At 39.0% G+C, this 131223-nt stretch overlaps 4 protein-coding genes across 4 annotated transcripts; 2 read left to right on the top strand and 2 right to left on the bottom strand.

Moving 5' to 3' along the window:
* Positions 1 to 17739: 17739 nt before the first annotated feature.
* Positions 17740 to 34408, bottom strand: Blos2 (biogenesis of lysosome-related organelles complex 1 subunit 2). The gene is made up of 4 exons (XM_083111902.1): positions 34220 to 34408; positions 29999 to 30129; positions 20112 to 20223; positions 17740 to 19510 (listed from the first exon to the last, which is right to left on the bottom strand). Exons 1-4 carry the CDS (start codon positions 34266 to 34268, stop codon positions 19374 to 19376), a joined length of 429 nt encoding a protein of 142 aa, XP_082968028.1. The 5' UTR covers positions 34269 to 34408; the 3' UTR covers positions 17740 to 19373.
* A 1643-nt stretch (positions 34409 to 36051) lies between these two features.
* On the top strand, positions 36052 to 112130 carry LOC145991596 (zinc finger CCHC domain-containing protein 17-like). The gene is made up of 8 exons (XM_083127659.1): positions 36052 to 36148; positions 88966 to 89033; positions 92804 to 92962; positions 95956 to 96038; positions 100225 to 100351; positions 101904 to 102026; positions 105939 to 106040; positions 110857 to 112130. Exons 2-8 carry the CDS (start codon positions 88980 to 88982, stop codon positions 110986 to 110988), a joined length of 780 nt encoding a protein of 259 aa, XP_082983785.1. The 5' UTR covers positions 36052 to 36148; positions 88966 to 88979; the 3' UTR covers positions 110989 to 112130.
* Positions 54504 to 54824, bottom strand: LOC145988744 (uncharacterized). The gene has a single exon (XM_083123881.1). The coding sequence runs from the start codon at positions 54822 to 54824 to the stop codon at positions 54504 to 54506; it is 321 nt and encodes a 106-aa protein (XP_082980007.1).
* On the top strand, positions 57963 to 63144 carry LOC145978915 (alpha-(1,3)-fucosyltransferase C-like). Its single transcript, XM_083111889.1, has one exon. The coding sequence runs from the start codon at positions 57974 to 57976 to the stop codon at positions 59210 to 59212; it is 1239 nt and encodes a 412-aa protein (XP_082968015.1). The 5' UTR covers positions 57963 to 57973; the 3' UTR covers positions 59213 to 63144.
* Positions 112131 to 131223: the final 19093 nt, after the last annotated feature.

Here is a 131223-nt window from a genome sequence, read left to right as displayed (position 1 = left end):
TCGGATTCCGAGAATAAATCCTGTTTCACTCAAGTTTCAGAATTCCAAATGTATGAAAATTCTAGCTCGATCGTTTCAACATTGTCTCCTTGTATTTTTGTGATGCTTCGAAAAAAAAAATTGAAAATTTGTTACAGATTTTGGTTTATGAACATCCATTAATCAAACATGTCAGAAGTTTCGGGGGGGGGGGTTGAACCCTAGAACCCCCCCTCTAAATACGGCCATGCACACGATAAACCTTATGTTACAAGAACAGATCTAGGCGACACGATAAGCCGCACGTGTCGTTTTGTCGCTTGCGTGTCGCTCAAACTGGGCCATTTCCTCGTGTTGCCGTGACTTGTTGTTCGCGATTCAACGACACTTATCGCTTGAGGATTTCACCTACCGAACGATGGCCTGTGCTACCCGTGATGCCGCTACGATGTGAAATTTGCTCTTGATTGGCACGTTTCCAAGCGACATGTGTCGCGTGTACGAGGCGAGCAGAAAACACTGCACACATCATGGACAGTAACATCAAGGCGTCGATGGGTTGGTGGCTCCAAGCGCCGACGCTGGACATGCTCTCTATCTAAATTTTGGGAAGGGACCTTTCGGCACCTCAAGAGTGAGAGCTTGCCTAGAGAACATGACTGTGTCCAGTTCCAGACAGCAGGCAGCGAGAGCAAAGGAGATTTTCCAGGATAGGAGCCGGCGGGTGTGAGTCGCTGGCGAGCATCCTGGGACTTCGGCGGCAACTTCAATCCCCACAGCGAACTTCGGTGGGGCGGGGGGGGGGGGAGTGCGTGCGCGCGTGGATACGTAACGGTGACAACCAAGCGCACAGCTCGACACACGACACACGTACCGGACGTAAGTTCCCGTTTGCCTGCCGGACGAGGCAACTCTGAAGTTCCTTTCTCCGACGGGGAAAGCTTAGAGTAGGTAGTTTCCTGGTTGCTACTGCGAGGACCCTAAATACACCCCGAGTGGCGGACGGTCCTTCGTAGGGCCACCAACGATCGTGGAGGAATTCAGGATGCCCTCTCGAAAGGGAAAAACGAACACCGCTAGTGTCTGTAGGTCCTTCTTAGGACTTGAAGCACCGAGCCAAACTCTCCCCCACTAAGCGCTCAGTCCTTCTCAGGACAAAGCACCTTTTGGCGGGAACTTAAGGAAGAGACGATTGTCGCATTAGGGACCAAGCAGTGCAACCCAGGGTAAAATAACAACTCCCGATGCGGCTAGCTGCACCTCCTGGCGCCCGGCGCAAGCCCTAGTGGTGATAATTGATAAATAAGACCGAGGAGTAACACAAGAACGAGGATGTCGCGGGAGGGGAAGTTACCTAGCAACGGCCGCTCGAAAGCTCATCCTGAGGAGGAGGGAGCGCGTGGACCTGAGGAAAAGCAGGGACGAGGAGGAGAGAGGCGAAGGGCGGCAGAAGCTAATCAGGTCTGACCGGGTTTGTGGCCCTTAAAAGGACCGATTCACCAGGTCTATTGAGGTGACCGCCGGCCCCCGACAGCACCGTCTCCTGCGCGCCTCACGGAGGGAGGCACCGGGGACCATGCGATTGTACCGGGGACCATGTGTTTGTCGCGTCACCCTAGGGTGACAATTACCCCGACTCGGAAAGGACCTAAGGGGCATAGGCAGGCACATGGGCATCAAGTATGGTTCCACAAGGTAGAAGTGCATCGCCGTATCCCAGTAGTGCAAGGATCGAAGGTCTTAGTTGCGGGGACCCCTTAGCGCTCCGTGGTGCGGCACGACTCGGTTTCTGGCGAGAAGTCTACGGCCCCTAGGCTAAGAGAAGCCAATGCTGCCCAACGCCCGGACCCGAAACCGAAGCGCCGATGCCCGGAGAAGCAGACGAGATGTCTCCCAACACTCTTGACCTGACAACGACTTCTCCTCCTTTTACAAAGAAGTATTTTAAATCTTCGATCCGGCTAACCTTTCGGCCTGTTAATCAAAATTAATCTTCGATTCGGCTATTTATCCAATTACGGTTGTCAGTCGGAATGTGTAGGTCCTACTAACATATAGAAATTCCTGATGGCCTTCGGGCTGAACCTGCACCCCTTTCCCTAAAATCACGATATCATCCTCTCCCCTAGGATTGAACCAATAGGGTGTGCGAAGTTCCTCCCCCTTCTAACGTTGGGGTTCCTAGCACACTAGAATCTAGATGAAACGCATGCTAATTCAAGATGCGGCCGAGGTTTTTACCAGATTGCTGGGTTTTTGCTCGGGAGTTTCCCTTCACACTCTTGTTGTCTTTTCAAATCTTTCTAATTTCGACACCTGGTAAAAGTCTTCTTTATCAAGACTATAAACCTGGAGGCATGATATCAGATATTCCTTACTAGAGCATGCCTGCATGAAATGGAGGCTTCCCCAAGGGAGAAATCCGGCTTGACTGGATCTATTCTGAGGGGAAGATTGCGCCTAGGCAAAAGACCGGACATGGGACTATAATGTGCTTGGGGAGTGCATTAGAGTCTCAGGCGAGGTCTACGCCTTTTGGCGTGGTTGCCGGTTGACTCAGGTCGGGCGCCACTCATCCCCTCAGCCACTCGAGCTCCTTTGGGGACGGGTTCTTTTCCTTTCTTTCTTTTCTTTCCGACGAACTTGGAGTTGTTGTTACAGTTGCCAACAGGTATTCCATTTTTCTCTTGCACTCATCCACCGACCTTTGCGTTTGTTGTCCAACTTCCTCCCACGCATCTTGTTTACGAATTTTGTTGTATGATAGTACTCCGGATGTTTAGGGTCCCACAGGATTCCATATTTCTTATATGTATCAATAAATGCAATAGTATTTCCCTTATCCCACTCCATAATAAAGATAATAAAGACAATGGGACGTACTGTCATTCACAGAGCTCACTACACACTAAAGGATGATGCAACGAGGAACGGAACGCGCGCATGCCCGTCCACTCCACACTGCTCCTCCACATCATATCGTATCCCTTATTTGATGTGACGGGGAAAAACCGCCCAATGAGCGATCGGGTCCGTTGCGTATCTTTTCTCACATTTTGAAACGGAGCGTTGCAAGTTTTTTCGATAAATTGATATGGAACGGGGAAACGATACGCTGGTTTGCAACAAGTGGATACCGAGTTTTACAATGTTTACCTAGCGCTCCAAGGTGGAAGATCAAATGAAATAACGGTGATAAGTTTTCTTTGAAATCTTGTTCGGAACATATGGTCACTGTATAGGCACATGCACTTCAACTTTCATTGTATTCTACACTAGGACATCTTTTGCAATTATTTCCTTATCTGTGACTGTCACGCCACAAGAGTAACACATGAAGGTTTCATAAGAATTATCAATTTTTTGTGTGCAGTTTGTCTTTCCTTAATTATTTTATGCGCCAAACAGCATTGTTACTACACATCATTGCGACCGAATCGAGTAAGAAAATTTTTACATCCATTTCTTTGCAGGCTTTCAAGAATATTAATATAATGGGGTGTCAATACTTTCTTAGGATTCCGAGCTATTTAGTCTTTTCCAGCTTCTCTTTTGGCACGTTCGGGGTGGAAAACGTGTGGATACCATATCGCTAAATACAGTCTCCAAAATTTAATGTTCGAACTCTCTCTCCACTTCAGAAATTCCTCGACAATCTAAGATTTAACACTTTATCAAGAGCTTCCTATCTTCTCTTTTAAATTTAATACTCAAACCTATCACCAAAATTTCCATGTCAATTTTAGACTTACTCTTGATATTGAGGAGTGGATATTGCCTCCTCAAAAAAATTAATTCTCAGTCTCCACACCAGAATTTCCGCAACATTCTAAGACAATAGTAATTAATACACAAGAATTAAATACCCCTCTTAGTTTAATGCTCAATTCCCCTCTAACTAAAATAGCTGCCATAATCTAAGACCTAGAGTTGGCTACTGCCTCCCCCTCAACGTTTAATTCAGAATCCCCCCCCCCCCAGAACCCACGAGTCAATTATGTCCTAATATGTAAGAGTTGTATATTTCTTTCTCCCCAGCCCCCTTCGACAATACCCTTAAACTCTTTCTTTTCTGCATCTAATGGATTAATTACGGTGCATTTAAGGTGTCAAATCTTTACACTTATTTTGGAAAAATATATAAATGTTGACTTTTATATTATTTCAAGGAAAACAATCCTCCAAATAATCTCGATGGCGCACCTGCGCCATATTCCCCCCTTGTGGGATCCCCTGATCATAAACACAATTTTAGTCATACCGAGATTATAATAATTAATACCTTTTGACAACAGGATATCATATTTAATTTATTGTTTATGATATATAATTTATGTGATCCATACTTTAATAAATAATACGTTAATGTTAACAATAAGTTTATATTGAGGCCTAATCAGTTTTTCAGGAAGGGGAAGGGGTTAAACTACCGTCCTTGGGATTTCCTGTTTTTGGGTTAAAATATTATGGTGACCCCATTTATTGGAAACTTATCTCTATCAATGTACAGAGTGTACTTAGCTTACTTACAAAACTCTTTTAACTAAACGGTATCAAAATTTCTATTTCAGTATTTAGTTCATATTTATAAAATGGTAAATCTAAGTTTGGTAAGTAAATCAAAATTTAGCTTACTCAATCATGCGCTAAGCTATGGTAACCAATTTTTCTTCAAGCATGCCTTCGATTTTTTATCGTCGTGAGAACAAAAAATAATTGTGGCGTTGTTTGGTGTTTTCCAAACCGCTCCTCTTTGAAATTCTATAAATAAAACACTTGTGCTCCGATCGTGATGAAATTTAAATACAGTGCAGGTAGAAAGGTTACAATTCTTAATTTTCAGATTCTTTAAATTGGGCAAAAAAAAGTTCTTATAAATTTTGTGAAACAACTTTTTCTTAGTACAGGACAATCCTATAAATACGATCCTGGTCTTATTTTGAAGCCATTATCATTGTCAATTCACATTGCGAAACTGATTTTATGCAGTTTTTTAATCAAGGGAGTAAAGATGGGTGATGATCGTGCCACTACAGCGATGTCCGTTGAACCGTGGAAACTGCGGATTCTCGCTGTGTAATAATCTCTACAAAATTGGTTTCGCAATGTGAATTGACAATTATAGTGGGATTTAAAGACAGCTGCAAAGAGCTTCAAAACAAGACCAAGATCGTATTTGTAGAACTACCCAATACTAAGGAACATTTCTACCTGTATTTAAATTTCAACACGATCGGACCACGAGTTTTTTATTTTTAGAATTTTAAAGAGATCGATCATTTGAAAAACATAAAACAAAGGCACTTTTTTCTTCTCACGACGATAAAAATCGAAGACATACCCGAGAAAAATTAGGTCACTATAGCTTAACGCAGAATTGAATAAGCTAACTTTGATTTAACTCGTTTTTATGTATGTCTATTGGTTAATGTTTAATTAGAGTCCAAACTCGAGTATCCATAACTTTTAAACCAATTGCAATGTCAACGCTTCGAAAGAAGCACAAAGTTTTTTTTTTAAAGTTAGAATCAAATGAAATGTCTGTTCCAGGAAGAATGTACAGGAATTCCCGATGCTCCTCTGAAGAATTGATCTCTCAGCTTTTCGAGTGTGAGTCCTCCTATCCCTTTCGTCGTCTGTCAGTTCCTCCCTGTTGCTAACTTCCTCTCGGAAGGGTGGCGTACCTCGTACAAAAACAGAGAATCAAAATAAGCTTCTCTTACGATTTCGTACATGAAAAATATAGATTATGAACTTAAATTTCCACCGATAGATGGGAGACCAACTACTTTTTATATTTACTGCTAAATTTCCGTAAAATGTATATATTTCTAGAAATCCGAACTAGAATATTATTGACAGTATATTAAGTCTTGTACTACGGATATTTTTTTATCAACAATTAGAAAATTATATTATTGTGAAGCTAATCGAAAGTACGCGAGTCTTTATATATTTGTCGTGGTGAGTTTATTTGTTGATGGTTTCAAAGTGGACTCACAGTAACAGCAACATAATCCCGCTACTTGGTTCGACAGTGTGTACGCGTACACAAAAGACTTTTTGAATAGGTGTGGGATGCGCAGCCTGCACCTAACTAATTTTATAAAGATAAACTGCACGAATTGGTACCCCACCACGCTGAGTGCATCACTCGCGATCGTACTATCAAAGGATCCGGGTTTGAGTCCTGTTCTGGGCGGAGGTTGTTCCTTTTTGAGCGCCTGTTCATCTTTATCGTCGCGAAAAACAAATATATCGTATGTAACCAGCCACTTCATCTGGACTGCATTCAATGACTGTGAATATGACGCCATCATTGTATTCGGATGATGAATAGTCGAGCAATGCAACCGCGCTAGTTTCTCTCAGAGATATGGAGCCTTCATTGGGATCCAACCCGGGAACCGTTGAGTACAAGGCAACAGCCGTTACAACCAGGCTACCGAGGAGACCCTCAATTGTGATCTTATGTCCTAGCTGAAAAGGAAGAACGTTATGTAAAGATTAAGAATACAATATATGCTTCTATAGAGCGATCACAAACAAAGAAACATCGGCCAGAATTCATCGCGCATCTTCCCCTCCATCCGTTCAACTCGGGCCATAAGGAAGCATGCTGCACTCTGCCCTTCCCCTTTCCACACGCAAGTACGATGCACAGGAGTCGCTGGTCTGCGCAGGCTCTTTTGCCTGTGGTTTCACTATACAATAACAAAATGGGTTTAATTGATTGATTGCTTTAAAACTTTCGGGTGCTTCGACGCCTATGGCTACCAGCCACTTTTCACGTTTACCACATTATAAAGCATGGCACATTTCACAGTTTAACGTGGAAAACGGTGTTTGAATTATTTTGTCACTTACAGCGTTTACCAATTTTAGTCTTCAGTTTCAGATAGTCAATAACCTTTAGCCTAAGTCATGTCAGATGGTTAGTTATACTTTTTATACTCCCACATTCCTAATATATTTTTTTCTTCAATATATGGCTGATTTGAAAGCAATTTTTCTCCATTGAAAGCTGGTAGCTGCAACCCTCCAAATCCTCCTAAATCCTGATGAACTCTTGAGCATCCTACACATACCTCATAATTGTGAGTATCCCATAAAACTTACTAAGCCTGTTGATTGCTTCTAATTATAGCAGTGTTCATTAGATTACATTTTAAAAAAGAGTTCTAATAGTGCCCTTAGCTTTCAATGACAAAATTAAGGAAGGAGAAAGAGCTTAAACTAATTTCATTCAACAAGATATTTGCTCTAATCTTCGTAAACTTACTTATTAGAGAACAGTCTCGCCAAATGACAACAAGGCTTGTTAGGGGATGAATTGTAACTTATGAATTTTCTAGTATCTACAATATTCACAAGTAAAATATACATGGAGTGAGGACCAGCCTATACTTACAGAACCGTTTACATTTCCATAATTGTATATATGTATTGAATTTGATTGGGTGGGCAATCGGGTGGGCACAGGAATTTTTGGGTGGGCGCTTGCCCACCTGTACCCACCCCTGTCGCCTGAAAAAGGTTAAGAATGCAAGTTGTAAAGGGACCTACACAACACATTAAAAAAGGAAAGGACAGTCTAAAAACTTCCTCAGAATCAGTGTAAGAGTACCAGGAGACCTCTGTTGTCAAAAAGCTAGAAACATTTGCTAATGGAGCACTACATACCTCTCCTTATGTATACTCACGCATTGGATGCATTGTGAATGACCTCAGAGATGCGAGACCTCTCGAAAGTGAAGGAGCCTTTTCCCTCAGTGGTTACACGGATCGAATCCAGCTCCCCTATGCGCAAAGGCGATGTCTTTCAGTGTGGAATCTGAGGATGTATGCAAAAAGCAATATATATATATATATATATATATGTGTGTGTGTGTGTGGGTGTGGGTGTTGGTGTGTATGACTTAATATCCGGAAAGTGATTACTAGGATGCCAGAGATGAAATTTTAATAAAACTATTAAAATATTACCATAACAGTGGATCTGCTCGAATGCAGGTTATGGAATCTCTGGCGACTGAACCTCCTCTGTCGAATGTAACCCCATGGAGCTAATATAAAGCACTCGCCTCCTTCTTCGCCCTTTTTACTTCTAAATCTTTTCTAAAATTTTAATTTTCATACATTCTTAATCCGTATCCCCCTTTTAGATTAAGAGACCACGTTTAGTATTTCGGAAACTTTCAGTCTTGAGATTCCTTGATATTAGACGGGGTGATACAAGTTTATGAACAGAAGTGTAAGAATGGGCATTACCTAAATAAAGTTTCATTCTAATCTCTCTACCATTTCGTAGTTTTCATTAGCTTGTTAATATTTCCTTTAATTAGCATGTTAGTAAAACCACAGCTAACCTTGTAAGCTTATCTGTTGTTTTGTCTACGGAAGAGAGAATGTTCGCAACAATGCCTAAACATTCCGTAGCACTTTTTTGTTTCCAACGCGATATGTTATGTGAGTGATTCAGGATTAATTATTTTTAAAATCAAGGCTTGACAGCTCTGATTGGTTGAGGAAGCCCAGGCTGCTATGCACGTCATCATATATCATTCTTTTATTGCCATCACAGAAGCCGCAACCTCTATGGAAACCCAGACGTAATTAACAGCCCAGGACCGTTGGCGTTGTAGCACGCTGTGATTTACTCCATCCCGGGAATCTCTGGAGGAAACAAACGAAAACAAGTCCTTGCGCACATAGTGACTCGAGAAGGCTTTATCAATGAACCCGTCGGAGGGAAAGTGAGTGCAGCTACCAGCTGTTTGCTTCGCCCGCCCACTCACTATCTCCCCTTCTCTACCGTTGTACGCGGCCTTGCTCCAAAGATTCCTGGGACAGTATAACTACTCCTCTACGGAGGTTAAATTGAGAAAGTATAGAAGAGTGTAACGTGGGGTGTATTAATATCTTATTAATATTTACAGAGCAGTGCATGAGCTTGTACATGTAATTTCAATACAACAAGAATTTAAATTCCTTCATCTTGACACAATCTCAAAAGATAAATGCATCTGGCAGTGGCGGCGATTAGGGGTGGGGAGCAATTGTTCCCCCCCATTTTTCGCCACTTTTGTCCCGCACTATGCTAAACCATATCTCCTAGTTTTGGCACCTTTACCTCCGGTTTTGGAACCCAATCGAAGCCACTGGCGTCTGGCATTCATCAACTTAAGCCTAGAACTAACATCAAAAATTGATCAGAGGGGACCAGATCAAGATTATAATCATTAATACCCTTTGCCTGCTGGAGATCATATTTCATTTATTGTTTACGATGTACCATTTGTATGATTCATACTTAAATAAGTAATAATATGTTAATTAATATAACAATAATTTATAATTACACGTAACCGATTTTTCAGGAGGGGCAAACCTCTTTGAGATGTCCCGTTTTGGGGTCAAAACATTATGGTCAGCCTATTCAGTGCGTTATATTACAGGGGGAAAGCTTTACCTGTTACATGTAGCATTCAGAAGAAGTTGATAACGCAGGTTGTTTTGTTGTAAGTAGTAGATCAACATGTCAAACCCACAGATGAGCTTGAAGTTACATCCTCTTAATCTTGAAAATATTCACACAAAATACCGGCGCTTTTGCTCAATCAACTGGACATACAGGCTTCCATGCAACGAGTTTCAACAATCATAACGCGGACTATTTTTTCAACAATTGGAAGATGTGGCTAGATCAAGTACATTCTAATTTAAACTAACTACATGGGCTTCGCCAGAACATTTTGACCCGGGTGGGCAAATATAAACTATAAGTACATACACGGATACACAAACATATACATACTCGTACATAGTTTCACAAACATGAATTCTCTCTGGAAGAATGGAGTTTTCGTTGCAACGTCTGATTCTTTTACATGAAGCATTTCTATGAATGTGATAATTGATATGATATTTGGTACAGTGGTCGCGAAGATATTAACGAACATTCTAGACAGTCGACCACGTCCTGTTATCGTCATACTTTCGTTAATAATACGGGAGAAAAAATACGTGTGGAATGTTCTTGGCAACTAAATTTTTGTGTATGAATTAGGTTCATTATTATTATCATCATCATCATTTCTTTTAAAGATATACACACTGAAGCATTTGTATTTTTGATATTTACTGTCTCTTTTCTTCCGCTTTAAACTAATCGCGGCGATGATGATAATGGTAATTGCATGAAACGACAAGGGGAACCCAACAAAACTTTCTTAGTGCCATCGACATGAGAGTAAGGAAACTTTCAAACCAATGGGACAAGCGACACGGGATGTTCACACTGTCACACTAGTGACACACTTTCAGACTGTAAAATAGCATTCATTGCACATGAGGGTCCAAACAGCAAACGACACGTTCATATGGCGTATTCGCGTGCTACTTGTTACTTCGGTCGGAAAGCTCCTTAAAGGAAGGGTGCTCAGTCCGAAGCGACGCGCTACAGGGGGAGTTCCCAACTAAGTGACAAGCGACATGGTGCCTTCAGTCTATTAGCAAGGGTTCGCTGCTAATTGTGCGAACAACAGTTAGGCGACACGATAAGCCACACGTGTCGCTTGTGCGTCGCTCAAACTGGGCCATTTCCTCAATAGCTTGCAACATGTTGCCGTGGTTTGTTGTTCGCACATGCGCGATGCAATGAGTGTCTTGCTTTAGGGAGATTGCGCACCAAAGAGACAAGCGGCACGCGACACTTATCGCTTGAGGATTTCACCAACCGAACGCTGGCCTGTGCTTCCCGTCATGCCGCTACGATGTGAAATGTTGCTCTTGATTGGCTCCTTTCCAAGTAACATGTGTCGCTTCGGTATGAAAGTTGCCTTGGACCGAAGGTCCCGTGTCACTTTGGCGTGAAATCCTCGTATCGTTTGTAGCGTGTCGCTTTGGTGTAAAATCTCCTTGAGGAAACAGTGCAGTCAGAGCTTGTGTCCCTACGGTTCAAAGGCTGCATTGATTACGGACTGCTCGCTTCCAAGCGACACTTGTGGTTTGTCGCCTCGGTATGAAATATCTCTCAGGATACTATTTATATTCTAATAACATAAAAAAATAAAACTCTAGTACACAGTCCAACACCTGACGTCCGGAATCACTTTGCGATGTTTCTTCTTGTGTTACGCATTCTATTTATTTATTAATTTTATTTTACTTTTCTTTCCAAATTTATGCCGTTTCGTGACTGCAAATCACTCCACAAATATAACTGTTTCCATCAATTCACGTACCGCATTTCAAGACAAACAAATCTATACAATATATTCCAAAAACTAACTAAGCCGCATTACTTTCATAAGAAAATTAGCACTCGTACTGATCGCACTGCCATCTATGTTGTCATCCGTCTCGGGAACTAGTTTCTTGGGCCGTTTTCCACACTACGTTATTCAAGGCGCTGTACTGTAACATATTGCTAAAACACTTGGCAGGTCATGGCCCACCACTCTCTATCTGTGCCAGTCAGCCTTGATATAATCTCCCCATTTCTCTCAAAGTCCCCCTTCGTTTCATTTTATTTCACTGTCCATGCTTTCAACTGTGTACTTTGCTTTGTATAGTGGATATATTGTCTTCCACATACTACTTTATTATCCATTCTCTCAACTTATAAAACCACAGATGGCACACCTGCTATTGAAATATATTGTCCGCAGAAGTAGTAGTAGAGTAGTAAAATTGACAATGAAAATGTAATAATAATATAATAATATCGCTCTCTTCACGAAAACAGTCCAGTGAAGATCGAAGCTTTCCCTTGCCTCCTCCACACCCCTGGCGCTTCAGGTTTGCCACACTTCTTCTACGCTTCACAGTTGACACATTGCGCGTTGTCCATATGCGATTGATTGTGCCTTCCCTGGTGTATTGTGTAAGGATTATTCCTTGCTTATTGGCAACACTGTAGGTGAGTGACGTAATCTTGTCTGGACTGTTTCCGTGGCATTAGCTTTAGTAATTCAGTTTTATAACAACAATAACGGGCGATTTTCAAATGCCGTACAAATTCCACAAACAAAATTACTAATGTACTCGAAACCTTTGATCGTTAGTTTTCTGTATACACTCGTATTATCCAACCCCGGAGCGCTCCGGAGCGGAGTGGGCAAGTTCTTAAAATATCGCTCCTCGCTCCGGAGCGGAGTGGACCGTTCTCTAAAATTTCGCTCCTCGCTCCGGTGCGGAGCGAGAAATTTTCCAACTTCCTCTGCTCCGATCCGGAGCGGAGCGTGTCAAGGTAGCTCTCCGCTCCGGAGCGGAGTGAACCATTTTGTAAAATTTCGCTCCTCACTCCGGAGCGGAGCGAGAAATTTTCCGATTCCCCCTGCTCCGCTCCGGAGCGAACCATTTCTTTGAATCTCGCTCCTCGCTCCGGAGCGTGGCCAACAGCCAACAGCTCCGCTCCGAAACCCTGGGAAATGATGACGATAAGAAATTATATTCACACGTCTAATTTCTTAAAATTAATCTTATTTGTGTGAGGAAAACTGAATATATGATGGCACTGGATAAAACAAATTTCCCACACGCTCTAATAAATTACGCTCTCGTCTTTGGTTCGGCAGGTTCAACAACCTGCCCGGGGTCGATTCCCGATGGAGGCACATAGTTGTTCGGATCTCACTTTACACTGTAGGCCCAGTCACGGTTAGCCTTACTGTGCATAAGGTGGACTTAAAACACCAGTTCAATTAATCAATCAATCGAAAGGTTCAAGGTTCGATCGCTGGTGGTCAGACCGGTAGCCAGAACTTGATTTCGGAAGGGGCTTATCCCTTATCGGCAGCCGCCATCTAAAGACGAAAAGATTGGGGGGGGGGAAGAGTAAATGCGCTGAAGATGAATTTTTTTGTATATTGCAACTTACCATATACAAGATGATTAATCCTGTTAATGAAGTAAATTTAATTACTACTACACGTTATTAAAATCAGATATTTGTAGGATTTCGGGAAAGGACTGCAGCCCCCGAGCCCCTTTCCTGGGTATGTGCCTGCTTGTATTAGTTCCAAAATTTCTGTGCTGTTCCAACATCGTGAGGACAATTTGGGAAGTACTTGAAAGCGATATGGAAGCAAATTCTGCTCTCAAAACTATGGGGACTCGACGAGATGTCCACGCGCAACCGAATGAAAGAACGCTTCGCTGGCCTTGTCCCTCAATATTAATTTTACTGACTAATTGTAAGATTTTCTGCCTTCTCGATGAGGCAGTGGTAGCGTCGTCGCCTTACAATTAAGGGGTCCCGGGTTCGATACCCGGTGGAGGCACATAGTGGTTCGGATTCCCGATTAGCCTTACTGTGCATACAGTGGACTTAAAACACGAACTCTATAATTGGAAGGTTTTAGAAGAAATAAACATGGCTTTTTATGCATCGTACAACTTTGCTTCTTTTCACCCTACTTTTACAGTTTTTTCCTAAGAATTCCACTGAGTATAACAGCTCATCATTCATCCTCATCGTCGCATTTAACCCAAGAGGTAGAAAAGCGGCGTAACATAGAAATATATAAATGATTGATTTGGTTTATTTTACTTCGCTTTTCTGACACTTTTTGGCTAATCGTGAAGATGAAGATGACAATGAGTGATGTGAAATTGATGAGAGGACCATCATAAAGAACACACACGACCAGTCCGGGATTCGAACCCAGGGCCCCTGGCATCGTAATGCACCTTGTTAACCACTGCACAACAAATAGAAACAGAAAATGCTTGATAAGTTATTTGCTTCTCCATAACACATGATTATATTATAAGTATTATTCGCTGTGTGACTAGGGATTAATTATATTTGTATGTCTAGCCAACCTAGCCACCTAAGCAGCAGCAGCTTCCGCATTTGCAGGTGAAGGCTAAATGAAGAAAAATCACAGAAAGTCGGAAAGATACACACATTTTGTAACATAATACTAGTAGAGCATGCAGACGGCTGTCAAAACAATTGCTATATACCTAGTTTCCTTCCTTAATTGAAACGTGGTTTATTCTGCATTATACATGAGATCGACCACATTGGGAGTCGAACCCAGGATCTTGTGTGGTAGTCAGACTCTCTTTTAGAATGCCAATATGTTGGATATTTGGTCGATCAGTCGATCCTGATCCATTGTTTCCAGAGGAAGACAATCTGGCAGCTTCTCATTCGACATTTTACTCGAGATGTAGGAAAACAAGATCACAAACACTTCGTGATGCTATCTTCTCGCGTTTACAGAAGTTTACCACCGCTCGGACAACAAATCCTACTTCAAACTGACAGGTATCAACTGTCCACCAAATCAACAGATGAACCGACCGCTTCGATGTTTCTCCGAATTTTCAGAAAGTGGCCTTTCCCTCCTTGCAGGGCAGGTCATTAGCATAAGGGTTGAGTGCATGTCAGAAGAACCGCTATGTCATTCATTCCCGCGCCGAAAAAGGGACAAGCAATAGAATTCTGTTCTTGGAATTTGAAACGCATGGGATATCTTTTCTGAACCATAAAATAATTAACGCAGAAGTTCTAGCCACCCTCAGCTAAATCTTCCTGTTTGTGTCGTCCTTTCGGCACCCATGGTGCCAGTGCAGGGCCAGATGAAGAAAAAGTGCGGGTTTTGGGGAATCCTGGATCTGGTGTGCAGCAGGGAGGAAAAGTGAATTTTCAATAGGTCTCAGACTTCCCTGACCGGGGCGAACCACAAAACCATTAACTGCATCCCCTCCCAATACACCTGTTTGTGTTCAACGAGCAAGAAACAGGGAAATAAGAAAGAAATGCCTTGCTTGGGTTCGTGCTACTGAAAATTGAAGAAGTGTTTCAAACTGCAAGGAAAATTTACTGAAGAATTATTTTGCAATATTTGTCATCAAAGTAAAATTTCCAGCAAATACAGAACAGTTTCCAGGGGCCAGTGCCCTCGCGTGCCCCCCCCTAACGACGTCCCTGGGTGCTTGCCTACCCAACTCTTAATATTCTTCCGCACTCCCTCAGCATCCCTTTTTTCATAACCTATTTTCAGCTGAAAATACTGAAAGTTTGGAATAACCACAAAATATAGTCTATTGCAACCAAACATTTGTGTAAGCAGGCAATAATAAACACCCAGTGGCGGCGATTAGGGGGGCAGTTACCCCCCCACCTTTCGACCCTTTTTCTCCCGCACTATGCTAATCCAAAGGGAAATAAATATACTGTCTTTGCCCCCCAGTTTTGAAACCCAATCGCCGCCACTATAAACAGCAGTACTAAATGCTATTTAATTACCGTGCACATTTGCTTATGGTTGCCAAAGAATTTGTTCTAAATTACCAAATTTACTAAATTTTACTTTTTTTCGTCCAGTTACCAGAAAGCTTAACCAAACGTGTTTTGTTAATTAAACTGATAACACTTATAACTTTTGCAGTGTTATGTTAAACTATGACTTGTGAAAACCATATCGCCATTCTCAGAGTAGAATGTTAGGTACTGAAGAAAAACAAATATTATTGTATACTGTAGGAATCCATTAATACCAAGTTGAAAGAGGAGCCGCATTTACTTCGCTGTATATGTTGTCGTGGAGGTGAAAGCAAGAAAATTTTAAAAAAACAAAACAGTTACTAGTAACCAGGTCCGTACCCAGGGGAGGGGCCAGGGGGCCATGCCCCCCTCGAACCATGAAATCTTTAAATATGAACATATAAAAGGCTACGAAAATAACACATTCGTAAAAAAAAAAAAAGTTTTCTCCTTGCATAAATGAAAACGTTTGTTGCGTAGAGAGATAGGCTCCAGCTGTCTGCACTGCAATATTTGGTAGTTTTCATTCTATAACTACTGATGCAAAGCTACTAGGAGTGGTGGCGATTAAGGGGCATGGAAGACAGTTGCCCCCACATTTGTCCCTGCACAATACTAATCCTTGTCTACCAAGACCCGGTGGAGACATTCTGCCATCCTCACAAATTCTCTCTTCCTCATTACTCTCTCTCTCTCTCTCTCTATCTCCCCGTCCAGGGGCGCGTCAATTATATGAGGGCTCAGCGAGCAACGTGATCGCTCAGCTACTTGACGGCCAATTAGGCATTGCTCGGCGAGTGCTGCTCACTTGATCGCTGAGTAAACTTGAACCTTGCCATCCGAGGTTTGAGCAACAGAATATAGCATTTTTGTGTCTCGATCTCGTGAGGCAAAGGGAAGAAGAGGAAAACTGTGTGAGGATGGCGGGTTTGCAGCCAATGAGGAAATATTTATGATTAACGGCTTGCGATATAGCGTAATTACAGAGGAAGTTCAAGTAACAGAAGGTAATGTAATATTCCAGTTTTTGTAATTGTATTAAAATGAAAGTGATTTTTATCCCAAATACACACCGTAGTTTTGGAAAGTTGTGCAGGGGTGTGAAAATAAAAAAAAATCACCAGTTTTGTCCACATCAGCAGCATATACTCTGGATCATCTAGGTAATCGGAGATGACCTGGCTATAATTTTTTAAAAAAAGGTTATTTATTTCTTTGCAACATTCTTCAGAACCAATCTGTGATTCATACATTTCTTTTCATCCACCGCACGAATATTTTCAACCGTTTGTCGCTGAATGTCCGAGAAGCTTCCTCCAGCTGGTGGAAACGCTGCTTCTGAGGCGCAGAGACCTGCGAACTCAATGTTATAATCTGTGGTCTTAATACGTCACGGGCGAAACTAGCGACACCTATTGGCAGTACACCCAACTATGTTGCCGATTTGCTTCTCTGTGGGCACGCTATATGGCAGGCTGTGTAGAGGAGAGGGAGGGGAGGGGTTGTACCAACAAATGTATTTCAAATATTTTCTAAGTTTCTCCTTTTTACCTTTTAAATATCATACTGTTAATTTCATCTTCTCTTCAATGAAAGACTGAGCGAAATAACTTATTTTGCAGCTATATTTCTACCTTGGAGATAAAGCCCACATCGTTGTCCATTTCAAGCATTGGATGGTGTGATCCCATTTTAACCTGCTGGGCCAGTCCCAACTAGGCTATCTGTGCATAAAACAAACTTACAATTCAAGACTTCTTCTGGAGATATTCCTTTCAAGTAGATGTCCTAAAAACGTTCAATGTAACTAGTTTGAGCTAGTGGAAGTGATGTGATCAGCACCAGGCTCTAGCCTCATTCACTCACCCAGCTGCTCTTATGCAGGAACATCAATTGAAAATTTCTCCCCGAGGTGACCAACCAGGGAATCAAAACGGGTCCTCCATGTGGTGGTATGAAGCTCTAACTACTGGACCACTGCAGTTCATTCTTCCTTAATTAATGTATTTGAAATTCTCAGCAAGGCAAAATAATTCTCTTACGCTTAAAATAACAGCAGACTGTGAGCAGCAAAAACTTTTCAAGGTTATAAATATTCCAAGTTTCTTTTGAAACAGTGATTAACAAGACTGTTCATTCAAACAGCATTTTACTTTCTAACTAACTTACCTGTTATGGCTGTTCATGTTTTAGCTTGTATTAAGAAAGGTTCAACTTTAACACTTTGTAACAATAGTAAGCATTACTTGGAACATACACAAAATAGTAATTAAACATCCATTACCAGCATAAATGCACACAGGTCCACATGCAAAGTCTGCTCTTCATGGGTCAGGTTGAGCACCTCTAGCAGAAAGTGGAGTTTTTGCCAGTACAAAAAAACGTATTTGTAATTGTGAAAGTGAAAGTGCTCAGGCTGAAAGGATCCAACAGGCTATGGTGAAATAAATACCACCTTGTTCAACATAAAACTTTTATTCTGGTTTACCAACAATGTACAAAATCAATATTATTTTAATGTAACAAGTAACAGATAACTATCTTTTTCTACTGGAAACTCCCACCATTTTGTTCCACAGCACTCAAATTAATGTAATAAATGCAAATTCAAAATACATAACAAGTAATAACCATTGTATGTACTTGAGGCTTTATTGTCAATAAACCAGTTTTTTTTTAAAAAAAAAGTATGGCACATATTTTTTACTACATATATGTACAATATTCATATTAATACATTGAATTAAAGTATGGAAAAAGAATTTACACTGGATTCAGATTTTTTGGGGGAAAGATAAAGGGGTTATGCCTATTTCTTGGTCAGCAATAGAATAAATATTATGCTGTGACTTTAATAGACATCTTTTTAACACAACATATGCGAAATATGAAACTGAAGGTTTGCATTTTGTAGAAAAATACTCTCACTTCATTCTTTTGATCATTGCTTTCTTTTATTTATTCATACCTATACTCGCATATTAAATAAAATTAAATATTATACGTAGTTTTGTCCATTGTAGATCAGACTAAAATATCATGCTTATAAAAAAAAGTATTAATGGAGTCAACATGATAATTTTGATGTCAGAAGGAGACTTTCACCCACTGTAATTTGTGATTCAGAGTTCATTTTATACACTTGTTGCCAGTTCATTATTATTACTGGGATTCATACTATGCTTATCATTTATAATAAACTATTGTCCTTGTTGCTGCTATTATTATTATTATTATTATTTCCTTTATTATGTTCTTGCGGAGCAACATCTACTCAATCCACCAAATGAGTGATTATTCAGCACACCTGTGGCTCCAATGGCATAGTGGTAATGCCATTGCCTTGTAATTAAGAGTTTGATATCTGGTGGGGGCACATAGTGGTTCGGATCCCACTTTAAGCTACAGGTCCACTCCCGTTAGCCTTTCGGTGCATAAAGTGGACTTAAAAACAACTAGTTTTTCATACAGTTAATATAGTTAAATGCATAGTTATTCTATTTTGTTATTAACTTTTACACACCTCTCTCAAGAGAAAGCCGTAAAACCTAGAGGGAAATTTTATTCATAAAGTTTACACTGTGTGACCTCTTGCACAAATATTTCATTTTTGGGATTTTGAAAACAGTGGAACCATATATTCCAAAGAATAAATTGTAGAATATAAAACATACCCTGGTTTCTGGACTTTACCCAATTTTTTATCAGTTTCTCTTTGGCTAATCTGTTTGAAAACTAATTTAACTTTGTTTCTGTTATTGACAATAAAAATATCAAGCCTTTTGCTTTTTCACAAATTACAATGAGAGATTACAAATTTAAGGGAAGAGGTCGATGAACTGGTTTAATGCCTTACTCCCCAATGCCCATGCACATGAAATTTTCACATACATAAAATATTGACAGATTCCCAAACCACCATTTAAAAAAAAAATCATAAATTTTTAGTATGCATACCATTCTAAAGCAGTCGCATATTATCAGTACATCGCAGAATGATAGTTCTTTAAATTTTCAAATGCCCCTAGTACAGTACACTTAACACATATAATTTAAAAAAAACATACAAATAAACATGAATTAGTTGAGTTTCTATGCTTGCATCTTGAATTTATCTTTTTTCAAGTTGTCGAAATTTTGCTTCTAATCTTTTGGAATATGCATCCAGTTTATAAGCAGCTTGCTCAAGTTTTGTTACACTGTCTTCTATTTGGTCAATTTGTTCCAAATAGGGCTGCAGACTTTTATCTGGAAATAAAATTACTTATGTAAACTGATGGAAAAAAAGTTGATTTTGTCTTTCAAAACATAAAAAACAAAGTAGGCAAGAATATGATAGTTGGTGAGAAGAGAGACATAGGGCCACGTGAAATGGATAATGGTTACATGAAGTAGATGACAGTGGAACCTCAATTTTACACTTTTGAGGGGACCAAATTTGGGGGGGGGGGCTTAAAATGCAGGAAAATGTAGAAACAAGGAAAAATATACACCCCATTGACAATGCACATTGAATGTATAATATGGGAAATGCACACAGCTACAAAAAACAGCATAGAGATACAACAAAACTTTTATTTTTCTGAAACAATTCTTAATATTGTTAGTTCATTTATATTTTAACAGCTCTCCTGCTCTGTCAGTGACCAAGCTCATTGAATACTTGACTCATGTCCTTGTCACATAAGATTCTGGATTTAATTTAAATTATCTCAGACTCTTCATTACTATTGATCTGGAGAGATAGAAAAGTGACATTTTATAACCAAACAACAAAACGAAAAGCAGCACTACTGCTCATCATAAGCTTAATGAATATGTTGAGAATATACAATTGTGCTATACTTACATTTGTCATTAAGATCAGCAAGTGATTTTGCAACATTTCCTGAAATCTGTTTCATATCCGAATATTTCGTTATTGTAGCTCTATTCATTCCTTCCAACAGGCGGTAATCTTCCTGCATAAGAAGAAAAAAACTGTAAAAATATCAGCTATTTTACTAACTAGTAGTGTCGTGGAGCCTTTCCTGTATCTGCTATGTGTTTCTATGTACATTGAAAATGAGGGGAAAATCTTCATACATTGTGCTTTTGGTGATTTTCAAGTGTATAAGTGGTTCAAATGAAAATACATCATGCACCGCTTTTAGGCACATGTTGGAATTTGGGGGAGCAAAGTTATGAATAAATGGAAAACAAGTTTCAAAATCATTAGCTAAGCTATGTATGTAACTTTATAAGCTCTTGTATAATACAAAAACATCTTAACGGTTCTCTGTGATAATACTAAGACCGAGCTGATACCACTTTGAACCGATGCCGATACTCTTACCGATTACCACCAATACCGATACCAATACTTGAAAATTGAATTAATTAAAATTTGTTCAAAATATTGACCAATATTGGTGTGTACATATTCTTCTCCATTCATATGCATCAACTTACTAATAAATTTGCTTTAGAATATTCAAGAATTACATCAGAATATTGAAATAGATGATATGTAATCACAAAATATAGTTTTTTGTGGAAAATTGGTGCAAAATAAAAAGAAAGTTTGAATTTTGCATAATTTAGTATTAGATAAAGTGTCGTGCGGCATTTTTCCGGACCCCATGAAAGAATAAAATGCCAGAATAGTATTGGCTGGTATTGGTAGATGAATTCCAACGATACTTTTCGATACTGATACCACTGGTATCAGTATATTTTTTTTCTGTTTCAGATAAATATGAATTGACAGTTTTAGAATAGAAATATCTGCTTGGAACATTGCAATGGGAATGTCACAAAAATTAGGATATCACTGTTCATTAAGTATATCTATAGTACACATTAAAGAAGAAATTCAAAATTCACAAATATGAAAAAGCAGGTGGACAATGATTTAGAAGAAGAAGTGAGTCATAATAATATAATGTCCATTAAAGACCATAGGGTTATTCCATGTCAAATGAACCAATTTTAAAATAATTGGTTGCATGACCATTTTAGAAAAATTTCATTTTTAGTACATATGTTTGCACATGTTTCTAGATGTCAAAACCAATGTTCAAAAAAATTTATTGTCTTCAGTTCTCCTGGGGCAGCCATTTTTCCAACATGGCACATGGCTGTTTTTGCTCATGTAGCAGTATACAGAAACCTTAATATCTCAAAAACCATTACAGCTAGAGACCTGAGACAAAATTTATTTTGTAGCTGATGAAGTATACTTTCTATGATATTCAAGTATGTTTTGCTTAAAATTGCATCTTAAGTAAGAAAATTAGGGTGGAAATTGGAGTAACAAGTTAAAAAATTGGATTTTTAAGCCTGATTTTTTCAATGAAGGGGTTTAGTCTAAGGCTTGATGTTTTTTTCATGTGTAGACCTGCCTGCAGGGTGTCTGTAAATAAAATATCAGTGCTTACAAATGCTACCCTTTTTTACAGCATGGGCTCAAACATGGCTTGTTCATAGAATTTTGACAGTTTTTGGAGTTAAATATCTCAGATGGGTCCTCTTGAAAAATTCTGAAATTTGGCACAAAGGAGTATGCATGAGTATGCCCTGCATGAACCTAACTCACAGTAAAAATCTCAACTTTTAGATTCAACTCGTTTTGGTCAATATGAGGTAACATATGCCACCTAATTTCTGAAGTGGCAAGGTAAGGTTAAACTACATCCCATACTTTTTCATACAAACATACGTTTTTTCTTTTTCTTTTTTTAAATTTGGGTTAAATAAAGCCTCAGAAAATATAGTAACGTAAGGTTTTAATACTTGACTTACAAGAAATTGAAATTACAAGGTATGACAATTGAAAATCTGCGAAATCTTATTGCAAAAAGTTTGATTTATTAGGTACTCACAACCAGTTGTTATTGTCAGCTCCAAAACTGAGCTTCACCCACATTTTTTAAATGTAGCAGTACATGCAGCTTAAGATAGGCAGTGGCATGCCCAGGAATTTCGAAAGGGAGGGGAGGGGGTTACATATACATTTTTAGTATACAACCCTCTTTTGGTTTATTACCCCCACCAAGCCTTCATTGGGCACTCCGTTGAAAGTAGGCTATTTTTTTTGGAGGGCCAAAGTTGGTAGAAGATATTATTTTTTGTTTCCCTTATTTTCCACATATTTTTTTCTTCAAGTAAAGACATTCGTTGAAGTAGATGTGAGTCATTCACAGCAGAAGATTCAGAGACATGTTTTGATAGGATGTGAGGCAAGCCTGGATTTGATCTGTCATTCTTTCTTTGTCTAATGTGCCGAGAATAGTGACTTGTGAATGTTCGTTACCTGTGACTGGAAATGGAGTGTTCTGTAGAATTTTTAACTCGTGAAGTTCCCAAAGACCTAATTAATCTTAACGAACTCATTGAAAATGATAAAACACTTCTTAGGTCAAGACTACAGGTGGATGGCTTAGAGACAATATGCAAATACCATTGAAAATAGTTTTTTATATGGTAAAGTATGTTGTGATCTTCAGAAGTACCACTTAAAGAAAAAGTTAAGTAAGGGAATTTTTAAAATCAATTTGCATCATATGGTAAGGCAAAAAAGTGTCAAGTAAGCCTTATACCAGTTAAATCAATATGCCTGACATATTGGAGTAAAATTTTCATATCTGGAGAAAGTGACACACTTAAATGCCAGAATGGAAATGATGTATTTGTGCCAACCCAAGAAAAACTAAAGGAAATGCATGAAGTCTGTTCTGTTTTTGATGTATCTCCTGTTTCAAAACTGAGGAGGTTGATTGCAGAAAAACAATAAAGTGCTCTTGCTCGAAAAACTATTCACATCATACAAGAAGTGCAAAGGAAACTGGAAAGTTGCTTTTCACAAAGTATTAGAACTGAAGAAAAGGAAGGCAAGTGTGAAAATCCTTTGCATGGCCAGTACAATCATATAATTGAAATTATACGAAGAAAAATGTAAATTGGGGAAAACTAATGTTGAAAAGGTCAGTATCATCAGTTTGATTGCTACCACTTGGTCAAGAAAAAAATATATGTGATGAACTGAAGGTTTCTGATAATGTACTTGTGAACATAGTGAGAGAACAAAGAATTATGCCTGATTTGACAAAGAGAATGAATAGGAAACTGGAGCTGACAACACAAACTAGTCATGGGTACATAATAAATCAAACCTTGCAACGTCAGAAATTAGGTGACATACGTTAACTCATATTGACCACAACGAGTTGAATCTAAAAGTTGAGATTTTTACTGTGAGTTAGGTTCATGCAGGGCTTCCTTTGTGCCAAATTTCAGAATTTTTCAAGAGGACCCATCTGAGATATTTAACTCCGAAAACTGTCAAAATTCTATGAACAGCCATGTTTGAGCCCATGCTGTAAAAAAGGGTGGCATTTCTAAGCACTGATATTTTATTTACAGACACCCTGCAGGCAGGTCTACACATGAAAAAACATCAAGCCTTAGACTAAACCCCTTCATTGAAAAAAATCAGGCTTAAAAATCCAATTTTTAACTATTAATACCCCAACTTCCACCCTAATTTTCGTACTTACGATGCAATTTTTAGCAAAACATACTTGAATATCATAGAAAGTATACTTCATTAGCTACAAAATGAATTTTGTTTCAGGTCTCTAGCTCTAATAGTTTTTGAGATATTAAGGTTTCTGTATATTGCTACATGAGCAACGAAACCCATGCGCCAAGTTGGAAAAATGGCTGCCCCAGGAGAACTAAAGACAATACATTTTTTTGAACATTGGTTTTGATATTTAGAAACGTGTAGAAACGTGTGTACTAAAAATGAAATTTTTCTAAAATGGTCGTGCAACCACCGTTGGATCGTTTGGCATACCATTATCATATTTCTTTTTCAAAATTTGTACCAATAAGAACAATGAATGGAATAAATTCCCACTTCAACATAAACAGCATTTTATTTGCATATTTTGATGGTTTTTCTTATGTTTTTCAGGAGACCAAGATTTAAAAAGCTTAAAATGCAAGATAATGTACTAGATTCATTCAAGATTAACTGGGGACTTCATATTTGTAGCAAAAAAATTAGAAAGACCTACAAGCACGAAAGTAGGCCAGTTTCTTAAGTATTTCTTTAGCCATTGCCAATGCCATCCTTGCGTCAAATCCCTGAAATCTTCGGCACAGAAGGAAGTTGACTGCTGTCATAGCCACTGGAGGACATCTTTTTTGGTCAGTGTTTTATCTTTCTGCAATTTCTTCCCTCTAAAATCTGGTAATCACTGAGGGCTAAGTCACAAGTGCAAGGACATGGAATAAAACCTCTCAGCGTATTTTAGTCAGAGTTGTTATGGTGAAAAGTGACATTTTCTGGCAATATTCTGGGTCTTTTCTTGCAAATGACATTCCATACAGCACCCTTCATCAATGTGCAATAATACTAGGCTTTAATTCTGAACCTTCCTCCAAAAAAATACACACCAATACGTTACATGTCCAAGTTGGAAGAATGGATCAATGCGGTTCATTTGTCACCAACTATCGTTGTTTGCCAAACTGTTGAGATCACTCAACATATTGTGCTTGCAATTCTCTCAAAATATCTGCTGGATTAACCTTCTGCTTCACAAGGAATCTGATTATACACCACTGTCCAACAGATACAGACACAATACTTGCTGCCTGGGACGAACATCTGATGCAGGTACATTCTCCGGCAGTTTTATTACTCTCCGGCTATTTACTATTCTTTTGTGCACAAATGTTCCGGTTAATGTTGAGTGCCCCTTGTAAAATAAAGGAAAAATATACAGAAATTGCTGCCTTTCAGGACCATGCAGACTAAATGTATGTGGGGAAAATGTAAAATTGGGGAACCATTGCAGTTTGTAAACCAAAATTTCTGACGCATGGTTTAAAATATAGTCCAGAGTAGGTGGATTGATCTAAATCAGGTGATGTTTTTTAAAAAATAAATCATTTTAAAGAAATATTTTGTAGAAAAATGTATAATATAATAAATAATCTCTGTTGGCAGGTTGCCATGGCGACTGAAATTTTCAGCCTGGCGACTGTGATGTTTATGTCTTGCTGTAATATTGTTGTTTTTAAAATTTGCATGTTCGAAATTTTGAAGATTTTAAGTTCAAATTGCAGTACACTGTAAGTTAGCAAATTTTCTTTATAATCAACGTTGTGAACATTCCATAGAATCAGTAACAATTTCTTACTCTTTGTCCCCCACTCCCCCTCTTTCTGCTTTCTCTTGGCAAGCACTTCGTAATTAAATGCTAACATAATTTAGCGATGTTTTGAATTCCGTGATGCTCAGCTTCTTATAGTATGCACAATTGCAAGTAGGTGGTTTCCTGGCGCTTGATTTTCAGAGCTAGCACCTAGCTCTGAAAATTTTTCGAGCACTGATAATATCAGGGTGGCTACAAACAAGCAGAAATGAAATTCCCTGATTTTTGCACTGATATTCTTGCTTTATCTATGCCTAATTGGTAGGGACCTTGATTTTTTGTTATTTTTTCAATTCCCAATTGTGTAGAGCCATGTGTTTTAAACTACTGTGTTTGACTAACCTAACCTAACCTCACTGGCTAATACTATTGTTGATATTGTGTTTGTACTGTGTATTCTTATGTACATGTATCTGTATTTCTGTTATTAATGAATTAAACAATGCGACAAGGCTTCCCTTTGGAAGCCACAATTGGTGTATTCCTTTATTTTTTATTAATCTGTGTTATTTTTCCCCAAATTCACATTTTCATTTCAGCGCATTTTCTGGCAAGTATCTGAAATTATACCTTCATGGTGTTTTTAAACTACTGTTTCAAATTGTAAGTCACATGGCCTATGCCTCTTCATGCAAGTTTGTTATCTTGAAAGTTATTTTCCATACCCCCTTTTTCATTTTAAGGTAAGGGTTTTAGATAATGGAATTTTCCCCGTATATACTGAAGGGTGCATGATGACTATAAGGGGCGACGCGCCCAAAAAATTTAAATCAATCAATCTCACGTGACAGATACAGATATATTATGGCACCAAAAATTGGCATTATCTTCTTTTGACTGGTTAGTGTCAAGTTTCCCAAAATTCACGTTTTTGTTTTAGAACATTTTTCTACCAAATATACCAAAACTTACATTGGTATTGTGTAGGTCACATGGTTTACGTATTTTTGTGATAGTTTGATATGTAGGAACAGATTTTTGAAGAAGTAAAAGTAAAGTGCTCCCCTGCACTTTGCCATGAAGGTGTATAGGGGTGTGGAGTTAGGGCCCCACACTTTCTTGATCACCGCTGAAAGTGGGGGTGATGTGATCAGCACCACGCTCTTGGCTACCTTTATCCCTCAAAGTTTCCTCCAGGTACCCGCTTGATATGATGCTAGTTGGGTGCCTGAGCAGTTTGAATAGGTGGAAAAGATCCCGGTACTCCCCCGCAGGGGGTCGACCCCGGGTCTCTTGCATGGTAGTCAGATGCCCTAACAACTGAGCTCCATTATTTCTTGCTTGACAAATGCAGATGGTGAGAAATTCGCTTGGTAACACAAAATACATCTTGCACGACAAATACTGAAGATGTGGCTCTCGTGTGACTGTAGATACAAACTCGATCTCTTGTTAGAACCCTGCCACTTTGCTCCGTGATGCAAATGGTTTTGATAGAAGTTGAAAAAATCGTGGGAAATACATGATTTAATGGGGCTGCCGGAATTATTCCATGTATAACAAGCATTATAGTTTACTCTTGAATAAAATGTTGGAAAAGTTGCACGTTCTATGTACACAAACATGCCTAGAAAAGACAAGAATGTTGGATTTCATGGAATTTTTCATTGTTTTAGGACATTTTTTTTTAAAAAAATGCTAAAAACTCCAACAATTCGCATTTTATGCCAAATTCACATTATTTCGATATTTTGAACGTGCGAAAAATGTGCCAAATAATATCACTACACATTCATAAACACAACTTCGCAGCAATTGACATTTTTCATGGTTTTCGTGTTTGCAAAAAATCAATGTCCCTACTAATTGGAAATTACTTTCTGGCCATCCCTCGTATAAATCAGTAGATGGAAAGTGAAAATTTAGCAGGGCTGGCAGAGAAAAGTCAATTCCTGAAGAAAGTGATTTGCTTTTATGATTCAAGTAAATATATTAAAATATTTACGTATTTATTATTAGTATTTTATTTCATAATATTGGACATTAACTTCACTCAGCGAGATTAATGACCATTTCTCACGAGTTTAAACAGACAGGGTAGAGAGTGGCATTAATTTCATTGCAATACTAGTGTTGCAGTAAATTTGAGGTTGGTAGCATGCACTTGCCAATTTTCATAACGTTCACCAATGCAGATTTGTTTCACTTTTTTGTGATAGTATTCAATATATATCCTGTTTTGTTGGATTCTTCTTCATATCTAAGAATAGTGCAATGTCATTGTAAACATATGTTAACTTGTGCGAAACCAATAAAATGTCAGGATGATGAAAGAAAACCAAAATCAAGACAAATTCCCTGACATTTCCCTGACTTTTTTTGACACCTCAAATTCCCTGACTTTTCCTGGTTTTCCAGGTCTGTCACCACCCTCTAATATGTAAACTTTAAACACACTTAAATTTATCTTGATTTAAAATTCAATAATTTTCATACGCAAAAATAGTATACATTTTGTGCAGAATAATAAACATTCAGAAAGGAACGTGTGCACTTGGAGCATAGTTATCAGGAAAAAACTGCAGTGCTGTGGCAGGAGGTGGTACCCACAGGAGACAGTCAAACACGGCAGAGACCGTTGGCAGTGCAATACGGGTGTGCAACAGAAGAAGCATGTAGGAAGATGGCTAAAAGACTACATTTAAGTGATTACGAACGGGGCAGAGTGGTTAGTCAGCTGGAGTCAGAGCGAATTGTCACTGAAGTGGCACATGTTATGGGGGTATCGAAAAGTGTCATTTCCCGACTTCATGAACCTACTCATACCAGAAGAACAGCTTTGCGTATGCATGGTGGGGGTCGTGGAAGGTGTACAACTGCTCGCCAGGATCGGTACATCGTCCAGGTGGCAAAAAGAATCGATCTGCCACTCCAGCCCAAATTGCTCAAGACTTTGTCGGTGCTTCAGGTGTGCATGTGTCCCCAAGCACCATTACACGATGACTGAATAGTGGTGGGTTGTATGTCCGGAAGCCAGTTAAGGGTTTGCATTAAACCCAGCTCACCGTCGTGCCAGATTACACTGGTGTGTGTAGCATCGTAACTGGGACCAAGACAGATGGGCAAATGTGAATGTTCTCCGATGAATCGCGGTACTGTGTGACAAGTGATTCTGGACATCAAATGGTGTGGAGAGAACGTGGAACACCATATCATGCACAGCACATCTGTGAACGTGACATGTATGGGGGACCCGGAGTCATGGTATGGGGGGGGGGCATACTGAAAAATGGGAAAACACCACTGTACATCTTCGCCGCAGGATCCGTTACTGGAGCACGGTATTCTACCGAGATCCTGGAAGGTTATGTTCATTTTTTTGGGGTACAGTGGGCCCTGACTTTCTTTAAATTGATGATAATGCGCGTCCATACAGAACTGTCCAAGTGACAGAGACACTGGAAAGAAAAAACATCACCCGCATGGACTGGTCTGCATATTCACCGGATCTCAATCCCATCGAACATTCGTGGGATGCTCTCGGAAGGCGGGTTGCACAAAGGAATCCCCCACCCCGGACCCTCCAGGAGCTGAAAACTGCACTTCAGGAAGAACGGGACAATATACCCCTCGCGCTCATCGACAGCATGCCGAACAGGTGTGCAGCTTGCTGTGCAGTCCACGGTGATTTCCTCTGGACTCACTCTACACATGCCAAATTGTGAGTTCATGTGCTTTCCTCACTTTGTTTTGCTTATGCTGGTGATGTTTTATGACGTCCTGTTTCTTTGGTTGATGAAGAATCCCTGTCATCTTTTCTCAATAAACCTTAACTGATATCTGTACTTATATAGTGTTCACTTGTTGCACCCTGATCACGTAGTCAAAAGTTATTGGTCAAAATGTGTTTGTTCCTTAGCAATTGTCGACTAGTGTATAAAACATGGCAGCTGACATTTTGCAAACAATCATTTAAAAAAATTGCCAAAATTCAGCCTCAAAGACTATAAAAATATTTTATAGTAGATAGGCTACATCCAAAATATTTTATTTTCACTGGAAGTAAAGTTACTCAAATTATTATAGTTTCATGAACACACTCAAGAAATATTTCCATAGTAGGTTCATATATACAGTATCACAAACAGAAAAATGTATATTTACATAATCATGATTTTTATCCAGCCTGGTCCAGTGCCTTTTGGTAAAAGCACTGGTTGGTTCCACCCCAGCTCAACACAAAACTTCTTGAATATGATTCTGCCACATTTACACAGATTACATCTCTGAAGGATTTAAAAAAAGCAAAATAGCTGAAGTACAACTCATTTAACATTAAATACATGAAACAAAGTGACTAGCTCATTTCTTTATCATTGTCATTAATTTTCTGCATCACTTGTGTCACTCTCACATAGTCATATGTGATTCATGAATGAATTTAAATTGTTGTGTGCGTTGGCACATAAGGTAATTTTGCACTGTTCAAAATATGCGGAAAAATAGTCCCTTATCTAAAATTCATACCCAAGAGTTAAAAAAAGGGGGGGTAAAGAGCTCCTTGGAGAAAGATAAAAGTATTAATTACCTGTGTTGCAGTTAGCTCTCCCCACAAGTAATCTGCAGTCTTCTGAAACATACTTGTTGCAAGCCGACTTAAATTTGGATCATGTGGATCAAGTGCTTCGAAACTACTTGTACTCGTTGAAAGGGTAGGACCTGGAAACAGGGCATGCAATTACCAATATATATATTGCATTCATCAGTGGGCATTAACTTCATTCTTTCCCAGATGCAAAACATTTGCAAAGAAAATGTTCATGAAAAATGAAAATAAATAGTTTTGGTAATGGATTTCTGAAAAATACGAGGTTTATTTTTTAATTAGGGGCCATTTTGCACTCCGTTGGCAAAATTGCATGCTTGGTGTTTTGCGAATATGCGTTAATTACCGACATGCCTTGCACGTAAATAGACACCATTTGCATGTTGTGAAACGTTTGGTGTGGTTGTGGTGGACAATGGAAGTGGTGCAGGTAATTGAAAATCCTGCCGAGTGTGAGATACGATCAGTGATCAGGTTTTTGACAGCGAAAAAATGTGAAAGCGGCAGACATTTATCGCCATTTACGTGAGGTGTAGTGACGTAGCGCAGTTCTCTGGGGGCCCCCTGCAAGTAAAATATTGGCCCACCTTACTGAAAAAAAAAAAAAAAACATGATGCCGGAATGGGACGGACGAACAATTGTTAGCTAGCCCCCATTACCGCACCCCCTCAAGTTGTACAAGAAATTAACTTTTATCCCATATACTCTCTTTCTTGTTATCGACTTATATATCAGTGTATTACCTTCTTGAAACTAAATCAGGATTGTCTGAATCTCTGATAAATAACTGGAAGAAGAATCTGGAAATCTTTTCTCGTATTTAAACGCAGCGGCACTGCCAGGAATCTGTTTTTGGAGGAGGGGAAAGCTTCCCACTGCCAAATTTAATGAGGTTACATATAATACACAGATATTTAAAAAAAAAAATACTGTTTTGAGGGGAATTGTTAAGGGTTAGTAAACACTCATTTCATGAACTTTGAGGTGGTTGCGCCTTCAGCCCCTAAGCCATCCCTGGCTGCGGCAGGTCAAGATTCAATGTAAGAGTCGCTCACATTAGCCTTCTAATACTAATAGTGACCAATATACTCAAGCAAACTTATCACTGCCGTTATGGGGGTTGAACCGGACCTCTAAGATTGTCGGTGGCGACCACAGAGTCTATTGCTATCTGGTACGAAAAAGTGGTTGCGATCTTCGATCTTGGGAGATAAAGCTGCGATAGGTCTATTCACTGGTAATTTGCCGCTTGGAAGGACTGAACCACTCCCCCCACCAAAAAAGGTTGGACCTCAATATCATTATTCATAATTTTAATGCTGCCACTTCTTTTTGATAGACCATATATGTCTTAAAGACTTTTTAAAGAAACAATAACCGTTTTATTAATAGATCATCAGTGCATAATGGCCCTCAGGTCAGGGCAAGGTGGTAATTGCCCCTGGGCCTCACCTCCTACTGGGTTCTTGGGCCCCTTTGAAGTAAAACGTAACAAGTGCAGACAATGCGGGAAATTCATTTCAACTCGTATTTCAATTTGAAAAGGCTTGTGGACCCCTTGAAAATATTTAATGTGAAGTTACATTTTAAATATCACGTGCAACACAAATATTAGCGGTAAACGGTCATGTATTACCAAGTTTGATGTTTATTGTGTAGCAATAAGGAATCAACTGGTTGAACAACTGAATCTTTCTGCAGGATTCATAACTGTAGACAATTGACACACTACACTACGTTTACGACAAACTGCGTAGCTGTAACGGTATGAGATGAGGGATATTTTCCTATCGATTGCTATCTGCGGAGCAAGTAAGTTAATTCTGCATTTCGGAGGGGATCCATATGACAAGTTAGCTGGGCCCCTTTGGTTGAGACAATACTCCACTGCTTATTATCGCAGACGTCGATACATGATGTTACTGGGAATCAGATTTCTGTTTCGCAAATCATTTTTTTTTGTAAGTGACACTAACTGAAATTTCTGCTATTATATAAAATTTCAGGAGCACACTGCGACCCCCCCCCCCCCCCACATTGCGGGGGTTGCAGCTACGCCACTGGTGAGGTGTATGGTGAGAATGTCATTGTTGAAGGCAAAGTGCGTAAGTCTGTTTAAGGCCGGTGGCACGAATGTTCATGACGAACCAGAATCAGGACGCCCCTCAATCATAACGGACTCATTGGTGCATGATGTTGATAGCAAGATACAAGCCAACCGCCGTTTGACAGTGTTTCTGCCGAATGGACAAACAGTTAATGCAACCGTGTATTGCAAAGCTCTCAAGAAACTTCGACGAGCAATACAGAATAAACGACGAGGAATGCTGTCTTCCGGTATCATGTTCCTGCACGACAACACACGGGCCACACACTGCAGCTGCCACACAGTCGCTCATTGACTCATTTGGCTGGGAGTGGATGGACCACCCTCCGTACAGTCTGGATCTTGCCCCTAGCGATTAAAACCTATTCCTCCACTTAAAGATTTTCCTCGCTGGGAAGCAATTCAACAGCGCCGATGAAGCCAAAGAGACAGTGACGGATTACCTGTCTGACCTGGCGGCAGATTTCTATGATGAGGGTCTACAAAAGCTCATCAACCACTACGACTATGGGAACTACATTGAGAAGTAGCTGAATGTACATATGAACAGCCACAGAGGTAATTAAATTACTTCCTTTGCTTCTTTTAGTCTTATTTCAAAATGTCCCCTAATTAAAAAATAAACCTCGTATATCAGTAACAGTAATCACAACATCTTGCTTTCCATTTCTTCTTATGCTACTTACTTTGCATAGTAAAAATAATTATTACCAAATAACACACAAAATTATTACAATATTTCTGGAAAACTTTTTTCTTTTCATTTTGTGACCTCTCACATAAAAGTGCCATTTTTGGAATTTTGAAAACTCATGGAACAAAAAAATATAAATTGAATTGACAATGTTAGAGGTTATTTACGATTGTAAGTGTTCAAATGCAAAACAGATAAATTTTTGATGCTTGACACATTGGACCAGGCTTACCAAAAGTTTGGATGACACGTAGTTTTTGGTTATCTAAGTATGTTCTCTCCTTTGTGTATGCAGAAAAAGGCTTCCAATGAGCCACTTTGGTAACAGTTTGATATAGGCAAAACACATTTCTTAAATTTTACAGGAGAAAGTACTTACGGAACTGAGTTTCTGTAGACTTTTGAAAGGTCATGGAAGTGTTTTCTCCCCTCGATCAATTTATTCGGCCGGTAAAACATGTATTTTTCGACATTAATGTCTCTGCGATGCACAAAAGCTCTTGCCTCCATCACCTATGACTACGTGAACCAAATGTTCCATGCGTTCATTGACGTAACCACCGGCCAGTGTTTCCAACACCGCCATTGTTTTCCCAGAACATGACAATTTTAACTGTTTGCCTAACCTAACAGAACCTAACCTAACCTTGCTGTGAATGGTTCGTGGGGCTATTTATGAATGGTTTGTGGGGCTATCCGTTAATGGTGTGTGGGGCTATACTTGCATGGTTCGTGGGGTTTTGGAACCCGGAAAAAAATACATCTGTAACACGAAAGTAAGAATTTTTCGGTTAAGATGGTTTGAAACACTGCATACCCCACAGATAATAGACAACGCTAGTCAAGATTTCCCCGCCATATTGCGTGTAACGGAAGCGAAAAAGCAACGAACAATAAATACTCGTAATGTGAAAAATTATAATTATTTCAGTGAAAAAAGCAAAATCCCACCTTAAATAATGTTTCGCAATGCATAATAGGTAAGTACGAATGTAAAAAATGACGAAATGGACGAGTGAAATATGTTTTGTCTATATCAAACTGTTACCGCAAATTTAAAGTGCAATAACTTCCTACATCAACTTTTCAGGTCATCCATTAGGTTCTCAAAGCTTTACAGAAAGTTTACCTGAAAGTATTGTCTTATCAATCCTTTTGCCATCCTCTTATACCACTTAGGAAAATTATATCTAGCATACGAAAGAGACCAATTAAATAAAAAAAATAATAATGTAGATAATCGAATCCGATAGTGGCAGAAGAGGGGGAAGGTAGAGTATCTTGGGCAACAGCATAACTAAACTAGGATTATTCTTAAGAAAGTTAAATTTCTTCGTTGGTATTAGCATTTTCCACTCTCCCTCGCTCTAAATTTAAGTGTACAAATACCAATAAACGTACCCTTTTTTGGTGAATCGGTAACTCCTTCAGTTTCTGGTTCATCGACCATATTCGCTTATATCTACAGAAGTTAAATTCACGCACACAAAGACCTACTACGTTATTTTATACTTATTTTTATTTACTACGGGCGACGGGCGTCAGTAACAACAAAGCTGACGGACAACTTGCCTGACCTAGTGTATCCAATTCATATATACAATGATTTTCACTGGGTTACACCAAAAATATATAATCTTCACGTAGAGATATTGTTTTAAAAAGTTGAAACTCATTTACTTTTATTTAGTTATCTGCATTTAATTTGGCATGAAAGAATAAGAAACATTTAAGGTGTAAATAGAACGCAAAAATTATTAGTAACAAATATTCTCAATTTGCAACACTAAAATTGGCGAGAAAAAGTGAATATCGAAAGAAGGGTGACAATCGAATAACAGAATGCGACCGCACAAAACCGAGTTCACGTCCATAGACAAACTACTAGGAGAGACTTGTTAACTCAATGTTAAAATCTGTGGCCTTAATACGTCACGGGCGAAACTAGCGACACCTATTGGCAGTGCACCCAACTACGTTGCCGATTTGCTTCTCTGTGGGCACGCTAGATGGCAGGCTGTGTAGAGGAGTGGGAGGGGAGGGGAGGGGGTTGTACCAACAAATATTTTTCTAAGTTTCTCCTTTTTACCTTTTAAATATCCTACTGTTAATATCATCTTCTCTTCAATGAAAGCATGAGCGAAATAACTAATTTGCAGCTATAGGTTACAATAACAGTGCATTAAACTGCATCCACCCACTGCCGTTGCTAACGAGTCCAAAACAAAGCATCCTCCATACATCACGCTGCACCTTCGACCCTTGTCTATCCACGTCTATTGTCCAACTGGCGGTGACGGCCGTTTCAAATTCAAAGCTGAGCTCGCGGGGGCTTGCGAACGTTGAATGAGTGTTGCTAACTCTACCCGCAGAAAATGAGCTGAGCACTGGATGACAGAAAAAAATGTTTTGTGGAAATAAATATCAATGTGAAGCGCTGTGTAATATAAGCTTCATATTACAAGCAGCAAATACCAAGGATTAGATATAATTCATAATTAATACTAATTAATAAATAATTAGTTCTAAGATGTCGACAGTATTCTTTGGGAACTCAGGGCCAGATTTCGAGTTTCTTATTCAAGGAAAGAAGTTCAACACTGTATTACATAATGCACATGATGAATAAGACCATGTCGCATCCCGGATGGCGTAATGGTAACTTCGTTGCCATGTAATCAAGGTGTGTCGGGTTCGATATCACACTGGTGGAGACTGGAGAGTGTGTTCGAAATGGAAGTTTTTAGATGAGGGAATGCTAGCTCGAGCCGTGAGTTCAGTTGTTGAATGCTCCTATATTTTCAAATAATAAATTATAAAATAGGACAGATGGGGATGCTTTGCGTAGATATTTCTACCTTGGAGATACCCCGCACATCGTTGTCCATTTCAAGCATTTAATGGTGTGATCCCATTTTAACCTGCTGGGCCAGTCCCAACTAGCCTATATGTGCATAAAACAAACTTAAAATTCAAGACTTCTTCTGGAGATATTCCTGCGAGAACTTTCAAGTAGATGTCCTAAAAACGTTCAATGTAACTAGGATCAGCAAATGTATATTGTGTTTGGTTTCACTGTTAGTTGGCGATGGAGTGACTTCTAGCGTAGAACTATGAAATACTTCGCGAATGAGAAGCGCATAACTTGGGTGCACTGCCAATAGATGTCGCTAACATCGCTGACGTCACGAAGACCACAGCTCGCGGCATTAGAGTTTCACCCCCCTGTTCACGTCATTTATTCTACTATCTTGAGTTCGTAGTGTTTCTATGAGTGAGGTAGTGAAGATTGGGTTTGGAAGCAGACAGTTTTAATTCTAAGATCTTAGGGTGAGTATTTTACATATTTAGCGTTATATTATTAATTAAGGATTGATATTTGTTTTTACCGATAGTTGATTCATATAAAGCGGCCCTGTCGATACCGGCTTGGCTTGTGGACTGTCAGTTGAGTATCAAACCAACTTTGGGGAAAAAGGGGGGGGGGGTTCCGATTGTTGGAACGACTTAAGATGACCGGACGCCTCTCCGATTTTCTTCATATTTGGCATACTCACTAATGGAGACCCCCTAATCACGAATCTGAAGTTATCGGAAACGTCTAGAAATTGCAAAATTAGCGAAAATAAGGCGTTAGTTTTTGGAATGGAAACCGTCAATTTTCGCGAAATTTTTTGTTTCACAAGGAAATATTATTCCTGATACCACGACACCAAATTTTAACTATGTTTGCCTAACCTAACCGAAACTAACCTAACCACAGGTCAATGGTTCGCAATTATTTTGCAGTTTCTAGACGTTTCCGACAAATTTTAAGGCCCAAGTTCCGTTTGTTTTATTGCGATTTCGGTACTAATCTGATATTCCCCGGACAGATTTCTTCATTTTTACAGAAGAAACTACCGAAACTACTTACGGAGCGATTTTACAATAGAGGGAATTTCTCCATTTTGTTTGAAATTCGGCATACTCACTAATTTTGGTCCCCTAATCACGAATCTGCAGTCAAAATTTGGTGCTCACACGTGGAAATAGCAAAATAATCGAAATTAAGTTCTTATTTTCACACCCTCGATTTCCGAATTTCCCGCCGGTTCCGGGCTCCGCCCCTGGGGTAATCGACCTACCGCCCCCAACCGCTATCGTGGCCCCGCCTCCGCTCCGCTCCGGCTTCCCGCCTATATCTATAGACTCCCTGTTAAGGGCATGTTAGAAAGTGGCCGGATTCACCTGCCCCCAAATAAGCACCAAATTTTAAGTGCAGATTCGTGATTAGGAGACCCAAATTAGTAAGTAACCGAAAATTCAAACAAATTGGAGAAATTCCCTGTATTGTTAAATTATACCCTACTTACGCTAATAAGTTCCTGTAGCATTGTCTAACATCTGGAAGGTATTTTGTGTGATGTGGGAATGTTTCATAGCGGAAATTCAACCATTGACGCATAGCCCACGGACCGGTAAGGTTAGGTTAGGTAGGGTCACGTATAGGTTACAATAGTTAAAAATTGGTTTCGAAAAAAATATGCGTAGCCTCACACACCATTCTCGCATAGCCCCACGTTCTTCAGTTACAAAAACACTTTTTTTTAAAAAAAAAAAATTATAATTACTTTGATCAAAAAAAAAAACGTGAATACACAGTAAAGAATGTTCCGCGAAGCAGATAGGTAAGTACAAATGTCAAAAATTGACAAAACGAAGAAGTTATAGGTGTCCGGGGATTATCAGATTTTTACCGCAATTTCATCATGCTACGAATGCAATTTTTACATGGTTCGATTTCGATGTACGTCTATTAACACATACTGCGAAGTTTTAGTGATTACTTAAGGTTTTGTTCAATATATGCTTTCGTGGTTGGGTTAGGCAGGTTAGGTTTGATTCCCTTAGCATTAAAATAAAGTCCCTAAATGCATTCTACTAATTTTCTGATTTACTTCTACATTCATTCCCACGCTTCTATGATATTTACTGTCGCTTGAAGAAAAATATCTCTTCGACGCACAATGACCATTGCTTATATTTGCTTCCTCTACCTCAACTGGATGTACCGTACGTTTCATGACGTAACCCCACTGTCAGTGTTTCCAACCACGCCATTGTTTTGCAAGAAGTGAAGATGAATTTTTTTTTTTTTAAAGCTGTATCACATTGTTTTACGAACAACATTTTAACTATGCCTAACCTTGCCGGAAATGGTTCATGGGGCTATCCGTCAATTGTTTGTGAGGCTATTCAGGTATTTTTCAGTTACGAAGGTTAGAAACACTGCATACCCACATGATCCACGACGCGACTCAAGCTGTGCCCGCCATATTGTGTGTTACGGAAGCCAAAAAAAGGAAGAAGAATAATTACTGATAATGTGAAAAATTAAATTATTTTTGTGAAAAAAGCAAAATGCCACCTTAAAGAATCTTTCTCAATGTAGAATAGGTAAGTGCAAATGTTAAAAATGATAAAATAAACGAGTGAGAGGTGTTCGGGGGAGATCGAACTGGTACCCTTTTTTATACTCCTGTCACATAAAGTTGCACACTTTATAGTACTGAACAGTTGAAGAATGTGCTACTTTATCTGAACAGGAGTGTACGAGGTTTTGGCTTTACTTCCGAAAGCTGGATACCCTTTAGAGTAGGTAATAATTTTACACATTATCATATTTTCTGTACGTGTATCCATGTTGTTCGACACAGAAAAAGGCCCAAGTTCCGATTGTTTAATTCAAAATCATTCATGGTAAACAGTATTTTTTTACATGGTTCGATTTCTATTTATGTGAGTTAACACATACTTTGGAGTTTTAATGATGGCATACTGTGTTTTGTCTAGAGGACGATTTTTCCTTTCCACATGCTTCTATCTGATTCTTTATTTATTTATTGAGAAAATTCCAGATACAGCACAGGTGGCCATTTTACACTGAAATTGTCAACAATGAAAAAGCAATAATAATAAGCAAAAATAAAGTAAAAAATAATTAAGAGTAACAAAATAACATAAAAGTGAATAGCAAATGAACAAAAAAAAAAAAAGTAAAATATGGCACTATGTGATATTAATTACAAGCATTTCCTCTGGTAGAAGACCGAAAAGCGGGCCTCCCCGATGGCGCAGTGGTAGCGTCGTCGCCTTGTAATCAAGGGGTCCCGGGTTTGTTTCCCGGTGGAGGCACATAGTGCTTCGGATCCCACTTTAAACTGTAGGTCCAGTCCCGATTAGCCATACTGTGCATAAAGTGGACTTAAAACAACAAATCAATCCAGAAGACCGAAAGGCAAACTCCGAGGAAAATATATCAATACTTGAGGAGAGATCATTGTATTGTTTTGCAAGTCTGTAAAAGAGAAATCTTTTTTGAATTTCTAGTCTAGACTTTTTTGTATAAAATAATCTTGTGTTACATGTTGTGCGCGTAGGTACTCGAAAGTGGAATTCCTCAAGAAGTGTGTTGCAGCGGATTTTGCCATTCACAATTTTGTATAAATAACTGAAATCATTCTGCAAACGTCGCTGATAAGCAATTCGTAAGTTTAGAATGACAAGAGATGCGTAGATGAAAAATTGCATAATGAGGGAACCCTTTAACGGACTATAGCTAGGAAGAAGTGAAAGACTGAATCGATTCTAGAGAGCTGAGTGGGACATGCCATGGACCAGATGGGAGAGCAGTATTCTATTATTGGGGAAATGAATGATTTGAAGTACAAGGGGAGGGCTGAGATGTCACTAATTTCAGTGGAAACGGTAGAGTAAACCTAAGAGACGCATGGCCTTTTTGTGGTGCCTAAAGTTTGTTCCTCAAATGTGAGTTTTTGGTCGAAAACAATGCCTAGATCTTTGTGAGAGGATACTTCTTTGATGTTATTGCCAGAGCTGGAGTAAAATAACTTTAACAGATTCTTCTTAAGAGAGATAGTGAGAGTACACTTGTCAGGATTTAATGTAAGGTCCCATGTCAGACACCAGGAAATAAATGTTATGTCATTCTGAAGAAGATTAGTATCGTCGGAAGTGGAGATTTCTCTTCAAATTTTACAGTCATCTGCGAAAAGAAGGTAATTACTAGAGGGAGCTGTGAGATCGTTGGCAAGGTCGTCGATGAATAATATGAACAAGAAAGCCATTCCTATGCTGTCTTCTTGGACAGGGGATTTATAAAATTGGACCTCCTAGGCTATCTTTTGTTTGGGCCCTGCCAAAATTATTATTAGACTCGTCTCTCATTTAATGAGCACATTTCAGAAATTTGCAAGAGAGCAAAGAAGATGCTTGGTTACATATTTTTCTCATGGAAAGTTTTTAAAAAAGAAAGTACATTAATATTTCTGTATAAAATAGTTAGTCTTATTCTTGAATATGTCAATGAATTATGGTTTCTGACAATTAGAAATTACCTTTAAAAAGTTGAATCGCTTCAAAAACTTTTTATCAGGTTATTACTATGCACGGAGTTTAAAGAGAATTATTGTAAACAGCATTATTCTGAATGGTTAACACAGTTGAATTATGCCCACCTTAGAAGGAAGAAGAAAAATGAAAAGGAACAATTTTCTACAAAAGATTTTATCTTTGCAAATAGATAGTGAATACTTTTGGATAATATATCTTATAAAATTCCCAGATATTCTCAGAGGAATTACTCAATTCTAAGAGGTTTAATAGCTGAACTTGTGGAAAGCTATAATATGAACTTATAATGATGCAGGACCCATTGTATTATTTGATAATTATATATTCAATTTGGTAATTTTGTGTATCACCTATTTTGACATTATCAAATTGTGCTCATCACTTTAATAAATATTATTATTACCACCCTATTATTAATAGCTTTTGTTATCATGGTACTTTGCTTCCACTAATTGCATGTTCTGTATTAATAGCACTGTAAACCTTAAAATATAGACACATCTGATTATTCATTAAACTTCGTGTCTATTTACAAGCGTCACTTGCATTTCGCCACACAACACCAGTACCACGCACATACTAAAGGAAATGAAACACACTACTATACTACCATAGCCACACTGCCGCTAACGGAGTTTGAGTTGTGTGTTTTAAGTCCACTTTATGCACAGAAAGGCTAATCGAGACTGGACCTACAACTTAAATTGAAATCTGATGCACTATGTGGCTCCAGCAGGACTCCCTCCAAGGGATCCCTTGATTACAAGATGACGTTACCACTACACCATCTGGGAGACCTGCCGTGAACTGAGAAACAAAGATGTTGATTTCAACAATCAATTTCCCACCACTTGACTTTCAATTGTTGGCATTTAAGATGTTTACATTATTTTCTTCTAGGAACAATTGTTTTTTTTATATTCAAGCACTTTTACGTCTACTTTCTTTCATGAAATAAGCAAGTAAAAGGACTTGACATGTTGTTTTATTTTTCTATTATCACAATATATAGTCTTTGTCACTTCTTCCCCTCATTTTTGTGCAGTCCCTAGGCTAGCCTAGAATAGCCTGGTGGCAAATCCCCCCCCTGGATCGGATACTGACTGCTGCTACCATCTACTTCATATGTATGCCATGCAAAGGGGTATTTCACAGATGAATGCTTTTGTCGTTAGGTGAGGCAGGGCAGATTTAGGGCTCTCAGCATTAATAAGATATCCCTAAATCCTTTCATTGTTAGATTAGGTGCATCACGTTTATTGTTCTTAGCATTAAAGTAACATTTCTAAATGCTTTAACCCTTCAAGCCGGTTCGACGTACTCGTGTACGGACCCTCATAGTGCTTCTAGAGGTGGTTCGACGTACACGTATACGTCCCGTGTAGTAGTGGCGAAATGATGCATATTCTGCCATCTGTTGTTTTCCCATATGAATGAAAACGCATGTAACTGAAGAGTAGACTGCAATGTTCTGCTGTCTGTTGGTTTGCTTCCAAATACATGAAATTATATGCGATTGCATCACTTTATTAAAAAAAAAAAAACAGCTGAGAAATGGCGTCGAACGAGCAGGTAAAGGGCATTGAAGCGGATGAAATTGGTGCATTTTTAGAGGAAAGTTACATTGAAGGTTGAATTTATTCATTTCTATCTACAAGTGAAAGTGAAGTAAACTATGCAGAAACTATGCAGAACAGGAAGTAGATAGTGTCAATGATAGTGAAAGTGAATTAGATGGCATTACATCCTCACCTGTTGCGTCATCGAATGTAACCTGGAACTGGAAAGAAGTTGACGACTCTTTCAAAGCAAATAAACTTGCGTTTTGTGGATTGTGCGGTCCTCAAAAAGCAGTCAATAATGTTCTTGATGCCTTTTTGTTGTTTTTTGACAAACAAGTTGTACAACTCATTGTCGGAGAAACTTACTTATATGCCGACACTTGTATTCAACATTGCACATTGAAACCACGTTCACGAATGCGCAAATGGCAACCAGTTACCTTGGAAGAAATATATCTTGTTCTGGGAATATTTATGCTTATGAGTAGGACTGTGTTTCGAAGCATATTTTAAATTGTACCACACAACGTTGGACTTCTAAACTAACAAGAACACAAGACAGAAGGAGTACTTTGTAAATGCAACATGTATTTTTTATTATTATTATTATTGTTATTATAGTATAAATGTCATTATTTATACATTTTTGTGTAGTGTGAAGTTTCGTTTACAAGTCCTGAAAATTTCATTGTAATTGAGCAAATGGCTTTTAAGATATGTTCAATTTTGTGACATTATGCGAAAATTGCTGTTTTGGTTATTTAAAATTACCGCCTCTCGCATCGGCTGATGGGTATTTAACTCCCTACTTGAAGGGTTAAACACCTGATCACATAATATCTGGTCTCAAGCACAAAACTCTCTTCGAGCCTTGCATGAAAATCTATCAAAACTCCGAGTCAACCAGAAACCAAGAATGCCTGCTTGCACAAGGCACATTTCAAATAATAATTTTTCTGTTAACAAGTACTTAGTGAAGCTTTTAACTTTGCCAATTAGTTTCTCTAAGCTTTGGACTTTGTCCAACAATTGTTTCCAGTATTGTAAGGCACTTCCTAATACTCTAAAAAGCTTATGAAAATCATTAAACATTCGGAACCATTACACACCAGGGTTGGCATTTTGCCCTGGTTTTTTTTTTTTTTTCAGATAAAACCTGAAAAAAAACCAGGCAAAACTGGGTTTTATTGTTTTTTTTTCAGGTTATGTTTATAAATATATATATTTTAAAAACTAAATACATTTTCCCCTGGTAGTACGGTATGCGCCATAATATACAGTACTGAAACTCGCGCACTTCGAACGCGCATGTGCGTTTGTCGATGGGGCATAGCTCCAGCCGCTCGTGTTCTCAGTAGTGAAAAGAAAGTTGTAAACTCGCTAATAGTGTGTATGTTAGTGTTTCTTTCAAGATAAATAAACTCACAGATGGCAACAATGTAATGTTCGTCTTTTAATTTCAGTACTGTATATTTTGGCGCATACTGTAATATATTGAAACATTCAATTTGTACTGTTTTAGTTCACTAAATCAAAAACTATTTAATATTTTCTGTTAATATAATTAGGAATTCGCAATCAAGGTTTCACACCTTGAAATGATTAAACTAAAAGCATAGATAACAGACCATCGAGGGACCTGGCTTACCTATTGATATGTGGCCACACTCCTATCTGATCCTACTCTGAGGTGGGAGGTCATCCAACCAGTTACATGGTGACGTGTGGTCAGCACGACAAACCCCCAGTTTTCATTGTAGGTTTTGTGACCAGGTTATGCTACTCATTCGTAGCTCCCCAATTTAATCATGATGGAGAGTGTTCACCAGTCTCATACACAAGTCGAAATCTCAGGAACTCTCATACACAAGCCGAAATCTCAGGAGAAAAGCTGTTACATTTTCCCAAGGAAACTCAAACCTGCACGCGTGCCATAGGCGGAGCCCAAATCATGACTGCACAGCCACAGTGCGGGACAAATTATTAAATTATCTAAAATACTATGTTCTGAAAAATTTGACCAACAGTTTGATTCTACTCTTCCTGGATGGTGTAACAGTTAATAGATCTGTGATCAGTTCCCAGGGTTGTGCATTGCAATACTATACTAATACTTGACAACCTCCGTGGTGGAGTGTTAGCACAGCACGCTGCAATACCAGGGGTCCTGGGTTTGAATCCTGGTTCGGACATGGATATTTGTGTTTGTCCCAACGAGAATGCAGAGAAAATAGAGAGAAAAGGGGGACACTACTGCTTAGGGGTATTACTTTTATTACAAATGAAAAAAAAAAGACAGGCGGTCAAAGACCCAGGTTCGAATCTTGGAGTGGGTGATCTAAGGTCGGAATTTTTCTGGTCTTGTCCTTGCAGAAAGCAGCTTTGGGACTCACCCAACCTCAAATCAATGGGCCCTGGGGGTGGAGGGGGGTAAAGGCAGCAGTTTTAATCACACCACCTCCAAAATGGCTGAGATCAAGAATATGTCGGGCCCTACCCCCATAACTCCTGAATGTGCCTTCATGGTGCAGTGCTATATGCACGGGGAACTTTACCTACTATGCAACATACGGTAGCTGCACACACCCTTTTAAATCTGCTTCAATACAGTTTGTTACAGTTGTGTTTTCCCATTATTTTTGTGGATGTTTCAAGTTTAAATATCTCCGTGTATTAACCATGCCAAAATTATAAGGCTGACATATTTAATTGTCTTGGCTGATTACATCCAAATGGAATATCGTATTCATCCTCCAAAATATCTGGTTGCTATGAAACCAACAGTTCTCATGGACAAAACATTAGTGACACTAATTTGTATCCCAACATACATGTGTACTATATTTTTAAAAAAATATTTGTCAAGCCATAGCTTAAGAAATGCTCTAAAATATTTGTCTCTTTTTTTTTTAATGTCCAAAAATTTAGTTTAGGCAGATATTTGAAAGTGGCGTCAGAATTTGGAGCTACCTCAGAACATGAAAAATCAATTTTTCATCCACCATCTTGAAATGCTTTCAACAAATGCAAATGCAAAATAAAACCATTCCCTGGGTGTATCTATTTGCCATGTGAAATTCAGCTTAAAAACTCTAAATTTGCTACAGATATCGTGGTCTCAAGATTGGTGACTTTCCCCCACCCTTCCTAAACCACACACTATATAACAGAGTTTTTATTAATAACCTCAAGCTCAAATAATGTCCTAACGTAACTGAGACTTGTTTTTTTTTTAAAACTACGAAAATCTAACCTAAAATATTTGCATAACTTATAGCTCTTGCAAGGCATGTTAAATCAGTCTGTCATCCACAATCTTTAAACAAAATTAAAAAAATATAATGACCAGTGGCTCGACAGCCCTTGAAGGGCCTAGGCCGATCTCAACTGCCAGTCTCCCTCCTACAATCCTACCTAGAGGTGTGGAGATCTTCAACCGGTAATCTAGGTGATGTGGGGTCAGCACGTCGAACCCTCAGCCGTTATAGGAGATTTCTGGGTTACGCTACTCACTCGTAGCTCCCAAATTTCCTCACGATGGTGGGTGGTCACTGGTCCTATACACAGGCTGAGAACCCAGAGACTGAACCCAGGTAGACTCAAACCCATGCCGTCCCGCAGTCGGAGCTGAAAGCACAATACCTTAGACCGCATGGCCACAGAGGAGGACTCCATCTTTAAACATGGTGACAATTTTTTCTCAGTATGTTTACCACCACTCCTCTCCTAAACTATGAAATATAATTTTAAAAGGTTTACTGCAAAATTGCAGACCGACGAATTATCTACAATGACTGAGTTTAGTTCCTTATACTCTGAAAATGTATTCTAGACAGTTTTCTGGAAAAAGGTAGCATGGTAAAGAGTGTTCGTGCAACATGAGGAAAATCAGTTTTTCATCACCATCTTGAAACACATTGTTCAGTTTCACTCACAGGTAATACCATTGCAGTCTGTGAAGTTTTCTAGCTGCAGAAACATGTTATCAGAGTCGCTAAAAATGAGTAATTTTTTTACAGCCAAATGGAAAAGTATTCACAAAAACTGAAATATACATTTGGAAGTACATGTATTTTGCCACCTTTCCACGAGATGGCAGGTGTGTGCACCATGCGCATGCTGAGAGGCAGTTGTTTCAAAATGGCAGCTACGCTTGAGACTTTCGACACAGTTGAGCTGCGGAGAGTGATTCGGTTTCTGTGGTCAAAGGGACAGAAACCACCTGAAATCTATCGTGAGTTGTGTGCAGTGTATGGTGACACGTGCATGACATTCACAAATGTCTGTTACTGATGTGCAAAGTTCAACGCAGGGCATGTAAATGTCTTTGATGAACCCGGATGGCCTTGCACGTCCCACACACAGAGCAATGTTGATGCTGTGGAGGCATTGATTCAGGAGGACCGGCGGTCAACAATTCAAACAACAGCAGATGCAGTTGGCATTTCATATTGCAGTGCATACTCTATCAACCATGAAGAACTTGCGTAATGCAAAGTGTCAGCATCTCATAAAGAACTTGGGTAATGCAAAGTGTCAGTGAGATGGGTCCCCAGACAACTCACAGCACTACATATGGAGGACCGTATAGGATACATTATTGAGCATTTGCTCCGATACCGTAGGGCTGGAAACACATTCCTCGACCTCATGCGTTCAGTCTCTGCATTTTCGGTCTGGGTACAGGACCAGTGGCAACCCACCATCGTGAGGAAATTGGGGAGCTATGAGTGAGTAGCATAACCCGGTCCCGGAATTCTCCTACAATGGCTGAGGGTTCGACGTGCTGACCCCACATCACCCCCATTACTGGTTGAAGATCTCCACACCTCTAGGTAGGATTGTGGACTGTAGAACTATGGGTTACTAAGATAATTGTTCACTGCAGCAGTAGTTCCCAACTTTCTTAGTTTTTTGCATTGTTAGCACATCAGTTTTTTCATTCTGATTATTTTGTGGCACCTTAGGTCAGAAAATACATTGCAGTTGGATTTATGTATGTTAATGAGATTAAGATAAGTAAGATATAATGAAACAATACACTAATTCTTGATTTTATTTAATACATTTTTTGGAGTATTTTGTTTAGGTTAAATATTTGTTTCATATTTTATTTACTTTGAAATAATTTTGTATTTTGAACCATGCTCCATAATAAAGAGCTCTGCCATTGTAGCCTGTGTGTGAGTTGAAGGCAGAAGTGCAGATTTTAAATTTTTATTTGCATTCTCTGTACATCATGTTCCATAATTTTCTTCACTGTTGCCCATTACATGGCCTGTCAGCAACAGTTCAGTTCCAAAGAACTGGACTATTAATTTTGTTACTGTGCCATGGGAAACTTGTGTGCAATCAGTGTAACAAATATTGATGATTTTGATGCATTCCTGCATTGTTAGTCGATGTTTGGTGACCTGCAAAACAAAGCATACTTGTAAATTTGGCAGGTGGTATTTTTATCAATTTATCATCTAGCCTAAAACCGTTTGCTAATGTGATTATCTGGTGAAATTCTAATTTAATTTGACAATATCATTATACACTAACCCTCTTCCAATGTAAATAAATCAACCTACGTCCAATTCAAGATGGTATCCTGGATTGTAGATTGTCACCCACATTTCGAAACTGCAGGGCTGTAAGGGAACTTATGAATCACCCTGTATTTTCAGTATTGGCAGTAATTTCAGAGCTTAAAAAGCATCATTCCAAAGTCATATATTTTATTGAAACACTTACTTCAGACTTTGCTTAGAACAGGAGTATCCAAACTTTTCTTTTGTATACATATATGTAGACCAGTGCACATATTACTGAACCAATTTGTTATGAGCCATATTATATTTCAGCTGCACTAAATATAATGGATAGAAATAAAACTGTATGTTTTTTCCATATTAAGGTTGACTACATAATATGTCTTAGCAGCAGTGCTCGAAGTGCAAAGCTGTCAGCTGTCTCATTGTGACTATGTTAAACAATAGAACCATATCCCCAACTAGCCCCAAGGCTACCCCCCCCCCCCCTCCCAGCTAAGAATTTTCACTTCAATGGTTTCTTGACAAACTGGATGTGGTCTGCAGTTGTTTGGGAACCTTAGAGCATATTCAGTCAGGAAGTTACATTGATTTTTCTGTCGCAGTAGTGCATTTGTATGGATGCTGCATGGTGGTAAGAGTTTCTCTCCCACTCTCCGTAATAAATCCAGGTTGAATGCTCTCTTATCTGTCTACTTTTAAAATTAAAACAATAAGCTTATCTGAGCAAGTGGAATGATTGTACTGTGGAACCATTTGCATGTTTACAAAGAAAAGAAGAATTTTCTTTCCAGGGGTTCCTTTCTTGTTATGTAGATTATTTTAAAGCTATTCTAACTTTTTGCCATCTACATCCAAGAAATGAAATGTCCCCCTTTTTTTTCAGAAACAGAATACCATGGAGTTTCTCAAGGATTGGAATTTAAGTATGGCATTTCCTTTGCTGGAAATATAATCAAATAATTAAGGCATTTTTGTGTTCTCTGATGGCAAATGCAAGAGTTTAAAAATCATGAAAATATTACAAACAGAAGTCCAAAATTTTTGCTGACTTAAATCCAATTTATAGCACTGGAAGTGAAATGTTGGAGTTTCATAGTGCTTATATTCAATTTGGTTTTCTTACTTTTTCCAGACTTGTATGCCTCAGGCAGGGGTTTACGTCAGGGAGGTGTAAAATCGTATTTAGAGGGTGTAAATGTAAATTTGGAGCCAAAATGCCATATATATATATTGGGCATTTGTGAAAAAATTTAGTGGGTGTGTTAGAGGGGTGTGTGGTATGCCTACCTGAATTTTCTTTCTTTTTTGGGGGGGGGGGGTTGTCCAGTTGTCCGTGGCATGACAGAATATGTGGGAGCATTCTGCATTCCAGGAATATGTTGAAGGATTGGTGGAATCATCATGCACTAGCAGCAATTTCTGTTGCCTTATGTCCTACTGCAAGAGGAAATTATCTCTTGACACCCATCCCTGGAGGAAAATTCACCCCAATTCCGATTTACTACTTTCATTTCGATTTCAGACTATACATTTTGTGGAGAACTAGAGCATTAACTGAGCCATACAGATTAAGGAGTTTTAGCTATTCTTATATATTTTAAAATAGTTTCATTATTAAATATGTTGATCATTGAATGTTTTGAATATGAAAGAAAGTACCACCAAGAGTCTTCTGCTAAAAAGATACATATTCGTTGACTCTAATTCACCAATATCCTCTATAAACATCTTGTTACATTGAGATAACCCAGTAACGTGCACTGAGGAGTAGCTAGTCTAGCAGAGATAGATCAATCAATCTCACGTCTCTAATTATTTTCAAATCACAATATTTATTGTCTTGAAGCCTCAGTTCATATGCAACACTTCTTTCCACGCGCTTCTCGTCCCTCGATGTGATCAGCTGGCAAGGCTGGATACCCTAGCTGGCTCTTCTTCTGCCTTACCAGAGCCAGGTATAGACAACCGCCCGAAGGGAAAAGAAATATTTCTGCCTGTACCTCCCTTGCCCCCTCCCCCCCGTTCCAATGGTTGAAAGCCCGTGGTTTCAGGTCCTCCAGTCTATCTCTTATAGGACAGATAGGGGATTGGTTTCCCTTCGATTCCTTTGTAAATCCTCTAAAGAACTCGGGGGAAAGTTTTCTGCAATGCTTATGTTCTCTGTATGTACACAAGCTTTTAAACGTTTTACAATATATATGTATAATATGGGATGTAGTTTTACTTGTATTATGTGCAGACAAAAACATTATGGTATCTTTTATCTTTTTTTCAAATATGGAATATATAATGATTAAATAACAAATATTTGCTCACGTTCTCTCTCGCTCTCGTTTTAGTAGTGTTTTATTTAAATATACTAATAATTTGGCCTCCCAATAAAAAATGGGTAAGCTAAACAGTCGTAAATACCGATGTATTAATTTGGGCAAGAAAACGCGCGTTCTAATTGTTGTTGTTGGTTTGGTTTATTTTACTTCACCTTTCTGCCACATTTGGTTATCGCGAAAGTGAGGATGAGTGATGATATAATGAAATTGATAAAGGGACGTCACAAAGAACAATTTAGGCAGAGATTCGAACCCGTGACGAGCGCGCATTCTTGTTCCTATGTGTTGTACTCTGCAGTGAATAATGAAATAATTTGGAATGAAAAATGTATCACAGAACTCAAAAAGCCAAATGAATATTGTTGAAGAAAGTAGAAAAAAGTGTGTTTTGTTACCTGTTTATCTCCTCTAATATATGGAATTTTTGCCACCTCCCATCGCTTTTTCTAGCTGTATAGATTTAATCGCTATAAGTAGCTAATGAGCTTATGGAAGTCACGAGGGACAATCATAAACAGAGAACTCTGGACTCCTGATTTCACAGTGCCCTGCAGATGCGCTGGGAGGAAATTATTTGTATTTTCTTTTCCCTTTCTTTAGCGTTGCTTTTCCACCACTTTACCTAACTTCTGCCATGACGATGAACGTTGATTAAATTAAACGGATGAAAAGTGGTTACAAAGGAACACTCATGCACAGGCCAGAGTTCGAGCCCGGATACTTCAGTAACGAGATCGGGAGATGGAGAAATTAGGGAAATCAAGGAATGCAATTTTTTTTGGAAAAACGTTAATCATTTGCAAATATGGTGTTTCAAAAATCCAATTGAAATGTACGTACCACTGAGTAAATACGCAGTTTGCTTTACCGATACCCAAGTATCCAAATAGTTAGAGCTTTCCACTCATCTTTGTTGTCGGCCGACCTCCGTGGGGGAGTGCAAGTGGCCCCGGATCGGTACCAGGTGGACGTACATAGTGGTTTGGATCCCACTTTAAACTGTGGGTCCAGTCCCGATTAGCTTTTATGTACATAAAGTGGACTTAAACACCAAATCAACCAACCGCGGGGTAGTGGTTATCACTGCACGCTATGACACCAGGAGTTCCGGATTCGAACCCCTACCCCGGCATGTGTTTGTCTCTTCATTAATTGTATTGTACCATCTTCGCGATTAACCAAATGTGACAGCGACGCTAAGTAGCATAAATCAAATCATTGATTGATTGTTTCATTTCGTTTGTTTTACTTGGGCTTTTCCTACACTTTTGGCTAATCGTCAAGATGGTACGATAAAATTGATGAAGGGACAAACACAAATAACACCCATGCCCAGGTCGGGGTTCGAATCCGGGATCTCTGGCTTAATAGTCAAATCAACGTGTTTTGGATTTTCGAAAGTGGGTGGGAGTAACACGTGCTTCTTTTCAGTAGTCCTTCCTCATTTTGCAATCCTTTCCTTTCTGTGAGGTTCTATTTTTAGAAATACTGGGCCCTAAAGGGGGGAGGGGATTATGACCCACACCAACCTCCCTTGGGCACGCCACTGATTGCTACCTCAATGTCGACATCACTGCACGTCACTGAGATAATCTTTTCTAGGGATGATATATTTTAGCGCCCAAATATCTTTCTTTGAACTGACAATTTGGAGAGATTTACCTATCACTGCTTCCACACCATCGCACGACAGAAACGAACATAACCATCACAATGGTACTGTTGCATTTAATGTCTATTAATAATATACTTTAGTTGGTATGTATAATGCCTATTTTGTAGTTTTAGTGCCTTTTTTGCTTGCCTGTTTTTGAACTTTTAGTGCCGACATTCATAGCTCTAGTCAGTGATGAAATCCGGGAGTAGCCCGAGAGGGAAAATCCACTCCGGAAAATAAAAATCCCCTCCCCGAAATCTTCAGTAACCTGACAAGAGCATTCGGACAATAAGAAATTTTCTAACCATGTTCATTAACTTTTTTTACTTTTTCGTAATAGTAACCACTAAGTCCTCTTTATAATTAAAAGTCAAAATAATAAATTAATATACATTATCGTCCATTTTGATAACTGACTGCAGGCGTAGAAAGGTCATTCGGGGCCAAGAATAGGGGTAATGACAAAATTAAGAAATAGGATGGGTCTTGTATGCTTCAAGCTTCAATGAAGATGTCAACTGAGGGGGGGAAGGGCAAGGAACCCACAGACAGTTTAATTGATCACAGGTATGCTGTAAAAGAGCCTCGACGTATTATAGTTTGCTGTACATGTAAGCAGTGGCGTGCCCAGGATTTTCGAAGTCGTGGTGGACTATTTATACTTTTTGAGGATTCGGTCATCATTTTGCCATCTTTTATTGCCCTTGACGTTGTTTTATAAAGGAATACTAGGCCAAAGGAGGGGGTGGGGGATGGCCTCCCTTACTTGGGTACTCCACTGCATGTAAGTTATTGCATGCTATGTTGATATTTTAGCGATTCTCATAATCTCATTCTTAAAATGATAGTTAATTATACCTAATTACACTTAATTTCATGAAGTAAGGAGAAATTTTAACATGTTAGTATTGTTTTTCCTGGTATTATAATTCTGTGCCTGTGTCTTTCCCCCGTGAAGTTTGATATCCTCTCCGGAGGAAAGTGACTGGATTGAACACTGGCTGTAATGGTGGCCATTTTCTCTTCCTTTTCCTTTCAAACGCTCTTCGATAAGTTATTACCTTACGGGCGGTATGCTGTTTTCCAATAATTCGAAATAGCCAACTTCTCCGATGGAAGAAGTTAAGTCACCTAACTGACACTTGCTTTGAACACACAGGAAATGCTAGATATCGATTAAGGATGAAAAATGAGGCTTGACAAAAGCCATGTTTACCTCCGCCCACAACTTTGTTCCGCCGAAGGCAACTGCTATCGCAATGAGAATGGGAATTTGCAGCCGAGGCAGGCGTCGGGTGAAAAGCTAGGTTTTAGGCCGATTGGTAATAATAGGCTGTCGCTAGAAAACTTTATGTACTTGAGTGAGCGGGGTAGGGTTTGTATTTGGTATCTATGGAAACAGGTTTGTTGTTGGGATGGGGAGATAAACAGGGTGAGTCAAAAGTCCCGTAACAGCTCTTATAACATGTAAAGGAGTTGTGCTCGGTACAATTGGTCATAATAGGAACAAGATAGGCCCAAGGCGAACCACAGTTGTATGTATCAAGCTGATGTCCGCCATATTGTTGGCCACCATATTGAATTCAACTCCAAGACTTTAAATGGGAAGGGTGTGATATGATAGATCAAATAGGCTACAATATCTCGAGAAATGTTGTGGTGAAGGTATTTTTCAACATTTCTTTAACCAGTAAAAAGTTAAACGCATATTTGCTAATTGTAATATCTGCTCAGTAAGTTGTGCATGTTCCTGTATGCACACTCGTAGGCGTTTTTCCCACACACAGAATATTTCGCAACTTCACAGGTGTGACAGTGTCGCAAGCAGCAACTATGCGATCTCTCAGATTCGCAATATCACGGATTTTTACTGCATATACCGATGCCTACAAATGTTCCCAAATGTAAAAGTTCAGAGGTGTTAGATCCGGAGAACGTGTAGGCCATTCAACAGTTCCCGGCTGCCAATCGATCTACCGGTAAATTGACGCAGTCTCGTGTCCAGAGCAGTCTTCATCTACATTTCACATTGGGCAGCTTCTTCTACCTCTTGACTAACACTGTGAAATGTGCTGTGATTTTATGAATACAATTTTTCGCCTGTTTACGTATAACGTTTCGCACATTTAGCAGTTCGCAAGCGGTGTAATTATTTCGTGTTACCTTACGCAACAGCAAATACATTTCATAAGACTGTTGTGGACACGAGACTGCGTCAGTAAAGAAGCATTTCGTCTGTTGCAGTATCACAGGAAGAGAACATCGTCATGCAATGTTCAAGCCTCTAGATATTTCCCATTAATAATGTCTAATCACAATAATAAGTTAGAAGAAATAACTCGCATTTTCACAACTACCAATATTCTCATTTTTCTTCATCACTTCGAAAATTATTTCTCAAAGATAGCTGCTATACTACAAGAAAGCAAATTCAAAACTAAAGTAACAGTTCAACTATATGTGCCTAGTCATATCATAAATTCTATTACAAAGTTAATAATGAACTACACGCACAGTGAGAAAGCTAATGTATTAATATTTGGATGTTACAAAGGTACAGGTCTTGCCAACACAGAGCACTAATCACTGTTCAAAATGGCCACCTCTGGCCTTCACACAGGCCCCTCTTCCTACAGACCATGCTCTCCAAAACGGACCACAACCTGTAGTCCAACGGGCTGAGGTCGGGGCTGCTGGAGGGCCAATCAGCCGGAGCAATGAAATAGGCTTATTCCTCTGAATCCACTCCTGTGTGGTCTTTGCCTTGTGGGCCGGTGCTGAATCTTGCTGGAAGCTCCACGGCTCATTGTTGAACATGGTTCGGGTCAACGATTTCACAAGTGGCTCCAACACTGTCGCTTGGTACACTTTTGCAGATGTTTTCACACCATGTTCACAGAAGTGGAGGTCAGTTGTTCCATCGTACGAAATCCCCCATCAAACCATCACTGAGGCGGGATGATGGCCTCTGAGGATCCGTGGCGTGTTTTCACGAGCTTCCTGGGATGTCGAGGCATAAACACTGTCGTTTTGACGATTGTAAGACTATTCAATCGTGAAGATTTTTTCGTCCGTGAAAAGGATCCTCCTGTGGCCACCATTTGCGTAACGCTGAAGGAGTCTTTTTGTTTTCTGCTCCCTCTGGACCTTAAGCTCTGGAGTGAGGAAGTGACCAGTACTTCACCAATAAACGCTGAGTCCTAGGTCACTTCGGAGCACACGCGACATTGACATTTTCGAAATGTTCAGCTCTCCAGCCATCACTGCTTGTTTCCGCGCCGCCACTGCTTTCACGAGCTTCTGGCTCTTCACGCTGCGAGGTCTACCTTTCCTGGGGCGGTCCTCAATTGTCCCTGTGTCACGGTATCTGTTGATGGTCCGATGCACGAACATCGTGCTGATATTCAGCTTTTTCAGGTTGTTGAAAATGTCCGATGGTGATATGCCAACTTTGTGCAGTGCGATTACTGCCACACGGTTCTCGTATGCACCCCACTCCATTCGACTCGCAATGAAATTCACCTTTCCGCTACCACAGCCAAACACACAATGATACTGGTTGTTGTTTGATCCAACATTGCCCTTGCCAACCAGTGTTGCCATCCCTGTCTAAACTTTGTAACAGAATTTATGATATGACTAGGTATACCCAACGACAGATACAATATTGGAGGGACAGAATATTTAAAAATTGTTGTTAAAACGGAAGAAAAGGGTGTGGTATAGTGGTTAGAGTTCTCGATTGGGCTGCTAGTGGTCCCAGATTCGACTCCTTACGAGGTGTTCTCTTTTTTCAATTTTTTTTTCATTAATGAAGAGCATGGTGACATTATTTGTAATAGCAGAGTAAAGTGGTTACATTGTTCTGCATTTTGAATTTATATATATATATATATATATATATATATATATAAATAAATAAATGAATTGACACACGTTCAAAGGGATATTTTCATGTATAAGATCGTGAATTATGATACTCTAACGATAATTGTGTACTGCTTCAAAGACATTGACAAGTATTGATGAAATAACTATTTATATTTGTGGCAATTCAGGACATACTAATTTTACTCATTTTCCCACTCGATTTCAATGCAAAGATACCTCCACAAATATCGACTGAAAAGTTTTCATCGTGTGCAATTGTCCATTAAATGTTTTCCCCGATTCGTACTACCTTCGTTTTCTTTGTTACAAACAAGTATTCTTTGCACATTACATGTAGGAGGAGAGTTGCATCTATATTTCACATTGGGCAACTTCGTCTACCTGCTTTCAGGAGCGAGAACTTGTAGGATAGTGGTTACCGATAAGGATTGTCAACCTGATGGTCCTAGGTTCAAACCCTTCCGGTGGGAGAAAATTTTCATAAGTTTTAGACATATCCCATTGTGTTCATTGTCCACGCCGTGTGAAACGGAATGATTCAGTTTGGAATTAACGAGAGGGGGGGGGAGAAATATTGAATTACAAAATCTCCACTTCAACGAACCGAGAAGTGGAGAAAAATTGGATAATTCTTATAAATATTAAAATTACATTCATGGTTTTAGTGATATAATCGCCGGTAAAATCAAAGATTTACGTAGAAGATTTTAACTTGCTCTGTACTCAGTCAAAGGCATTTCGCACAGATCTAATACATTCTCCAATACATTTGAAAATGTTATTGAATGTTTCATGTCGAAAATTTGATCAATGCATCAATTCTTGACGCTGTGACGATATTTTCTGCAACTACTACCTCTTCTCTCCTCTCATCTCCAGTCCTTTCTGTTCTTCTCTTCTCCTTCTCCTTTCCCCTCCTCCTCTGCTTTTATCTAATATCGCATTCCCTACTTTTCTGGCATCTTGTATCCATCCCACTCTTCTCCACTCCTCTTATCTTCTCTCCTGTCTTCGATTTGCGACTCCACTGCACTCTTCTCCTCTTCTTTTCGTTCTTCTCTTTTTCACTTTTTTACTCTACCCTCCACTCCTCTCTTCTTGTCTCCTCCTGTCCTCTCCTCTCCAAACTCCTTCTCTACTTCTGTCATCTCGTTTTCCTCCTCGTATCTCCTCTTCCTCCATTTTCCTCATCTCTCCTCGAATCTTTTTCCTTTCTCCTAAATACTTCTCCTATCCACTTTTGTCCTGTATTTTCTTCCCTCCTTTAATTTTCCTCTTCCCCTTTCTCTCTTCTCCTGTCTTTGGCCCCTTTCCGTTTCCTCTCCCCTCTTTTTTTTTATGTAGACTCTTCAGCAATGAAGTACTATAAAATAGATTTTCTTTCTTTCAGAAAGTATTTCTCATTTGCAACAAATATAATACTGATATTTTTTTTCTAGTTTTATACAATAATACTTGGTTTTATTTCTTTCTCGTATTTCATAAATATCTATTGTGCATGTGGCAACCCTGAAATTGAGCCTAACTCTACACGCAACCCACCAACGCCTTGTGTAAATTGGGTTGCCTAGTTTAAAATGTCGTTGTCCTAAAACTTTTGAGAGACACAACTACTGTAGTGACAATTAATCGTTAATGTGAGATGAGGTTCGACTCAGAAAAACCCGTTTCGCTGCTTTGCCCAGACAATTGCCGATTGTTTTGTTACCCAATCAAAACTTGAGGAATTTCTGTTTTATCTTCAACGTAACAAGTCTCCCTACGGGAACTGTTCAGAAAAGTTCAATGATTTTAGTGTTAACAGTACTATTAATAGCATAGGCGTCGCCAAAAAAGGAGAGTTAGCCCGTTGGTAAAACTTAAATGATAGAAAAAGATGCTATTGACTTCTGCGCCTCGAACGCGGTTTACAGATGGCAGCACTGTACTTGCATCATTACCTTACATATTCTCGCCAACCGCATGTTCCTATAGGAGAAGGGGGGGAGGGAGTGCAGGTAGCAAGTGCTGCACAAATTTCTCTAGTAAGATAAGTATAAGAATGGACTCCCGATCTCGCCATGGAAATTTCCGATTTCGAGCTGCGACATGAACATTTTTTTTTTAGTGTCTTGCTCATTCATCAATTTCATCTTCATTCGCCAATAGTGGCAGTAAAGGGACGTAAAATAATAAGAAAGAAAAGTTTTGGATCCGGATCCGAAAATTCTGGATCCGGATCTGAAAATTCCGGATCCGAAAAATTTTAGGATCCGGAATTCGGGTCCGGCAGGATCCGGATCTGGCCATCCCTAATGTGAACTATGGTTTTGGAGTGTATCACATTATACCTTCAGTCTGTTTTATGCCTTAAATTGCGTCGCGCCTCTTGTCACTTTTGGCTTATCGCGACGATGAGGATGAATGAGATTAAATTGAAAAAGGGACATACTCACTGCAAGTAAAGTTCCCCGAAAATTGGGTTATTCGTACAGAACACGAGTATGGTAACAATAATACTGTCCATGGCCCCCCCTCGGTCCTCTTTTAGCGTCGCCACTACTCAGGTGAGAGATAATAATGTGAAAAAGTGTGAGGAAAAAACTAGTTTGTAGCTTGCTGCGTCATACCATTGGCCGAACCCTCGTCTGACGTAACGGGCGCTGCCTTCGCACACCAATCGACAACGCACGGCAAGAGAACGGAACAAGGTCGAAGTTGGTGCGAGCCATGCCAACCGAGAAAGCAACAGGCATTAGTTACGGATCCTCGTGGACGGAATGCAGACCGTCGGCAAGAGCGGAGGATTTTACCTCCGCCTGCTGATCCAATCGCGAAGCAAGAAACGCGTTCAGTATGTGTTCCTGTTCGTTATCTTCGTGTTCTGCGTGCTGTACTATCGCGTCTACTTCCAGTTGAGGCGTGCGTTCGCCAAGACGCGCGGAAGAGTGGGAGAACTCGGCGGTCTGAAGATCATTCTGTACGCAAACTCGTACTACGATTTCCCACACTTCTCCTTCGGCGAGGGTCGGCAGCCTTTCCTCGACCACAGGTGCCCGGTGAACACGTGCTTCGCCACGGACAACAGGTTTCTCTTACCAGAGGAGGAGTTCGACGCCGTGCTCTTCCACATGGGGATGTACCCGACCAGCCTCGTCGAGGTGCTGTTCAGAACGTACCTAGAGACTCCGTTGCACAGGAAGCCCCACCAGCGGTACGTGTACTTCAACCTGGAGCCTCCCGATAGGGCATCCACGACCTTGAAGACCTTCGACAACTTCTTCAACTGGACGATAACGTACCGGCTAGATTCGGACATCCCCCAGGTGTACGGATGGATGTCCACGTCCAGGACATACTCCGGCAGGATGGACACCCCCGCGGTGTGGAAGCGTCCCGAGTTCGCAACCCCGTTCCGGTCCCACCGGACGACCAAGACCAAGCTGGTCGCGTGGTTCGTGTCGAAGTGCGTGTCTCAGAGTGGGCGCGAGTGCTACGTGCAAGAACTCTCCAAGTACCTTCCGTTGGACGTCTACGGCACGTGTGGCAAGTTGAAGTGCAGTAAAAGTGATCAGAGTGCTTGCTACGAGATGCTAGAGACAGACTATAAGTTTTACTTGTCCTTCGAGAACTCCATGTGCAAAGACTACGCGACAGAGAAGCTGTTCAATATTATGCACCATCGTATAGTTCCTGTCGTGTACGGGGGAGCCGACTATAAGGTTATAGCACCCCCTATGTCTTACATAGACACCAGAGACTTCAAGAGCCCCAAAGAGCTTGCAGACTACCTCCTGTATCTGGACAAGCACGAAGAGGAGTACAATAAGTATTTTTGGTGGAAGGAGCTTTACACGGTACAGACAGGTCGTTGGCAGGCGATGTGCAAGTTGTGCGAAATGCTACACCAGGATCTTCCATCTAAAACCTACAAGGACATATATAGTTGGTGGAACTACGACAATACGTGCCATGACGAAGGCAAATATAAGCAGTGTGATGTGTTGTCCAGTTTGTGATGTCACACATTGTTAACGATCTGAAGAATGTGTTTTTCTCAGGTAGTAAAAGTACTTACGTGCAGTGAACCAATGAAAGTGAAAACTTAGTTAAGGTTTTGTGTTTATTTTTTAAAATTTTAATTATTTTTCTCCGTCGCTTTTCTACCACTTTTGGCTAATCGCGACGATCACAATGAATGATGATTAAATGAAAGAACATTCACACACAAAACCCACACGCAGGCTAGGATTCTAACCCGAGATCCGAAGTCGGTCAATTAACGAGCCAGTTTTTGGGTTTCTAAATGACCCCTCCCCCTTTTTTGCGAGTATCATTAGTTATGCAAATTCCTACTATAGAGCGACCACAAAGAAAACCTTCGGCTGAAATCGTTCGCGCACCCTCCCCTAGATCCGTTCAGCTCTGGCCATCAGGAAACATGGTTCACCCTGCCCCTCCCCGCCTCGCGAGAGTACGGTGCACAGGAGTCACGGGTCTGCGTATATTTTGGAAGTATGTAGAGTCAGAGGCCGTTAATTTGCATTTATGTTTCTGTTATTGTACGTCGATTTTTTTAATGGTGACGAATTGTGATTAGATTAAATTTATGGACACTTACAATAACACCCAGGCTGGGACTCGAACCCAGGACCTTCAGTGGCGATGGTAGGTAAATTGTCCATCACCATATTCCTTCGCATATAACCACTGTTACAATAGTGCAATTCTTCCTTGAAACGACTCAAGTAAATGAAAAAAAAATTAAATCGAGTCTAATAATTTGCCAAACTGAGGCCTCCCCGATGGTGTAGTGGTAACGTCGTCGCCGCCTTGTAATCAAGGAGTCCCGGGTACGATACCCGGTGGAGACACATAGTGGTTCGAATCCCACTTTAAACTGTAGGTCCAGTCCCGATTAGCCTATCTGTGAATAAAATGGACTTTAAACAACAACTTAAACAATTTGCCAACCTTTCTCTTTGTCATTAAGTACCAGTATTCAAATTCCTCCCACCCCTTCAAGTTTTGCTTTTCTACTTTATGTTGTTATCCAACAATGGTTTCTTAAATTATTTAACCTTGTAGTTAAATGTATGTAGTTTCTCTTTATACTTTTGTTTCAACTTAATGTTCGCACTCGTAAATTGGGGAATCACCTACCGTACTATGAATAGTTTTGAGACTTGAAAAGCTTTTCTTAAATCGTCTTTCGTATTGTTGTTTTATTGCGCTATTTTCGTTACATTACATATTTTATTTCTTTGATGTAATCGCGATTACGAAGATGAATGATTATGCAAATTTAGTAACCAGAAACCTTTTGGTATGGTTTGAAATGTAGTCGCCGGCAATAAAAATGGGACATTTAGAATCTGAAATACATACTTCTGCTATGCGTTGTGTGTGTTGCTTTGCTCATCGCCGTGGAGTTAGGCAACACACACAACGCATTGCAGGAAGTGTGTGTTGCTTTGCTCATCGCCGTGGAGTTAGGCAACACACATAACGCATTGCAGAAAGTATGTATGTCAGGATCTGGGTGGGTGTCCCATTGTCATTGGCGGTGACCGTAAATCAATCTAATCATTCCAAAACATAAAAGAAATTCATTGCACCTGTATCTTTAGGACACCTTCTCACAGGACCTTCCAATGGCGCATTTCATTCTGCAGTTCGGGCCTCCCCGATGTCGCAGTGGTAGCGTCGGCGCCTTCTAATCAAGGGGTCCCGACAGTCATTCGGATCCCACTTTAAACTGTAGTCCCAGTCCCAATTAGCCTTACTCTGCATAAAGTGGACTTTGAACACCACCTCAATCAATCATTCTGCAGTTCAGTACAATACTACGTTTTACATCAGCCCGTGGTTCCACCGAGTGACGCCCAGTTGTCCCGTCTAAAGGGACAGTGTCTGCACAGTTCAAGCAGAAGATTCCAAACACAGACACTCATAGACGCCCGCAGGATTTTTTCCGGAGTGGGTGATGCAATACGCTCTTTCGGTTTGAAGTTATTGTGTTACTGCAACAACTTGTATCAGTTCATACTCACATGCGTACGTTTATCCCAGTTGACTAATATTAGGAAATATTATTTCTTTTAAGCCGCTTTCACCAAAGTAGTAGTGTGTGTGTTGAAGACGTCTGATCACAATTTATTCTCTTCGCCATTGTTCAAAATTAGTAGACCCCGGCACCACATCACAGGCACTTGTGTTGTCTGCTGCCCATGTGTGTTTGTCCTGTTATCAATTTCACCTTATCAAGCATTCACCATCTAGCCAAAAGTGACAGAAGTTTGATGTAAAATAAATTACATCAATCAGTCAGTCAAGTGAAAAGTGACAGAAAGGGGGCGTGAAATAAGCAAGCCCTAATATGCAAGCCGTGTTATGTAATATTTATTTCCGTTGCTATCGTCAGAGGCCTTCCGGCCTTCCTCGATGGGCACCAGTGAGCCACCTTATAATCAGTGGCAATCCCTTGGCCGAACCTAAGTTAGACTGGAGAACTTGAGATTATCTTCTGTGGTTTTCTAAGACAGAACTTTCACGCACCAAACTACGAGTACGTACATCCAGTTTTGAAAGTCAATTTTCACGTGTAGAAGTGAATTTGATAAGCTTCCATCTAAGCCTGATTGCCAGGGCAGTACTCGCATAATTGCCTTTACCAACAACGAGAGTCTTCCCTTAGTGCCAAAAGCCTAAAGAGACAAGAAATGTGTGTATTTCTTGAATTTTTTGTTTTACCTCTAAGTGTACTACTACACATCGAAGCAATCTTCCCAGTTCTTTCGGGCTAGCCCGCTTGGTAAAGTGTAACGAAATGAATTAAATAAATACGCGACTATTATTTTACACACAATATTTAACAGAATGCACAAATATGTGACATTTTTCAAGTACAAAGTTAACATTATTTCCGTAAGGAAAACATCATGGCCGTATCCAGTAGTTTCGAAAGGGGCGACATAACCGAGGGGGGGGGGGGTTATGCTTTCCTTTTGTAAATAGCCATTCCTATATTTGAAATATTTTCCAGTATTGGGCTTTGTAAATAGGAATGCAGGGCTAAAGTGGGGTGGATTCAGTGATCGTTGCGCTGTGTTAAATTAATTTCACCATATATAATTTGTTTATTTTACTGTGAACAAAATAGTTTCAACGTGTGCTATTATTTGAGAGATAATGTATTCCTGAGTAACATATTGAAAATATCCAATATTCCCAGGTTAGTGATTTTTCACACAACTCGTCCCCTCCTTATGCCTTCATATTGTGTATGGTGTACAGTGTGGAGAATGTGAAATTCGCATATGAACGTTTCTATAAATGTCTTATATCAACATTTCTGGAATATAAATATTGTCTTGAAATTGAAAAGCTGTTTTAAAACACTTCGATTTCTTGTATGGAATTTAATTGGTGCTTGATTTTGAATAATGTATATGGCTGTTCATGTAGCCTATATGCTTTGGTTTCAGTGTTACAGTTGTTTACTTATCTGTCGTGAATATTTTTTTATGGATCGCATTATTATAAGCATGTGTGCCGGACCCTGTGGCCGAGTGGTTAGCACATCGCGCTGCGACGCCAAGGGTCCCGGGTTCGAATCCCGCTCGGGCTTGGTTATTTGTGAATGTTCATGAATTTCATTATTTCATCACTCATCCCCATCTTCGCAAATTAGCCAAGAGGCACAAAACGCGATGTAAAATAAACTAAATGAATCAATTAATCATTATGAGCATGTGACAACCAAGGAGAGTGTTTTCAGTAACATGTTAGGTGCCTGCATGTGTGTGGGGATGCGGCATGTCCTGAATGCTTTTTTTTGTGTAAACTGATTGTGACAAAGCAGTGTACGAAACATTTATTTTTATATCCGATATACTTAGTGTAGAAATATATATTTGCAAATAGAAATTATATATATTCTTATTCAAGATGATGCTGTTCATTATTATTTTATGACAGTTTTAGAACTATCTGGGTGAGAGCCTAATTTTAGATGTCAACGGGATCTTGGTGATCATTATTTACTCTGTATTAATTGGTGACAAATTGATACTTTTACAAGTCTCGGGGGAGGGGGTTAGAGATATCTCCTCCCTTAATCCGTCCGCTACTATATCTTTTACATGGGACATTAATCGTTTAATTTCTTTATGAATCGATGGGTGTGTAATAATTAATGTATCCTGATTTTTGTAAAAGTAAAGAAAAGCTATCCCATGTGTATTACAGTGTGCCGTAAATCCAGATACGAGGTGTGGAGATACATCCCCACACATTCCCGATTTCGGCTAAATCGGAGGTAATGTGATCTAAATTTATTACAGGCCTTAGGACAGCTTTATATAGGGACCTTGTCTGAAATATTCCCACCTGAAATTACCCACCCCGAAAATCGAATGTGGGCAGTTAGGCACCACGATACGACGTAAATGTCTTTGTAGTTTCTCTGTCTGGGCAATAACTGTTAGAGCAGCCTGGATACATAAAGTACATTAAGAATGTGAATGAAACATCCATATTTCCCATAAAATAATTGCAGTTTGATACCTAACCGGCTATTGGGCTCAGGGTGCATTTAAATCGAAATTTTGTCAGTATATTCTAGTTATAAAACCTAATGTGACATAAAAATTGTATATTGTTTTATATACATAATGATATTCATTATATAATATATTAACCACACACACACACACAGACACTGTTTTCATTAATATGTGGCAACATTTAATATTTAACTTAGTCTAGTCTAGGTCACAACAAATACAGGAACTAAAAATATGAAACAGATTGTGATCTACATGCAAAGTTTTCTAAATAAATATTTGGAGGTTTTCAAAAACTTTTTTCCAAAGTAAAATTTGCTCTAAACCACGAAACTTTTTAGCGGTATGGGGAAATTTCTGGGCCAGTGCCACCCCTCCCCTTAACAATGTCTCTGACAACGTTATGATCTTGAGAATCGATTCGTCGTGACCTCATGGTACCTAGTAATTCGGTTCCCACCTGAATCTGTGCAACTAATTCCAACTACATTTGGTGCCGAAGATATTACTTTCCTTTTGTCTTACCGCTTTCAGGATGTTCAATTGCTACGGCGGAAAATAAATATTTGGGTATCTCCGTCTCAATAAAGTGCTTGATTAGTATACCGAACTGCGTCCCTCTGGTTAACTCTGATAGCATCTTGTATGTGGACTTTTTGTTCTAGGCATAGTGGAATAACGCATATTGCAAAATCGGTTGGAAAGCTGGCACCAGAATTAAGCAGTAAGTTGCAGCTGCGTATACCAGACTGCATGCATTTCTTTTGTGCACTCCATTCTCTCAACGAGGGAACAATACTTATTTTACATCGGATGTGGCGGAGCTTTGATTTGCACAGACCTACCTATTTTCCCGCCATAGTGGTACAACTTACAACAGAATTGGTAAACATTAACTTGTTTACACAGATAGGTGAATCGGGGGCCTACGGTTTAAAGTGGGATCCGAACTACTAATACGTATGTGCTTCCAGCGCATATCGAATCCGGGACTCCTTGATTACAAGGCAATGACATTACTGGGAAGCCCAGCTTGACGAACGTGGTGGTTTTGTACACATGTGATAAAAAGTAATCGAACATGCTTGTGTGGTGTACAAGACATTATGTAGTTTTCTTGGGTTATTGATTAGCGAACCGAGGAGCTCACAAAAGTACGTTTCTGTGGGAAACCGGCATTATTCTGGCATTTCAGACGCAATGTTACTCACACACAGTGTTGCCTACCTTATTACGAGCATACTTCTTCAAAAGTTGCCCAAGTCATAAATTGAGTACGATTAAATTGAACGAGCCAACTACAGCAGTACCAGGAATGGGTTGTAATGACCAATTATTTTTCAAGTATTCAGCACAATCTTCTCTTACACCCGGGATGAAGGAAACTGGTAAGGAATGGTTGTTTTGGGAAATACTACTTCTGGTTTCTTCTCCGACAGTTGAGATTTTCGCTCGCTGCAATCTAAACGGACATGTAAAACAGGCGTATTCATTAAAATGGCGAATCATTCAACTCTGAGTTGTAAGTATAGTTGTAAGTATATCTGAAAGGTAGGCAACCAAGGTGTTGTCGCGCAGTTCAGATTTCTGTATAGTGTGTTGGGTAGACTATATCAAAATGTATTGTACAGTACATTCATGTACGTCCGGGCCGTCCCCCGTGGCGAAGTGGTTAGCACATCGAGCTACAACGCCAGGGGTCCCGGGTTCGAATCCTGGCCTGGGCATGGATGTATGTGAGTGTCCATTCATCAATTTCATCATATCACTCATGTCCATCTTCGCAAATTAGCCAAAAGTGGTACAAAAGGCGAAGTAAAATAAACAAATCAATCAATCAATCAATGTACGTCCGGAAGGGAGACAAGGGGAGCACCCCCTCCCTGGAAAATGAATGTTCATCAAAAAAGTATATATTTCATACATAATTACATTTCAATCAGTAATTTATAAATTATTATAAGGGCGTTGAAAGAACATGGTAATTTCAGACTGAAACAGTGTTTTTTGAGGGGCATCACTATTATGGAGGAAAGTATGCCTCCTTTACCCCCCCCCCCCGGGAAAAATCATCTTGCTCGCCTCTCCCTGAGAAAATCCTGTGAACGTCCATGTGTACAGTCATGGAAAAAAATACTTCTCTATATAGCATTAATATCAATAATCTTTTGGGGGAGTACTTCTTTCCACGATTGTACATACCCCAAAATTTACAACTCTTGTGGACAATTAGCATAAGTGTCATGAACCTCGAAATATAGATTCTATGCATGGTGACAAGAAAGGAATATGTCGATATATGTGGTTTAAGCAGACACGTAAATGGTTCCAGATTGTGCATGCATCGGCCAAGTGCTCTATAGCGAATTAGTAATGTTGGATCATCTCAGAAACCTTCATCAGTTTCCTCAACATCGGTGATTTCTTTTTAATCTGTTCGAAAACTAGTTCTCTCGGGTTGGCGTGGCATCCCAGATACTGAGGAAATCCGCGAACAACTAGAAGGTCACAGCTTGTTTCATTATCGTATAATGCACGTAACAGCTTGCACTCGCGTCTAACCCAGAAACGTATCTGTATTTCGTCTTCTCTTCCCCCCTATACCCATGTTCTTCCTACGTGCACATCCCTCCTCTATCTCCTTCCACCACCTACAGTACAAGACATTTCAAACTGGGCCACACGTTTCTTCTTATCTCCAAAGAAACGTGTAAACTGGTTTTGTTCAAATATCAATGACAATAACATGGACCCTTCCAGGCAAGGTAGTTTTCATTGCTAGCCAGACTACTTTTTACCTGTAGAAGTTACTGCTATAGGTGACAAATCATGTTATCATCCGTTTCTTTGGAGCCCCTTGCCTGCAACCTAATGTATGACTTCAGTTTTAACCGCACTGGCTCCAGACTTTCCACCAAATTTTGGTGACTTGGTTTCTCCTTGATATCTACATTATACTCGTATGTCCTCGTGATCACGACTGCCACAATCTTCGGAGCTGAATTAGGTGCAAGGACATTTTAGAAGAATGTACAGATCAGCTTTTGCCCAAATGTAGGAGGTAATCATCAATCATCGGGTTATTGATACAAACTGGTGAGTGTTCATGGTGTATGAATAATCATGGTATCTTCAATTTCTCAGTATTTACCGCTTCGGCAGTGAAAATAGGGTGTTTAGCGTAGTCGTGAAATTCCAATTTGCAACCGACCTCTCTCATTAGTTGGACTTGCGGTTCTAGTAATAATATGCGGGGTTTCCTAACATACTGCATTTCAACATTGAGGACAGTTGTTTTATTTGAGCAACAAGTGTCTCAGACATCGATAGATTAATGAGAAGACCTTCGAAGCCAAATTTTGTTGAAAAAAGCAGCTGAGAAGTCGATAATCTGCATGGCAGAGTGGTTATCAATAGACCTAGGTTTTTAGGTTTTTATCCTATTTGTTTCCTTTACAGGTATGTAAGAAATAATAAGTTAGTCGGAGTTTCGTTAAAAAACGCAACTGATGAAGTTTCATAGTGCCTAAAAAAACTATTTTGCTTATTAGAACCTATTTTAGGTTTATGCGCCTAAATCTAGCCTTTTTTAAGGGTTTACAGGATTTTTATGTCACACATGGCATTTGCTTTGTTTGGTCACGAAAAAAATCAATGACGACCGTGTTTGAAACGTACTCTGTCGATTTCCCTTCCTCCAAGTGGATGGTGATTTTTCAGAGCTCTAAACAAAACAAAATATCTGGTGCCAATGTTACCTGTACAATCCAAAATGGTCTGATCTGTGTTGTCTTGCTCACTTTCGCGTCACTTCAGAGCTTTGTTGCATTCACGCCTTGCAAGCTAACATTTCAACATTACACCACTGACTATGTTTTTGTTAAAAGATTATTTTCAGCATATAAGATGATCCTCACAGACAAAATTGCGGAGTTTGACTGTGGATAACATGAACTAACTATTCATTGATTGAGTTGGTGTATTAAGTCCACTTTATGCATAGTAAGGTTAATCGGGACTGGACCTACAGTTCATAGTGGGATCGGAACCATCATGTGCCTCCACCGGTTATCGAACCCGGGACCCCTTGATTGCACGACGACGCTACCACTGCGCCATCGGAGAGGCTACATTGTTTCCTAACTATACGGCGAGAAGTAAAATTTAATAGCAAATTTCCAATGGTAAGTTCTGCCATCGCCGTAGGGTTAGGCAATATACAACGTTATGCAAGATAGTGCGTATTTCAGGCTATAGGTGTCCCATTTTCATTGCAGGTGACTATACCTAATCAGAATGTTTCAGGAATTTTTAACTTTTATTTTTTTTAAACTAGTTCAGGATTTTTCGAGATTAACTTTAGATTTTTAGGACCTATTTTAGGGTTTTTAGAGACTATTTTAGGATTTTTAGAGACTATTTTAGGAACCTAAAAGCACACTTTTTAGAACCTAAAAATCCACGGTCTACTTATCACAACGCGCTACGACGCGTTCGATACCGTTCGGGTTCGAATACCGACCCGGGCATGGGTGTTCTTTGTGAGTGTCCCTTCATCAGCTTCATGCCATCATTCATCCTGATCTTGGCTATGAGCCAAAAGTGGCAGAAAAGCGAAGTAAAATAAACCAAATCAGTCAGTCAGTCTAGAAGTCAATCTAGTAATAAAGTCGCGAGATTGGCAACTATGTGGATGGTTGTCAATCTTTGTTACTTGAAGAAAGATAGCAGGTCGATAAATACCCATTAGAGCGAGTTAAAGCCAAACCTCTTTCATTGGAGAAGTTTCACCAATACAAAGATCTGAGCAGTTCGTGTACGCGTGTGGCAAGTGTTCAGTAGTCTCCGCGATCATTACTAATTTTAACAGCGTCCTAAGAGAAGCAACAACCAGAAGTGCCACCACTTCTTCATGACAAACACTGCGTCCCCACAAAAGATGATTCTTTGTACGATTTTTGGATTTCTCGTATATGTATCAAAATTATAATTATAAATTCTAGTTGTTTACAGATATGCTATTTCACATTACGATTTTCGTTTGCACTGTAATGACTTTGGCGTCGGAAGCTTATTTCATTCTAAAATTTCTAAATTTAGGCAGTATAGTATGTGACTTTCCAAAATCAAATATGTATGGCAAGTTGTATTGCCCTTCATTTTGTGCACAGAAGCTAATTAAAACAGAATATACATATTGAACTAAGATCCAAATGACAAGATAATACCCTCGAATCTTAATGACAGTAGTTAGTATCCATTCCAATTTTCGACATCATTATTTATTGGTTACTAATTGTACATTCTCTGCGATGTCATCGTTATATCTTTAACGGATTCAAGAAAATATATGTATGTGCATCTATCTGGATACACTGATCCAATAGTGGATTTTTTAAAACTACAAGACGACACCGTTTATTCAATGCGTGCCTTAGTCTTCTACAAATTTAATTTATTGTTTAAGTAATAAATGCATATTTCGGCCGATCGTATTGAGTGGTTGACTCACGGTTTCTCCACTGACGGTCCCATCCTGGAGCCCCAGTCTTGTCATTCAGGTTTCTTTGTGAGTGCCTCTTCATAAACTTCACCAAATCATGATTATCCTCATCATCGCGTTAGCCAGGAGTGGCAGAGTAAATAAGAAAGAATACCAAATGAAAATGTTTTGTAGGTTTTTTTGCGGGGTGTAAAGGGCGATTTTTTGGGGAGGGGCCCAAATATCAACCTCTCTTCTACGTAGTACACCCTGAACCTCTGCGATAGCGTAGTCGTAACTACGTCGCTTTGTAATCAAGGGGTACCGGTTCTATAGCCGGTGAAGGTACTTTGCACAATGGTTCTGATCCCATTTTAAACTGTAGGTTCAGCCCCGATTAGTCTATCTGTGCATAAAGTGGACTTATAAACTCAAACGTAGTACACCGGCCCCCATGACTGAATGGTTAGTACAACGCGCTACGACGCCAGGGATCCCGGGATCGAATCCCGAGCTGGACATGTTTGTTCTTTGTGACTTTCACTTCATCAATTTCATCATATCATCGCTTATCGTCATCTTCGCGAGTAGCCAAAAGTGACAAAAAGCTAAGTAAAATAATCCAATCAATCAATCAATATATTTATTGTTTTCTACAATATTCCAGTTGTTTCAACAGTGCAATATTTTAATTAATAAGATGTAACCTAAACAAACGTGTAGGACTGCATCCAGGATAGCAGTTATATTTTGAAATGACAGGACAAAAATACAGCACTTGAGTATACTTGTAACCTTAATGGAATAAGTATTAAATCGATAACATTTTATTCTATTTTTATTAGTAGTACTACAAATTGTAATTACACAAGATATTACAAAACAAAATAAAACAAGAAAAGTGGGTGAGATTGATAAATATCAAAAAACTAACCTTGATCAGCTTCCGGCCAGGGGTGCCCGTCCCCCCAAGACCCTGGACGCACCCCCCCCCCCAAATTCGTTCATCATAATCCACCCCAAAATTATTTTGACAAATACATAGTAACTGATTTTAATCTGAATGCAATACCCTGTCAAGTAGCTGGCAGTTATATCTTAAAATATTAAATTTTTGACACCCTGAAAGCTAGCAAGCACATTGATTGCTCAGATAATTTGAAATGTAAGAAAATAAATTATGTATAAATAGTGTTTTCGGACGGGGAATAAATGTTAAAAGGACCACAACTTAATGATAAGTTAGAAAAATCTAACTGGGCACACCACTTGCATACGCTGGATTTTTTTTCCCGAAGGGGCTGGAATTGTAAAGGTAGATAGATATTACATAGCTACGTTCTGTTAGGAGACAGGACACAGTATAAAATATTTCTAGGGCTGAGACGATACCACTTTGAACCGATACCGATACTCTTACCGATTCCCACCGATACCGATACTTGAAAATTGTAACAGTTAAAATTTGTTCAAACTATTGATAAATTCTGGTGTAAATATTATTCTCCAATTATATGCATCAATTTATCAATAAATTTGCTTTTGAATATTCAAGAATTACAACAGAATATTAAAATAGATGTTATGTAATCATATAATCCAGTTTTTCATACAAAATTGGCGCAAAATAATAAGGAAGTTTGAATTTTGCATAATTTCCAGGATACTTTTACTCCGCGAAAGTGTCGCCCAGCATTTTTGCGGACCCTGTTAAAACCCAAAATGCGGGAAAAGTATCGGCTGGTATCGGTAGATGAATTCAAACCAATATTTTCCGATAACGATGTACATTGGCATCGGTATCGGCTCAGCCCTAATTATTTGGTCTTCATTTGTGATGATGTAATTTTTTGATACATATGTCGTATATTTTAGGTAGTCTTCTCAGATTGGTCCGTCGATAGAAACTATCGCCTTGCAGATTATGAATATGTATTGGTTTATAAGCGACATAGGAAGTATGGATCTGTTCGAACCTATTGCTACCAATTTCTTTATTACAGACTCAGCTTTTGAAATCACGTAATCCATGTCATCGTTGCATTTATCGTAATTTCACACCTAGATAATTTAGCTTCCTTTACTCTTCTAAGATTTTTCTCTGAGTTTTATCTGTGGGTTCAGCATTCAGCTTACCCCTTTACGATTATAAAATGGGTCTTTTCGCCGTATCACACAAGTCCTCGAGAGAGTTTATTGCAATACTGGTCTATCTTTCCAACTCTGTTCTTGAATTACCTTCCATAACAATTTCTACATGATATGCTAAGTCTATTGTGCTTTTGATCTCTGAAATATTTCCTAATTTTTTTGAGAGATTGCTCCAAGTATAGATTCCACAATTCGGGACCCAGAATGGATCCTTTGAGGCCGTGAAGTCAGACACCTGATGTGCTTTTCATCTGATATGGTTCGCGGGCAATCTATGTCTCTCAAGGTCTTGAAAAGATGGGGCAAACTAGTGTTGGTACAGGTAGATGCAGTTCAAAGCCTCACAACGCTGTCAACGTCTCTACCATCTGTGAGGGCCTCTTTTTTTCAGTTGGAAGAGGGACGCAAGGCTATTTGTACCTTACAGCCTTGCGCCGGAGAACCAACTGCAATCGACTTGATATATCGATTGCAAATACACTCGATATAAATGTCGATTGCATCTGTGTATAACAAGATCTCGCTTTCATGTACATAGCGATCTCTTGTAATACACCATTCTTCCTTTTGAGTCTGCAAATACTGACATACATAAATCTAAGGTAATAAAAATTGCACAAAGCACTTGAAATGCCTATCATTCAAACTAACCTACAAGCTTAAGGAATTACTTCGCAGACACAAAAGGAAGAACCTTTAGTGGTCTTACATTATATACCTACTATCTGCATACCTACATACACACTGGCTATCAAGACTTACGTCATTACATACCTACATTTCCTGAAGTAACATGGAAAAATCTCAGGGATTACTGTTTTTACTGTAATTTTACTGTGGCAAGCTGGTCAAGTTCACCCCAGTATAACAACAGTGGATGCTGAGCAAACGTAGGTCCTTCCCGACCCAGCAATATTCCAGAGCAGACGAACTCGTACTGGCTCTGAAAACGTCATGTACTACCTACCACACCTAGTATAGGGCCACCAACGCAGAAGCAGGCCTATTGTCCTAGGTGGAACTTCCACGACGTCTCCTACCAAACGGTAGGGAAAAACCTTACCGGGAGAGATCCTACAGTTTTTCTTGTCATCCGAATAACAAGAATCCATGAAATAGAGGGTGGAAACGGAACGTGTAAAATGCTTTTAATGTAAAAACAATAACAAAACAAAAAAAAAATGAAACTGCCTTTGTTATCAACTATAATCCAAGTTACTCACGCTGCTACACTACAGCCACATTACTGAAACCTGCAACAAATAAACTTGGTTAGTTTTCCAGCATTTTGGCACCACTTTCACATCAGGGAAAGACTTCTGGGACACCTGGTATTATAAAATTTATCTCTTTTGACTGAATCATATGCTTTTTTAAAATCAATGAATAGCTAATGGACATTTTGATTATATTTCCACCTTTTCTCAAGTGTCTGTCTGATGTGAAAAATTTGATCTGTTGTTGATCTGTTACGTTTAAATCCACATTGCTAATCACCTATAATTTCATTAGCATAAGGGGTTAATCTTGCTAAAAGAATGTTAGATAATATTTTATGTGGTGTTGAGAGTAGAGAAGTTCCACAGTAATTATCGTAGTTCATTTTATCACCTTTTTTAAACACAGGAACAATTATGGATTCTTTCCACTGTTGAGGGATTTCTTCTTTATTCCATATTAAACAAATTAATTTATGAATTTGACATATTAACGAATTCCCACCATATTTAATTAACTCAGCTGGTATTAAATCAATGCCAGGTGCTTTGTTATTCTTTAGCCTTTTAATAGCAAATAATAAAATTCAAAAACTTACGTACTATCCTGCAGCTGCCACCATCTCTCCACTTTTGAATGGAAATTCGATATTGAAGGTTTAGTACAATAATTGTTATGCGTGTCTGGTCGGCAGTTTTTGGATGTACATTAGTTTCATAGCTACATGTAACGAGCTTCAACAACGAACAATAACTGTTGCATGTTAAGTACTGTTGTGCTGTTTTGTGTTAGGTCACGTTCACTTACACAATAATCTAGAATGCAAAAGAAGTTTCGAACTTAAAGAAAGCAAATATTGAAACTGAACGCGAAGTTAGTAAATCTCTGGACTTAGCTAATTTTACTTTTTTTTTAGTCATTTTGACATCATCGCTCTTTACCTGTATCAATTGATTTTGAATTTCAGAAATTTGACCAAATACGTGAAGTTTCCTTAATTTTCTGTTGTTTCAGCTGCGTATAATGTTTCTCGATGTTCTCGAACCGCTAAGTTATGAGAAGTCGAAAATTGTGTTTATGCTTATGTAAGAGAACGTTTCATTGTTCTTGTTTGGCTTCCTGAATATTCTAAAATCAGACTACTCCATCCGGTTTATTTAAAATACTAAATAGTTGACGTATTCAAAGTCTACTGTTTCACTAGAATTTATAACCGGTTAAAAACATAATGTTGTAGTTTTATCGCCCACAAAAAATAGCCCTTTCCATCTATTTTTCTCACCTATATTGATTACATTAAAAATAATAATAGTAAGTCCGTGGGACGCGAGGCCCCGGGCGCTCGCCTACTTCGCTCATCCTTTTCTACGCCTATGTTGTTATCATAATTCCTCCCATTGTCACGGTAAACTGAAGATCAAATATGAGGAGTAAAAAGAATAAACAGAAATAACACTCGTTCTGATTCAAATTTAAACTGTAGGTCCAGTTCCGATTAGCTTATCATGAGCGAGCCTGTTAAACGTGGTGATAAAAATACAGAGCGAATGACCCTTGAATATTATTAGGCATAATAATATCTCCAAAAACATGGCAGTTGGGAGGGGCGATCGCCCCTTTCGCCCTCACCATGGATTCGCACCTGACACACACACGCACGCGTGCACGCACGCACGCACGCAGGCGGGCAGGCAGGCAGGCAGGCAGGCAGGCAGCCAGCCAGCCAGACAGACAGACAGACAGATAGATAGATAGATAGATATGCACCGTATGATGGAAAGGCATTTGACATGCTCCCACGTAGCCAATGGTTATCGCTTTCACCTGTGATGTGAAAGATCCTGGGTTCAATTTCCGGTGAGAACCTCCAAAATTTCGGCATTGCCCCATCAATGGGAGGAAAACTGGGGAGCTAAAACGTCATTAAGATAATTTGTTTGCCATAATGACCTTTATACACTGTGAAAGTTTATGCGATGACAAGTTGTGTATGTTGTTCATTACTGTATTTTTCGAGACGAGGCCGAGACTGCCAAATCTTGTCTCGGCTCGATACCATTCCTGTCCCAGATTGCAGTTTATACTGCATAAGTTACAGACCGTTCTTTATTCTAGATCGTTGTTGCTTGAAAAGGCTGTAAAGTAAGTAGTATTGCATGAATGCAATTCAGGGAAAATGTTGAACACAGAGAATTATTTCTTGTGAATCAGGTCTTCTGAATATAATTCCCTTCAGAGCATGGGCATCATGGTGCTCCATTTCCCATGTTATTTCTCACATTAAACTTGCATTTATTCTCCCTCACGCAACCTATACTTTGTTTCCCAACGGACGTCCCTAAAGTTATATTTTTAACAAGTCAAAATATATAATTCACTAATTTTGTCTGTGTTGTAAGAATATGGAACATGACTCTTAATATTTTAAAAAAATGCAAATAAACTTTAAGAGTGGCAAGGAATTTAGCACTCATTGAAGACCTTCGGTCGTAGAATTTGAGTAAAGAAACTATGGCTTGATCAGGGCTCAAACCCTGAGGTGCATTACAATGCAAAGGAAAAGTAAGGCGTGCCAGAGATCCAGATTCGAAGCCAGGTCAGACCACAATTTTCACTAAAATTAGAAAAGTGCTTGAGAGAATTATTGCACAGTCGTTAGTTAATTGCCGTTTTTAAGGACTTACTGAAAAATACATTGAAATATATACTAACATACGCCCTACTCTGAAAAATAAGCTTGGATCGTGTTACGTGACTTGTCTGCAAATAAGGAACATATGAAATTGTGTGTGTGTTGGTTTGTTTGAGTTCGGTTGAAAGTCCATTTTATGCACAGAAAGGCTAATCGGGACTTGACCAACAGTTTAAGTGGGATTCGAACCCGGAACTCCTTGATTACAAGGCGACGACGTTACATGTGCTTGTGTGTGTGTGTAATAGTTATTTTAAGGTGTGCTTTGAGAAAACTTGGATTATTTCATGGATGTCTCACCTAAGATATTTTGAACCAGATATCACTTGCTAAGTGTACCGACATAATGGAAATTAGTACCGCAAATATTAAGTTTTTTTTATGAAACTATGTTAATGCCCTTAAAATTACGTTTCTGTATAACTGTACTGTACATATTCGGACCATGACTAGAGTACACCCAATTGCCAACAACCTCACTTCCACGTAGTACACCATGGACTCATTTTCCAGACTATACGAGGCTCTGTCATCTGACCTACGGCCAGTATAATCACCTGGAGGACTCTTGTGTGTGTTGTCTTGTGTTTTGTCCTTCTATGTGCTGAGAGACCCTTAACAGCCTCAGCTTTTAACACAAGTAAGAATATTTTAGTTGTCCGACATTACAGTTATGTTATTTTTATACTCTGTCCCAGCTAACTGTGGAACAGGCGAACGAAAACAAGTCTCTGCGCAAGTAGTGACGCGAGACGCCTCCACCAATGAACATGTGAGAGGGACAGAATTGCGTGGATGCAGTTACAAGCCTTCGAGCAACGAACTTCGCTCTGGCCACTCGATTTCCCTCGCTTCTGTGACGCTATTCGCGGCCTTGCTCCACAGTTAGCTGGGACAGGGTATAGTTATGGTAAGGAGCTGGACCCCGTATCATGTGACGGGTGCAAAAGAGCCTAAGTGCTGACACACCCAAAGTTTTAAATTCAATCAATCGTAGCATGACTAGTGTGGTAAGCCAAGTATAATATTTTGGACGACAATTAACCTACACGTGATTTCCTGTACTAGTCTTATAAATAAATGTCTCTTCTACAACCCAGCGGCACCAAGTTTATTTACTAAATTCTGGTTGAGGTTGATTTTGGCAGCTTTCAGACAAAATCGACAAGCGAGACGGGCGCCTCGAATCTGCTTCGCACGACCAACAGACTGAGGCAGTGCTATTGACAAGACGGCCCAGTTCGAGGGACACGCAAGCGACTATCGACACTTTGCGTGTCGCTTGTCACTTCAGTCTGAAAGCTCCCTTAAAATCCATCATATTGAAACTCTTCAGTCAATTCCGCTCAAGTGAAAATCTGGATCCAAGTACTCCCAAGATATCTGTCACAAAAATCTCAACTCCGTATCTCTCAGTGTAATTTTAAAAGCGCACAAGATATAACATATCTGCTTTTCTTTCTTTGTCCAGAACTGTGTGTGGACCGTTTCGGTCAAATACGTACAATACCAGAACAGTTCTCAAAGGTATCTATCTAGCTGCTAGAAAAAATTCAGTTCGAAAGTTCTAAACTTGACAGATGGCGGGGGTCTCTCTTCCTCTCTCTCTCTCTCTCTCTCTCCCTCCCTCCCCACCCTTCCAACCACACAGAAACGAGACAGCGATTGTTGGAAATTAGTTAACCATTAACATCGTGATTAGTCTAAATAGACAGAAAAGAGACATAAAATAAGAAAAATGGGCAATTCCATTCTGACGGGTGTGACATTCGGACAACTTTACATTCATTCTTTAATTATTTTCTTAGCACCTTCAAATATGTAACTCTATCAATTCATGTAATTTCATTTTCCTTTATGAAAGTTATTTAATTTCAGAATATTTCTCCCCATCTCAATTTTCAGTTACAGAAAATACATTTTTTGTAATTTTGATGGGGTGACATTTCTGAGACTCGAATTTACGACCTTCCTCAGTCTTTCAGAAAACTGTGAAATATATGAGTTTACTGAAACGATTTTATTTTATTTTCACAAAGCAAACTTTACTCGACATTTAGATGCTTTTAGTTTCTAAAAATATTACTACACATTTATAAACATTTTTTGACAAATTTTGTGACGGGTGTCTAACCATGCACATTATTTACATTGTAGGATTATGGAACAATGCAAAGGCTGTGAAAATTATCATAAATAGATTCTTCAAACTAAGGTTTCTTTCAGATATGAAGTATGATACTTTAGAGCTTAAGATATAGAAACAATCAATGAGACAATTAGAACAAAATTGTAATTCATTTGGTTTTCGTATGGCCATGGAAACTAAATTAAGTGGTGGCATCACACACAAAATCCGACTTTTACTATAAAAAGTAATACATTTTGAAACAATATGTTATTTAAAAGCCATGAAATTAATGTTTGTATTAATAATTCCAAATATTGCATAGTTTTCCCTTTAATTTCATACATAATAAGTGATAGTTTGAATAAAAATAAAATTAACCTTTTTGTCCACTTTCACATGGAATGGCTCAAATATAAATAAAAAATTGCAGAGAGGATGGCAGAATTCCGATACCCAAAAGAATATTAAGAGAAAAGATGAGGGGAGAGGGGATACCAACATGGACGATATTGAAGATTAGAGGTTGGAGAAATAGGATGGGGAGGTTTGGAGGCTGGGGTATGGAATGGAATGGATGAGAGAGAGGGTGACTAACTACTGCGTACCGAAGATGTATAGCAAGTTGCTGGATAATAACTGCCAGTGAAGTGTTCGGTTACTTGTTGTGTCAGTCCTGGAGCAAAGTATGTTTAAGTTTGAGGAGCTTACCAAACACAAACGAGACTCGGAGGCAATTTCCAGGCTTTTATGCCCTCCTTTCTCTGAGATGTGACACATTAAGAGTATCAGTATCAAAGAGGTGCCGTGGTGAGTCACAGCGTCCACATCATGATTGCCCGTTAGGATCGATTTAGGCGTGATGGAGAAAACGACGTTTGGACTGGTGTCTATTCACAGATTTTCATGGGCTGAATTAGGTGTAATGATGCTAGGGGCTATTACCAAGCAAATAAGGGTCAAAGGGCAACTTACCCATCAGGACACTTCCACCAAATGACAAAAAAGGGCCCGTGGTTGTAATCTGAAACTAGAGTAAAATGAGAACTGACTTCTGTGGCGCTACAAGTTTTTGTAAAAAAAAAAAAAAAAAAAAAAAGGCGATAAAAGCTTGCCAGAAATTTATTGACTGAGTCAAGTTCATTTTCTGCATCTTCATGAAGCTGGACCACGTGAGAACAAATGATGATGGATCTTCTTGGCGATATATGATAAAGGACTCTTTTTATTACTACCACAATCACCCCTCTCACTCACCTAATTTTCAAACCTTCACACACCACTCCTTAAAACCCACTCCCCGTTAACCACAACTTCCTCCTTGCTAGTTCCTAGGAATTTCATGACGAAGCAGGATACTGACCAATTGGAAGTCCTACCATCATTTTAATTCTTTCAAAGATGTCCCCTCTCTATACAGGGCCCGAATATTACATGTTGTTTTTCTGGTAATATTTTCAGATCAAATCCTGCCAAATAGTGCTTTAAAACATGCTCGAACTGTGTGGGGGATACGCGGTGGATGATATCCTCTCTATTAAGAACATTTTCATGAAGCATCCCCCCGCTAGGATAATTTGAATAAGCATCCCTCACCCCTGCACTGCCTCCATATTGATCCAGAGAAGCACCCCCTCCTATCGCCAAAATCGACCAAGCATCCTCAATTAGGAATTTCCTCTTCGAGCACTGAGTACTTGTATGTAGGTTCTTCACGGAACATTTGCAATTTCATATCGGATTTGTAGATTATCGCTTATCAGTAGCGATTAAGATTTTATCAATAGCCTATACCTTATCGGTATTGGCTTGGCAAGAAAAATCATATCGATCCATCCTTGTTGTACACGGTATGTAATTTGCTTTCTTTATCAGCGTATTTGCAAAAAATGCAACTCACCATATTTCGATTGCGTAAGTCGATTTTTCAATGTATTTCTTTGTTCTTTACGGAGGTGAAACGTTTACAATGTCTTGAAATAAAATGTATCAGCATTACAGAGTAGCAGCCAGACGGATAAACAATGCTATTGAATGTTGGATCTGAATGACCGTACCCAGCACCTAATGCAGTGCAGAAGCAATGTGGGACACGTTCTGGTTGGCCCGAGCAGTTCTCCAGCCAATTGCAAAAAAGTATGTATTTCATCTTCTGTTCCTACTTCAGTCCGTCATGGCGGTCAGAAATTTTTTTACCAGAAAGAGGCAATTTTTTTCAAAAACGGCACCCTTTCCTCGAAGCACTGCTACATTATGAAATACTGTAATTTCTTGCGACAAACCGATACGCTCTAGTCTTACTTGTAATTATCAATCCTTTATAATAAATAATGCAATAGATTGTCATTAAAATGAAATTACTTGTTTAAAATATGCAATTTTCTCATCACATTCACTTTCCGGGCAGGGCCATGGCCCTCTTCTACCCCCTCGGTTTCTTGAACAACCGGCTTGAGAGTGAAGAGTAACTTTGTATTCCTACAAGCAGAGCTGTAAGGTGTGTAGAGAAGATTGTAAATATTCAAAGAACGAGCCTTAGTTTCAAGGACGCTTTCTTGTCTTTGTGAACATTGTAAAGAAGGCAAGTTGATTTCATAAACAGACACACTCGCAGAACATTAGTTCCCTTGGCCTTATTTTGTATGTGCGTTGACATTGTCCGTGTTGTTCTGCTTCAAAGAGCTCGTTCCGTGTAGCCTTGACGTCCACTAATTCTATTTACCATTATCATTTGTATACACGTGTTACTTCAGCGAAGACCTAGTGCTTCTGTCACCTTTTTCTGTTTGTGATTCTTGATCCGGGTAGGTGGGCTGAGAGCCACGTTTATGAGAGGGAAAAGAGAGAGGGGGGGTGTCTCGTAAGGAAAGGATCAGGCAGGAAATGAACATTGAACATTACGTGTCATTTTTTTTGTCCCTAGCCGTTATTCCACCACTGTATCTTTGGCATATGCGAAGCGAAGAAGTAGGGAAAAAATGTAACGCTGTAATGGAGAAAATTTAACCTGGCACTAACGTCACCAGAAAAAGTGTCGCAAGGTACGAAAATATTTTTCTTGAGGGAGGAAGTCACATTTATTATACCTCTTAAATTTGCACCATAAAATGAATAGCTACTTAAGAGTTAAAGTTGACTTATCTCCGAACTTTTTTGTTGGTTGAACATGGTTGGCTGGTATAATAAACTAATAAGAAATGCTATGCTTGGAGAAACGACGAAAAGGTATTTGAGGTAAGAAGTTATTCGCATATACGGTATGCGCCAAAATATACAGTACTGAAACTCGCGTTCATCTTTTCATTTCAGTACTGTACATTTTGGCGCATACTGTATTAGTAAGACTCGAACAGTGTGTATTTTAAATGGTTCAACGTACAGATAAAGGGCCTATCCGATGGCGTAGTAGTAAAGTCGTTGCCTTGTAATCAAGGTCCTGGATTGAATACCTAGGTGGAGGCATATAGTGGTTCGGATCCCACCTTATACTGTAGATCCAGTTCCGATTATTCTGTCTCTGCATAAAGTGCATTCAGATGGACTCTAATGTACCAGGGGAAGTCATTAAGTAAGAGGAATTTTATTCTAACTTCATGGAGATTTATGCCCAAAGAAAATTTGTATTTCGGGACTCAAAATGATTCCTTAGCAACACGCCTTAAAGGTGTATGTGCAATATGTACAATAAGAAGACATGAATGATTTTGTAGAGAATGCCGAGACTTGTGAAGTGTTTTAATGCCAATACAAGAGAAAAAGTTAAGAATGAACGAAATTTTACCGTAGCAAATAAAATACGCAGATGCCAACAGATAATTTCTTCCACTAAGGAGGAAAGCATGAGAGAAATTTGTAAAGCTTTTGGATCACTTCCTCATGTGAGAAATCGATCCACCATTTCATGGTAAAATATGGGTGCTCTGAGTTCATTGCTCGTAAGGCATATCCTCGAATGAAAACCCTGTCAGAAAGATGGAATTTTGGATCATTCGTGCGGTGAAGAATACATTAAGATAGAATAGGGTTTCAGTTGTAGTTGCCAGATGAATATTTAATTCTTAACCTTCTTGTAGCGCGAAGGTGCTTTGAGGTAACTGAAGAGAAGCGACATTGGTGAACAGACACCGCCTGTCACACGGAATTCTTTGTGAACTGCTGTCTGGAAGCTCGTATGACGAACGCATCTTCTTACGTCTTTAACCAGGGTCGTGGTAAACTTTTCAAGTGACCACCGCTGGAAGAAGTTTACGTGAGGATCCCTCATCAATACTTGAATGTCGTTCAGCGCTCTGTGATGTGACACGGAAAAACTGCATTATTTTTCCATTTTCTTTAATAGCAGAAAATGCTGCTTGAGTGTCACGCACGTGGGGGTGGAATAGAGGTCTTCATGGTAGGTTGACGAAGTTATGTCTCTATTATCTCAGCTTAAAAAATCGGGCACCTGAAAATATATTTAATACGAGGGACGTTCATAAAGTAATATTTTTTGCTTTTTATTTGCAAGCTTGTCTCAATACTTTCCACTGTGGGGAAGCCTTTGGTCCTTGATCTATCGGATTGATACACATTCCGCGCGTAGTAGTTCTGCGGAACACCGCTAAAGGGCCAGAAAACCAAGATGGCGGAGCCCGTGGAGCCTGCTGCAGTTCGATGTGTGATTCGCATTTAGCTTTTGAAAAGAAAAATTGCAAGAGAAATCCACGATGAACTTATGTCGGTATACGGAGGGAATGCTCCATCATACGACACAGTAGTAAGGTGCGTAGAAGGTTTTAGTGTGGTGCAACAAGTCTGCAAGATGAAGAATTCAGCGGTTGGCCTTCTCTCTCGGAGGAACCCGGTATTGTGAAGAAAGTGGAGACCCTCATGCTCGCAGACCTTCATTTTACCATTGCAGTCATCGTAAGGGAGGTGAACATTAGATAGGGGTCAGTATTTAACATAATGCTGACGAAAGGAGTGCAGCTTCTCCACGAACGCTCTCCGCCCATTCTGCTCAGGAGACTGTGACTCATGCAGCCACTTTGGGTTTCGAAATTCTCCCTCACCCTCCGTATTTCCCGGAACTCGCACCCAGCGACTTCTTCCTCTTTCAGAAACTGAAGAATTTCCTGCGTGGGAGGCATTTCGATGACGATGATGACGTCATTTCTGCGGTGAATGACTTCTGAACAGTCAAACACAGGACTTCTACAACAAACGACATGCACAAGTTAGTAAATCGATGGGAGAAGTGTGGCACTCTGGGTGGAGTTTATGCGAAGAAAGACTGATTCATTCACAAAAAACTCGTGTGCGTTACTGTATTCTTTTTTGGCAATAAATATTACTTTATGAACGTTACTCGTGAAAAAGAAGTTCTACATTACCTTTACGAAATTTTCTGTTCATAATATCCGTATTCAACTTTTATATGGAAACGACATTATTGTCTACACTGTCCAGTATTCTCCAAAGAAAAGCTTTTTCTGGATTTATTAATATTTTATTTTTCTGCCGGCTTATAACCAGTCTTGAAGATTTGAATTATTTTAATATACAGTATTTACTCGAATCTAATCCCCACTTCTTTTTTTTGTCAAATTTCGTCTCCAAAATTACGGTCTGCATTAGAATCGCACTGAAGTGCTTGTAAGCCTATTTGTAACATCATTTGCTTAGCAAAGAATAGCGTTATAATTCTAATAAAATTAAACATTCGTAACATTTTTGTATAAGCCTTGTAATCAAGGGGTCCCGGGTTCGATACCCGGTGGAGGCACAAGTGGTTCGGATCTCACTTTAAACTGTAGGTCCAGTCCCGATTAGCCTTACTGTGCATAAAGTGGCAACAACAACAACATTTTTGTATAAAATATTGTTACTCTCTGCAGGAGGTGTGCCTTACATTCGCCAGCATTTTTGTTTCGTTTCAAAGTTTTGAAAGTTGGAGTGAGCATTAGATTCGAGTAAATACGGTACATTTTGTGTGATTTAACAGGATACGCAACAGGATTAGGTGATGTAATACCAATACATCAAGTTCTGGTCTTGTGTACTAGCTTATTATGTCTTCTCGAGATTTCCAGTAGCTTTTCACTAGCCGCCGCCATCATTTGCATATTAATGTTGTTATTAATATATCAAGGTTGTTTCTCGTAACAATGATCAGTAACAGAAGAGTTTCTCTCTCTCTCTCTCTCTCTCTTTTTGTAATGGTGTGTAGTGATAGTGAGTCATGGTACTAAGACACGTTTCGGTGTTTGAAACTGTTGGGACGGCGGAAGTACGATTTGCCAATGTTCATCTTTGCATAGAATTTCTCTGAACTCATCCTGGTTTATTGTCTACAAGGACAATAAATAGTCAGGGGAAGACGTGTTATGGCCATGGAGATAATCTCTTTGAGTTGAAAAGTAAATACATACATACGCGTGCAATACATTGTCTGTGAACATAAGGAAAGCTTTATGAGTGACGCTTCCGTTTGAACAAGAAAACGTCACTCTGCTGGAGGCCATAATGGCTGTTTACAAATGAACCCAACCCAAGCCTTCCAAGGCCCATTCCTTGCATTTCAATTTCCAGGTGAGCCTTTGGTAATAGGCTATAAAGAAAGTTAATGGTACCGTGTACAGGAGAATGGTTTTATTATTATTTTTTTAATGCCTCGTTGTTCAGAGAAGTGACGATCAAACATCTCTAAGTCAAATTTGGCGTGAGAATTTTGAGACTATTTCCCGGATGTGTACAAATTTGACGATATCATTAGTATTTGCTACTTCCTGGCTTACTGAACTTCTGGCATTCTCTCAAAATACAGCGAGTTACGACTATTAATAACCTAAATGAAGTCATCACTGCCGTGCCCAGGATTTTCGAAAGGGAGGGGTTATGTACGAGGGTGGTTCAGCATGCTCCGCCCCTGACCCATTTCCAGTAATAGTAGAGACCTGTAATTTTATGTGTAACATTGTTCATTCTTTAGACTAATATCCACAAAGTTTCAAGAATTTTCAACAATTTCTCTTTTCGTTACACGTTGATGATCAGTAAGAAGTGTAGCCACATGTGAAACAATGGAAAAATCTGAGGTCCGAGCAGTGATAAAATATTTACTCAAGAAAAATCTAACACCGAAAGACATCCATGCAGATATGGTGGGAACTCTTGGAGACTCTAGCTTTTCATATGATCTAGTGAAGAGATGGTGCCGTGAATTTAGATGTGGTCGGCAGACCTGTGAAGATGAGCATGGTGGTGGCTCATCTGCAACGGTGACCTCAGCAGAAATGATTACAAAAGTGCATGACATGATTTTGGCAGACCGGCGAGTGACTGTCCGCCATATAGCAGACGTTTGTGGCATCTCAACTGGCAGTGTGCATTCAATTATTCATAATCATTTGTTAATGAAAAAAATCTCTGCACATTGGGTCCCGAGAATGCTGACGGTCAACCAAAGGAGGACATGTCGTGTGACAAGTCAGAACCTGTTGCGGACAATAAAGGCTGAGAAGCCAAAGTTTCTAAAGAGATTTGTTATGATGGATGAAGTGTGGGTTCACCACTTCGATCCCGAAAGTAAACGCCAAAGCATGCAATGGAAACACCCCCATTCTCCACCCCCAAAGAAATTCAAGGTTCAACCATCAAAGGGCATAGTGATGGCATCTGTGTTCTGGGATGCATAAGGAATCCTTTTGATAGATTATCTCCAACAGGGAAAGACAATCACAGGTGTTTATTCTGCAACCCTAATTGAAGAATTACGTACTGCCATCAAGGAGAAACGCCGCGGAATGTTCGCCCGTGGTGTGTTGTTCCATTGTGACAATGCTCCCGCCCACACCTCCCATGTTGCGGTGGCTGCAATTCATGCAGCAGTGTTCGAAATTGTCCCTCATGCCCCTTATTCTCCAGATCTGGCCTCCAGTGACTTCCACCTGTTCCCGAACATGAAGAAACACCTTCGTGGAAAACATTTTGCCAGTGATTCCGAGGTTATGGATGTTGTGAATGCTTGGTTGCAGGACCAACCAAAATAATTTTTTTCTGCTGGGATTGAAGCACTGGAAGGCCGTTTGGAAAAGTGTGTTAATGTTGCAGGGGACTATGTTGAAAAGTGACAGTGATTTGGTTTTCCTACGAGGGTTCCTTCTATGTCAGGGGCGGAGCATGCTGAACCACCCTCGTATACTTTCTCTTGGTAGTCAGCCCTCAGTTTGTCATATTTTGCTACCTTCGACGTTCTTTTTTTAAAAGATACTGAACGAAGGGGGGAGGTGATAACCCCATCAACCCCCCCCCCCTTGGGCACGCCACTGGAAATGTTCGAAATTTCCCGAAGCTCTAGAAATCTAAAATTTTACACGTCATTTTCATTTTAAGTGTTTGTTTTTGCATTTCTGGACTAAAAACTAACAATCTCCGATAAGTTCCAGAAACGTCAAGAATTAACGACTTTTAAAAATGACCAGTCGGTATTTCCAGACTGCTCGGGATCGGGACGGAAATTTTTTTTCCCGGTCCCGACTTTTCGGGATCCCGCACACCCCTAGCTGACTTACAAGGCGACTGCGTCATGAGTGAGTCAATGTTTGGTGAGATTTCACTGCATACATTTTAAGTGTTATTGCGAGACGGTTGAATGAAGTCATGTGTCCGAATATTAAAATAGCTGTGACATCAAGACTAACGTTGTTAACATTATTTTCTGGCTTTAAATTGTACGTATTTCTTCATGATTGTTTCACATTACATTATAGGCCCAAAATATATTTTGTTTGTAGTTTTTATTGCGTCTTCATTTGAAATGTGTTCAACAAGCCTTAAAATGAAAAATTCACACCTGTCCGAATATTTATGAAAGTTAACTGTATGCACACTTTTTCTATTATTCGAACAGAAAACCTTGCAGTGATGAAACACACGTATATATAAAAAGAGACGGTTGTACTACAATCGACATTTTATTAGATTTGCATGTTGATTCATTCCCTGTGTGATACTGTTCACGTCTTTATTTCCGGTCCACAGGCTACGGTTTCAACTACCTTTTGCCTGCCAGGGTTCGATACCCGGCGGAGGCACATAGTGGTTCGGATCCCACTTTTCACTGTAGGCCCAGTCCCGATTAGCCTTTCTGTGCATAAAGTGGACTTACAACACCAAACCATCAATCATCATCACCTTTTGCCTGCGCAGTTCAAGACTACAAGCAAGACGTTCCAAATTTTGAACTGCGAGAATGCGGAAGACGTAGTAAAAAGACTTAGCCCAAGAGCATAGATAGGCTACCTGCGCAGTTTTCCATGGACTGCGCAGGTAACTCGGTACATGTGGACGCTTCTCTCTGTCTTCTCTGGACCTGTTACTCACTTTGCCTTCGATGACAGTGTCAAAACTCTTTTTACGGAGTTCGAAAATTGTTTTTTGTTTTTTTCTTCATCAATTTGGTATTGTACAATTTTGACAGATCTTGGGAAGTATTCATGATATTTCTATACATGATATTCTGATGGAGTTAATTGAACACTGCAAGAGCTTCTCATGGTTGTGGTGTTCCAAATCAAATGGTATTTCTCCTCATACGGTAGATATACAGGGGATGGACAAAAATATGGAAACACCACGACATCGGAACGAGTTATATCGACGCAATTTTTCCACTTCAAATCGGACGAGGTGCGACATTATTTTGTTTTGTGCCTGAGATAGGACCCTGTCGGACTGGTAGGCGTCGACAGTTGCCTTACGTGGGATCTGAATTGTGTATGAAGGGTCTTGAGTCAAGAATTAGCTAAATATCGAACCTTAACAAGTCTCTCCTTTGGAGTTTCAAATTTCTACCTCGTTCTCTTCTTAGTCTGCAAGGGCAAGCCTCAATCTCGTCTCGCAAACAACATATTCAGCGTGATGGTATTAAAACAAGAGTTTGGCCGCATCTTGTGCCGTTTTGTTCTAGTTTCGACTTTCGAAATACAGCGTGTCAGTACACGCACTTTCACAGGGTATATAGAGGTTATTAAGACAAAAAAAAGCTCTATTTTTTGTTTGACGTTATGACCCCTCGAAAGCGGAATTTTATCTTGAATATATGCAACCACGCAGCACAGACAATTACGAGTAATGGATTATAATTACTATAAACAAAATTTATGACTTATCTTTAAATAATCGGGTCGATGTACAGAGATCTGTCTTGTTCTCGGACTCGTTTTCGTCATCACTTTTACAAGGCCATCTTGGTCTCGTCTTGTCTCCACTCGACTCTGTATCATTCCTAATCACAACACAAACTTTCACAGCATATAGAGGTCATTAAGGTAAACGTTTTTGTTTTACGTGTCATTGTGATACTACAAATGCCGCCCGCAAAACGGAATTTTACCCTGAATGTATGCAACAACGCAGCACCGATTCGTAGTTTCAAGGTCGTGCCGAGAGGGGTAGGGTGGGGATTCACCTCCCAGAGATATCTTCCAAACAATAATGCCAATACGAAATATGAAAAAAAAATACAGTTTTCGTTGCAACTATCAGTTAGCATTTAATCGGGAATAGATTTTTTGAAGTTCGGCTACCTCGGAGCATCTTCAAAATGCTGAGTGATATTTTCCGTATCTAATTATGCAAAATGCTTGATTTTAAATATTTTTTTCAACAAAACATTGTGTACTAAAAGTCGATTTCTTGATAAAATGAAAGTTATTTTAATTTTTCCAGTAACCTCTGTGAATATTTTAAAGCGATATTTGAGCAGATTTTTATGTTTTATGGAATACTTAGGCCTATGTACTGAGTTTTTCGAATCCAAGATACCATCGAATGTAAGGCGCACCTTAATTATTGCTTTAGATTCGTGACTTCACAGGATGTTTTTTTCCCCATTGTTCTAGGTACCACTGTAATCGACGAGCCGCATTCTGGGTAGTAGTCATGTCTTATGTGCTGCAGCTCTCCCATGGAACCCCAGTACCACCACCTCTCGCTGGATGGTATGAGTACGGGCGTCATTTCCCAATGCCATTCTAAAATCTGTGGCCACAGTATCCAATGAAACCTGCTGGTTTGACTTAACCCCACATCGGAGCACTCTTTGATCCCTATCAGTCAATATCTTTGGCTTCCCTGGTCGCGGTTGTGGCTTTATCACCCTCACGTTTTCATTTCACTACCTCATCACTGATGGAGTATCCCTGGAACCTGTCCGAAATCTCACTGATAGAATGCCTGAATCAGTGGATACCTATAAATATGTCCTGTTCAGCCTCACTCAGCTCACATTGTCTGCTCATTTTGAATGCTGGCAGCAGGATACCTGTCTACACTCACTCTCCTTCATGAGTCATTCTAGTGGCTATGTGTATTGATAATGTATGGGCCATCTTTCCTACAGTTCAGGGGATTTCCAGTCATTATTGTCAATGTTAAATATGATGCTTATGATAATGATAGAGCTGTTGTGGCTTCAAGTGATTTTTGTATAGATATACATATAATCAAGATATGGAATTCTGTACTATTATGTATTTTTTCTTCTATTTCAGAGCGAATTATAATAATGGCAAGAGGCACAGTAGACAACAGCATTTTGAATTCCATTTTTATTGGAGAGGTATGCATTTATATATTATTTATATCAATATTGTTTCACATTTTCAAGTTCAATTTGAATATCGAATGTTCGTAACTACAAGTAAGGAAGAAAATGTACAAGATACAATATTGTAGATAATATGTTGTTTATGGATTTGGTGATTCTTAAAATTTGAGTCTAAGGGAATGTCATGCAGCTCTTGAAAAACAATGTTGTACATCTGTTGGTTGATTGGTTTGTGGACATTTCCATTGGGACTACATAAAAGACAAAGTGTACTCTGCCAGAGTGCAAATTATCTCGGTTTGTGTTGATATTTCTTGCATTATTCCACACATACTGCAGACACCTAGCTTGAAACTGGCTATGGACTGGGTACTCTTTTAATAGATTTTTTGAAGTTTGGCTACCTCGCAGCATCTTCAAAATGCTGAGCGATATTATATGCATGATGCATTAGTTAGTAGTAGTAACATATTACTATATGGAGGTTTTGGGTGGGACACCTTCAGGGGTGGTGACAAGGGTGGGCAAGTGCCCACCCAAAAATTCCTCTGCCCACCCGTTTGCCCACCCAAACGAATTCAATAAATATTTACGCTCTAGTGAAATTTGTACTTGGCGCAGAGTCTGAAGAAGACCTTGCTATAAGGTTGAAACGTTACGTTTAGTTTATGTTTTATTATAAAATTAAGTTACTGCCTTGGTCAGCATATTGAATTTTTAGTATTCAGAAGTCCACTTTCTTCATATATTTTTCCTGCCAGTTACGTAACACACTAGAATGTGTTTTTCTTGTGATTAGCTTGAATATAATTTTAAAATTTTGGAAGGGGTGGAAAGAAATCTTCAGTCAATGAAGTCCGAGAGTTATAATGAGGCATGATCAGAAATGTTCGGAAGCATCAGGGATCCAAGTGAAGACTTCGATAGAATATGTAAAGGCAGCTGAAGGATCAAAATGTTTTGTCACAAAATATGCAGAAGAGGTTTTTGTTTCTTCTGGGACTGGACCTACAGTTTAAACTGGGACCTAAACAAATGTACATTGTGCCTCCACCACGGGATATCAAACCGAGGACCATTTCATTAGACGGCGACAGCATTATCAGATAACACTGGGGAGAAAATATACAGAAAGAACTCAAGCCAACAGTGTCATTTCATCAGTGCAGAAGATGTATCTATATAAGATGAGGATATACAGTACAGTATTACTATGGTCCTGCCTAGGGATTAAAATATTTCTCCCACTTGCAGAGAGAAATATTTGAGCTGGCTCAGTGGCGTGTGCATTAAGTGGTCGACTTTCAGTCTCGCCACCGAAGTTCTAGGGTTTGACTCCCGACCTGGGAATGGATGTTCTTTGTGAGTGTCTCTTATCAATTATCTAATCACTCGTCCTCATCATCACGATTCGCCAAAAATCGCAGAATACAAATACACCCTTTACGGGAAACGACGAAGTTGCTCTCTCATGATCCAAAAATGAAGTATTGTAGAATTGAAACTACTACCTTAAGTTTCGAAGAGCTTTGAACTGGAGAAACTGCATTTCTAAAGCAAGATGTAACTGATTGGACTGATATATTTTACGCTGCTTTCAGTTAGTTTTGGCTAATCTGGTTGAATGGTGGTTAAATTAAAGTAATGATGGAACAAACACACACACGCATGGACAAGACAAAAAAACACAAATACCACAGAGGATTTATTATCTTGATTGTCGTTCCATGCTTCAAAACTTTGTTGGACTACAAGAATGCAGTTTCCAGCATGAAAAGAGGTTGATAGGAAAAGAGATTGACAGAAAAAAAAAAAGAGCAAAGAAAAGTGATCATTAACCCTCGACCAGTAAACGACACTTCTTCTGGTTTAAAACTCATAATATGATAAAACCAGTGCTCTGCCGGCATCCGTGGTGGAGTGGTTATCGCTCATCTAGCAAAATGTCCACAAAGCATATCCCCAGCTGTCTCACTGTCACCATGTTAAAACATAGGAGCAACCCCCCCCCCCCCCCAGCTAACCTCATGGCTCGACCAAACATCCAACAACATTCAAGAGTTGGATGAAACTATATATTCATGTACATGCATTTACATCACGAACAAAACTATGAAATTCTTCAGCATCGTCAATCAACCATATCATCATTTATCGTCGAAGATATAAATTTTGCATACACCTTGAAGTTTTTGCACTTGAAGAACAAAATGTGATGCAACACAAGCTTAAACCAAATTCATATTTATTTCATCGAGATATATTAGGGAAGGAAGGTCAAATGAGTGGGAAATAGAAATATATGGACGAGAAAAACAGTTAAGATAAGAGTTTTGAAGAGTGGAACAAGTGACGGATTGATTATGTGTATTTTACTTTGCTTTTCTGCCACTTTTGTCTAATCGCAAAGATGAGGATGATTGATGATATGATTATATTGATAAAGGACACTCACAAAGAACAACCATGCCCTGGCCGGGAATACAACCCGAGTCCCATGGCCCTAGAGCACACGGTGCTAACAAATCCACCACAATGGTCGGCACGAGGGGGAGCGAGAGAAAGATATAGATGTTGTATGTATCACAAGGTCAGGAAGAAATATACAGAAAAAGAAGGCATGCAAGAATAAAAAGGAAAGAAAAAGGCGAAAAAAGGTAAGATGTAAATAGGGAGTAAGAGGGGAGCAAGCAAACAATCAAACGAAGTAGTATAATGTCTGACATTTATACCTGCCCACCCTAACGTATCAATATACAGCTTCTGCCCACCCTGTCGAAAAGTTCTGGCGTCACTCGTGGACACCTTATATAACCAGTGGAATCTTATTGAATGTTAAAATATGTATGAGTACAAAAATGAATAAACTCATTTAAAAAAATTCAATATGCTGACCAAGGCAGAAATTTATTTTATTATAAAAAATATAAACTAAACGTAACGTTTCAACTTTCTAGCAAGGTCTTATCAGACTATGTAACAAGGTACAAGAACAGGACGATATATATATACACAAAAATATTCCCCTCCAGACTATTAGAAAGTTATTCTGGAACATTCTAGCAGGTGGCTTACCCTTGTCAACTTTACTTTCCAACCACATTCACTTTCAGGTGAAAGTAAAGTTGACAAGTGAAAGACACCTGCTAGAATGTTCCAGAACAACTTTCTAATCGTCTGGGGGGGGGGAGTATTTTTGTGTATATATATCATCCTGTTTTTGTACCTTGTTACATTTGTACTTGGTACATAGTCTGACGAAGACCTTGCTAGAAGGTTGAAACGTTACGTTTAGTTTACATTTTTTATAATAAAATAAATTTCTGCCTTGGTCAGCATATTGAATGTTTTCATATGATGGAAACAAGGCTTAATGGTGTTATAACACATTTAACATCTGATTAATGGCTGTGTGCTTGCCATTGCAACATTTCTTTTAGAAATTTATGACTGCATAAATATAATTGCCCAAATTCAAACCTTTTGTTACTGTACTTGTAAGATTCTGGTGGTTATATTGTCAACTATCAGACATAGGGGCATAAGAACCATTTGAATCCTCCACTGCTTTGTATCGGACGAATTGATGTAGGTACCACAATGTAGAATCTTTATTTTTTTTTCTGTACATCTTAGAAACTTTCAGCCATATTCTGACAAAGTTTTATCTCTTTGTATATAATTGATAATTTATAAGGTTGATAATTTGTTTGAAAATTCTGCTGGAAGTTTCTTATATACAATGTCTATAAACCATAACTTATATTTTTCTTTCATTTTAGGTGAGATCAGTTCATCAATATGGTGCATTTGCCCGTATACCAGGAAGTTCTAATCAAGGATTGATTCATCGCAGCCAGATCTCCAAGTCAAATGTAGAAGATGCAGGAGATGTTCTTCAACAAGGGGATCGAGTTTGGTGCAAAGTCATCAACATAACAGCAAGTAAAACAATTCATCAGTAAATTCTGAGAATAAAATTAATCAATTTTATGATGAGCATACTGTTCATGCTTTCTGAAATAGAAACATTTATAGAAATGTGTTCTAATTACCACACCAAGGCATTCGTAGCCATTTGTAATGCATCGACAGTCTAAAGCAATTAAGATAGGTACTGGGATCCTCAAAAATTATCTTGTTTGTTAACATATTTGATGATACCATTAATTTTATTTTTTTGAACCTTGAGATTAGCCAAAAGTGCCAAAATGTGAAATAAAATTAACTTTATTTTGTGCCATGACCATAACATGCTTTCATTGATTTAGTTTTACTATATAGTTATTTTAATTCTTTTCATGTCAAGTTCAAGGTGCTTACAAATAACATGAACACCATCGTTCATAAAATACACTTCTTTTTTGCAATAGCTCACTTTCTTTGCAAAAGCTATCAATGAAGAAACTATTGTTCAACAAATTTTCATCATGAGTAATGTTTATATGTAAACGTACATTCCATATACTTACTTGTATATGTAATACATGTGTGAGTTTTTCTATTGAGCCTATTATTTTTATTATTTGGGTCATTCCACATCAGTTCAGCTAGACCATGACACCCAAGATGTTAGATTTTGAAGGAACTAAACACATTCAATCCTTCCATGGTGATGTCAACCTTTTTTACCCCTCCAGCTTAACCAAATACCTCCAAACTTTCAGCTATTTTCCTATCTGCCTTACAAATCATTCAATTTCTTCGATATTCCATAGTAACGTTGTTAATCAGGCCTCCTCGATGGCATAGTGGTAATAATGCTCTCACCTTGTCATCAAGTGATCCTAGGTTCTGTCCCTGGTGGAGGCAATATACGAGGTGTGGCTAGAAAGAAACCAGACTGTGGCTACAAAATCTTTTATTGGTTACTTTGTACAAAACTAACATTATCCCCCTCAAAGTACTCCCCTGCACTATCGATACACCGCTCCATACGAATCTTCATTGCTGTAGCAGTGCTGGAAATCATTTTCTGAAATCATGTTCATGACCTCTGTCGCTTTTGTTTTCACAGATTCTACGGTCGTAAATCTGGTTCCTTTCAGAATAAAAACAAGTCGCACGGAGCGAGATCTGGTGAATAGGGATTTCATTCTTGGCCAAAAAAGCCCTGACTGACAATGCCGTGTGGGCAGGAACATTGTCCTGATGAAGAATCCATGACTTGCTTTCCCACAAATCAGGTCGTTGTCTTCTTACTCGCTCATGAAGGGTCGTCGCAACAGTAATGTAATAATGTTGGTTGACAGTTCGACCTTCGGGTACCCAATTAATGTACACAATCCCATGAATGTCGAATCAATTCACCGACATTTGCAATGTTTGATTCCGTTTTTGACGTGCAAGGCCATCCAGGACGTGAGTCGTCTGCGATCACTTCTTGTCCCTCTTTAAATGTTTGAAACCACTCAAACATTTGCATGCATGATAAACACTCATCACTGTATACTTCCTTCAACAAACCATAAGTTTCTGTGGCGGATTTTCAGAGTTTCATAAGAAACTTCACATTGATACGCTGTTTCACTTTCACACTTAACCTTTTCCGACGGCGCACAGATGTACGGTTCACTTCGTCCACAAGCTACAGTGAAACTGAGCACCGCGTACCCTAGGCAATCACACAGTCGATAGGCAGAATGCCACTTTATGCAGTCATGCACTGCTTGACCTTGATGTGCTTGCCGTTTGTCGACAACAACATCAATCCTGTTTTTTTTCTAGCCACACCTCATACACACTTATTTGGATCCCACTTTAAATCAACTGTAGTTCCAGTCACAGTTAGCCTATCTAAGCATAAAATGGGCTTAAACAAATAATGTTAATCAAACAATATGGATTTCAGAAAACATATGTAAACATACTACCTAGGTATGTACATATTTTGGTAAATTAAGCAATTTTTATCCCTGAAAATTCAGTTTACTAAACCTTCAATTATCTTTGTGAGGAAAAAGTGCACACCAAGAAAAATATTTTTAAAATGAACTTATTAATGCGATAAAACCTACCCTGCAATCAAATTGATGGCTTTTTCATTCTTTTCTTAAATATGATGCATTAAGAACGCAAACATATATAGACTTTGAAGCTCCAAGGAGTTTCATTCAGTGATTTTTTGCAGATAGGCTCTTAGATTTAATTTTAAAAATTAGAATCCAATAGTCATTTCATGAAAATGTCTGAAATAAGTGCATCATATTTTGTAATAAAAGGTAAAGCTATCAACTGCGTATTGTGCCATGCCTCGATCTTGGTCATAGTGGAGGTGGTGTGATCAGCAACATGCTCCAACCACATTTACTCCCAGGCTGGCGGAAAAATCCTATCCTGGGAATCAAGCGTACGTCTCTCGTGGCTATCATATTTTGTAATATGCTCTGGTTGTATTGTTCTAAAAGCATAATTATAGATTTCTCACATACATTAGCTTTAGAATCTTCTTGGTATATAATCACATTTGTTAACTAATTTGTCAGCTTTGGCACCTCATGTGTTGTGCATTAGTTGCCAAATTGTACCTAAATAATGGAGTCTGGTTTTAAGCCCTACTAAGTTCACAGGTGCTAGTCAGCTTGAAACCCCAAGTAATTCTTGTTTCACTGTTAATTGATTGATTCAGTTGGTGTTTTAAGTTCATTTTATGCATAGTAAGGTTAATTGGGACTGGATCTACAGTTTAAAGTGGGATCCAAATCACTATGTGCCTCCATCAGGTATCAAACCCGGGATCCCTTGATTACAAGGCGATGATGCTACCGCTTCTCCATGGAGGTTCCCCTACAGTTAATTGTTTGCTGCTATTGAAAGCCAGTGTCACAAACTGTGTCGGAGAACAGATGGTGTTGAAACAGTGAAAAGTTGTGGATTTGAATATGAATAACACAAGTCAGAAACTTCTTCACAGATTTTTTTTCTTTTTTTGTAGGAAGATGGAAAAATTGGGCTTTCAATGAAACTGGTTGACCAAGGAAATGGAAAGGACCTGGATCCAAATGGAGTGCAACTACAGTAAGCTGTCCTACTCTAATTCTGGTTATTACACTGTGCAACAGTGATTTTGCATCAGACAAGCGAACATGTGGTCTTCACTAATTTCAGTATGCTGATTTCAAATATGCAATCAGTTTTTAATGAAGATGTTGTAAGTCGAAACCTAGTCTTGAGTATTTAATATTATTTGCTGTTAAATGTTTTTGATAAACCAAATAATCTTTGTTTTAGCACTAATATAGGAATTTAATTTGCAATGTACTTGCCTCTGACATTGATTTTATCAAGAGATGTATCCATGTTTGACCAACGTCACTTACATGTTGACATACCAACACAAAGAATTTTCATGTATAGAATAAAACAATATACAATAATCATATTTTTTTGATCAGAAACAAGAAAATAAGTACTCCTCCATGGCCGTGCAGTCTAAGGTGCTGTGCTTTGGGCTCCGACTGCGGGATGGCATGGGTTCGAGTCCACCTGGGTTCAGTGTCTGGGTTCTCAGCTTGTGTATAGGACCAGTGGCAACCCACCATTGTGAGGAAATTGGGGAGCTATGAGTGAGCAACATAACCCGGTCTCGGATATCTCCTATACCGCCTGAGAATTTGACGTGCTGACCCCACATCACCCCATTACCAGTTGAAAATCCCACACCTCTAGGTAGGATTGTGGGAGGGACACTGGCAGATACGAGATCGGCCTAGGTCCTTCAAGGGCTGTCAAGCCACAGGTTATATATTTATTAACAAGAAAATATAAATACGGAGAAACTAGTACTCACTTTTATCCGCAAAGCTGTTTTTTCTTCTTTTTCGATTAATTTCAGTGGCTACTGCCACCATCCTCGTTGGAACTTGTAGTACTGTTGCTTGGCGTGCGTCTTTGGTTCATAGTTCTCTGGCTGCCGCTAGCTGCGCTGTTGTTAACTGTGCATCTGGGTTTGAGTCGTCTGCTATTTCCGGGCGATAACTGTTGTAGTAGGGGAATCCAAGTGTGATGCGCTTGCCTGCTATCCATGTTTAGCTCATGCGGGAAGTACAGTATGGCGAGCATTTCCTTGATTTTGGTGTCTACGAGCGTGTGGGCAGTGTGTTTGACTTGAACCTTTTGACTTTTATGGCTATTGTATTTGATATGTTTAACATACTGGTAAGGTGCGGATTACTCACAATTAAATATAAACTTTAAGCTAAAAGATTAAAAAATCGGCAACTTACGTGTGTGAGTATGAGATATTTTTCGTACTACGTTTCGGAGGTTACACTACCTCCTTCTTCAGGTTGAAACGTTGTTATTCAGACACCTGACATGGTGCCTCGTCGTGAAAGTGAAGGTTAAGGATTTAGGTTAAAAAGTTGCTTGAAGGACACTTTCTAAAAAAGAGTATAAATTACACATCTAAAACCGCGCAATACTATAAAAACAAAGGAACATCCAAGGCTAAAGTCCGCGAACTGCCGACCAATGCACAGGGTAGGCGAATGCACAGTGTCAGCCCGTACCTGGGGAAAAGGAACTTCCCCTCCTCAAACCTTCCAAACTGGGGCTCGGGAGTCACCAATCCAAGGAGAAGTCGACCTCCACCTCGGCGGCTTTCCTAACCTCAGGAGTAACATGGAAGCCCATTTCGTCCCTAAACACTGCGGCTTTATCCCATTTTTTAAAGAAATTAACCCAGCCGTCTTCTAAATTCCCATCGTCCCTATTAAGCTTATTCCAATTTTCCGCGCATATATAAGCATATAATAACAACGTTTCAACCTGAAGAAGGAGGTAGTGTAACCTCCGAAACGTAGTACGAAAAATATCTCATACTCACACACGTAAGTTGCCGATTTTTTAATCTTTTAGCTTAAAGTTTATATTTGATATGTTTAACAAGACCAGTAGTGGGTTGGGCTTTTTTCGCATCTGCTAGGTGCTGTTGGATTCTTTCATTGACAGATCTGATGGACCTGCCGATGTAATGAGCCTTGTATTCACACTCTGCATCTTATACATCTGGGTTATCAAGGGGGGGGGGGGGGAGAGGAAGTACCGTTTGTGTTTGTTCAGTTTATCAGCTATTTTGGAATTGGGTTTGTGTGCTACTTTGATGCCATATGGAAGAAGGGCTTTGGATATGGGGTTGGAAGTGGTGGGATGGTAGGGGAAGGCAAACCATTTATATTGGTCGCTGGGGGTTGATTGTGGCTGGGTTGCTTGAGGATGGGTTGATTGTGGTTGGTTAGGGTGTCTGACCTGTATTTCCGCTTTACTGCACCAAATGGAAAGTTGTGCTTCAGTGTAGCCATGTTTCAGGGCTATTTCAGTGATGGTGGCTATCTCCTCTTGTAGATCCTCTTCTCTGCAGAAGTAGGAGAAGGCTCTTCGATAAAAGTTCAGTCACACATTGGCTTTTTGCTTGGGGTGATGGCTAGAGAGAGCATGTATGTACTGGTTGCCTGCATCCGGTTTTCTGTAGACAGTGGTTGTGAATTTGTTAAGTGCACGGCTGATGGTGATGTTAGCTGACAGTGCTAAAAATCTGGTGACTTCAATAGTGCAAGCTGACAGTGCAAAATTAGCCAGCATTGACATAGTAGATATGTACAGTTCAATCCCCATAGACCTAGCGCTGCATTCAGTTGAAAGATGGCTGACAACAAACAGAATCCCTGCTCTAGAGGTACAAGAGATAACCAGCCTATTGGAAATCTGTCTAAAACACAATTACTTTCAGTTTGAGGATAAATTCTACAACCAATCCGAGGGTCTTGCGATGGGCAATCTGCTATCAGCTCCTTTAGCCAACATCGTCATGCACCTGGCTGAAAAAGAGATACTCCACACTCCTGAACTACAATACATCCAATATGGAAGGTACACGGATGACACAATAGTCGTATACAAAAAGACAGAAGAACTCAACCTTCTAGTGAACAAGCTAAATAGCATCCACCCCAGGCTCAACTTCACCGTAGAACAAGAAAAACATGGTAAAATCAACTTCCTGGACATCACCATCAGCCGTGCACTTAACAAATTTACAACCACTGTCTACAGAAAACCGGATGCAGGCAACCAGTACATACATGCTCTCTCTAGCCATCACCCCAAGCAAAAAGCCAATGTGTGACTGAACTTTTATCGAAGAGTCTTCTCCTACTGTTGCAGAGAAGAGGATCTCCGAGAGGAGATAGCCACCATCACTGAAATAGCCCTGAAACATGGCTACACTGAAGCACAACTTTCCACTTGGTGCATTAAAGCGGAAATACAGGTCAGACACCCTAACCAACTACAATCAACCCATTTGCAAGCAACCCAGCCACAATCAACCTCCAGCGACCAATATAAATGGTTTGCCTTCCCCTACCATCGCACCACTTCCAACCCCATATCCAAAGCCCTTCTTCCATACGGCATCAAAGTAGCACACAAACTCAATTCCAAAATAGTTGATAAACTGAACAAACACAAACGGTACTTCCTCCCCCCCCCCTGATAACCCAGGTGTATACGATGCAGAGTGTGAATGCAAGGCTCATTACATCGGCAGGTCCATCAGATCTGTCAATGAAAGAATCCAACAGCACCTAGCAGATGTGAAAAAAGCCCAACTCACTACTGGTCTTGCTAAACATATCAATTACAATAGCCATAAAAGTCAAAAGGTTCAAGTCAAACACACTGCCCACACGCTCGTAGACACCAAAATCAAGGAAATGCTCGCCATACTGTACTTCCCGCACGAGCTAAACGTGGATAGCAGGCAAGCACACCACACTTGGATTCCCCTACTACAACAGTTATCGCCCGGAAATAGCAGACGACTCAAACCCAGATGCACAGTTAACAACAGCGCAGCTAGCGGCAGCCAGAGAACTATGAACCAAAGACGCACGCCAAGCAACAGTACTACAAGTTCCAACGAGGATGGTGGCAGTGGCCACTGAAATTAATCGAAAAAGAAGAAAAAACAGCTTCGCTGATAAAAGTGAGTACTAGTTTCTCCATATTTATATACTACCGCGTCTCTCTTTTCCCAATTATGAAGAAAATATACTTATATATTTCATACCTAACAAGATTGAGCGAGCTATGCTTCTCACACCAATAATTGTGTAACAGTTATATGAGAATCCCAATTGCAAGTGTATGAATACATTTACTAACCCTTGTAGAGATATTATCTTCAATTATTTTTTTTTAGACAAGATGAACAAAGAAGGAAGACATATTCAACAAATAGGAAGAAAAAAATTGAACTAGAGGCAGTTTTTAACACAACTTGTTCCAAATGTGGAACTCATGGTCATCTAGCCAGGGATTGTTTTAAGGTTTGTAAGCTTGCAAAATATCTTGTCTAGTTGCACATAAGTTAACATGTAGTATGATTTTGTGGCACAGGGTATGTGTTGCACATTATCAAAATTTAAATGTTACATAAAGATAGTAATGCCTTGTGAAAATATTGACTGTGTCAGTCATGACTCATGAGGTGATTTCAACAAGTAATGCAATGCTGTCTGAATCCTTTTTAAAATACCTGATGCCAAGTGTTTGACTGTGAATAAAATAATAGTAAAATATGCATGCAATACAAGTTTCAATGAGTGGTTGAAGTTACAAGTTGTAATTGCATGGTTACAGGTTCAAATCCTGCAGCTGGCCATACTGACACACTTTTTCTGTGGTTTTACTTATCCACACTAGGTAAATATTCGTGTTAAGCATCTAAAAATGATAAGGTATGTGTACTTGTGGTAAATGCAGTTGTGGTGCTCAACATGTCATCACTTTAACCGAGATCAAGAATGTGTGGGCCCTACCTTCACACACACATACAGCTTTGCCTTTTTTCTCATGTAACTGATATTTACATGACTTGTAGCAAATACATAGCTTGACAAAAATACTGTGGTGTATTGATATGTTAGCAATTTACATAAGATACGTGATTTTATTCGTTTGAGGTTTAATTCAGTTTCATATAAGCAAAGGTTTTTTTTTATATATATCAAAATTCTAGCTCCTTAAAATAATGAATATTTCTACATACATGCTGAATGCTTATTGTTTTAATACTCTCACAGAACTAACATTTGCATTTGTGTGTTTAAGTAAAGCTAAAATTCAGCCTTTGAAAACAACATTTGCTTGCATTTGGTTACCTTACATTGCTTTTCTGCCACTTTGGGCTAATCATAATGATGAGAATGAGTGATGATCTGGTGAAATTGATGAAGGAACACTCACAAATAATGCCATGGATTCGAACTCCGGCCTGGTGGTGTTTTACTGTGCTGTGATGAGCACATTATGGAGTTTGGCAAGTATTCTGATGAGGGATGAGACAGATTAATCAGTACTCAATTAGTAACAGCTGATATAGGCATATTGATGTATAGATAAAATTTCTGATAATCGTACTGATCCAATATTTCTATCAATAAGCTGTAATTTAGTGCAAAATTGTCTTATTGTTACTATTTTGTGAATATAAAGGCATATTTTTCATACCTGGTTTTGAATGATGATGTCGAAATACACAGAGGATTCTCCTAACACAAAACCCATTTATAACACCTGCTTACCAAGGTTGTGGAAGTGAATGGGTCTTCTTGCAATATTTATAATTTTATATCAGATCAGTAGAATATTGGTAATAGTGAATACTGTACAAATGCTTAAATTGGTATCAGGTAACATTCCGCATCATTCCATCCATAATTCTGATTTAACATGCAATAATCTAGAAACATATTGGGTCATGCTGGTAGACTGGCATGGTAAATTTGCATTATAACACTTGTCCCAGTAATTTAATATTACTAAAATGTTTGAGTAGTTCTGTTGTAGTTTAATGATTACTATTTCCTTATGTTCCAGTCTCCTGGAGGAAAAACATATGAATTATTGCCTGATGAGGATGATAATGAAGTTGCTGTTGGGCCATCGGTTCCTATCCAAGAAGTAATTGAAGTAGAAAAGAAGAAAAAGAAGAAGAAGAAAGTACGTATAAGAATTGTTTGCTACTTTCATCCTCATAACAGCAAAATATTGTATACTTGATCAATATATGAAGATATTATTTGCAATACTGGCAGATACAATTTTAGATTCCAACTAACATTTAGCATCTGCAAAACTCTAAACTAATTAATTTCAAAGTAATATTTTGACTACAAAAGGTACTTTTTGACTGCTTCCTGTGTGCATGACAGGTATGTCAGAAGTTTACCTGTAAATATTTTTTTTCTAATTGAACATGTACATCATTCATTTTGGCTTGGGGCTAAGCTAGCATGTGACTGTAGATGGCGAGGCATGATGAATATGCCGTTATTTTCATCTTGCAATGTCCCGCTTATTTTTACGCACATATCTTCTTTAGCATGCATACAATTATATTTATGTTGCATAACGAGTACTAATCCTTGTTGTAAGAGTTGTTCAAAGTGGTGACCAACTTGCGCATAGTGTTTAACCCTTAAGGTTGCCTGTATGGGTAAAAATTACACAGTCGATTTTGAAATATATTTTTTGATCACTTCCGATTATTGTCTGAGGCACAACATCCTTACGTTATGGCAGAAAATGCTCTTCTTACCATCTTTTCTTTCTCATTTTTTCTGTACTTTGTCTTTGTAGAATTAAATAAAAATGATCAAATTTAATAAAACTAGGTTAATCATTGAAGATATTATTATTTACATGCTTTGAAATAAATAAAATTCGGACTTAAGAAGCAGTTTTCTTCTGTTTTTTTTTTTTTTTGTTTTTTTTTACCCAGGTTGCTAGGTTAACAATGGCAAGAAAACAACTTGCAAACAGAACAAATATGTCAATCAAAATTTCATCAAAAGGTGCCGGGAATGTGTGAATGCAGTTGGCCAGTGCTTTCAACAACTCTTATAACACAGGTTTACTTGTTATGCAATATAAATATAATTGTCTGCATAAAGATATGTGTGTAAAATTAAACGGGATGTTACATGCCTTGCCATCTGCAGTCACGCATTACCTTGGTCCCGAGCCAAAATGAACCCACTGTACTTCTGATAAATACAAGAGCGAGTCAAATGAACATGTTAAAAGTGTGACAGACTATATATTACTCAGTGTTTGGAAGTAACTAGTTACAAGTAACTCCGTTACAAGTAACAATTACTTTTTTGAAGAAATGTAACTGTAACTAGTTACTTTGAAAATCAAGTAACTGTAACTGAGTTACTTTTCACCAATAGAAGTAACTTTTCAACAGTTACTTTTATAGTTACTTCATGACACTTATAGTGTCATAAATTAATGGTGATTTACGACTTCAGTGAACTGGAACCATCAATAAACTATTAGTTTCTGCTGCGATAAAAATGTCCATCCTTTGTTACATCAAATCTTGCAAACAATAGATGAAGAGGAAAAGAGAAAGTTGTTGAACTAAATTTGTCTCCTGTCGGTGGCCAGTCGGTAGGCTCCGGGTGACAAGTGTATCGCATGTTTCATCTTTCGTTTGGTAGTCCTCAATTCCAAAGCAATATGCACACAGGATATGCGTACCTCGGAAGGGGGGGGTGGATTTCCCAGAAGTAGGAAGATGAGATTAGGAGGAGAATACTTTCCCATTGCTAACAGTTTGCCATTGTCACTTGTGTGCTGTGAAGTGTCTCTTGTTTCTGTAGTTTGTACCTCTGTGGCCTTATAATTTTCCCTCTTGTGCAAGCAGCATCCATTAGTTTTTTCTTTGCTAGAATACTGGATTAAAATGAAAAGGGACATACTGCAATATGTCAACGTTTTTATGAAAGAAATTGGTAGTACTGGTACTATGAATGAAACTGAAGAAGGCGAGAGCTAGCAAGTGCGCATATGAATGGAAAATAATATAATTGCTTCTGATTTAATTAATGTCAATTCCTGGTAATTTAAAAATGGATGTAAAAATGTTTCTGGTTAGAAGTCGCTAATTTACGATAAGATGTAAATTAGAAGCCAATTTCCTGAACTGACAGACGTGACAGATCTTTACTTTGGATTCAATAATGATAATAATAGTAGTAGTAAAAAAAAAATAATAATAATAATAATAATAATAATTGGCACTGTGATTGAAACAACAGTGAATTACAATACTCGTGTGGCAAACCAATGAATCAGGATGACCCCTAGTCATCATTCTTGCTTGTTTATGCAGTTGTTTTGTACGAAGTTTCTTTTGAAGATAAGTGACTTGTAAAACAAAAATATGGTTCGACCCCCATAAATTGTCAAGGTACCCATACCCCCCCCCCCCCCCTTCATCCCTCTAGCAGACACAAAGACACAGACACACACATACGTGAGCGAGTATGGTATAAAATCATGTTGTCTATACAGTTTCTAGAATTCCTGCCCAATGGAAATTCCTTAAGTACAACGACGACAATAAATATATGTAGACTTATATTATGTATCAGCCAGTAACATAAGTAAAACACATGTAAGTCTTCACAAATTATTATCAAAATTAATGATCGATTTTTGTAATTTGTTTGCAAAAAAAAATTTCCAGGAGAAAGTAACTGAGTTACTTTTTAAGCAAGTAACTGTAACTATTTACTTTTAAAAAGTAACTTTCCGAACACTGATGATACTCATATGTATGTTAACAGCTGTTGTTTATAAATCTTCCAAGTTGCAGCACTGATCATGTGAGCTTCATTATCATTATGGAGGTTAAATATGGCAGCTCCAACTTGCACCGCTGATGGCAAATGAAAGTTCAATATCATTAAACATGTCTGAACACACTCAAGGCATTTACAAATGAAGGTTGAAGTTTTGTAATTGTTTCACTCCACTTGACAGATACACCTCATGTGGGGTAAACACACAGGAACTGAACATATTGTGGGGGTAAACAACCAGGAAACAATTATTATTAATGAAGTAGCTGTAAAACATGTTTGTGCTCACTGCATCATCCACAATGTGCTAGAGTTTCTTAAAATCTGTTACAGCATGACAACATGAAGCTCCATATTGCACGCGGAACTGTTGCAACTATCAAGAATTTTGAGTGTGTGTGTTCTTATGGATCACTGGCAAGGAGGCAATGAATTCAATTATTCTATCAGTTCAAGAGGAATACATAAATGGCTACACTAGTGGTATCCAGAAACAGTGTTGGAAAATTTGTGTAAATGAACAAAAATTCTTAAACTTGTACAATCCTACTAGGTCCAACGCCTGACAGTGCAGCTTTACTTGGGTGGCATGTGATCAGCACATCAAGTCCACTGCCATGGACGTCCATAAGGGGGTTCATGGGGGTGCTGCCCCCCCTGGAAAATGAACGTCCACCTAAAAAGTATATATTTCACACACGATTTCATTTCAGTCACAGTAATTTATGTTAATTATTATAAAGGTGTTGAAGGAACATGATCATTTCAGACTAAAGCAGTGTTTTTGAGTGGGCATCACTATTATGGCAGAAAATATGCCTCCTTTGCCCCCCTGAAAAAAATTACCTTGCTTACCCCTCCCTGGAAAAAATCCTGCGGACGTCCATGCCCACTGCCACTTCAATCTGGATCAAGAAGCTCTTCAGTTGTCCTCAAAAGCTGCTTTAACATCTGGAGCTCTTACCGAGATATTTAGCCTGGCACTACTTTGGTTCGGTTACTGAGGATCCCTACATGCAATTAATGGATTAAAGAAAGGAAGTAGGGTTTCATTCCCATAGGTTTTGATACCCGGTGGAGGCACATTGGACAGTGGTTCGGATCCCACTTTAAACTGTAGGTCCAGTCCCTATTAGCCTTTCTGTGCATACAGTGAACTTAAAACAACAATTCAATTCATCCCAATAGATAAACTTCTCATCATTTTCGATTATTTTTTTATTGCAAGGATTGTGTAACGAATTTTATTTGTTTACAGGAAAAGAAGAGCAAGAAAGCAAAGAAAGAAAAGAAGAAAAAGAAATTGAAGAAGAAACACAGAAAGAGTTCTTCTGAAGGCAGTAGCAGCAGTGACTCTGAGGTAAATAAATACATGTACATGCATTTATACAATGAGTGATTTATCCACATACCTAGGGCTATCAGATTTCTGCAAAAATTATGTCACATTGTCCCAAAATATCTGATGCAATCATTCACAGTACAGATGTAATGGTAGAAAATGTTAGCAAATAATATGAAATTGACACATTTTCAGTTCAAATATTAATTCTGAAATGAATTGTTGACTGAAAATTCAAAACTATTAAAGATGTGTGAGATGAATCGCTTTTGGCTGAGACGGGATCAGGACAGGAAAAAATAAAAATAGAGAAAGGAAATGTTTACTATTTCCATGTAGAGACTGGAAGTTTTCAGTACAAGAAATGTTCAAGATTTTTCACACACTGTGAAAATCCCAAACTCTGCATATTATTTATCCCTGAAGTGATGGTTTTCACAATTTCTGTGATTTCCAACAATTACAGTGTCAAAAAATCTTCGAGAATTAAGTACTCTTAATACATCACCGATCAAAGTTTCCCAATTTTGGGGGCTCCTGAAAATCAAGAAGTGCTGATCCCAGTAAGACTTTGCACATCCCTGATTTCAAGCATACTTCTTGTAGCAGCAAATTTTCCTCAAAATGTTTCTCAAAGTTCCGTAGTTTTCTGTTTCTCCATTGAAGGACATGTTTTCTTAATGCAAATTATGTGATGCCCGAACTGCAGGATAGTTAGAGTTTCTTTCATATTCCTCCCAGATGCTAGACAGACTGAAATGTAGAACATGTTCACAAAAAAAGGAGAACATCTGGTAGCCCTATATAAACCCTCAACACCTAACATTTTTCACAAAGTCCAATTTATATCATTTTGGTACTAAATTTACTCTTGCACCCTAAAAGTGAATTCGCCTATCCAAGATTAAAAATTCTGGGTACATTCACATCTTTGCCCCCTTGATAGTTTTGTAGTCCTGGAAATATGTAAATATGATGGTTAGCATTCCAACTCTTAACAAATTCTCACACAAGAATATGCAAAACATGACTCCACATGAAACCCTGGATCTGTATTGCTGAGCTGCATAATAGAAACAGGATGTGGATATCGTAGAGTACCTCACATTTTTGAGCTACTCCGTCCTTCGTAGAAGGCAGGAAATACAAAAGAATGCGTTTACTACAGCAGTATGCATTTCTAGCAACATGAGTGGTAAAAGGAAGGTAGGAGAAAGAAAGGAGGGGGAGATCGGAGGTGAGAGGATTCGGTGTTTGGCTTCGGGTGTAGGAGGAACGAAAAGGATCGACTGAAGGGAGAAGGGAGTGATAGGAGTTCAGGAGATAGTAGAAGAGACTGAGTGTGAGTGAACATAGGAGGATTTTTCTCTAATAATGTCCCTGCCGATTCAGTCTTAAAGATCATAAAACCCCAATATGTGTGTCGCCATTCATTTCAAGAGTATTGATAGAGTTATGTACATTAAGGCACCTCTCAAGACGAAGGCTAAATCTAAGCGAGTAGCTATGAGTTAATGCCACCCAGATATGATCCCCACACCTAGCAGTGTTACACGAGGTAAGGCTAGGTGTAATATGTGGTAATACACCATTGTTAGCGGTGTTATACGAAATGCATTTGCATCATCAGAAGGAAGCCTTTATTGAAAAAATTGTTCAATGTGAAAGCTCTGTATGCTGTGAAAATATGTTACACACATGTAGGAATTTATGTGTGTGTGTGAGTGTGATTTAGATATTTGGAGACTGTGTAACCACAACCATTTTACACCAATGTGACAAATGGTTTTTGTTTTTTTTTGTTCTTTTTTTTGTGGTTGGTACTTTTCCTTCTTCTGTTTAACTGTCCCTGTCAGCATTATCTTGTCGACTTTGTTATTGTATTGTATTTGTTTTAATATTTTCTTCTAATATTGATAGTTAGTCTCAAATTAATCAGAATCACAAACATAAAACGATTATTATAAATAATTCACTTTTTTTACCTTTTGCTGTTTCTTATTTTTTTAAATATATGTATGTACTCTATGTGATCAAAAGTATCCGGACACACCGCGAAACATGTGTTTATCATAGAGGGCGACACAGTACTGCCATCTACCACGTAGAACACATAGTCAGCGAACTCGGTAGTCTGCAGACAGTGTGATACAGCATTATGGGATGGTCTGAGGAACTCACAGACTTTCAACGTGGTCAGTTGGTTGGGTGCCACTTGTGTAGGAAGTCTGTGTGTGAGATTTCCACCCTCCTAAACATCCCTCTGCCCATTGTTTCCGATGTTATAGTGAAGGGATGTGTACAACCCAAAAGCGTGCCGGCCAACCTCCCATGTTGACCTCCAGAGACCATCGAGTGTTGAAGAGGGTTGTACAGCATTATCGTCAATCATCCATCGCCACCATCACACAGGAATTCTTAACTGCATCAGGATCTACTCCAAGCACCATTACTGTTTGGCGTAAGGTGCGGCAACTTGGTTTCCATGGCCGAGCAACTGCCCATAAGTCAAACTTCCCACAGACAAATGCCAAACGCCGCCTCATGTGGTGCAAGAAGCATCGAAACTGGACCATAGAACAGTGGAAAACCGTTGTGTGGAGCGATGAATCACAGAACAAAATATGGCGATCTGATGGTAGGGTGTGGATGTGGCGAATGCCTGGTGAACAACATCTACCAGCCTGTATAATGCCGACAGTGAAATTTGGAGGTGGCGGGGTTACAGTGTAGTCATGTTTCTCCTGGAGGGGGCTTGGCCCCCTTGTTGCTTTACATGGCAATATCACAGCACAAGCTTACGTTGACATTTTAACAGCTTTCATGATGCCTACCGTCAAAGACCAGTTCGGGGATGACCATTGTGTCTTTCAACACGACCGAGCACCCGTCCATACTGCAGGGCTGTGGGGGAGGGGTTTGACGACAACAACGTCCCACTAATGGACTGGCCTGCACAGAGTCCTGATTTGAATCCCATAGAACATCTCTGGGATGTTTTGGAATGCCGACTTTGTGCTAGACCACACCGATCCACATCAATACCTCTTCTCATTTTGGCGCTCTGCGAGGAATGGGCTGCCATTCCTCAGGAAACCATCCGGCACCTGATTGAAAGTATGTCTGCGAGAGTGAACGCTGTCATCAAGGCTAAGGGTGGGCCAACACTGTATTGACTGCTAGTGTTCCGTGTTCCCGATGGAGAGTTGCCCGAACTTTTACTTTATTTTCAGTTGGGTGTCTGGATACTTCTGATCACATACAGTATATAAAAATCACTTTATATTTCAAGTCTACATTTCCGAGCATATGCATACAGCATCCATATTAATGAAGGGGATAAATCTGTTAGAATGGATGAGAGTGATATTGAAATGGAATTTTTAAACGTTGTAAACCTTTGTAAAGTGTGATTTGTTGAAAAAATTGGACATTCTAGAAATAAATGTTGAGCATCAGGATTATTATTGCCACATTCACAATTTTCTTGAGTTTTAATTTTTAATTTTGCTAAATGAGCTGGAGTACGTACATATCATGTTCTTAATCTATTCATAAAAACTATGACTTGCCGTCGGAGTGTGTTTGAATAGAACCAAGGACCCTTGGATTTAAATTCTGCAATCCATCTATATGTATTGCCCACAAACTTAAATTGATCCTTGCACCATTGTTCCATAATTTTGATTTTCACTCATGGTAATAAATTCGTATACATTGGTTGGTACTTTACTATATTTTTTATGTTTCAACACATGTACATGACACGTGTATCCATCAGGAGCAAAAAATAAATTAAACATTGTAACAATATCTTGATATCTTCAAGACATTCTTAAACCTTTTCTGTACATCCCTTTTTGTCCCTCCAACACACTGTTTATCACACCCACTACATTCAATTAAATGAAACAACATTAAACAAATATAAAGTGTCAACAACAGAAGGAATATTTTTATGTTGGCAATTAATGCATGTGCATGATTCTCAGTTTTCTATTTCAGAAATTCAAAGGAAATATTTTTCTTTTTGTTGAAATTGAATGCATGAATTATTATATGATATACATGTGTATTATTATATTGTATTATTGTGTGTTCAAATAATACACAGCACTAAACATCTTTGTTCTTGTTCAATCATGTTCATATGAACAAAAATGGATTTCAAAATCTGTTATTCTTGGGTGTCTACAATACAGAGAATAATAAATCACAAGAAGAAATTTTCATCAAGAAAAAATACACATATTTTTGAACTAGGACATCACATTTTCTGTTTTTGTCGATAATTGGTTGCTTAGTTTCCATATTTGGATTCTGTTCCTTTGCATGGAAATTCTTTTAGTAGCTGAAAACATATTTATTTTATTGCAAACTTCATACAGTGTTGAAGAGTCATGTTTGTTTTGAATATCTGAAACCAAATAAGTTAACATTGATTATAAATGGGATTCCTCCCACTCATATCATTGCTAAGCCTAAGTTTACAGCTTCAACAATCAATTGTTAAATGCTTTGGCCAATATTATATTTAAACTTCTAAATACTGTAGTAAGTTCCTAAGCATTCAGTAGTTCACCAGGCAGGAGAAAGATGTTGTTTGAGATGCTACATAGTGGAACCTTGATTTTATGTTTATCAGGGGAAAAGTTAAAAAAACTTAAAGTGGAAGAAAATGTAAAAACCGAGATAATTTTACTTAATTTTGCTCCATTGTGACCATGAAGAATGAGTGTACAATGCAGGGAAAATGTAAAATTCAAGTCCCACTGTATTCACTTTACAAGTAAATTTTACGTTCCCTGAAATAAGTTTTGCTTGTATCTTTAAGGTATCATCATCATCATCTGATGACAGAAGTTCAAGAAAGAGCAAGTTGAAAGCTAGTGCTCACAAGGAAAAATCATCTCACAAACGACAGAGGTCATCAAGTCCACACTCAAGGAAGAAAGTTAGAAGATAACGTCAGTGTTTCTTGTGTTTTCAGATACTTACATATGTGTGTGCAAGGAAACAAGTCTAGAAGTTGCATGAATGTGGAATAGTGATGTTTTTTGAGTATTAAATTCTGACTGAGAATTTGCATGACGTTATAATTAATGAGAACTTTTTGATGCATTCAGATCATTGTATATACTTCCAGCTGTACTAAATATTAGTATAACCTTTGAAAAGAAAATATATTTCATCCTTTTCTTTGGAGGGGGGAGGATAAATTGTAAAAAATTACTAATGTAAGAGAGCTCTTGTTAGGAAGGAGAAGGGGGTAACTTGGGCACTTGTCTCAGGCCCTGGGCTTCGTGGCCCTCTGTGCCAGGTGAAAATTAATTGTTTATCATGAATGTATAAGACAAAAGTGTTTCAAATTGAGAAATATCTAATTGTTTCAGCCGTTTGGAATTTATTTAAATAATTATGTTGCTGATAGGTCTTGCTCATTCTATCCCCATCACCACCAAGTGGAAATTGGAATAGTGCTCACTTTTATGCTCAAATTGAAATGTATCTGTTTTAACGGACTTACTTTATGAATTCAAAGTCACGAGTAACAATTTCAAGTACCTTCCCAACTTTCTACTTGTAATGTTGAAAGTAATACATGCAGTTGTGAAGAAAGCAATTGATTCTTCTAGCACAAGAGCCATTTTATCTGCTTTTGATAATCTTAATTTGCATTAAGCTCCATCACTGAAGTATTCTCAGCCTGGCTATTCACAAACTTAACCCTTAACCGGGCAACCAGTGTCTAGCGGACACTGTTGCTTACATTTTTTGTCACATACTCCAAACGATACTTTCTGCGAACATGATATTTTTTTACTTTGTTAGTTTCTCTCTTCTTTCTCATTTCACAATATTTGATTTTGTTTGATAAAGAAGGTCAGGTGTAAAAAAATGTTTTCCATTTCGCTTACGTAAACGGGCAATGTCTGTCGGACACAGTGTACAATTGATATGTAAAGAAGTGTACTTGAATGTATGTATTAACAAAGGTTTAAAAAAAATAAAGTATTTAATAGGACATCACATAAAAATATTATTAATGCCAAAATAGAAAAAATTAAAAATGTATGAGCGATTAAAACAATTTCCTCACACTACCTTTCGGTCTATCATGTTTCGTATACTATGCTGCAAAAATTACAACAACATGCAATTCCGATGATGATGATGATGAATACAAGAATTATGGACATAACAATGATAATTAGGTTAAATACAAGGGTCGTTCAAGGTTGACTGGGATTTTCGTACGTAAAAAATCGATGAATAGCCGGATCATGATGAAACGTATGGGTGACGTAATGTATTCCTTCGCGAGTAACTAGCGCCCGGCATGACGTATTTCGTGCATGCGCAGCAGTTGCAGCGAACATGGCGGCAAGCAGTGTGTCTGTGGCTGTGGAGCAGCGGTGTGTAATCAAATTTCTCGTGAAGGAGAAAGTGAAACCAGCTGAGATTTTCAGACGATTGCAAGCACAGTATGGTGAACAAACGATGTCGCGGACAAGAGTGTACGAATGGTGTGAGCAGTTTCGCGAAGGACGGGAGCTGGTGACAAATGAAGCGCATGGACACATTCGCCCGACTGCAGTCACACCAGTGAATATCGCACGTGTTGAGCAAATGATTCTTGAGAACCGGCGAGTAACAGTGTGGGATATTGCTGCCGAGGTGAATATCAGTGTCGGGAGTGTTGAGACAATCATTCACGACCACTTACGCTTCCACAAAATCTGTGCAAGGTGGGTTACCCGCCAGCTGACATTCGATCAGAAGTGGACACGCAGGACGGTATGTGAACATCTTCTGAATCGGTTTCGTGCAGAAGGTGATGAATTGTTGCAATCCATCATCACATGTGATGAAACTTGGTTGCACAATTCAACCCCAGAGACCAAAAGACGCAGCATGGAGTGGCGGCATAAAGGTTCCCCGCCTCCCAAGAAAAGCAAAACGCAGCCGTCTGCTGGAAAGATCATGGCAAGTGTCTTCTGGGACATGAAAGGCGTTATCCATGTGGATTTTCTGGACAAAGGGAGCACGATTAATGACCAGTATTACTCCACATTGTTGAGTGGTGCTATACGAAAGTTCATTCGCAAGAAAAGACCTGGGATGTTGTCTGGAAATGTCATTCTTCTCCATGACAATGCCCACCCTCACACGGCCAATGTGACAACAACAACTCTGGCCGACATGCGCTGGGAAGTTCTGCCCCATCCCCCCTACAGTCTGGATTTAGCCCCCAGTGATTATCATTTGTTTGCACCCCTTAAAGACCATCTGGGAGGGAAGAAATTCATGACAGACGAAGCACTGCGGAGCGATGTCCTCCAGTGGCTACGACAACAACCAAGTTCTTTCTACACCAAAGGAATTCGGGAGCTGCCAAAACGATGGCAACGGTGCCTCGGCGCGCACGGAGAATACTTTGAAAAACTGACATAGTTTGGTGTTTCTTCTGCTACCTATTTCCTCTGCAGAAATAAAAGTCCTGGTCAACCTTGAACGACCCTTGTATCATATTACTCGCTTGTTTCCACAGCGATAAAACACAAAAATTTCACATTAGAAGGGCAAGATCCATTTAAAAGAATGCAGTGTCCGACAGACACTGCTTGCCCGGACATGTTACAAAAATAGCTTGCCCGGATAAGGGTTAAGGGTTCAATGGGGTAGTGGTAATATAATCCTGGGTTCTCAAGTTCAAAACCTAGTGGAGGCACGTTGCCCAGTGGTTTGGCTCGCACTGTAACATGTAGGTCCAATCCTGATTAGCCTATCTGAACATAAACTGGACTTAAACCAAATTTGGACTTCTTAAATTATTGAATTGGCAGTGATGGTAAGCCAATGGCCCATAATATATAACTAGGCCTCGGATTTTAGGTTTTCAACCTATTTTTGCCTTTACAAGCATGTAAGAAATAATAAGTTAGGTCAGCGTTTTGTTAAAAAATGAAACAACCGATGAAGTTTTATAGTGCCTAAAAAAAACTATTTTGTTTGTTAGAACCTATTTTAGGTTTATGAGCTTAAATCAAGCTTATTTTTAGGTTTTTATATATTTTTAAAGGTTTTGTAGGATTTTTATGTCACACAGAGGCATTTGCTTTGTTTGGTCATGAAACAATTCAATAACGAATGTAGAAATTTTCAGCGAAAAATGCATGCTCAACCAGGACTCGAACCCGGGTCTCTGGCATACCGTGTCATTGCTCTAACCACTGAGCTACCGAGCCAGCCTGGCCTCACCTGATCTTTTGCCATCGCTGTTTTATGCCAGAGACCCAGGTTCGAGTCCTGGTCGAGCCTTCATTTTTCGCTGAAAATTTCTACGTAGTACAATTCCTGTGTGTGCCTAATCTACAATTAATAACGAACATGTTTGAAACGTACTCTATGTTGATTTCCTTTCCTCCAAGTCCATGGTGATTTTTTAAAGCTCTAAACAAAGCAAAATGTCTGGTGCTACTATAACCTGTACAGTCCAAAGTGGTCTGATCCATATGGTCTTTCTCACTTTGTCACTTTTGTGCTTTGTGGCATTCATACCTTGCAAACTAACATTTGAGCATTGAAGTTAGCACCACTGACTATGTCTTTGTTGCTAGATTACCTTCAGCATATAAGATAATCCTCACAGACGAAATTGCGGAGAACATGAAAAAAGATGTTGCCTAACTATATCCTCAAGAGTGGATTTTAATAGCAAATTTCCAATGATAATTTCTACTGTCACTGTAGGGTTAGGCAACACACATAATGTTATGCAAGATAGTGCATATTTCAGGGTATAGGTGTCCCGTTTTTATTGCCGGAGACTATACCTCATCAGCATTTTTCAGGAATTTGGAACTACCATATTTATTCATGTATAATGCGCACTTTTTTCCAAACTTTTTACTCCCAAAAACTGTGGTGCGTATTATGCATGGAATAATTCAGACAGCCAACAGGAAACTGTACAGGGTTATTTCAAGATTTTGTGACATCTGCATTGATTTTTCATGTTTACGGAATCCTATCATGTTATATACCGTTGTAAAGCTTAAATCCTGCAGTTTCTGAATATGGCAACAGTATTCCATTCAAGATAACCTGCAGTTTCTGAATATGGCAACAGTATTCCATTCAAGATAATGACACTAATGTAAAATGCGGTTGAAGTAAGTTCATCACAAAATGAAGGAATGTTCTGATTTCTATGGTGCTTTCGATGAAACAAAAGATAAGAAAAAAGATAATAATTAAAATATATTACCGGCCAAATAATAATATATATATGTAGTGTGTAAATTCCTTAATGGAAGAAATCTTGTACTGCTAACTGCTAGTTTGAAGGTCCTGAATGTGCCTCGTATAAATGTTACGTTAGTCACGGAAAAAGTATATATTTTGAAGTTCTTTTAGAAAAAGTAAAGATGGAATGAGCAAAACCACGTATAAAAGTTTGAAGGCCATTTCAGACGATTTTTCACTATGTAATGTAATGTTCTGCGACACCAAGAAAAGCAGTGCAACTCTGGCAGAATTCGAGCATGCACCTTCTGTCACATGGGTTGCATATCAGATGTATTTCTTGGGCGAGAAATAATAGAAAATAACTTCCTGCGCACTGCTAATCCATAATGTCATTTTGATCTCTGCTTTCTACTATTACAGAATAAATATGATGGCTAAAGAGTGAAAGCTTTGGGATGCTAAACACAGTGGAGGGAGAGGGGGAGGTGGCATGGGTTGGAAACTTATTGTTTACACAAGAGGATATTCTCCTCTTGGTCCACATAGCAACAGGTGACTCATTGAATAGGTATGATGTTATTCACTCTTGATGAGCATAGCAACAGCATTACGATCTCCAACTAAGGAACAGGGCCGGATTAAGACGAAATTGGGCCTGATGCTGAAACGCAAATTGGGTCTGAATCACTTGCACACTATGATTAACATATATATTTTTTTGTTTTCTATTTTAATGTTTTTTATGTTATATTTTTATTGTTATTTTTGTGATTATGATAATGTACCATGAAATGATTATGAGAGGTGCGCTAGTGCTGCTTATTATATTGCTGTTTTTCAAGCCTTGGCAAGCGTGAATTTTTCGATCGTGTCAGTGAAGTCAAGGCTGCGCAGCAGCTCATGCTCAATGCTTATAAGTGCCAGCATGCTTAGCCTTTCCTGCCCATTGAAGACCGCAGCTCTCCTTTGACTATTCCCAACTTTGAGAAGCTCCGTTCGCCGGAGGCATTGGACACCATCATGCACAGATAGATGCGCAACGCAATCTCGACGTTTGGAAATGTATGAGAAAGATTCAACGATGACAGAAGCATGTACATGGTGAGCTCTGCTGATTCGTTCACAGTCACTGGTTTCTGAGTGCGCATAAATGCAGCAAAGTGTACCAGCTCAGCTGCCAGTGTGTCTTCCAAGTCATCTGGATACGAGGAAACGAGATTCTTTGCTTTCTCCTCGATTTGCTCAATGACATTAGCTCGGAGAGAAATCCGAATGTTTTACGAATATCGTCATATGCCTTCATCCACTTTTCCAGTTCAGCTAACAGACTGTTGATCATGACCAGATACGTCTGAATTTCATCTTGCTTTGCCTGCCCTTCAGGAGCACTAGAAATCGCAATCGCAGACGATTGAGACGAAGATGTTCATACTCCGAAGTATGAACTCAATTTTGGAATTTTTGCCAAAAGCTTTTCTTGTTCTGCTGCTTGTTTCCTTTTCTTTTTCGCTTTATCCTACCCACTGAGTTGAGACGCCATAGTAAGTGTGTGCGAAACAGTACGAACAATATCACAATGTGAGGTCACGTCAAACAAAACCTAACAATGAAATACTGTCTATTTTTTCCGTACAACTAACTTTCAAGGTGAAAAATTTACTACGTCACACTTACTGAACAATAATAAAGTGGCAACAATCGCCAAGATATTGCAAAAAACGCAGCTAAATTACTAAGTAAACTATTTAACATAAAATTGATAGCATTAACTTGAAATCTTCGGTGAACAATAAACACAACTATGTTATAATTACGTCACAGTGCAAAGAATAATAGTAACTGTGTCTAAGCGTCCGAAATTGGGGCTTCAAATTGCATTATAAGATTTATTTTTAGGTTAATATAGCAAAAGAAAACTGTTCAGCGTTTGGAAAATTTAGTCTGTTTTCATCTGGGCCTATTTCAGGAATGGGCCTAATGCTGCGCATCAATAGCACCCACCTTAATACATCACTGCCAGTGTTTGGAAGTAACTCAGTTACAAGTAACAGTTACTTTTTTGAGAAAATATAACTGTAACTAGTTACTTTTAAAAGTAAGTAACTGTAACTGTAACAGAGTTACTTTTTTACGATAAAACTAATGTTTTAACAGTAACTTTGCGACACTTAAATTGCTATGTAAGTGTCGTAAATTATTTGCAATTTAGGACTTAAAGTGAGCCGGAATTCAGTTTCTGCCGCATTATAAAAGCCCATCCTTTGATTCTTGCAAACAATAGACATTTTCTGGTTCATAAACACTTGAAATTGTACAACAAATTTATTTCTCTCTGACGCACCCTTTATGGCAACAGACCTCCCTTGTAAGAATATATTGTATGTGAGTGATATCTATCTCTCTCTCAGCACACAAACACACCCTATACCAGCCTGGAACTCTGTAGCTTTGTAAGTGGATAATGTTTTCAAGCTCTCACATAATCTTTCAACACCACTGAATTAAAACACGAGGCCAGTTGGAAGGTTGTATTTTTTCAGTTTCAGTATACGTTCTCAAATAGCATTCCGTAAATTGTCAAGATAGCACCCTGCATCCCTTTAACGGACACAAAGACACACATACGTGAGCAGCGAATGAGAGGATGTATGATGTATGTATGTTAGATGGTATAAAATCATGCTATTTCTATAAAGTTTCTAGAACCCTCCCTCCCTTTCAATGGACATTCCTTAAGTACAACAATGATAATAAATATAAATGCATGACTCACGGTAGCTCAGTCGACCTCCGTGGCAGAGTGGTTCGGACAACGCACTATATGCCAGGGGTCCCGCATTTTAGTTCGGTTCGGACATGGATGTTCATGTTTGTCCCAATGAGAATACAGAAAACAGAGAAAATTGATGTAGGGTGGAGACATTAGTTTTGGCCACTACCTCAGTTATGGCCACTTTGCTGTTCATATTTAATTGGTAGCTACCTAGGTGATCTAAAGCCAATCAGATAACAGCTTACATAAATCAGTGTAAAATAAGCTTTCCAATTGGATATCCATGATTCCTCTTTGTACTTCCTGTAGGAAGTAAGCTTGTTGTAAGGAAGAAGCTGCTTGTTACAGTAGAATTTCTTATGCATTTTCGTAAGAAAAGAGAGAGCTACAATAATGTTTTCCACAGTTGATATATATATCAGAAACATATAATTTGTTCAGAGGTAAGTTTAAATGTTAGAATTGCAGTATTTATATCCTGAAATAGAAATAACCTTAAAACAGTATGTGTAGACCACATGGTCATTTCTAGATGCAGGTTTGTAAAGATTCTTTGATTATGGCCACTGCAGAAAATGATTGCTTTGATTATATAGAAAATGATATTTCAACAATAAATGTGAATGACATTATGGGAAAACTGCCGGAGCCTATCCTAATACAAGAGATAACAAAATTTCCTGGTCCTGTTAACACACTGGAAACAAACGCATTTTCTGTATAACATTATTGCTAGTGAACTTGCATTAGACGTATAATTTCCTTGTGATATGAAACTACTATCTAATGTGTGAAAACTTTTTTCTCCTTACTTTTATATTTGGAACTGACATTTTGTTGTTTTGTTTACTACGGAGTGACCTGAGAAGTCTGGAAATGTTAATTTATGTTGTTCAACTACATTTACACTATGTTCATCCATTGAAAACTATGTTATTTACCTTTAACATATTGTATTTCGTCTGTATTACTTCATTATTTGATCATAGACAAGGTGCCCATAAGTGGGGAAAATGGGTGACCATAAGTTAATTTAAGTGGCTATAACTGAAGAATAGTGTCACGTTTGGTTAATATTTTTAAAACTTTTTTCTGACTAACTTGTGTGTATTTGTTAATGCTTAGTCATAATGTACTACCGACTCTGTACCAGTGATCATAATTTTTGTAAGCCATCAGTAAAATTATTATCATGTTAAAAGTTGTATACTATTGTACATTTTCCTTAAGATGGCCGTAACTAGTGACTCCACATGTGAAAATTGAGAAAATGTGAATAACGGGGGATACTAACGAATAGGGGTATTCCTTAAAAAAAAAATTGTTAGGGTGCCTGATGCGAGAGACCTGGGTTCGATCCTCGGTGGGAGAACCATGATTTTTTCCACCTGTTGAATGTTGAAGCGGCTCCAGCACCTACCTAGCGTCGTATAAGGTGGGTACCTGGAGGGAACTCTGGGGGGTAATGGCAGCTAGGGGTGTGGTGCTGATCCACCACTCCCAACTTCGACCTTGATCAAGAAAGTGTGGGGCCGTAACATACGCCTTCATGGCATGGCGCAAAGCACAGGAGAGCACTTTATTTTGTAATAAATATAAATATAGAAAGACTTATGTACCAGTAACATAAGTAAAATACATGTTAGTCTCCACAATATATTTTATTACAATTAATGGTCAATTTGTGTAATTTGGTTGCAAGAAAATTTTCAGCAGAAAGTAACTTACAGTTACTTTTGAAGTACAGGTAACTGTAACTGAGTTACTTTTTAAAATGAGTAACTGTAACAAGTTACCATTTTAAAAGTAACTTTCCGAACACTGGTCACTGCTAAGGAAGCCATTTCTTGAAAGTGGATTGTACTGAGCAATATATACGAGATATAATTTTTTGTAACTTTTACTCATCAAAAATCAGGGTGTGCATTATACATGCACGCCCACTATACATGTGTAAATATGGTATTTTGTTGTTTTTTTAACCTATTTCAGGATTTTTAGGACCTATTTTAGAGTTTATGATTTTTAGAGCCTATTTTAGGAACCTAAAAGCACCCTTTTTAGAACCTAAAAATCCAAGGTCTATATATAACACAAATGCTTTGTTTATTAATATGTAATTTATAATACTATAACTATGTAAGCCACCGACATGTTTAAGAAATAGAAACTAAGACTGGCCATGCATGTGAGGCATATCCAGAAAGTAACGTTTGATTAACAATAAAAAAATAATTGAAAACTAATCATCAAACTTCATTGTTGCTGCATCGTTTTTGACAGTGGTGGACACTATGCTGAAAAAAGTAGCTGAAGACAAGGTCTGTTTTTTACAAGTTGAGGTAGTTGTAAAGGTATGATATTATAGGGATGAAAGATTGCTTGAGGAAGTTTAATGTCTGAATATTAGCAAGGGAAACTTGTTTCTCTGTTTTTCCTTGACATTGTACTCATATATTTCCAATATTTTTTATTGCAATTCCTATCCTAGTGTCTGAGTGACTGACTATCCTGTGAGCACATGTTAAAACTATGTCAAGAAAAATAAAAAATTCTGATATTGTTTATCGCACACTTCCATCCAATGTTAAAAAAATTGGGAGACAAATTTCAAGTTGAAAACTTGAGAATTTACTTTGCACATTTTTTTACCAGAATGTTACGAATCTGATTTAAAATGTGAGTTACTAAGAATTATACCAAAGAAGAGACTGAAGAAAAGTGCCATTCCTAAATTACGACTTCCAGTTACACATGTGCAGGCGAGTGATAACAGTGTTCATGCAAGACATGTTAGGAAAAGGGTTCTGTCATTTATTTAGGCATTACAAAATGAACAAATGGAAAAAACAAGACAACTGATTGATTGATTGATTTAGTTTATTTTACTTCGCGTTTTGTGCCTCTTGGCTAATTTGCAAAGATGAGGATGAGTGATGAAAGGATGAAATTGATGAATGGACATTCACAAACAACCAAGCCCGACCGGGATTCGAACCCGGGACCCTTGGCGTCGCAGCGCGATGTGCTAACCGCTCGGCCACAGGGTCAGGCACAAGACAACTGGATGTACTTAATGTGAAAATGAAAAGTTATATGGAGATATCAATAGACTTCATAAACAAGGGAGAGAAGAAAAGTGAAAAATCTCATAAACATAAAAAAAAGTTAGGCAAATTTGAAGCAAAGCTTTTCCTCCAGGGCAAATCAACATGCTAATTAAGGAGTAAAGAAAGCTGAGATAGGAACTGCAAAATATAATTCCAGCTCTAACACAGAGAGCAAGCACACCCTTAGGAGATCACAGTTGGAATCACATTACCCAGAAGTGTGACACTCAGTGGCAACTCGTGTGTCTTTTTAGGGTGTAGGAAGAATTGTAGCATATTGGTTACGTGCGTGTTACTCACTATCAATAACAAAAATACGTTATAGTATTCAAATTGTCTACTTACGCAAGTGAGTATGTATTCTTACGTGAACGACGTTTCGGAAGCTTTACTGCTTCCTTCCTCAGGTTGTCGTTTTCAGCTCGGAATATCAAGCCATGTCAGAGAAGTGTCATGTAAGGATACTGGGTAAAAGGTTTGGGTTAAAAACACTTCATAGTGTCTGACCTATACAGAATTAAAACCTCTTTGCTAAAAACCCCGTTAAAACACACAATAAAACATGTAAAAACTACCGCTACGGTAAACTTGAGTGGCCGTTGAGAGTCTAAACTCCCTGTCAAGGTGAAGCGAGCGGGCAGATGGCGCCGCGCATAGGAGTAGTACTTCCCCTTCCACGAGAGATCCCTCCCCTCTTTTTTTCCCCTTCCCCTCTTCACCAATCCAAGGAAAATTCCCGTTCCACCTCGGCTGCTTTCCTTACCTCCGATGTGACATGGAAGCCCATCGGGGCCCTTTTACTATTCACCTTGTCCCATTTTTTAAAAAAGCTAATCCATATGTCATCTAAATTGCCCTCGTCCCGGTTCAGTTTATTTCCGTGTCCCGCGCATATGAATGCCGTTTCGTACACATTCCTATCCAATTTACTATTACTTTTTTTGATAACCCCTCTTTTTATTATTCTATGCCCACTGTTTATAATATGCTCCGCCAGCCCCGTTTTCGGATCCTTTTCTTTGATGTTCTTATCATGTTCACCCCATCTAATACGCATGCTCCGGCCAGTTTGTCCAATATATTCCATCCCACAATTGCATTCAATCCTATATACCCCTTTTTGTTCATCAAGGTTATCTCGAATTTTTACCCCCCTCTTATAATCCGTGAAATGCTTTTCAATATTTCTAGGTGCTCTCGTCCCGCATTTCACACCATACTTTTTCACTGTTTTTTCAATTTTCTCCGTGAGCCCTTTACAATACGGTATCCCAACATAATTAACTTTACTATCCAAATCTCCCTCCTCATTTTTCTCCTTTTCCAACCTGCTATCAGAATCGGGGTTCCCCTTTGAAATATTCTTCCTTGCTCTCCTAGCTAACACGTTCATTTCATATTCGGAAAATCCATTCTTCATTCCTACCTCTATTATCCACGATATTTCCTTTTCTTTTTCTACGGCATTATTGCATAACCTCTCAGCCCTTATGAAAAAGTTTAAATAAACATTCGATTTGACCCTACTTGAATGTTCCGATGCCTTATTAATATAAAGACTGCCTGCCAGGGGTTTATGAAACACCCCTGTTTTTATCCCCTTTTCGATTTTGGTAATCCTTAGGTCCAGGTAGTTAATTTTACCTTCTACCGAATTCTCCCTAGTGAAGCTTATTCTGTCTTCTTGTTTTCCTAACTCCGCAAAAACAGTGTTAAGATCTTTTTCTTTTCCAACTACAAGGATATCGTCCACATACCTACAGTAATATTTTATGTTTACTCCCACCCTTTCCATAACCTCTTTTTCTAAGTAATGCAAGAAAATGTTTGCCGCAAAACCCGATATTGGGTTACCCATCGCTAACCCTTCTTTCTGTCGAAAAATCTTATCGTTTACGCGGAAATAATTGTACCCGGTTACAAGAAAAAACCACCTGACATATTCCCATGCTACCAATATATCTACGCCATGGTCCAATAGCCATCTTTGAAGGCAGTCACCGGCTTTCTCCCTCGGTACACTAGGGTACAAATTTGTTACATCAAAGCTGCTAATTTGGTCATCACTCTCTATTTCTAAATTTTCAATTGACATTTTTACCTCAAAGGAGTTTTTTACGCTATACTGAGTATTAACATTAATCTTCTTCATTCTTTTAATTAATTCCTTCGCCAACCCATACCCTGGGTGTTCATAGGTGGGGATTATTGGTCTAAGTGGGATCAGTGCCTTGTGCGTTTTTGGAATGCCGAATGCTGTGGGGATATTCCCCTCCTTCACTTCTTTAATGAGCTTCTTCTTTTCACCGCTGCCTAAGGTTATGCTGGTTTCTATCCCACGTCTAATCTCATTTCTAATTTTACTAATTGGGTTCCCATTAACCATTTCGAAATCATTATTTAGAAAGCATTCTTCTAACTTACTTTGATATACGTCTTTTTCCATTATTACCATCTTATTTTCTTTGTCAGATCGAATGAGGTACACATTATTGTCTTTGGCCCATTTTTTCACAGTGTTTAAATCATCCCTGATTCTCCGGTCATTTTTCTCTTTTTGCGTTCTATTCCCTGGAAACACACCCTCTCCTAATTTGACTCAACACGTGTTCATCAATAATCTCACGTACACTCTGCCTGACTTTGGACTTATCCTCTTTGTCGTCTATCTTCCCGATAATTTTCTCCGTGGCGATAACAAACTCCTCTTTCACAAACCGTTCGTTCTTTACAGCGAATTTATGCCCCCTGCTCAACATATCACCCAAAGCTTTCGGGGGGTCTAATTTTGTCAGATTTAAAAAGTTTTCGCCCTTATTATCGATATTACACTCACAAATTTTAGTTTTATTGGTCTGCTTACCGATGCCTAATTTTACAGTTTTTCTCCTTATGGTTTCTAAATCTTTAATTTTTGCCTTTTCGATGGTTCTAAAATGCCGCTCTTCGATGCGCCTCCATGTCAAATCGTCGAGTTTTTTCCCTATCTCCAAATGTAAATTATAACATTCATAGTTCAGTCTATCCACCTGCCCGTAAGCCTCCCTTATGCATTTCCCTAACATTTTATGTTGCAATTCTAATTTTTGTGAACGACAGTTATTGCTTAAAGGTTGATATCCCCATTTTAAAAATCCTGGCAAAACCCCCATTCTCTTACATTGTTTAAAAAAGCCTATCCTAATCAAAGTTTTATTAAGTCTTATCCTCAACTTCTCGAATGTACGCACTTTTCTCCCCGTAACGGAGGTCAATAGCATATTGGTTACGTGCGTGTTACTCACTATCAATAACAAAAATACGTTATAGTATTCAAACTGTCTACTTACGCAAGTGAGTATGTATTCTTACGTGGACGACGTTTCGGAAGCTTTACTGCTTCCTTCCTCAGGTTGTCGTTTTCAGCTCGGAATATCAAGCCATGTCAGAGAAGTGTCATGTAAGGATACTGGGTAAAAGGTTTGGGTTAAAAACACTTCATAGTGTCTGACCTATACAGAATTAAAACCTCTTTGCTAAAAACCCCGTTAAAACACACAATAAAACATGTAAAAACTACCGCTACGGTAAACTTGAGTGGCCGTTGAGAGTCTAAACTCCCTGTCAAGGTGAAGCGAGCGGGCAGATGGCGCCGCGCATAGGAGTAGTACTTCCCCTTCCACGAGAGATCCCTCCCCTCTTTTTTTCCCCTTCCCCTCTTCACCAATCCAAGGAAAATTCCCGTTCCACCTCGGCTGCTTTCCTTACCTCCGATGTGACATGGAAGCCCATCGGGGCCCTTTTACTATTCACCTTGTCCCATTTTTTAAAAAAGCTAATCCATATGTCATCTAAATTGCCCTCGTCCCGGTTCAGTTTATTTCCGTGTCCCGCGCATATGAATGCCGTTTCGTACACATTCCTATCCAATTTACTATTACTTTTTTTGATAACCCCTCTTTTTATTATTCTATGCCCACTGTTTATAATATGCTCCGCCAGCCCCGTTTTCGGATCCTTTTCTTTGATGTTCTTATCATGTTCACCCCATCTAATACGCATGCTCCGGCCAGTTTGTCCAATATATTCCATCCCACAATTGCATTCAATCCTATATACCCCTTTTTGTTCATCAAGGTTATCTCGAATTTTTACCCCCCTCTTATAATCCGTGAAATGCTTTTCAATATTTCTAGGTGCTCTCGTCCCGCATTTCACACCATACTTTTTCACTGTTTTTTCAATTTTCTCCGTGAGCCCTTTACAATACGGTATCCCAACATAATTAACTTTACTATCCAAATCTCCCTCCTCATTTTTCTCCTTTTCCAACCTGCTATCAGAATCGGGGTTCCCCTTTGAAATATTCTTCCTTGCTCTCCTAGCTAACACGTTCATTTCATATTCGGAAAATCCATTCTTCATTCCTACCTCTATTATCCACGATATTTCCTTTTCTTTTTCTACGGCATTATTGCATAACCTCTCAGCCCTTATGAAAAAGTTTAAATAAACATTCGATTTGACCCTACTTGAATGTTCCGATGCCTTATTAATATAAAGACTGCCTGCCAGGGGTTTATGAAACACCCCTGTTTTTATCCCCTTTTCGATTTTGGTAATCCTTAGGTCCAGGTAGTTAATTTTACCTTCTACCGAATTCTCCCTAGTGAAGCTTATTCTGTCTTCTTGTTTTCCTAACTCCGCAAAAACAGTGTTAAGATCTTTTTCTTTTCCAACTACAAGGATATCGTCCACATACCTACAGTAATATTTTATGTTTACTCCCACCCTTTCCATAACCTCTTTTTCTAAGTAATGCAAGAAAATGTTTGCCGCAAAACCCGATATTGGGTTACCCATCGCTAACCCTTCTTTCTGTCGAAAAATCTTATCGTTTACGCGGAAATAATTGTACCCGGTTACAAGAAAAAACCACCTGACATATTCCCATGCTACCAATATATCTACGCCATGGTCCAATAGCCATCTTTGAAGGCAGTCACCGGCTTTCTCCCTCGGTACACTAGGGTACAAATTTGTTACATCAAAGCTGCTAATTTGGTCATCACTCTCTATTTCTAAATTTTCAATTGACATTTTTACCTCAAAGGAGTTTTTTACGCTATACTGAGTATTAACATTAATCTTCTTCATTCTTTTAATTAATTCCTTCGCCAACCCATACCCTGGGTGTTCATAGGTGGGGATTATTGGTCTAAGTGGGATCAGTGCCTTGTGCGTTTTTGGAATGCCGAATGCTGTGGGGATATTCCCCTCCTTCACTTCTTTAATGAGCTTCTTCTTTTCACCGCTGCCTAAGGTTATGCTGGTTTCTATCCCACGTCTAATCTCATTTCTAATTTTACTAATTGGGTTCCCATTAACCATTTCGAAATCATTATTTAGAAAGCATTCTTCTAACTTACTTTGATATACGTCTTTTTCCATTATTACCATCTTATTTTCTTTGTCAGATCGAATGAGGTACACATTATTGTCTTTGGCCCATTTTTTCACAGTGTTTAAATCATCCCTGATTCTCCGGTCATTTTTCTCTTTTTGCGTTCTATTCCCTGGAAACACACCCTCTCCTAATTTGACTCAACACGTGTTCATCAATAATCTCACGTACACTCTGCCTGACTTTGGACTTATCCTCTTTGTCGTCTATCTTCCCGATAATTTTCTCCGTGGCGATAACAAACTCCTCTTTCACAAACCGTTCGTTCTTTACAGCGAATTTATGCCCCCTGCTCAACATATCACCCAAAGCTTTCGGGGGGTCTAATTTTGTCAGATTTAAAAAGTTTTCGCCCTTATTATCGATATTACACTCACAAATTTTAGTTTTATTGGTCTGCTTACCGATGCCTAATTTTACAGTTTTTCTCCTTATGGTTTCTAAATCTTTAATTTTTGCCTTTTCGATGGTTCTAAAATGCCGCTCTTCGATGCGCCTCCATGTCAAATCGTCGAGTTTTTTCCCTATCTCCAAATGTAAATTATAACATTCATAGTTCAGTCTATCCACCTGCCCGTAAGCCTCCCTTATGCATTTCCCTAACATTTTATGTTGCAATTCTAATTTTTGTGAACGACAGTTATTGCTTAAAGGTTGATATCCCCATTTTAAAAATCCTGGCAAAACCCCCATTCTCTTACATTGTTTAAAAAAGCCTATCCTAATCAAAGTTTTATTAAGTCTTATCCTCAACTTCTCGAATGTACGCACTTTTCTCCCCGTAACGGAGGTCAATAGCATATTGGTTACGTGCGTGTTACTCACTATCAATAACAAAAATACGTTATAGTATTCAAACTGTCTACTTACGCAAGTGAGTATGTATTCTTACGTGGACGACGTTTCGGAAGCTTTACTGCTTCCTTCCTCAGGTTGTCGTTTTCAGCTCGGAATATCAAGCCATGTCAGAGAAGTGTCATGTAAGGATACTGGGTAAAAGGTTTGGGTTAAAAACACTTCATAGTGTCTGACCTATACAGAATTAAAACCTCTTTGCTAAAAACCCCGTTAAAACACACAATAAAACATGTAAAAACTACCGCTACGGTAAACTTGAGTGGCCGTTGAGAGTCTAAACTCCCTGTCAAGGTGAAGCGAGCGGGCAGATGGCGCCGCGCATAGGAGTAGTACTTCCCCTTCCACGAGAGATCCCTCCCCTCTTTTTTTCCCCTTCCCCTCTTCACCAATCCAAGGAAAATTCCCGTTCCACCTCGGCTGCTTTCCTTACCTCCGATGTGACATGGAAGCCCATCGGGGCCCTTTTACTATTCACCTTGTCCCATTTTTTAAAAAAGCTAATCCATATGTCATCTAAATTGCCCTCGTCCCGGTTCAGTTTATTTCCGTGTCCCGCGCATATGAATGCCGTTTCGTACACATTCCTATCCAATTTACTATTACTTTTTTTGATAACCCCTCTTTTTATTATTCTATGCCCACTGTTTATAATATGCTCCGCCAGCCCCGTTTTCGGATCCTTTTCTTTGATGTTCTTATCATGTTCACCCCATCTAATACGCATGCTCCGGCCAGTTTGTCCAATATATTCCATCCCACAATTGCATTCAATCCTATATACCCCTTTTTGTTCATCAAGGTTATCTCGAATTTTTACCCCCCTCTTATAATCCGTGAAATGCTTTTCAATATTTCTAGGTGCTCTCGTCCCGCATTTCACACCATACTTTTTCACTGTTTTTTCAATTTTCTACGTGAGCCCTTTACAATACGGTATCCCAACATAATTAACTTTACTATCCAAATCTCCCTCCTCATTTTTCTCCTTTTCCAACCTGCTATCAGAATCGGGGTTCCCCTTTGAAATATTCTTCCTTGCTCTCCTAGCTAACACGTTCATTTCATATTCGGAAAATCCATTCTTCATTCCTACCTCTATTATCCACGATATTTCCTTTTCTTTTTCTACGGCATTATTGCATAACCTCTCAGCCCTTATGAAAAAGTTTAAATAAACATTCGATTTGACCCTACTTGAATGTTCCGATGCCTTATTAATATAAAGACTGCCTGCCAGGGGTTTATGAAACACCCCTGTTTTTATCCCCTTTTCGATTTTGGTAATCCTTAGGTCCAGGTAGTTAATTTTACCTTCTACCGAATTCTCCCTAGTGAAGCTTATTCTGTCTTCTTGTTTTCCTAACTCCGCAAAAACAGTGTTAAGATCTTTTTCTTTTCCAACTACAAGGATATCGTCCACATACCTACAGTAATATTTTATGTTTACTCCCACCCTTTCCATAACCTCTTTTTCTAAGTAATGCAAGAAAATGTTTGCCGCAAAACCCGATATTGGGTTACCCATCGCTAACCCTTCTTTCTGTCGAAAAATCTTATCGTTTACGCGGAAATAATTGTACCCGGTTACAAGAAAAAACCACCTGACATATTCCCATGCTACCAATATATCTACGCCATGGTCCAATAGCCATCTTTGAAGGCAGTCACCGGCTTTCTCCCTCGGTACACTAGGGTACAAATTTGTTACATCAAAGCTGCTAATTTGGTCATCACTCTCTATTTCTAAATTTTCAATTGACATTTTTACCTCAAAGGAGTTTTTTACGCTATACTGAGTATTAACATTAATCTTCTTCATTCTTTTAATTAATTCCTTCGCCAACCCATACCCTGGGTGTTCATAGGTGGGGATTATTGGTCTAAGTGGGATCAGTGCCTTGTGCGTTTTTGGAATGCCGAATGCTGTGGGGATATTCCCCTCCTTCACTTCTTTAATGAGCTTCTTCTTTTCACCGCTGCCTAAGGTTATGCTGGTTTCTATCCCACGTCTAATCTCATTTCTAATTTTACTAATTGGGTTCCCATTAACCATTTCGAAATCATTATTTAGAAAGCATTCTTCTAACTTACTTTGATATACGTCTTTTTCCATTATTACCATCTTATTTTCTTTGTCAGATCGAATGAGGTACACATTATTGTCTTTGGCCCATTTTTTCACAGTGTTTAAATCATCCCTGATTCTCCGGTCATTTTTCTCTTTTTGCGTTCTATTCCCACCCCTGGAAACACACCCTCTCCTAATTTGACTCAACACGTGTTCATCAATAATCTCACGTACACTCTGCCTGACTTTGGACTTATCCTCTTTGTCGTCTATCTTCCCGATAATTTTCTCCGTGGCGATAACAAACTCCTCTTTCACAAACCGTTCGTTCTTTACAGCGAATTTATGCCCCCTGCTCAACATATCACCCAAAGCTTTCGGGGGGTCTAATTTTGTCAGATTTAAAAAGTTTTCGCCCTTATTATCGATATTACACTCACAAATTTTAGTTTTATTGGTCTGCTTACCGATGCCTAATTTTACAGTTTTTCTCCTTATGGTTTCTAAATCTTTAATTTTTGCCTTTTCGATGGTTCTAAAATGCCGCTCTTCGATGCGCCTCCATGTCAAATCGTCGAGTTTTTTCCCTATCTCCAAATGTAAATTATAACATTCATAGTTCAGTCTATCCACCTGCCCGTAAGCCTCCCTTATGCATTTCCCTAACATTTTATGTTGCAATTCTAATTTTTGTGAACGACAGTTATTGCTTAAAGGTTGATATCCCCATTTTAAAAATCCTGGCAAAACCCCCATTCTCTTACATTGTTTAAAAAAGCCTATCCTAATCAAAGTTTTATTAAGTCTTATCCTCAACTTCTCGAATGTACGCACTTTTCTCCCCGTAACGGAGGTCAATAGCATATTGGTTACGTGCGTGTTACTCACTATCAATAACAAAAATACGTTATAGTATTCAAATTGTCTACTTACGCAAGTGAGTATGTATTCTTACGTGGACGACGTTTCGGAAGCTTTACTGCTTCCTTCCTCAGGTTGTCGTTTTCAGAGTTTAGACTCTCAACGGCCACTCAAGTTTACCGTAGCGGTAAGTTTGTTACATGTTTTATTGAGTGTTTTAACGGGGTTTTTAGCAAGTTTTAATTCTGTATAGGTCAGACACTATGAAGTGTTTTTAACCCAAACCTTTTACCCAGTATCCTTACATGACACTTCTCTGACATGGCTTGATATTCCGAGCTGAAAACGACAACCTGAGGAAGGAAGCAGTAAAGCTTCCGAAACGTCGTCCACGTAAGAATACATACTCACTTGCGTAAGTAGACAATTTGAATACTATAACATATTTTTGTTATTGATAGTGAGTAACACGCACACGTAACCAATATGCTATTGACCTCCGTTACGGGGAGAAAAGTGCGTACATTCGAGAAGTTGAGGATAAGACTTAGTAAAACTTTGATTAGGATAGGCTTTTTTAAACAATGTAAGAGAATGGGGGTTTTGCCAGGATTTTTAAAATGGGGATATCAACCTTTAAGCAATAACTGTCGTTCACAAAAATTAGAATTGCAACATAAAATGTTAGGGAAATGCATAAGGGAGGCTTACGGGCAGGTGGATAGACTGAACTATGAATGTTATAATTTACATTTGGAGATAGGGAAAAAACTCGACGATTTGACATGGAGGCGCATCGAAGAGCGGCATTTTAGAACCATCGAAAAGGCAAAAAT

The sequence above is a fragment of the Lepisma saccharinum genome, chromosome 1 (genome assembly GCF_977018435.1).
Source record: "Lepisma saccharinum chromosome 1, izLepSacc3.1, whole genome shotgun sequence".
Lineage (NCBI taxonomy): Eukaryota > Metazoa > Arthropoda > Insecta > Zygentoma > Lepismatidae > Lepisma > Lepisma saccharinum.
Note: the sequence above shows the minus strand (reverse complement) of the source record. Positions and strands in the feature narration are given on the sequence as shown.

Bases quoted from the DNA above. Each gene is read 5' to 3' on its own strand.
- Blos2 (XM_083111902.1), bottom strand. From the start codon at position 34,268: ATGGTCGATGAACCAGAAACTGAAGGAGTTACCGATTCACCAAAAAAG. The intron at 30,130-34,219 runs GTACGTTTATTG...CCCTGTTTCCAG, and splicing joins TACCGATTCACCAAAAAAGG to GTCCTACCCTTTCAACGAGT. The intron at 20,224-29,998 runs GTAATTAATACT...CTTCTTATGCAG, and splicing joins GAGAGCTAACTGCAACACAG to GAAGATTACCGCCTGTTGGA.
- LOC145991596 (XM_083127659.1), top strand. From the start codon at position 88,980: ATGGCAAGAGGCACAGTAGACAACAGCATTTTGAATTCCATTTTTATT. The intron at 96,039-100,224 runs GTAAGCTGTCCT...ATTTTTTTTTAG, and splicing joins CCAAATGGAGTGCAACTACA to ACAAGATGAACAAAGAAGGA. The intron at 100,352-101,903 runs GTTTGTAAGCTT...CTTATGTTCCAG, and splicing joins TAGCCAGGGATTGTTTTAAG to TCTCCTGGAGGAAAAACATA.
- LOC145988744 (XM_083123881.1), bottom strand. From the start codon at position 54,824: ATGGAGTGGGGTGCATACGAGAACCGTGTGGCAGTAATCGCACTGCAC.
- LOC145978915 (XM_083111889.1), top strand. From the start codon at position 57,974: ATGCAGACCGTCGGCAAGAGCGGAGGATTTTACCTCCGCCTGCTGATC.